A 144,179-nucleotide genomic window follows, 5' to 3' on the forward strand; every position below is an offset into this window, starting at 1 on the left:
ACCATTGAAAATTAGTGTCAACTAGATATTTTGAAGTAGTGTCACTAGAAGTGTACTTAGCACCTCTGTGAATGGAATGCTGAACTCTATTGGATGTCTTCATACTTTTTTAACAAGATTGCAGTAAGTTGGTAGTTTTTGACAAAATATTTCACATGGGAAAGCTGTCCAAGTGATCACATCAGGGATATATGAATCTTGATCTGAGTCATCTGTCTTCCTACAGTACATGTATTTTCATATGAATTTTTTTTGCTGGGTTCTCATATGCAAAAGATAGACCATATACTAAGTATTTCATGAATGAACTTGCCAAAATTATTTGTCAAAGAATGGGTACAAATACCAAAATTTGAACAACTAAATATGTCCTTTCATCATCATCAGTCTCAGTGCCAGATAGGAATTTGTGAAAAACAATTTGATCAAAGTTGTTCACAATGAATTGTTCAGTATTATTACAAAAAATAATTCAAATATCATTCGGAAATATTATGTCAGAAACATTTTCATAGTTGATGCGATTTCCTGATGATCAACATCGTTCTTGAATTGAACAAATGATTTTCGACGCTTTAAAATTAGTAATTTTCGAACCAATTTCAGTGGCAAATACCTATAGAGAAAGAAGTAAGTAGAAAACGAAAATACACTATTCCACGAATTCCAATCACGCACGTGCCATATGGATTCATAATTCCCTCGGGTTACAATTTTGAAACGAAACAAATTTTTGTACAACTGCCATTAAAATTGACATTTTTAATGGTTGTCAAGAGTATCGTGATGTTTACAAAGTACAGTGTCAAAAATATTTTTTACACTAGTGTACAACAAATAGTGTACTGCAAATCAAGCAAGTGAGAAATATGTCATTTTCTCACGCATTGTACTGTTCAAAATCTGTTTTTCCGTTAATCAGCTGTCGTCCCACTCTGTACTTCTTCTACGGTTGCGTTGTTTTCAAGTATTGAAAATTAAAATACATATATAATAATACTTGTATGTCAATAAATTATTTTTATATTTTATTCAAAATAGTAATTAACAGATATATTTGAAGAATTTTGTAAAGTAATTCCTGGTAGATCGGTTTGTTTCAACATGTTTTCGGTAATTGAAATATTAGCTGCGATCGAAGTTCAAGTTGATGAGGAAACTTACTGAGCTTCCACAGCATTGTTGTGTTCAGGTTCTGATGGCGCTGGAAGCTAAATGGATTCTATTATACCTTTTGAAATTTTCATTTTGTTAGTTATGGAGTTGTCGATGTGAGAATCAGCAACATTGCTGGATTTCCAACCCCAATGGCGTTTTAAAGATAAAAGATCTGCCCCTGCATTTACTAAAATAGTCGCCAGTATATAATTCAGGGTTCGGTAATTGGAAAAATTTTGCTATTTCTTTCGCCATGGTGCCAAATGTATTCATCCCCACAGGCTGTTTCGTACATTTTCTATTTTTTTAATAAAAAAAAAAATGTTTCATTTGTGCATGGTCGAAGCTTCACATATTTTTTGTAAATTTGGTAGAATTCTCCTGTGACTGTAAAATTTCTAGGAACCTTGGTTTTAGTATCGGGTAATTTTATTAAAACGGCCGAATTAAGATCTTCTATCAATTTTTTCATTTTCGAAGTTCATCTCAACGGCATGCCTATGTAAGGCCAATAGTTGAAGCAGGCTGAAATCAACACCAAACATTCATTTTTCGATAACAATTTAAACATTTTCAATTCATACCTTCATCAACAAATACTTTTCATCAGGTGCATCTTTAAAAAATTGTTGAAATTCTTCAGAAGCTAATGTTTTTGACTGTTTTGAAGCATATTTTTCAAATTTGCGTTTTAAAAATACACGTAGTTTTACGTATTTTGATATATCAACACAATATTTATAAATTAAAGTACTCCTCAGCATCGAGTACTGAGACCATAATGTTGATTTCAATCTTCTTGACAAGTCTTCAAAATAAACCAAAAAGGTATTTTCGGAACAAAAATTTACCTTGGCTTTCATTTTCCAGTCCATAGAGTTTCTGTAAGCGATTTCATATTTTCCTATTGATGTGCTTGGAAGCAAATTTTTGCAAACATCTGTTACTTTCCGAACAATTTCTGGAGGTGTATTTTCCAACTCTAAATCTTCGTATTCCATTATATTCAATATTTAATAAATCTGAACTGTTTATACTTTAACAATCAACAATAAAATTATTTTCGTTGGGTAAGTTGACAGCAATAATTATGTAGTGCTTAGGTTTTGTTGTTATGGAAACGCCGACAATGGGCTACTTAAATATTGCACGCGAATCGTTGACGTAGCGTTGTTTACATGGAGAACGTGTCATATCTGACATGTAACAATTCATGACTGACTTGGGTTATCGTGAAAACAGTGAGACATTATTTCTCACTGTAATGGCGGATATTTCTCACTGCGTGAGAAATCTTTCGTTTTCAACGTATGAAAGCGATGAGAGAAGTGGCACATTGTATAGCATCCGTAGAAAAAAGTATTTTTGACACGATTTTTTTCATCTAAATAGCAATGAACAGAACATAATTATTCAATTTCCAAGGAAGTTTTATTATGAATAATAGATATAGATACAATTAAATTCTGTTACAAATGTATTATATACATTAAACACCAGCAAGAACTTTGAATGTGATTTGAAATAAAACGCGTGAGCTGTAAACAATACTGTTTGTTGGTAACAAGATGATTCCGCGTCATCTGACACGGCCACTTCACAGCAATGCGTTAACATAAAAATAGTTAACTGACAAGAGATCTCAAAATGTGTTTTTATAGAAATATTAACTTTATCTATTTTATTATGAAAACAGGACAGTTGTACAAAAAACGCTATGCACGTTTCGCAAACTTTTTCACTCACAAAATAAAACCTTACTTTGAACACTCATATCATAAATAGCTATTTGAAAGAAAATGTGATCTGAAATTCTTGGACGGTACTGGTAATAAGATTATGTTTACCGCGCGGTACAAATGAAATATACACATATGGAAATTGTATGCAATAACCATTATATAATTTGATAGCATGAGTCATACTACTAAATGAATATCTCACTTGTGAGTTTCTTCATCACAGATAAACTTCCAACTGAAGTCGAGTCATTCAGAATGAATAAAGATTCTTACAGAACGAATTAAAATACTTGATTGACTCTGGAAGTATGTTATCAATATTGTAAATAGATGAAATCGAATTCACCTATCCAGTAACGGATTATTGGAAATGAATTGAGGAAAAAATATTTCTTTAGCAAATATTAGTTTTTGGATTTCTATTTCTCCATCTTGAAAAAATGTGGAAAACTTCAGAAGAAAGGAAGTGTATTTTCCACCAGTTCTTGTAAAATGATGTAGAAGTATGAATTCAAACAAATTTTCCCACATCCAAAATCACTTCAGTGATTTTGAATTTGTACTGGAAATCATAAGATGAATTGAAAATTTGTGACCTAGCATTATGCGTTTTACACATTTCCTTATAAAGTGCTTTCATAAACACGGTTGATTCTGAAATTTCTTGCTTGCTGCTAAAGTGTCCAGATAAAATCCCTCAGAGCTATTTTTTCGAAATCAAAAGGTGTTAGAGTCATTTCATCAAGACGTTCACCACCATCTGCATAAATCTGAGGAATTCTTTACAGAGAAAAATAATCTATTCATCAGTGATTTGCAGTACCTATTTAATAAGTAAAACAAATTTTTGCCTCCATATTCAGAATAGAAGAAAATATATTGTCACTCGCAGTTTATTATTTGACGAATGTCTTTATTTTCAAGCCATCTCTACAGATGTCAAAGGAGTTTTGGAATGTGAAAAATAACAAATATGAATTAATTGACTTCTGAAACATTCGATCTAGTACAAGGTGTTCTCTATTATTGGTCTGTTGCCATTTTTCATATCTTTCTATAAGACGGGTAGCAAGGTACTAACCATTTTAAAAAAGCTCTTCGAAATACACTCTTCTCCAGCTATAATAATATAAGCTGATTATTTGAGCTGACGTCTCTGAGAGTGAGATTTATTGATAATCATTCTCGTCTTGTTCCATTCAACTCGATGTTCACCGTCTGATTTAAAAATGTATTGTTACTCTGTTACTCTTCCATTTTTTGTGTAATCTCGTTTATCATTCATACACATTTTTAATGGTGTTGCAGTTTCATAAATATAATTTTCATCAGAAGAACACTGTATCTTATACATGCAATTTTTTGTTCTTATTTCTTTGTTAATGGTTTGTGTTTGCGTGACTATAGATTTCAGTCCATTTTTTGTTTTGGAAGAAGTTTAAACATCTAGTGTTAGGACGAGTAACGTTCCGGAGTGAACTTTTGGCCTTCCTACACCTGTATATATGTATATGTATATATTTTTTTTCGAATTGAGGAAGGTGTAGGTGAAAAGCCAAAATAGGTCGTTAGCAAAACTGATTTTATCAACAATTATTGACTTTTGTTGAATATCGTTAATTTAGGTATGTCAGAAAATATGATTGTGTTCTTCGTCTCCAACCCCACAGACACACGAGTCGAAAAAAAAAACGCTATTTTGATATCAACAGAAATCCTGATACTATCGTTATTGAGAAGAGAACTAAGATAAGCAAAGCAACTGTTCAACCAAAACCCCAAAATTTCGAGTTGAGAGTTGTTAACGAGAAATGTGCAAACAGCATCAATACGAATTGAAGCGCCAATATTTGTGAGAAACTTTAATACCCAGCACCAGATTCAGAAATTTGATAATATCTAACTGTGACAAATGTTTGCGAATAGCCGATAACGTTATTCTTCGCATCTATATTAAATATGGCGCTGTAGGAGTTAAAAACATGTAATTCTAGTAGTGGTATCCAATTCCATGGGTAGGTAGGAGTTGGTGCTCAACTGGCTGTCAGTACCTTGACAATGAAAACGTACGTGATATGACCGATGAATTTTCAATAATTTCCGGCCTTTTATTGCTGACAGCAAGAATTGTAGAGTATTCGTAGGTTTTTGGGTAGCCTATCCAACTCATCCATCTACTACATTCACATCATCCACTCTTCGGGTCATCACCCGACAACGATTGTGGATGCTAATGATCGAAATGTCGTGAAGTAACTTGATTTGAAATCTTGAAGTTTTTATTTCAATTTGAATTTTTCAATTTTCAATTTTTGATAATATTTAACTGTGACAAAATGTTGAATAATGAAAAGTCGGGGAATATATGAAATATATGTTGGGGAGAGTATGACAAAAAATAAAGCTGTTTCAAAGAATACGCAGCACATATCCGATTTCGAAATCAACAAAAATATAGTGTCGCCGTAAATAATTGAAAACTATCTGAAATTGATCAGTATATGATCAGCCCATTCTCAATCTTTTTCCTTATCATTCTATTGAAATCAGCGAGAACTTTTAGGAGAAAATTTCCCGCAAATTTCTACCCGAAATCATTTATGTGTATAGAAAAGTGAAAGTGTCCCCTGTTATAGATAAAGACTTGTTTCAGAGTAAGAAATTAGCTCTTGAAGACGTCAACTTTGTTTATGAAATGTGCGTCGAGAAGAAGAATGCAGTTCTAGTGATTGAGAAAAGTACTCGTTTTGGATTAATTTTATGATAGAGAAACAATAGATAGCTAGAATTCTATGCATTAGGGTAAATTTGATTGATTGATTTCGGTAATTTAATATTTGCTATATTTACTTTTACTTGTTTTTTGAACTCATGCATGCTATTTTACGAATATTGATTTATTGGGGATCAATTCTGAATATCTATTTGGTTGTTTTATGAATAATGTATAATGGATGGTGGAACAATAAATAACTGGAATGAATAATAAAAATAAAAAACCCTCACTTCTTGAAATCAACCAAGAAACAGTTGAGTTGTAGATATTTATTCTTTTTCATTCTGGTCATTTCAGTTTTAGTCTCATTGATCTCCATTAGTTTGTTTCCTTTTATTCAAACTCAAGTCACATAAAACTTTGTTCACTCTGTATTTACGTTTGATGAATAAAATTCTCATGTTAATAAATGAATCGACCTGAATCTGAAGTGGGCACAAAATTCCGTTAAATAGCTTTCATATGAATGGAATATATGAATTGATATGTTATGTAGGCATCATTGTATGTTGATTGAACAGTGAACATTCAGTCAAAATGCCAAAGAATCACTTCACCACTTCAGGTGTTTAAAATCGAGAATGCTGAGTCAATGTTCGACAAAACCAAGCGCGGCGGTGGATGCGGATGGTTTGGTCCATTAAGGACGTAGTTAATTCCCCAAGTTTACCTGAAGCGTGCGGTGCCAGTTTTATCACAATAAAAAATCAAATCTTTCAAACTATTAATTTGGAGTTATGATGTTCATGAATCACTTTTCACTCACGACAACATTTTTTGGTGAACATAATGCATAATTGTGAAGTAGTTCAATTGTGATTCAATAATGATACTAAACTCCGTATTCCCATCATACTACATCATAATTTACATAATCAAAATCAATTATGGAAATTCATGCATGAAAATTTGGCAGATTTTCTCCTCTTTTTTATGAACATGTGAACATAGCTTCAATTTCATTTGAGTATTGATACATTGCAAATAGTTTTGCATTTAGATTTCCAATAAATAAACTGTTTGGAAAAAATAATGGAACTACCACAACCTTAATGTTTGTTATAATAGTAATGATTACTGTAGAAAAGAAATTGAGTAAAATACTGAGCATTAGGTGAAATATTACAACAAATTAAATAATGGATGTGTGATGAGTCCGTAAATTTTAATGGAGGATTGTGGAAAGGGACCTGATTAATATTTTCAGTTCAGTAGTTTTGTGTTCTCCAAGTGTATACGCATATTTTGGAGATAAAAGATGTATATTTTCTTACTCTCCCTTCATAGATGTCTGAAAAACCTATTATATTAATCTACGTAGCTCACTATTTTCATCACGAAAATGAAACAATTTTTGACAACAAAATATATTTAGTGTTGCCCTATCACTAAAATTTTCCTTCTTTATAGATAAAAAGTAGACGTTAAAACTCCGTCAAAATCACACGATTTTGCTTTTCTAGGTATATAAAATATAACATATTTTTTACTTTTCTATACAAAAAAAATTGTTTTGTTCAGAAAGTGTTTCGAGTTTTTCTCGAAGTGACCAAGGTATATTCGAATTTTCCTTTCATGTCTTTATTGTTTAAAATATATTTTTCCATTAACCAACTGTCGCCACCATACGAACGACAACCCACAGAAGTTGAAACTAGTGCAAGCTAAGGACTAACGTGGTCTTAATTTTTAACGTGTGATTCCTAACATGGGTTGGACGATAGCAAGTGGAAATCGATCTTCCAGCCTGCGGCATGAATCACCGATCAACACAGCGGTTTATTTGAGTGAGTGAATAAAGCACCTATGTTGAACAGATTGGCTACCGACCAACCAGAAGCCAGACTGTAGCACTGTCTTTCAACGTGCGTTTCACTAAACCAAGATGTTTTTCCAGATGATGAAACTTATGTTATGTAATCGGTCGATAATTGATGAAAATCCATAACGTGTCTATAAACAAGCCTGAAGAAGTTATAGCGAAACACGTGTTACGTTTTTGTAAAACTGTTCAGTGAAAATTCTACAATGAAGTGTTTCTTGAATACAAAATAACAGCAAGTTCAAACCTGTAGTATAGGGCAATACAGTTTTGTATAGATTTCCGTATAGATTTTAGAACAGATTATATTGATGTTATGTTTCGATGAAAAATCATTACTTTTTGGGAGGAAGTAACTTTGACTTTTATTCAACTCGAAAACTTTTATTTCACAATAACAACATTTCAATTTCTCTTGGTATAGGTATATAGAAATATACCTATACCCTATAGTATAGGGAAATTCAACTTAATCCAACATCCTTCCCCATTTTGCAATTAGAACAATAAAATGGAAAAATAAAAATTGTCAACTTCAATTGCAAAACAAATATTTTCATCTCGTAGCTAACTGGATTCAAATCTTGCAGGTGGCTTGACGATTCTATCGCATCTCGTAACAATTTTCTTTATACCGACGTTCTCATCTGCCTTCGAACCCATATCTTCATCAAAATCAGCTGGCTTGGAGTTCATTTGCTTAATAGAGTTGTTTATATCCTGCAACCTATTCGTGTCTTTTCTGTCAGGAATTTCCAGAGAATGACGCCTTGGAAATGGTCTAATGATTTCTTCGTTTGTAGTTTTGATACGAGCAACCCTAGCTATCTCGTACTTGTTTGGAATCATCTTCAGTATCCTTCCTAAAGGCCAGTTCAATCATTTGATGTTTTCAGTAGCAACGTGAACTATATATTCTACTCTGAGGTTTCGGGATTTTTTATGACCATAGTGCACTAATTCTGCAAAGTATTCCTTTCTGAATCGGTTTCTAATGCAATTCTGTAGTTTTTGCAGGTATTTTTGACGTAATATCACATGATTTCTGTCAATATTGTCGAAATCGGGGGTTTCCTTTCCGGGAATGTTTCGAATAAACATCGGGGTGACAAATCCTCATGTTTGTACACTTAAGTTAATGCCCGACTATTTACCACCGTCTCACAATCACAAATAATCGTGAAGATTTCTTCGAGATCAACCGATTTGCCTAAGTTCCCCCTGAGGGGGGAAATTTAGTCGCTCTCACCATCCTCCCCACCAAGCAGCGGATAGAGGACTGAATATCCATTCGATTTGTTTTGTTGAGAAGTAGTCCACTATTTTATGCCAGTCAACTTTTTCAAGCAAGTTGTTGGCACCAATAAAATTAGTTTCATTATCGGAATAGATCCTAGATATCCTTCCTCTTTTCATAGAAACCTTCTAAATGTCATTAGAAAACTATCTGTCGAAAGTGAGCTAACCAGTTCCAAATGAGTGCACAGGTGAACAAAACAATCCATAATTTTTCACCTCCCTTCAGGAATAGAGGCCCTGCCAAATCAACTCCAGAAATTTCGAAAGCTGCAGATTGATTTATTTCTTTTTTGGTGGTGGTGGTGGTGTAATCACAAATTTACTGTTGAACCTTTTACAAATTACGCATTTGGAAATTATTCTTTTTATAGTTTTTCTCTCTCTTTCAATATCCAAAACTTCTCTCTCAAAATGCAAAGTAGCGTTTGAACTCCAACGTGATCATTGAATCGATGATGTTCAAATATCAGCCTTTCAACTAAAATATTATCATGGGGAAGAAGTATTGGAAATTTAAAGCTTTGTGTATCTCCTACAAAAATCAAACGAGTTTTAATTTTGATGATACCATTAGTATCTTAGAAGATTTTTTCAATTTGAATTGATGTCTGAAACTTTTATTCTGTATTACCTTGACAATTGATAATTCTGCATCTTTCGATTCATCCTGAGTTAACTGTTCTTAAGTTTTGAAAGATCGCTTTGAAATGTTACTTAAAAATATGTGTATTTGATGACTTGTTTATTTTGTGGTAATTCATGATCACTTTAATGAAATGAATAAAAACACTTTTGTCTAATTATCACTAATTAATTTTATTCATACGACCGGTTTCGGGTTTAACCCCATTATCAAGTATAAAACTGAGTTTTTCATTTGATAATGGGGATAAATCCGAAATCGATCGTTTAAATAAAATTAAATAGTGGTAATTAGACAAAACTGTTTTTATTCATTTCATAAATCTTAATATCACAATTTTGGAGAATTTTGAGAAATAGCATAGTCTTGTAATAAAATCATTTTCATAAGTGAAATTAGTTAAAGCTATTTGTTCCTTTCGACTTCCACGTCATTTTTTGAGTATTCCAAATCTGAATTGGGCCAATTTTTGGTGTTACAGCGTTGATGGCAGATTCAGATTACATATAGTAGTTTTTCAAAAAAATCGATTCAATTTCTATTTTTTTGACGTGAATCTTCGAATAGAAAATCAGTAAAATAGTGAATATATATAAAAACCAATAAAAGAGTAAGCGGAGTGATGTGGTCGTTTTGAAATCAGTATAACTCAGCAGTACAAGTCTCTTCGTTCTCTCAAAAATAATTTGATGTTTGATTTATGCCTGATTCGAAAACGTTCATTGATATTCAATATTAGAAATATACTTCAGTGTATTAATTGTTTTGATAAAAAATTTAATTAACTGAGAAACAAGAATTTCAGTCATATGTATGTGAAGAGTCATGGATTTAATAAGATTTTACTGAAAAGATTTTCAAGTGTTAATGAACTTCATCATTCTACATACTCGAAAGAAGTCCACGTCAAAAACCATATTCATAAAAGATTTCGTAAAATTTCGTTAAGGATTTGCTGCATTGCATCTCGATATAACTGAATTGAAGGAGGAAACATCTAATATTTTTTTTGATGATTGGATCTTCGAAAATGGAATGCAACATAATTTGAGTATTTTCACCTTTCACAATCTGAAAAATATTGAAATTTTAATAGAGAACTTTACGCAGGTGTATAAAGGAAAAAGTACACGTAATAAGTTACTGGGTAAATGCAAATCATTTTTCACAAAGAAAAATATTTTTTCTTAGTTATTTGAAACATGCTTGACACATGAAAAAGTAGATTTGAAATGTGAAATATGTCATTGTTATGGATTGACTTTAGAAACATTCGATATTATTATACTATTGCAAAATTTTGCTACTATTCATATCTTTCCTTTTGGATGGGTAGTCAAGTACGATGATCCATTTCTAAGGAGCTTCAATTAATACATTTCATTCCCAATATATAGATATATTGTTTTTTGGTATAACGTCTCTTACACCAGGTTTCGTCTTGTACCATCCAACTCGATGTTCACCGTCTGATTTCCTGATGTGTTCTATCAGTTTTGATTCTGGTAAATGTTTCAACTCTCACACTTTCAATGATCTTCTTACATCGATGAAACTTTCACTACAAAAACAAGGTATCTCATAAATGTGTTGTTGTTGTTGGGTGTTGTATGTGTGGATATAGATTTTTTTTATTTGTCGGTTTGTTAAAAGTTCTAACATCATATCTATTTCTAATTTGTTTTTTGTTAGATACTTCTAGTCTATAAAGTATATGTTAGTTATGAAAGGTGTCGGTGATTGTTGAGTCGATAATTGTTGAATTGGTGATTGTTGAATTTGTGTTGATGTTTGTACTGCTATTTGATTCTCAATTGATTGTTTATTCTCTGTTGCATTTTTCTTGATTGTCAATGGCATGGTCTTCTTGGTCATTAACCCCATATTTATAATGCATGTTGTTTGCATGTAGGAGAAATACTTCCTCGATATCCTCCTTAACCCCATTTTCACGTTGCAGTTTTTTGGATTTGATGAACTCACTTCGCGAAGAGTGTCTTTTTCTGGTTTTTGCCCTGGTTTTCTTTGTTTACAATCTCCAACCGTTTCAACTGAAATTGCGGCAGTATCTTCAGTGGCATGGTCGAAGTACTCTTATAAACGTATTATAAACCAACCAAAACATTGACACCAGCCGTGAAAGTTTACATTCCTAGATGAGTTGAATGTTTGCGAATAGCCGATAACGTTATTCTTCGCATCTTTATTAAATATGGCGCTGTAGGAGTTAAAAACATGTAATTCTAGTAGTGGTATCCAATTCCATGGGTGGGTAGGAGTTGGTGCTCAACTGGCTGTCAGTACCCTGACAATGAAAACGTACGTGATATGACCGATGAATTTTCAATAATTTCCGGCCTTTTATTGCTAACAGCAAGAATTGTAGAGTATTCGTCGGTTTTTGGGTAGCCTATTCAACTCATCCATCTACTACATTCATCCACTCTTCGGGTCATCACCCGACAACGATTGTGGATACTAATAATCGAAATGTCGTGAAGTAACTTGATTTGAAATCTTGAAATTTTTATTTCAATTTGAATTGTTCAATTTCCAATTTTTTGCTTAATTTATCATTTTATTTCATTTCAGGGTTTTTTGCGTAATACAATTGTTTCAGATATTTTTTTTGATTTGCAATTTTATTTGTTTTTTCCCGGATTTCAAATCATATTGAACAATGAAAGTCCGAACTAATGAAAATGAAATAATGAATAGTTGTCCTTTACTCTCTTTTCGTAAAGTGCGCAATCTGGAGTAGGTGATCCATAAATGATCCATCCTCTTGATAATCTCCAGGTCCTGCATTGGTGATTGATATTTCCGTGTCTTATTCTGGAGAGACATCAGAGACACATATTCATATGTAATATTATTGATAGTTTTCAAACTATCAAAATCACTAAAACTATCAATATTCCACTGAGGCACCACTTTTCCTGTATCCTATCCAATGTGTCCCTGGATCACGTCGACTATTCAAATTCACAAACACACATGACAGACTCATATCGGTGTGGTCTCGATTTCGGTAGACCGTCACGCATATGTACTTCTCAAATGTTGGAAATCATCAAATTTTCAGTGTGATCAGACATAGCTCTACTCCTTGAAGATGAGGCTTGGAGTAGGTCCCACTTCATTTTTTATAGAGGCAATTGCTTCTATGTATTAATTACGACTGTTTGCCGGCAGTTTTTTGAATTGGTATAAATCGTAGTGTGTGAATTTTTTTCCCACCTGCAGCATTCAGATAATTTGAACTCATATTCCGAATGATTAGTGATAATCATTCTAGTATTTTCATGATTTATTCAATATGCAAGATATGACTAAAAATGACTCGATTGAAAAAATAAATTTTGCGCCAACCACGAAATTTACCATGTGCAACAACCAAAATAAATATGCACCCCAATATTTCTGTTTTTATTTCATTATTTCGAATCAGAAAAATATGAACAGGAAAAAATCATTGAAGAACTTCAAATTATCATGCAAGTTTTCATGACAAATATACAATACGAATATAACCTGAAATCAACAAGTTTTTCATTATATAAAACTTAAAGCTAACTCATTATCAACATGCAAAAACAAAACAAAATATTCACACTTTACAAAAGAGGTGTGGACGGTTTAAGGATCGAAAAATTTCTTGAGAAAGTCATTCACTTCTGATCACATTTTTCATTGCGGGCCAAACTCTCTAGTTGGACCGTACCCTAGCGCTGGAAGTCAGCTTCAAGGAGAGAAATTCGCTTTTTCAATTCCAGATTTTGAACACTAAGTTTGGTAATTTCTGGCATCACTACTCTCTGCTTGGAATCGGAATCTTCATAGAACTACCGCATCTTGGACAATGCCCTTTTCATAGTCTGTGCATAGAACCTGAACTCTGCGAATTTCTTGTTCTAAAACAGTCTGTGAGAGAGGATTTTACACAACATCATCTTGTTTGAAGTGGACCATTTGTACCTGGGAGATAGTTGGTTGGGGAGATAAACCAGCAGCTCGATGGACTTGGGCCTCGACGAACGCCTGGTGAGCTGGCGCACGAAGGTCCGACGAAGACTTCCATCTCCCTCATATTTTGAACCGGCAGGAGAGGTAGTCCAAGAACTGATCAAGTAGTTCTTTTCACACATCTTGCAAAAAAATTCAGCTAGGGTCTTCACCTGGATGGTGGTTTTGTCGTTCTCACGATCCGACATGTAGGCTGCCAGCAAATACCCCAAGGTGGGAGTCACCGACAAAGTTGGTGGTCCCATGGTGTAGAGCAGCGCCATGGCGGTTCGTTCTCCTAGTCCTTCTGCTCCTCTCGGTCTGTGTTGGAGTCCTTGAGAAAGTACTTCACAGGAGCCGTCATTTATTTCTGAGTGGAAGTCACCGCCGGTGGAGGTGGAACACAAGCTCTTTGAAGAATGACTTCCTGGTGGAAAATCATCTTCCTCCGCTCCACTTCCTACAACTGCGCTTCGTTCAGAGGGATCACTGAGGATAATGAAGCATTTTTTAATAAATACATGATGGTTTTGGGAAGAAATGAATGAAAAAATATTAGACAATATGATATAAATAGTATGGTAGTGTGTACTTATATCGGGTCCCTTTTAACTGTTAAAAGAATCGAAAGAGTGATCGGTCGCTTGGCTTGGCATCGTCACCTAACTTGGCTGTAGTCCTGTAGTTCGGTTATATGAGAAAGTTTTAGCACTGTTTGTGATGACAATTCCATTTTGTCAGTCCTATGAAGACTTTTACAAATGTTTGTCCTACCATCTTCTGGAAGTATCTACCTGAACTATCAACCTATTACTTCGGATTGTACAATTTCTCATGTTCAATTACATGTTTGATCGAAATCATTTCCATGTTTTCTATGTCCGTTTTATTGATATCTCTCAACTTGTTTTCAACTCCGCATAACTCGCTTTTCATAACTTTAAAAGTCCAATAATATCTATCTACGGTTGCCGTCATTTGCTTTAATTTCTTTCCAATCCTATTTATACCATCAAGTTCTTTCGTTTTTAAGGAGAAATCACTGAGATCGGTGCATTTGCGAAAGTAGCGATTCACATTGGATTTGAATCGCTGGAGGTTAAATCCATTTGGAAAAACGTTATCATGAAGTTCATTCCACATAAACGCAGTTCTCCAGATGGGAAAGTTTTTAAACAGTGAAGTGAAGTTCGAGGTGTACTGAGTTGAACCTCAAAACCGCACTTGGTGTAATGCTGTGTCACTTGAACACCTCCCATGAAAGTATCTATAGAAGTGAGACAAATCTCCAACCTTTCTTCGATGTTCCAGGCTATCAAGATTGCACGTAATGTTCGTGTCTCCAAACCAAGCTTTTGAGAAGCAGCCTTTGCAATTACAACGACATGATTGTACCAAAACATATTGTTGTCCATTTTCACCCCCAACAAACTTATCGAAGCAGAAAGCGGAATTTTCTGACCTGACCATTATTATATCTGTTTCGGAGACATTTATCCTCTTGGAGAAAACCGATGCCTGAGTTTTTGTGGCAGTAAATTAAACCTGGTTACTTCTAGATACTCATTAAGATATGCAACCTCCTGCTGCCGGTGAAGATGTGCCAATAATATGCCTAGATTATTAATTGGTTATAAAATCACAACTCAAAAACTGCATTCAATGATTCACAATCACAACTGGAAAGATATTATCACTTCACAATAATTTCAGTTATTCTATAAATTCATTTCACTTACTGCCGCGAAGGCTCGTGAATTATCTTTGAAATGTTTACTATTCACCAATAGACTCATTGTCACATATGTTGCATTCACTGATTTCTCTGTGTTTTGCCGGCAATTCAGTAAACTCATTTTTGATGAATTAAGGTTCATGTGATCGTTTGTGGTTTACGTTAAATATAGGATAATTTCTTTCATGAGTAGATCTTCGAATACAAGGCTCAAAGTGTTTTACTTCCCAAATTAGGTAGAGTGCAAGTTAAGGAAATTCAAAGGACATGAATAAGTATGAAAATACAGAAGTTTCATACAAATCATTCATAATATATAGAAAATATGGCCAAGTTCTTCATCGAAAATAAAATGTTTTGTAAAAAAATAACCGCTTTCTGAGAGCTTTACCTTCAGTTGGAGGTCTTAATTGACTTTGCAGAGGTGTTCGGATTTGTTTGACTGAAATATATAATCTTTTTTTGCAAGTGCATGTGTTTCTGCCGTTAGTTATATTTCTGTATTCTCAATAGTTGCTAAATATGTCGAATGGATGATACGGAATACACTGAATTTTTTATTACTCCAAACACTCATTTTTTTTCATTTGTTCATCTTATATGAGAGAGAACTCATTCTGAGTTATCGAATTTTCATATTATATCCCCTAAAATAATTATCTTAAATGATGTTTACTTGGTTTCCTTTTATTTTGGTGAATCCTTTCGCTTAGCGGAATTTACCGATATCCCTTTGATGTATACCCCGAGACCTGAGATCGACTTATTAGGTGGGCATCTTGTGTGCGCCACGCGAGTGACGTCACACACAATATTTGTAGCACGCGCCCCACCTTAACCAAGCCTTCATCTCCATGCACCCAGCATCAAGACAAGTTTCCTAAACAGTCTTTTTTATACGAGAACAAGTCATTTGGACTCTAGGTGCGTGGGAAGTTTTATTCAACTTTGTGAATGGTCTTTGACTTGGACTGCATTGGTTGATTCTTTTGTATCGTTTTAATAAAACTAGAGCTTTTGTGAGAATGCTTTGTCTGTATGAATTATAGTTTCAGGTGAACCACTATCTGAATGATAATAAAGGGTTTTTGAAATTAATGATACAACGAATTTCACTTATGATTTGTGTTTGATACAATCAGCACACATGTTCACGATGATCTATCCAGCAAGAATTATTATTCTTTTTCCACCCATTACTAATTGATTACTCCACTTGAGATTATCAACTCATTAGTATATTAATCATTAGTATATGAATTAGTATATGAATATGAATATGTATATGAATTAGTATATGAATTCAAAAGTTCAATGCAAGAAGAAACAAATCTTTTAGTTATTCTTTCTTGAAAAAACATCCAAGTACAAATAAATATTTTGATCTATCAAATAATAACCACTACTCTTTTGAAGAATAGAGACACATCAGTCAGAATAATGAATTATTGTAAACTAACTCGAGAAATTTCAAATTAACTTTTACAAAAACAAATGGGAATGCTTTAACGAAAATACAAAAACATGTAATTCATTGTTGCCAGCAGCGCGAGTGTATTGTTTTTCGAGTGTATATATATATATATATATATATATATATATATATATATATATATATATACATATATGCATATATGTTTGTATGTATGTTTGTACGTATGTTTGTATGTATGTAATTTCAAATTAAATTTCACAAAAAAAATGGAATGCTTCAACGAAAATACAAAACATGTAATTCATTGGTGCTAGCAGCGCGGGTGTATTGTTTTTCGAATGTATGTATATATGCATATATGTATGTTTGCACGTATGAATATTCGTATACATATATGTTTGTATATATGTATGCATATCTGACCAATTCAACAGTACGCGCTACGGCACAAACGACCGTAGCAAACGTTACATACGTGAAGAACGTGTATGTCAACATTATATGGCAAAAACGTTACAAATGTATTGGTGTATTAAGATACAGCATCTAGGTTGCTGTTCAGATTTGTTCATCACGTTGTCAACAAAATCAGTATCCTCCCCAACTCTTTTTCTGTGAACTCTGAGCATGCACAGGCCGCTTAGCCTCGCATCTCCCATCGTTGCGCGATTCCACGTATTCACCCGTCGTAACGTGCTGTATATACTATCATGCTACATGTTGTTGCTTTTGATTGGCTCACATAGCGCTGGGTGAAACGGAGTGGCTTGAGCAATCACATCAATGTTTTCAACAACAGATTCATTAAGAATGTCATTATTTGCTTGATTTGTTTTCATTACCTCGTGGTATTTTCGGTAATAAAATTATAAAGAAAGTCTCTATAAAGATCGATAAAAAAATAAATATAGATCTTCTGGAAAATTCTTCCACAGTTTCAGATGGGTGTGACATGATCTGGGGATGCGATAGGAAAAGAAACATCAAATATGAATATGTCAAAATATGTACCCCTGTGTACTATGCTTGACGTGTTTTTTTATTTTTCCTGCAAATCATTTTACCAAAAGTTATTCAGCGTGGCTCGTTTTGAATGGAATGCATATATATATATATATATATATATATATATATATATATATATATATATATATATATATATATATATATATATATATATATATATACACTCAAGAAATATGGAGGCAAACCGCGGACACGTGTTTCTGGCTATTGGCCTCATCAGCGCGGTGCAGCCAATTGCAAAAATGTACAACAACTGGTTACCAAAAATGAAAAAACATCACATATGCACGGTGTCACCAACAGGAGATAACCGCACATTTGTGGTTTCAATTAGAAGACCCAGCATTCCCAGGCATCAACTAACATCTTCTAATTGAAACCACAAATGTGCGGTTAGCTCCTGTTGGTGACACCGTGCATATGTGATGTTTTTTCATTTTTGGTAACCAGTTGTTGTACATCTTTGCAATTGGCTGCACCGCGCTGATGAGGCCAATAGCCAGAAACACGTGTCCGCGGTTTGCCTCCATATTTCTTGAGTGTTCTGTCCACGAATTTCCTCCTTTTGATGTATATCATACATATATATATATATATATATATATATATACATATATATATATATATATATATACATATATATATATATATATATATATATATATATATATATATATATATATATATATATATATATATATATATATATATATATATATATATATATATATAACAGAATAATTAGTGACTGGATTAACTATAAATCGGTTTAATTCGTGAGGTTGCAGTCAATAGCTGGGCTGGTACAAAGAAAACTCTTTGTTATATGTCAAGCTTTCGGTATATTTCACACCTTCGTCAGAACAACTACAATAATAAGATTATATATCTTGTAAAAAATATATAAATATGGAGAACTTACTAACGTGAGAATGAAATATAAAATGGTTCAAAAACAGATAGAAAAACATTAATAAATGACAGTTGATAAAAATTTTGGCTGACAATGTCAAGTGGGAAAATTCTGAATGATACTCGAATTACTAGATCTTTTATTTTCTTTATCATATTTCACTAGGTACGTGTAAATTTTGCTAAGACTATCAATATCAGTTCGTTTATTCATTGAATGTTCTTCGTTATTGATATGTATCATTTCCAAAAATATTCTTTTAGTTGTATTGGTTTCTCTATCTAAAATATTTGGATTTTCAAAATTCATTTTATGATCCTCCGAATTAACATGTTCTGTTAAAGCACAAGAATTAACATTTCGTCTACAGTCGCTCTTATGGGAAGTGATGCGACTACTTAGAGGTCTAGATGTTTGTCCTATATATGTTTTAGAACAATCCATACAAGAAATTTTGTATACTAAATTGGATTTTTGTTTATTTGAAATTGGAGCTTTTAGTTTACTGTATAATTTAGATATAGAAGTGACATTTGTTTTATATATATATATATATATATATATATATATATATATATATATATATATATATATATATATATATATAGTGTATGTATGTACATGTATATGTATGTATGTATGTATATATATATATATATATATATATATATATAAATTATATATATAAATTATAAATTTTTTAACATGACTGGTGCAAAGTTTCAATCACTTGGCAATGTTCTTAAACAAACCTTTGATTTCGAAAAAGCAGAAGCAACTAATAAAAATAATTTCGATATAACTATCATTATTATTATAAATTTTAAACAACAATGATATTATAGAAAATACAAATGGGTACAAAAAATTACTTATTGTTCTAAATGACGTCAAACACTTATAGCCTACATTTCAGTATGTCGTCCGCCACGTTCAATACAAATCATGGTCCTTCTACTGACATCTGTAACTGCATTTTCAATAAATTGGGGATTTATATTTGCACGGCACTCGCGAATGGTATTTTCCAGATGTTGTATGTCAGTAAATGGTTTACTTCGGTACACTTTTTGTTTCACGTAACCCTACAAGAAAAAGTCTAACGGCGTCAAGTCGGGTGATCTAGGTGGCCAATATTGTTTCCAGTTACGTCCAATAACTTTGCCTCTGAACATTTGTTGGAGGGACTGTTTTACAGCAACCGTGTGATGTATTGGTGCGCCATCAAGCTGATACCATAGGCCGTATTTAATACTTAGAGGCATATTATCTAAAACTTCACTGACCTCATTATTTAAAAGCTTGAGATAACCGACGGATGATAAATTTTCCCTAAAGAAAAATGGCCCAATTATTTGGTCGTTAAGTATCCCACACCATACATTAGTTTTAAAGGAATACTGATCACCACATTCAACTGTGAAATTGGGATTTCCTTGGGCCCCACATTGGTAATTTCGAGAACTTACCGTTTCATTTGAAGAGAACGTTGCCCCATCTGTCCATAAAATTGTATACGGAAACTTTACATTTTCTTCTCTCTCTCCTTGAAACCAGAATGAAAACCACAAAAGGACATCAAAATCTCGTTCTCTCAATGTGTTAATAAATTTTGGCTTGTAGAGCAAAAATTTATTCTATAATGAACACTTTCTCTCTTTCTCTCTTGTAATCGGTATTTTTTATAATATCGGTTATGCTCGTTTGCCCGTGTTCAATAACTTTTAAACAAATGTTAAGTTGGGCCTCCCCATCATATTTACTTGGAGTGTGCTTTTTCTTAAATTGATTTGCTACGGATCCTGTTTCTCTGAGTTTCGACATTATCCTTGACACAGTAGTATGTTGAACATTTTTTCCTGGATGCCGTTCATTAAAAATGTTTGCTACTTGCCGGTATGGTGTATTCTCACCACATATTGAAACTATTTCTATTCTTTCATGAAGAGACAACATTATTGCAACAATAACTGTTAAAAATTTGACAAGTAATTCAACAATTTGACACTACCATAGCATGCATTTTGTTTGTCAAGACCTACTTAAAAATTTTATTCAACGTGATTAAGCATCCTTACGCCCTAGTTAGTGTTTATAAATAATCTGTAAATACTGAATATTGAAATTTCAATGTAATTTCAACTCTAGTAATTTTATTAATATTAATTGCAGTTTTTGAGTTGTGTCTGTGTTGTTTCAAAATTGAAGGTACCAACAAACACTGAACGTCAGTGAGTAGCAGTTGGCCTTTTCGAAAAAAAAGTTTCCCATATGGTGCGCACTTTAATGGTATATATAACTTTTATATATAACTTTTTGAGGATGTTTCATACGATGGTTATGTAAAATATTGGACACAACATGATGGATGAACATTGATACAATACATTTATAAAACTGGTTAAAGGATGTCTAATATTGGATAAAATATTTGTGAAAAACGTTACAGTTTAAAATTAATTTGAAGGAAGAATAATGTCATATGTCGAAATTTCACAAAACATCAATTTGGAGGGATTGACAGATAGTTGACATGACATATGTCAGTGGTTCTAGTGATAAAAGCTGTTACCAACTTTGACTTGTAAAGAATTATTTTTGGAAATTTCTACCTGTGCAGCTTTTTTTAAAGTGAATGTAGGATAATAACATTTGGATTAAAGTATACAGTACATTATTCTATTAATGCTAGATTGGGTGAATTCATTGTAACATTGTTATATGGATTTTTTATCTAACGTCAAAAGATAGGAATATATCTCACTAAGATGATTAATATCTGTTTTTTTGTTGATGCAATTTTTATTTTCAGCAATGAAGGCCATTTCAAGAAAGGACCTTTTTGTTAAATGTGTTTCACTAGCTAAGACCTTAGTGGCATCAAAATTCATATGGAGGTCAAACTTATTGACATGTTCAGCTAGAGCACATCTTTCAGGATGGTGTCTACAATCGCTTTTGTGAGAAGTTATTCTGGAACTTAAAGTTCTTGACGTTTGACCAACATATATTTTGTTGCAAGATTGACATGGAATACTATATATTACATTTATTCGAGAAGTAATGAGGGGTTTATCTTTAACTCTGGTGTGTAAAGTTCTAATCGTGAGAACTGCTTTGGTGGCTATTTTAATATTGGGCAATTCATTGAAAATTCTAGAGAGTTTGGGGGTGATCTCCTTAATGAAGGGTAAAGTACAATAAAAAACTGGGGTTGGAGCAATATTAATTCCATTGTTTTCAATTATATTTGGGTTTGGTGGTAAGGTTATATTAATGTCTGATATGGATGAGGAATTAAACAAAATATTTTTTAACATACTCAAAGGATATGAATTATCCAGAAAAAGTTTAAGCAAAATATCAAGATTTTTTTTGTGAAATTGGATGTCAGAGATTTTCAACACTCTATTTTTCATTTGTTTCACTAGATTCACTTTCATCGAGTATTTGTGATATGACCAGTAGTTGATATATCTTCCTGAACTACAAGGTTTTCTGTACCAATCTATCACAATATTATTATTGGTAGTTCTTATGAACCTTGTGTCAAGAAATGGTACGGAGTGGTCAGTGTCTTCTGCTTCCATAGTAAATTGAATGTAGGGATCATAGCTGTTAAGTGTGTCAAGAATCTCTTCAGTACAATCCATTGGTAATGCAACGATGATATCATCAACGTATTTTTTTAAAAAGTGAGGTTTAAAAGATAAGACAGGTAATACTGTGTCTAATAGGTCATCCATAACGTATGCAGCTAGGATTAGTGAAATTCAAGCACCCATTGGTGTTCCAAACGTTTGTTTATAGATTTTGTTATCGAATGAAAAATAAGTATTGTAAAATAGAAATTGAATAAGGCTAATGAAATTGTCTTCTGAGAGAGTACAATGCAATTTAATATTGTTCCATTGCTTGTGGATTGCTCTTATGCACGCATCCTCATATACATTGCTGAATAGGGATACCACGTCCAAACTGGCTAGAATGTAATTAGGTGGTAATATGGTGTTGTTAAATTTATTTGTTACTTCGAAAGAATCTTTTATGTAGTATTCATTGTCAGTCATATGCCTTCGTCAAGATATTAGTTAACAATGCAGCAATTTTTTCGGTAGGAGATCCTATCGAGGCTACAATTGGTCTTACTGAAAGTGTCGGTTTATGTACCTTGGGTAGAGCATAGAACTTTGGGGAAATACCGCTGTAGCTAGTCAGCTTCCTTCTCATCATTTCATCAATTTGATTTGATTCTCTTAGTTTTTTTATTAAGGAATTGGCTTTCGTTTGAATGGAATTGGTAGGATCTTTATTTAATTGTTTATAAGCAGAGTTGTTGTTGATAATGTCATTAGACAATTGAATGTATTGGTGTTTTTCCATAACAACCGTTACATTTCCTTTGTCTGAAAGAGTGAGGATCAAGTTGGGATTTTCTTTTAAAAAACATTTGGACTCAAAGAGAAGATTTCGATAAAGAGAAAACTTATGTTGTTGATTGTGAATGTGATTAGTGATGATGTTAGTTGCTTTTGCTACTGCGATATTCCTCTGGGTAAGGTCAGGGATAGTGGAAGTGATGCAATCTATATCTGCTAAGATATTCTTGATGGGAATATCTTTGCCTATTATTGTTTCAATACAAAATTTTGGGCCTAAGGCCAAGAATGAAGCAATTTCTTCTGGAATTGCTGTGTCAGAAATGTTTTTTAACCATTTAGGATTGGTTTTTAATTTTAATTGTAAATTATGGAGTTTGAGATTATTTAACTTATTTAAATTTTTAAATTTTACTCTATGGAAAAGTTTGTTGTAGGCACGAAGTTGTTTGCCTTGGAAATTATGGAAGGTTAACTCGTTGGTAAGAGAGATTATATTTCTACCTAGTAACGTTAGGGAAGATTGTAATTTAGTTATAAGTTTATGATTTGATGCAATTTCAATATTTATAAGTTTCACTCCTAACCTGTGATTTTGTTGTTTGGCATTATTGTGTGCTTCTTGTCTTAGGAGAAGGTTTTCGACTGGTCTTGTAGTGGCTGTAATGTGTAGCGGAAGGACAATGTTTTGTGAAATTTCGACATGTGACATTATTCTTCCTTCAAATTAATTTTAAACTGTAACGTTTTCCACAAATATTTTATCCAATATTAGACATCCTTTAACCAGTTTTATAAATGTATTGTATCAATGTTCATCCATCATGTTGTGTCTAATATTTTACATAACCATCGTATGAAACATCCTCAATCAAAAAGTTGTAAGTCTAACTATTCATAATTATAGCATACCTGATGATGGAAACAATTTATTAAATTTCCGAAAGCTTGGACAAACTTTAAAGAGTACTCTTTCATTTGCTGCTTAGCCCCATTATTTGTTGGTTCCATTCCTAACTAGTCAGCAACGATTACCTTCTTCCTCTCTCTATATATATATATAGAAAGAAGATTGAGAAAGTGTACTCTTTTAACAATATATTCCAATCATTTCGACAATGTATACTGTCATCCTCAGGGAAAACTACAATAATAGAACATAAGACTAATTGATATTGTACAGTTGAAAATTATGTACTTACATTGTCACTGAGGTTGGACTCAGTGACAATGTAAGGTTGGATGTTTAAAATAATTTTTGTTATTATTTGATTTTAATGTTGAATTCAGATTTGAGAAATGGGAAAACATTGAAATTAGTTTGGATAGTGATTCGAGATGATTATAGTTACACATCAAACAATTAAACATATAAACGTCAATTTTGGTAAAATTATTGTGAATCTAATGAATAAATTCCTGTTTTTAATTCTAAAATTCTGATTTTATACCAGGCCGGTACATGTGATCACAAAATAGGTTATAATACTAATTTTGAATGAAAATGACATGACAGTTCAGAAAACAATTACATTGCTGGATTCAGTATTGCCAAACTTTCATTCTATACAGGAATGCCAAATAGATTATGATTATTTCATGTACTATATTCTAATAAAGATGAATTTTTGAAATTATGAAAAATTTTTCAATTTGTAGTAAAAAAGAGTAAATTTCACTTAGGTGATTCAGATGAGTTTTTTTATTTAAGCAATGACTGGATTGTGATATGAAGGACATTTCAAGAAAAAGTCTCTTTGAAAGGTTAGATTCTTTTGATGAAATTTTTACATTATTATAGTTCATATTATGCCCTGTTTAATTAACATGTTCGCCTAAGGCACATCTATGTGAGGCTAATCTGCTATCGCTTTTATGTGAAGTAATACGGTCTTTCAAATTTCTGAAAGTTTGACAAATGTATATGCTGTTACAATTTTGACAAGGGATAGAGTTTATAACATTTGATTGATGAGTAAGAGGTGTTTTGTCTTTTATTTTGGTAAAGATAGAATTAATGGATAGAGCGGTTTTATAGGCAATTTTGAAAATATATATATATATATATATATATATATATATATATATATATATATATATATATATATATATATATATATATATATATATATATCGGAAAAGTCTAGGGATATTTTTAAAAATGGCAATAATTTTTTTTAGATCGCTTTAGGGAAAAAAGTTGACGGGTGATTATTAAACGAATGTAACTTACAACAAAATTTATTAAATGGTCAAAAATACTGAGTGCGCATATAAGCAAAACTAAAAAAAAAAATATGGCTCTTCTTTGGCACCCCGAAAAAAAATCATAATACAAAAAAATTGGGATCAGTACAAAGTATGGCCTCCACGCTGGTTTATTACGGCCCTACATCTATCGTGCATCGACAAAATGAGATTGTCAATGCCTTGTTGAGGTACATTTGCCCATTCAGCGATTAAAAGCTCTCTCAATTGAAACGTTGTGTGAATGTTCCCCATATGCGGAGTAATTCTTCGTTGAAGCATGTCCCATACATTCTCGATGGGATTAAGGTCCGGTGATTGTGCTGGCCATGGTAATACAATCAACTCCTTCGTTGGTGAGCCAGTCAGTCACTAGACGCGCGACATGTGGACGAGCATTATCGTGCATTAGGTGGAAGTTTTCACCAACAGCACCAGCAAACGGACGGACGATAGGTAGAAGAATGGTGTCGAGGTACTGTCGAACTGTGAGGGAGCGATTTGGAAAAACGAGATCGGTTCTGCCGCCGATCATGATTCCGCCCCATAGCATTACTGTACCACCTCTGTATGTATGGACTTCCTGGACGTATCTCAAACGTTCATTATTTCCAGGTCGTCTCCACAGTCTTACTCGACGAGAAACTGGATGAAATCCAAATCTGGATTCGTCTCTAAACAAAACTGTGGCCCAATCATTTGCATCCCAGTTTTGATGTTCTTGACACCACTCTAATCTTCTACCGCGATTGCCTCTGGACAAAGGTGGACATCTAAGTGGCCTTCTGTTGTAGATATCTGCTTCATGCAGTCGAATTCTGACAGTATCCCGACCAATGGTTACCTGGTGCGTCTGCTGCAACACGTTAACCAACTCAGGTGCTGTGATTGTCGGTTGTCTTCTTGCGGTTAAGGCCAAAAATCGGTCTTGAACTGCAGTTGTAGCACGTCCTCGCCCTGGATGTTGTTCGGCTGGACTGCCATTTTCACGGAAACGCCGCCACAATCGACTGATAACACTTTGGGAGACCCCCAAACAAAGAGCTACATCATTTTGTCGCATGCCACCTTGAAGAAGCCCTACAGCTCTATTCATCTCAGCCAATGGTGAGTGATGGCGTTCCATGTTAAAGCACAATATTTCCAGTTTAATTGCTGAGCAAGAACTGCATAGAATTTACAAACTCGACACTTTCAGATTATTCATTTTAGCCGAAAACCTACAGTTTGTAAAAAACTTGATAAAAGAATAGTTACCGTTTTTGCAGGCTTTCTTCAACCCATAGAAATCTACAGGGTGGTCGAGTGTACCAATTTAATCGAAATTAAACGACCTCATGCATTTATTTTTATGATATTTAGTATGTTATAAAAATATCCCTAGACTTTTCCGATGTATATATATATATATATATATATATATATATATATATATATATATATATATATATATATATATATAAATATTTGGATAATGTTAGCGACTGGAGTATGGTAAAATGGATTAACAGGGTCTCTCAGTCAAAAAATCAAAAATCAAACTCTGCTTTACTTTGTCAAGCTTTCGCTTCTAATGGATATCCTCTTCAGGGCCTATAATTTAATGATTTTTGAATATTTTCGCCTTTGAATATCATTACAAACCATAATTACAGTAAAAATGAGTGAAAAACAATAAATTGAAGAAATAAATTGACATAAAAGTTAACATGTATACGATTTTTTTGTGGGTTTGACAAATGTCATACCTTCACATAAATGTCATTTTTCATTGGTATGATGATTTGATAATTTTTTACTGTGAAGAAAGAGTTATTGATTGATACATATTTCATTATTATTATGTTTTTGATGTAGTTCTTGTTAATTATTATATATACTGCTGAGATTATCAATATCGCATACGCTCAAAACACAAAATTATCGGAAACCTAGATACTCCCATATGGATAAAATTCCGTGAATCACCTTGTATGGTTTAGCTGCTAAAACTGAACTCCCATCCAACTCATTTCTATATGAAATATTTTTTCGAAACACAACTAAGCACCCCGTTACTTTGTTGTTTTTTTACACAGAATACTAAGAATACGGGTCTGTTAATATTTGTTTGCCTTTCCGCTGCGCTGTGGCTCTGCTGTCGGTACACAACTATTGTGATCGTTATAAGTTAGTTGGCAACATTTTTGCTAATAAACGACACTTTGGTGACTCTTATAATATAAATTACTTATATTCATCACATATTACCTTTTTTATGATAAATATCCGTTGTCTAATGCTGAATACATGGTGAATATTAGACATAACCTATATGATCGCCGATGAAATATTGTTGATATATAATTTATCGTGCGTTTAGAAGAAATGAGGGGTACGTTTTTGATGTCAGAATATATCTTTTAATTAGCTTCAATAATTGACCACATATTTGATAATTCATGCCTATATTTTCAGTTGAAAGTTTTTTTGAAGCTGGATTTGACTCATTTTATCTACGTTTTAGGTATATATGTTCACCATAGTTTCGTTGTCATGGGTAAATAATAATTAACCAACTCTCATGGCCACAAAATTGATGCTGATAAGCTTATACGAATCCACAATTCTATGCCCGAAGCCAGTTGGTTTACAATGATGTATAAACTAAAACGAAGTCATTTGATGACCTACCAAATTGCTGAAGAAGAACTATTAGAACGAATGCTGAAGAATGACGATACAGAACAAGAAAAAATTATCAATTCTATGCAACCCAAAAAGCAAGCAGGGTTATTTTCATTCAAACAAGTTGTCACAGAAAGTGTGAAAAAGCCAGAGTTATGTATGTTTTATGGGACACCGTCTATATGACAGTAGGTATAAGTTATTCGAGGAGTTACTTCTGAATACTTTCTGTAAAGCATACCTTGCTGTACCTGAATTTGTCATCATTTAAAGGGTTGTAACACGAAACTGCTTCACTCAGAACAAAATATTCAGGTTTTCTAAATAGATAACTAAAAACTGAAACTTGAAAGTGCAAACCCTTTGTATTTTACAGTCCTCCAAATTGTGAATAATAATGTTGAGTTACTGAACCCAATGCCTTGAAAATATTGAATTTACTTACGGGGTACCTATACTCAATAAAAATCAAATATATAGAAGTTGCTGAAGAACTAATTTCCACCACGATATCGATGGTGTCCCATTTGAATAACTAAACAAAAATATTCTTAGTAAACACAACTAAAATTTTGAAGATTTTTTTCGAAGCTGTGATTAGGAATCGATGTCAGCTGGTTGTTCTTAATTGCTGCATTTTATTCTTGGTGGCAGCAAATATATATTAGCAAAAGCAATTTGATTTTATAACAGTTATATTAGTGTTTTTGAATTGTTGTGAATATACCATACTATAAAATAGTTGGGAAATTATCATTGAAGTGATAATATAGTAATGAAAATAAAATAGTGTCTGAAAGCATTCTAATGAAATAATTTCATTAAAGCTACAGGAAACAGTTATAAAATAAGCTTGAAATAGTTTTATAACTATCATAAAAATCTCGCAGAAAAGTGTTATAAAACTGCTACATAACAATTTACTTTTATAGGAAAATAAGTTTTATAAGTTAGTTTTGAAAACGTTTCTGTGGACTATTTCAAAATGGTTTTTTAATTTCATTTCATAAACGTTTCTATGCCAAATTCATTAAACACTTTTATTGCCTACAACTGTATTGTGTTCACCGATCATCTAATACAATCAATTAGCATTTTGGAAGTAATTATAAAATATTAATAAAATAAAACTGTTGCAACACCATGGAATTATAAAACAACTTTGCTGGTTGGGTATATATATATATATATATATATATATATATATATATATATATATATATATATATATATATATATATATATATATATATATATATAGGTGGTTCCACTTATGTTTCGCTTGCTTTTACGCAGCTATTTTCATCAAGTACTTTCTTGGTTTTTTCTCATTTTGTCTTCAATCGAGGACCGCCTGCCCGGTACTAACGATGCCCAATAGGCTGAAACAGCTGTATACCGGTGGGGCCAATAGCCAGAAACACGTGTCCGCGGTTTGCCCAACTTTTGATGTGTTGTGTCCACCAATTGTTTCATTTTTTGATTTTTATATCATACCCACTCGATAAAATCTCTCTTTGTATTTATATCCTGGACCCGGATGTCACGCAGGTAGCTATAGCTGCCTACGTGTTCATGTTACATGTAGCCTTGGAATTCTAGGTCTTCTAACTGGAACCACAAATGTGCGGTTGGCTCTTGTTGTTGACTCCGTGCATATGTGTTGTTTCCTGCTTTCGGCAAACAAGTGTTGCCCATCTTTACACTTGGCTGCACCGCGCTGATGAGGTCAATAGCCAGAAACACGTGTCCGCGGTTTGCCCCACTTTTGGAGTGTTGTGTCCACTAATTGGTTCATTTTTTGATTTTTATATCATACCCACTCGATAAAATCTCTCTTTGTATTTATATCCTGGACCCGGATGTCACGCAGGTAGCTATAGCTGCCTACGTGGTCATGTTAGATGTAGCCTGGGAATTCTAGGTCTTCTAACTGGAACCACAAATGTGCGGTTGGCTCCTGATGTTGTTGACTCCGTGCATATGTGTTATTTCCTGCTTTCGGCAAACAAGTGTTGCCCATCTTTACACTTGGCTGCACCGCGCTGATGAGGCCAATAGCCAGAAACACGTGTCCGCGGTTTGCCCCACTTGGAGTGTTGTGTCCACTAATATATATATATATATATATATATATATATATATATATATATATATATATATATATATATATATATATATAAGTGAAAACAATATTTGGGTATGCAGCAGGCCAAAAATTTTGTGTACTCTTATAACACAGATTCCAAGCTTTCGATAATCTTTATTATCATCATCAGGGATGCTACAATAAGGATAAAAAACAGTCATATTTATAAAATAATAATTCAAGCCAACTTACAGTGTATGTGAGGTTATGTGGCAGGTTGAAAGAAATATGGACGTAACATATATGAAAAATTACTAAGATGTCACTTAGGACGTTACAGACAAACAATATATAGTAGATTTAATGATATATCATTATATTATCAAATTTAAAGACCACCTGTTCCTTGAAGAGGAAACCACGTGCATGATTCAAAAAAATGGGAAATGACATGTAATCCAAAATTAGCATGCGCTGTATACGCCAATTACGGGGCTCAAAAACGAATTGACATTCGACAGCAAACAAATTGTTTGATCTGTGGCATAAAACCTTAACATTGTTGCAACATTGATTTTCGGGCAATGTCTGGCTGTAGACATCGCATGTTTAAATTCCATTACATTTTAAAACCAATTAATTTTTGTATTTAAACAATATCTTAAAACTTATCCTAATGGATTTTATATTAAACAGTAATAATGAGAAAGGATGATGATGTATTGTATATGGAAGATTCAATCTGTGAGAAGAATACCATTAGATGAGATTTGATGATTTCTTGTTTTGTGATTATCCATACAAATTAAATAAGAGTAAATTTCACTTAGGTGATTTAAATCAGTTTTTTTATTCATGAAGTTTTGTGAGTGTGCTATATGTACCATTTCTAGGAAAAGCCTCTTGGTAGTGTTTTTTTCGGTTGATAAAATTTTAATTGAATTATAATCCATACAGTGTCCTTGTTTAGAGACATGTTCACTCAAAGCACATCTCTCCGGATGTAACCTACCGTCACTTTTGTGTGCTTTGATCCGATCTTTTAATAATCTAGATGTCTGTCCTATATATTCTTTGTCACAGTTTGTACATGGTATACAGTAAACTACATCCGAACAGTTGTTATAGGGAGTTTTGTCTTTTAATTTTGAAAAAATCCTATCGGTTGTTAAAACATTTTTGTTTGCAATTTTGATATTATTATTGGCAGACTTCAGGATTCTGGATAATCCTGGGTTGATATCTTTAATGTATGGAAGAGATGCATAAAAATTGGAAATTTGACTCAACTCTGTGCGACCTGCAGTTTCTGCATTCAATGAAACATGTGAATGATCATTCACATTAGTTGAAGTATCGTTGAAATTGTTATTATTTGATAATCTGAAATTGTTTGTATTTAAATTGTCTATGGATGAAGTGCTGTACAATAATTTTTTTAGGAACTGTGGTGGGTATGAGTTTTATCAAAAAAGTTTGTAAAGGAGATCTAGGTTTTTTTTGTGAAAGGAAATATCAGAGATCTTGAGAACCCTTTCTTTCATTTGTTTTATTACGTTCGTCTTCATGTTTTGGTTGTGATATGACCAATAGTTGATATAGCGACCCGAGCTCATCGGTTTTCTATACCAATCTATGTATATCACGTTATTCGGTGATCTGATGAAGAGAGTGTCTAGGAAAGGAACACTGTTTCCTTCATTTTCTTTTTCTAGTGTAAATTGTATATATGGATCGTAGCTGTTGAAAATGGACAGAGTTCCATCAAGAAATTCTCTGGGGATGGATATGATAATATCGTCTACATATTTTTTGAGGAAGAACGGTTTGTAAGGGAGTACTTCCAGGACAATGTCCAGCAAGTCGTCCATGACGTAAGCTGCCAAAATAGGGTTTATTTTGGCTCCCATTGGGGTGCCAAAAGTTTGTTTATAAAATTCACTGTTATATTTGAAATAAGTGTTGTTGAATAAAAAGGAGATTATGTGCATTTCCTAAAACTAAACATGCACCAACAAAATACAGCAAAACATACGTAATATATGATAAAACGATAAATAGACAGCATCCTGTATACGATAGTTTATTTCAAAAGCATGTAATATTACGAAATACACAACTATGATGGTAACCACTATCAATTTTTTTGAAGAGTAAAATAATTTTCAAAGTTTTTGGTGCAAAGTTACTTTTATTTTTTGTTAACACCGAAAAGTATTCAAAAATATACAGTATTATGACAAGAATTAATATTCAATAATATCAAATAACAAAACATCAAAATGAAATAGGTATTTCGGAACAAACTCTTTGATTTTCTGGAGATTTTCTTGTCCAAAATTATTCTTTTCTGGAGATTTTCTTGTCCAAAATTATTCTTCAAAATAATCTCCAAGAAATCAATAAGTTTGTTCCAAAATACCTACTTTATTTTGATGTTTTGTGATTGATATTATTGAATATTGAGTTTTTGTTACAATAATCTTCAGTGTTAACAAAAAAAAAACTTTGCATCAAAAACTCTTCAAAAAAATTGACTGTGGTTAACACCATAGTTGTGTAATTTGTAATATTACAGGCTCTTAAAATGAGCCGTCGTATAAAGGATGATGTCTATTTATCGTTTTAGCAAATTTTTTTCCTTGGTCCCCATTTGAAAAAATGGGTAAAAAACATAGATTCCTCACTCATATGGCCATGACTTTGAATCTAGATGTATTTTTCAATGATGAATAACTTATACAAATAACATATCCTAAGATTTTTCAAAATAAGAGTACTTTACTCTTGCCTCAAAATCAAATATTGAAGGCTCCTCGTATAATACGTATGTTTTACTGTATTTGGTTAGTGAATGTTCAGTTTTAGGGGACGCACTAACTTTTATCAAGAATAACTTTTTGTCGAAAAACCCTGTCCAATATTTCGATAAAATTTATTATCATCTTCAAGAAAAAGCTACAAAATTTGTATGATGCTATTAAAATATAAAAATCATTATGAAACTCACTGTTTATATTATTTAATATTGATTAATTAACAACACTTTCATTAGTTTTGAGGAAAACAAGTGAGAGGTCCATTTCAAGACCTTCTCTGGAGACATGATTACTAAGAGCACATCTCTGAGGATGTAATCTACTATCACTTTTATGTGAACTGATTCTCTTTTAGTAGTCTTAACGTTTGATCAATATATTCACTACCACAATTAAAACCTGGAATGGAATAGAATAATTGAGATTGAAAGTTAATAGGAGTTCTATCTTTAGGTTTTGAAAATAATTTATTGATGGTTAATATGGTTCTGAAAGCTATTTTTACATTCAAATTTTTGAAAATTCTACATATCTTAGGGGTCGTATCACTTATATATAGTAAAGAAGAAGAACTGGAGGGGGATAAGCCCTAATTGTGACGTTGCAGGACTGTGAAGGACTCTTATCAAACTGGTTGTTATTTTTAATTTGAACGTCAATGATTGACGTACTGAATAAGATCTTCTTAAGTGGAGTATCTGGGTAAGAGTTATTGGTAAATAATTGGAAAAGTATATTCGAATTTTTTATATTGAAATAAGGATTGGAAATCTGCAGAATGCGGTTTTTCATTTGCTTGATCAAATTAATTTTCGTAGACTGCTTATGGTATGACCAATAGTTCAAGAACCTACGAGAACTGATAGGCTTGCGATAGCAATCTATGAGTAGAGTATTATCTGATAACCTTAGTGTCAAGGAAAGGAACCTATTGTTCGCAGTTTCGATGGTGAACTGTAAACACGGGTCATAACTATTGAAGATGTCCACAATCTCAGATATTCTATCTTAAGGAAGGGAGATGATAATGTCATCGATATATTTTTTTTATTAAAGAGAGATTTAAGGGAATTACCTGTAATATCAAATTTAGTGGGTCATCCGTAACATATGTTGCTAAAATGGGGCTAATCTTAGCTCCCATTGAAGTACCAAAATCTTATAGTTTTGTACCCAAACTTTTCATGGCGCAATATTGGAAAAAATCACTGACTGAATGCAAATTTTTTGCAATACTTTTTTTTCCATACTAGATTTTAAAATCCTTCTTTCATGACTAAATTTCAAATCTCTTTATAAACAACCGCTAAGATTGTTGAAGGAATGTGATATTTTCAAAATGTATTTGGTACAGGTATTCTTTATGTGACATTCTTGTGAAATTCCATGTTTTTTGATCACAGATTAATTTCATTTCATTTCATACATTTTTGACATAACAATTGGCAGTGACATGTCCTCCATGAGTTCAACAAGATGAGGTGTTATTTACTGACAATGTTTCTCAATCATTATATTACTTAATATGTGTTTTTTACATATTCAACAATCACTTATTTTTAATAAATTTTCTTCAATAATGTGTGATACATGACCGCTATCATCTGAAAAATGTTCATTTATAAAAGCGAATTCGTAACTATGTACGAGATAGGTACTGTGAAATTTCACACATTCGAAATTCATCCCAAATAAAACCTGAACTGTGACCAATATCCTGTATTTATGGTCAAAGAGAAGAACATAACCGCTTACCATAGATAAACACAACACAAAACAACCGAAGGCACAATAATATATTTATTGTGACATTTTGAAATGCTGCATTGCTGAATTTATTATAAATGAATTGTCAAATTTTCTGAAACTTGTTTTCATATGAGCAGACTGGAGATCTCGCTTAATATACAATGACCAATAAATTACTGAAACCAATTTTTGAGTGATTTATATGTTTTTCCAGCAACCCTTTCAAGATAACTTGAATTATTTTTTGTGACAAATGCTGAATTTTTTTCTTTCACTTCTACTGAGATATCCGTAGTATAATAGTATATGCATACAAAAAATTCAAACAAATCTCCATCTAATACATTCTTTCTAATAAGAAGGCTACGATACGCAGACATTGACTGGGTAGCCAGTGCTAAAAATCTTGGCGTCACCACAGATAGCTCTTTATCTTTCCCCCATATCGAGTATTGTTCAGTGTATTATAATTTTTGGCCGCAATATAACAAACAGAAGTTACAACGTATACAAAATGCTCGCATGCAATTCGTATGCTGTATACCATATAGTGAACATGTCACCCCATTTTTGTTAAAAATGAAAGAGCTGGATGTGAGGTACAGAGTCCAATATTTGATAAAAATGTTTTTGAGTTGCTTCAAACTAAAACACCTAGTTATTTATATAGTTTATTAAGCAGGCTTTCTGACATACATATGGTCAATTTGAGTATTAACTCATTCAACATACTTACGCATCGTACTTCCAAATTTCAAGGATGTTTTTCTTATATAGCCTCTTCTTATCTGAATCATAATATTCATCAATTTAAGAGAGAAATAAAATCACAGATGCTTACTGCTAATTTAACAAATTTAAAATTCAATGTATGGTATTGCAATGAAATTGTTAAATTGACTAAAATAGTGTTAAGAATATTAACAGTTATTAGCAACTATTTGACGTATTATTTTTTTCTCTTGTCTATTATTGTTATGATAGTAAATAAGTATGTTTATAATTATTTTCTTATACTCACTGTATAATTTTTGGTAGAGGTGGAAGATAGCCTTTGGCTAACCCTTTTCCTTTTATGTCACATAATAAACGATATTATTATTATTATTATTATTATTTTCAGCGTAGTGTGCGCTGGTCAGGCCCTATCCCCCGAAGCCCCGGTACATTCGGGAGGGTGCGCCAGCATTATCAACCAATGACCACTCCCCACACCGTGGGGTAAGTGATCATTGGGTCCGAGAATCATGTGCCCTGAGCAATTGCAGTGAGCCAAGAATGACAGCCTAGTGCGGCAAGCCGGTATGATTTAAAGATTCGAGAGTAGAGAGGACATCATTTCACCAAGGACTCCAATAATCAGAACAACCATCTTGACAGAATGATCTGGATAGAGTCTGCGGAGTTCGAAAAGAAAATCTCGAAATTTTATCCGTTTCTCCTACTCTTTTCTGACGATATTCGTCTCGCCAGGAGTTGAAAACTCCATGACAATTATCGTTTTGCTCTGGTGGTCGAGAAGGACTACATCAGGTTTAATAGCTTGTATGAGCCTGAGGGTGAGGAACGAATGGTTCAATAAATTCGGCACTTCTCGTTCCCCACAACGGATTCAATATCCCCGGAGCGTAGGGCAACACGGGTGTCTCGTCAATACCGTAAGAGTGCCGTAGATGATAATATAACAGTCTTGGGGCCGCGTTATGTCGATGGATATAGGCCGAGACCGCATATGCTGAATATGCTGATAGCAAGTGCATTAGGGTCTCGAGCGCCTCACGGCAGGCCCTGCACCTTGTGTCAAGAACCTCTATACTCATCACGCGACTGCGGTAGGCTAAGGTGTTGAAGACACCATCCTGGCAAGCCATGATGAACCTCTCAGTTTCCGACTTCAGCCCACTCGACCTGAGAAAAGCGAACGTCAGGCGCTTTGATAAGCCAATGTCTCCAATGTTATTGAAGAAGACCCCATGCATTGGCTTATTATCATTATTATTATTATATATTGTCAATCCAGATATACTGAGAAACACGTATTTTGGTTTATTTCACTCTCGAATAAGTTATGGCACAATCGTATTAGGTATGTCACATTTTCCAAACTATATGTGAAATATACGAAAATAAAAAGAAAACTATCCTTTCACCTCCGATAGTCAGACTCGTCGTTATAATCGTCCTTTACCGAGACGACTATTGGCAATGTGGTGAATAAATTTAAGTTCACTGGTAAAGTAAACGATCGACCAACACCCTTACGCTAGTTGCACACACACCGATTTTGGACGGCCAGTATGAAATCGGCCAATATTTTGTTGGTAGCCTGTGCTTGCACACTCACCGGATTTTTATCGGTCAAACAAACAGTTGCTTTGTTGTCGTAATTTACACGCCAAAATGAAGTTAATGCGTAGTAACTACAATATCACGGAGCATTCGAGACTGGAATGGTCGGCAAAAAAACCGGTGAGTATGCAAGAGTGTATTTAGTCATGTACGCCACTACTTTCTGGTACTGCCGGCGATACAGTGGCAGTGGACGGCTGCTCACCGGTATTTTACCGGCGACGATCACCGGTCGGCGTGTGTGCAAGATCCCGTCCCCACATGTGGTTCACTATTGGAACTTGGACGACCAGTACAAAGTCGGCCATCTAAAATCGGTGTGTGTGCAACTAGCGTTACGCTAGTTGCACACACATGTGGTTCACCATTGGAATTTGGACGACCGGTACAAAGTCGGCCGTCCAAAATCGGTGTGTGTGCAACTAGCGTTACTTCGACGAAACGCAAGATCTGCCGAAAACATCACCGCTGTTTGTGATAGTGTGCAGGATGATCTAGAGTAGTCGATTTCGTGTCGCTCACAAGAACTCGACCTTGTGCAGACACAACTTGGCGAATTTCGCGTTGTGACTTGAGTATACACCCGTACAAAGTTCATATGACCCAGAAACTGAAGGTAAACGACCATAGACAATCGCTCTGGAGCAGTTGGCAGCTGACCCTAATTTTCAACGAAAAATAATCTTCAGCGAAGAGGTCCATTTATGGATGAATGGGTGCGTGAGCAAAGAAAAGTGTCGCATTTGAGATGATACCAATCCACATGAGATCGTCCAACGCATCTCGAAAAAGTCAATGTAGATGTTGGCCTGGCGGCGTCATCGGACCAAATTTTTTCGAGAATGACGTTGGCCAGGCCATCACTGTTAAAGGCGAGGACTATACGTCAATAATTACTTGCTGCTGATGGCTCCGTGCATTTGTAGTTATTTCGACTACCAAGTGTTGCCTATCCTTGCACTTGGCTGCACCATACTGATGATGAGCCAAAAGCCCGAAACATATGTCTATGGTTTGCCACTTTTTTGAGTGTTATGTCCGATAAATCACCTCCTGTATTCATATCCAGACACTCACATGTTTTTTTTACTCCGATACTATTTCCAAGTTTTCAGTTTCTACTTTTTATCCACCTCAATGCCATACAGTTTTCGGCACATTTTAACCTTTCACCTTGACTTGGGTGGTGTATCGCTAACGACGTATCTATCATTTTTAGTCACCCTAACGCCACACAGTCCTCGACACGATGCGAAATTTTGACGACTTGGGTAGAAGTCCAGAATACAGACATGTATTCCTTATCTGAGTGGACAAATATTATATTGGGTTTGCATCTTATTCACAATTTACCACTAATCTATTATTCAAGCCCTGCCAGTTGACACCCATATTGGGGTAGCTGTGAAAAAATATGTAGTCCGTCATTTTATAGCTGCAGCCATCTTGGATTTGCATCTTTTTCAAATTGTACTATCGTTCTACTAGTCAAGCCCTGTCATTTGATACCCATATTGGGGTAGGTAGGTAGGTAAGTCTGAAGTGAGTGGGTCTATTCGACCCTCCACCGCAACCCATAAGGGTTCATTGTGGCTCACACCTATTCACACTCGGCCAAATAAACCCAGCTTCTTAACGAAGCCGATTAGTTCGTATGGTGAGTGGTCTTTCAGGTCAGATGGTGAGAGCACGGATCAGTCGAACTCAAAGAATCTGATTCGATCCCCAGCGGGGCAGGCACAAAGTATATGCTCTGCAGTTTCATCATTTTCCAGACAGAGGCGACACACACACTTGAACTGTCTTCCGACAGTTCAAGTCTCTGCATGTGCCCATATTGGGGTAATTGTGGAAAAATATGTAATTCGCCATTTTGTAGCTGCAGTCATCTTGAATTTACATCTTTTTTAAAATGTACTACTATTCTACTGAACAAGCTCTGTTATTTCATACCCATATTGAGGTTTTGGTTTTCTCAGATCGATAAAATCACCAATCGTTTCCAAAATATTTGTAGGAAACTGAAAATGACAAATTCCAGTGTTTTGTTCTACCGCCTCCATTTTCATTTCATGTTTTTCATAATCTGGTTCAACCCATTTTTCAATGCGACGTTTCATTCACCATCAATATTTTTTTTAAATAGGGAACTGTATATTTTTTCATGCATTTTGTTAGTAGTCATTGTGATTACAAATTGATTTATATATTACAACATATGAATTTCTCGACGTTTTTTCCGAAAACACAACATCAATATTTTATTAGAAGCTCAAATTTTCGAATGGTACTGAAATCTAAACAGACTTCTTCCGTCGGTGATGTCGTTCATTGAGATCCTGAATATTTATATTCACTGAAATCCAAATAGATTTCTGTCAGGGTCGTCTTTAAAAAGACAGGCCAATACTCTTTGTATCAATACCAAGCTATTCATAATTTTCAAATGTCTCCTGAAAACTTGTAGCTACCCAAGTATTTCTGTTCAGAAAATGAGTATATCATAAGACTCAACTAATAAAAACAGTTTGTTATGAAAATGTTGAGAAATATATTTTGAGTTTTGTCACAAACCACCCTGTATAATACTTTTTTATATTGAAAATACTATGGCTGTCAGAAGAGTTGTCAATTTTTGCCAATGTACTAACGTCAATAAAAAGTAAAAAAGTTTTTGTCGATAAATCGTAGGTATTGTTGTTGGGGTTTGCAGTACGAACAGTATATACTCAAATATTCAAAGAAAGTCATTTTTTGTGGAGGAAAAAATTAGTTTTTTTATCGACCTTTTTTGGGTAATTGTTACCTTCCACAATCTGAAAAATATAAAAATTATAATGGAGAACTTTATACAAGTGTAGAAGGGCAAACTTTTTAGTTTACCTCGATAAGTTACTGCGTAAAAATCAAAGTATTTTCCACAAAGAAAAACCTTCTATTTATCAGTAACTTGTCGTATTTAACAATTTTGCCTATCAAAAAAAAATTATTAAGAAATAATACTTATCTTTTACGTTTCGGAGGCCAAAATCTGCCTCCGTCTTCAGAAATGGATAAAAAATTCGAATATATTCGCAGTTATTCCTTTTTTGATAGCTTATTTCTTTACTTCTTCGACAGAGTAAACTAAAAAGTTTGCCCTTCTACACTTGTATAAAGTTCTCCATTATAATTTTTATATTTTTCAGATTGTTGAAGGTAACAATTACCCAAAAAAGTAGATACTCATTTGACAATTTCCATTGACCTGAGAGAACCGGAGTTAAACGGGTAGTTTTTTATTCTGGACTCTACACAGTTTGTGATCAAAAAAGTCATAGATGATATTCTTGAGAAACATAATAAGCGATAATTTCTTATTTTGAAGTAAGCCATGTAGGTAATACATGAATGTAAATGTCAAGTTAATTGTCAAACACAAAATAAAATAGTTAATTTATTTGGTTAGCGATTTTAAGGAAAAAACATGAATTTTTCCTATGACGAAAAAGTGGATATGTTTTTGTTTATTTAAGATGTTTGAAAAATGCTACCAAATCTCTGTCAATGTATCAGAAATTGTATCCTGGACGGCGAAAACCTAATCATAAATATTTTCAACGTATCGAAAATAGTTTACGAAATTATGGATCCTTTGAAAACCCCTCCAAAAGAATGTATGGTTACTGAATGTGGTGGAGATAATGAAATTGGCGTTTCAGCTGAGTTCAAGATTCACAATAATGATAAGGTGGTATTCATTTGATTAAGGTTTGTGGAAAATAACAAAAAATTGAGAACAAGGAGATTGTTCATGATTCGGCCATTTCCACTAACATATGTACGGAAAATTTTAAAGAAAAATAAATTCAAGCCTTATCAAGTCAGGAAAGTAAATTATTTGCGTTTGACGGACCTCAACAGGAAAAAAGTTTTTTGTAGATGACTCATTAGAAAATTCCGCTAAAATAATTAAATTTGAAAAAAATTATGATGCGATGAAAGTATATTTACCAATAACATATATTTCGACAGGAATATACATAGAGTTACCATACGTTTTAACGTATGGCTTGGTGTTCATGATAATAAAATTATTCGTCCCCACTTTTTTGAAACATTTCTGACCGGAGAATTATACTTGGACTCCTTATCAGGAATTCTAATTGAGTTTCTAGATGATTTGTCATGCAGCCTAATGAGAAAATATGAGTATTTCCAACACAACGGAGCGTCAGCACATCGCAGGAGAATGTGCAGAGATTTCCTCAATACAACTGTGCCAGGAATATGGATAGGAAATAATGATCCTATAGAATAGCCACCACGTTCACCGGACCTTCCTCTTCTAGATTTTTCGTTGTGGGCCTTCATAAAAGATAAAGTATTCTGAATAAATTTTAAAAATATTGAGGAATTGAAATATTCAATCAGGAGAACCTACATGGCTATCATTCCACAGATGTTAGAGAACTGTCACAAGTACACTATCTCTAGACCAAGTATTTGTTCAAGAAATGATAGAAGACAATTTGAACATTCAATGCGATATCGCGTGAGACGGGCACTTGAAAAATGTAACGTGAGGCATTCTGTTATGATGTTCATTTTGTACGATTTATTATTTCGTTACATTCTCTTTCGCAACTGTTTCTTTTTCAATGTGGTGTATTACGATACTATTAACTATGTTCTTGCAAAAACATTCAGAAATTTGATTTCTCAAAAAACTTAAATGATAGAAATTTGATGTTGTTTTTTGGAAGAAACGTCGAGAAATACATATGTTGTAATATGTCAATAAATTTGTAATTACCATCACTACCAAAATGTATAAGGAATAAAAAGGTCCGTATTTAAAAAAAATATATTGATGATGGATTTCAATGAACGAAACGTCGCATTGGAAAATGGTCAAATTATATTATGGAAAACATGAAATTAAGCAAAAAGGTTCTCTGTCTCTGTTTTTGCAAATATCTCAGACACGGTTGGTGATTTTGTCGATCTGAGAATATCATTATGTTGCATTCCTAAAAAAAGACAATTTTTGTTTTATTCAACCACCTACCGTGGTATCAACTTGAAAAAACGGCCTGTATATATACCCAGATTTTGTCACTGAGAATTGTGATGTAAGTTGGGGTTGAATAAGTTTAGGTTTAGTAAATAAAATCAGTCAATATTCATTCAGCAGTTTATTTTTCGGATTCAGTGAGAAGATTCAGAATAGCTGACACAACCATGAATATACAACAACTTGTTTTATGTTTTAGTACATATTTATTCTTGACAGTCAAACATGCAAATGAATAACTGATTCGAGATTTCTTTGTGAAGACAAATATGAATCTGAATATCCAATCATGTTGTCAAATATCACATTAACAATTAGACAACAGCCTATTGATTGACAAAACTTCAACATTGTACAAGGGCTGGAAAAGAAAACAAATTTCTTTTCAAAGATTGAATGACTGGTTGGACAGAATTTTTTCAATTACTGGAAAAATTGAAAAACCACGAAATTAATGTCACTCTTTATTAAAATTGCTTTGGCAAAGTTTTGCATAACATGTTTTCCAATAGCGATAACATTGTTATCACAAGAGTATACATATATATGCTTATTCGTTAGTGAAAAGGTATTTGAAAATTTGTATCTTTTCCATCCACTTGTTACATTCAAGACACATATAATGTTTAGAATATAAAAATAGAGACTTAATATTACAAAATATGTGCAAACTCAAGAGAAAACATTATTTATAATGAGCGTTTTAACAACAGTTATTCAATACAACAGCCGGCTTTCAACAATTTATTTCCGAAAATAATTAAATATTTTCAATATATACAAACTTAATAAGGTTATTTTAAATTAGATTTTTATATACACATATATACAATATCCGCGATAATTTACAAAATACTCGAAAGAAATTGTTTAGGCCTACATATTGTTTTGCTTTTTTATTGTGGCAGCACCACTATAGAAAAAATTTTTGAAATAATGATTTGGAATCAACTGTTAATATACTATTCAACTAATGCATGACAATGCAGACATTTCACGATAAAAAGTTAACGTTTTCTGATGTGAAATTGACACAAATGATTGTCTTTCCAATAGAAATATAGTCCAATTATTTATAATTTTTTTCTTTCACTCTCAGTTGTAAAACTGAAAGAACTCCTTCCTTCAAACAAATATTATTCATATCTACTGTATTTAAAATGATCACAAATCCGTTGATTTGAAAAAATTTCATCTGAACAAAATTTTGGATATGTCTACATTTTCATCGGTGGTATAGGTAACTTCTATTTATTCTGTTTAATATGACTTTGCAAATGATTCGAATTGTTACAATATTGAAGACACTTCTTAAGGCAGACAATACATTTCTTTCAAACAAACTTCTCAGGCGGTAGTTTTAATTTACATGTTTGTACGCGTAGAATTTCGTATTTCCAACTGCATTGTTATTGACTATATCAGTTTCTCTTATTGGCTACAAAAATAAATAGATTATATAGATTCACAATTACCAACATAAAAAATAGTACGGAATGTATTCAAAGATTATTTGGCAAATGTGATCCAAAACAAATTTAAAATTAAATCATTAATTAAAGCTTTTGTTACTCTTCCTAAATGGTTAAAAAATCTAGTTAAAGTGTTCAAAACACTCTGGCAAATAAAATATACATTACGATCAACAATTATTTTGAAACATACAAAAATAGGATTCTCAATTTCAACAACAAACCTCTAGGCGATCAAAAATCGCAAAAAATCAGTCTGTGGTTCATACCCCAACACGGTTATCATCGACATATCATATAAAATTTAGTATACATGACATTTCAAGTCTCTAAAATCCTTCCTTGTTTAAATTCGAGTGTCAATGAATAGATAAACTTCCATGAAATATATTTTCTTAAAAAAATTATTTTGTTTACCGAATTCAATTACTTCTGGAGATTCATTCTCCGTTTTTACTATTTTCTTGAGACACGGTTTTGAAATGTTTTGAAAAATATTTTCAGACAAATACAATATTGTTCGTCTTGACTGCAATAATAGTTATCGAATTGATACAAAGAAAACAGAATGACACAGATTCTGTAGACGTTAACGGCTCTATATGATAGGCCTCAAACTAATGACGAGATCAAAAAATCAGGTATTTTCAATGCATCCTATTCAATTTGAACAAAAATGATTCTGGGCTGGTCAAGATCTAGCACGCCAAGATCACAGTCGTCGCGTATTAGTAGCACACATTCACCGGGTTCGATCCCGGTGGTGGGTATTTCTCACAGAGTAGTTGTTACCACGGGCAGGTTCATGGCTTCCTCACTGGTCACTGTATGAGACTGATGTAGATGTTGAGCCACCTGTTGATGAGGAAGGAGATGATGATGGTGCGTTTGCGGCGGAGTTTGCGCAGGTTGGATCGAGGACGAGGTGGATTGCGACGAATTGTTATTGTTATTTCCAAGTTTATTTTCCTTCTTCATCCTCTGTTTCAGATGCACCTGAAACAACATCCACACTTTAGTATTTGAAATTACTGAAACTTTTGAGGATACCTGGTATGTAGACAAACACATTGTTATTGGCGACTCATATGAAAGCAAGTTAAAATTACTGAGATGAAAATTACTATTATTGAACGTTTGAAATCGTGTGTTAAGTGTATATTTTGGAACATCTCTATGGAAAACAACGTAATAAGAAACATTGAAATTCTGATATACTTTACAATATGTCATTGAAATATGATTTTTATGAATCTTTTATGAATAATCAAGTTACACTTGATTGCGAGATTTCCACTGGACACAAACATTTTCACGGTAAAGTGTTACTTGAATAAGTTAAGGATTTTCACTAAGTATCGGCCAATTCCATCATATTCCTGGTTATTTTGCTTATAACTTAGTCCTGTATTCTACGAATACTAGGGTATATGTACATTCATTAATAAAGTGAGTAATAAGTTGAAACATTCTAAGCTCACCTTTGAAAATAATAGTGAAAAAACCTGGTTTCTAATTAACGGTAAAAATTTTCATAATGAATTAACAAATACTTTGAAAATATATGAAAAGATTAATATCAAAATCATTCGAAATAGTTTTCAGGTAACTCTTATATTGGTGTTCATCAGTTTTATCATTGTCATCTTCAATTTTAATTGATTGCTTCTTCAAGCCACACTCCAAGATAGATATTTTTCGTCCCATACATTTCATGGAATAGAAATTAATTTGTCTAAAAAAATTGACCCGAATGGATTTTGGATCGTAATGATATATTTTGAAACTAATTCAATGGATGTGACCTCCAAATATCATTTTTATATAAATCACTTTGAATTAACTTGACTCGAGAGAATGATGAGAGTTCAAAATGATAACGATGATGAAAATTGAAAATTCTGACAAATGGATTCCTGTTTGATTAAAAGGGACTTTCGGAAAAAACTTTAATAGTGAAACATTCCATCGCTGGATATTGAAAAATGAATTCAAATTTGAAAAAAATATACATTTCACTGATGTGACCGAAAGTATGAACCAATTCACATTTTATGTTGATTTTTTCGGGTACTTTCATTTTCAATCTATAATTCAAATAATTGATTTGCTGTTAGTTTTATCAACATTTGTGATTCCTAAAGCTTTGTGCTTTCTTTCTATTTGATTCAAAACTTTATCGAAAAAGTGAAATTGTTGAATTTCACCATTTAAAATGTTCGATTTTATGTGTTACTGAAATTATAATCGTTTGAGTTTTTCAAGCAGAAGTAAAAGCAATTTATAATAAAATAGGAAGAATATTCATTCAGTTGCATGCAATTCGAAAGTTTGAATCTTGATTTGAACGAAGAGGTAAAATTTGGATTTCCAGGGAATCAATGATAAATAATGAAAGAGATAAAAACGTGCTTGAATACAAAATTCTTCAACTGAAGATTAAAATGAATCAAAATATGTATAGCAATTGATTTTGAAGACAAAATGAAATTCATCAGATGATGTTTCAAAGTGAATAATTACTCAAGAAATATAACCCCTATTTAAGTTATTCGAACAAGGAATACCTATCTTGTTTCACGAATATTGTAGATGGTACCACTTAGCACATTCCAATTGAAAGAATAAATACAATAATTTGTGGTAAAGTGTTCGTTAGCACCTAGAGAAAATGCAGTGGGAGATTAAAATGCATTGCTGCGAAAAAGAATGCAGGTCTTTGTGTTGTTTAATAAGCATTCATTATTGAAATAGTTTTCAATGTAAAATTTTACCTTTGCATGTCTCTTTTTTTCGTCACTCCTGGCAAATTTCCTTCCGCAAATGTCGCACGAAAATGGTTTTTCTCCGGTATGCGTTCTGATATGCGTAGTTAGATGATCCGATCTCGAAAAGCTTCTCATACAAATTCTGCACTGAAACGGTTTCTGTCCCGTGTGTATCCGGATATGTCGCGTCAGCTCGTCAGAGCGTGAAAACCTCCTATCACAATTTTCCACGGGACACGCGTAAGGTCTTTCATGTACAGGCGTTTTACTGGGCCGATTGGGATATTTTCGCGGTTTCACCGGTATCAACTTGAGCGGTATAGGGCTCTGTTGATACACCTGACTCAAGATTTCATGTCCCTTACTTGTTGATGGGTTGTATTCAGCCAGTTGAACATTGTAACCTGAACTTGTGCTCTGTCCAAGATCACCACTACACGCACTACTGAAAGGTTCTTGTTTGGGTATCAGACTGGAAGGACCCGGTATAACTAATGCACTGGTGTTTTGTGGGGATCCGTACTCTTGACTTTCCCATTGGTATTTTGCAGTATTCGTCATAGGCTGGCTCACCCTGGAATACACCAAATCCTGTTGCATGTCGATGAGGTTGGTATTTGTCGCTGAACAACTCGGGTATGAAGGTGGTTGTTTCAAGGCTAGATTTCCGGTACATTCCATACTCAGCATCAACTGCTCCGTTTGAGATCTGTCATCATATTGTGTTCCAGCAGGGCTAGGTGTGGCAGATGGATATTGTTGCTGAGGGCTTTGAGAAGGGCCTTGGAGCAGACCAAACATCGAAGGATACATCGGTTTATCACCCGTCGATAACAACCACTGGTTCACTGCAGAGGGAGAATGACCCATAGTCTGACTGCCAATGCCTAGAGGGCTGGTACTGTGCATTTGCAGGCTACTCGATAAATTCGGACTTCCAGCAGACGTGTAATTTCTTTGTTGCATTTTAGCCATATTATTGTTGCCCGAATGGGGATACATGCTGAGGGTACTGTGGTTCGTATTTTCCTCTTCCCTCAAGCTGGGGGACAATGCAGACTCTTGAGGGGTAACGCGTTCCGCAGTATGACTACCACTTGGAGACTGTTGGGGACTTGATTGTGGCTGCTGCTGTTGCTCAATGGATAGTTCTTCGGGGTCCAACGATCCTATGAAAAAAATTGAAAATACTTTTAGTAGAACAAACATCGAGAAAATGTTGATACGCTAGTCCATGTAGTTCATGAATTTCAATAAAAAAAGGTTTTAAAAAATAATAATCAGTGATATGCGAACATAATTTTTGATCGAAATTATGAAATTTTAAATGATTCGCAATTGTTTAACAATTTAATTTTCATTTACAAAATATGCATTTGCTGAAATTAGCGGAAAGATCATTCAACTGTATATCGATCAATCACGGCCGTGGGCCGTGCTCTTGACATTATACATATCCGCCATGTTTGTCATTTCATAGTAAGATTTTCTTCAATGGAAGAGCTCAATGGTTAACAAGTTATTGATCGGATTTGGAATCCACATTCGCATCGGCGCTCTACAAAAATTCCGAACCGTTCGTAGATATCGTTTTGTTATACCAGATGCACACACTTGTTGCCCGTATAAACAATTTTCATCAACTAGAAAATGATGGAGATAGTACAGCCTTGACGTCGATACGTTTCATGTATTAGCAGATTTTTTGCTGAAGGTTATGGAGCTATATCGTTTTTATTGATTCATTTGTCACATTATAAAATAACCGTAGACTTTGTGTCTGTGAATGACCATTTCAGAAAATTGAAGTTAAATGGACATGTATATCAACTATGGTTTTATGATAAAAGAAAAAGTGACTCCACCTGTCTCACGATCTCCACCTTGCAACGGACATTTCCATATCTCCGAAGATGTAATATAATATTCTGGTGTTTCAAAGCACAATCGATTTAACATAGACATAACATTATGACGGAAAAGCTATTTTTGTACTCCGACTTGCTCGCAGAGCTCTGCGTTGAAGTATATATAGACCTTAGCCAACATGCCGCACCTGTTACTGTTCTTTTATTTTCATCAGAGAAAACTAACCTGTAATAGGGGGAGGTTCAATGACAGTACTAGGCCCAAAGAAACTCGGTACGTCTCCGGAGGTGGTTACAGGGGTGTTGAGATCTCCCGGTTGAGCCTCAGAGGGCAAATGATCATCTATATGAGTGCAAATAGATGCTGGAATGGGGCTGCCACCACTATTGCTGCTAGCGCCAGTTTTATACAGACAAGTTTCGAAGCTCAAAACGTTGAAGTGATGTGCAGCTGCAGCGGCCGCCGCACTCTCTGTCAAAAGAAAAGCTGAAGAGTGATGATGATGATGATGGTGGTGGTGCTGATTAGGCAGCGAGTCTAAAGTGTCCATGATCATTTTGCCACTGTTTGGTTGATAATCCGCCACCACAGGCAGGTTTTTAACACCGATCAACACTCAGAACAGAGCGCGCCGATCGCGCACTAAACGAAATCAAGTCGGCTGTGTTTTAAGACGCACTTTCTCGTACGGATTTATCTCGGTAACTGGTCGGAGCGCGGTGATCGTTTCAGTTTTATGAATGAAGTCAGTGTTCCATATTAGGAAGTCGCAAGCAAGGGGTTGGCCAATAGCGGAGAGAGGCTGTGTGATTGCCCCTCCACGGTGATGCCCCCACTGAATCGGTTACGTGACGTCAGGGTGACGTAATACTGGCGCTTAAATGTTCTATAGGGAGCGTGCCGTGTTTTTCTGGATTGTGATTATTTTTAATGAGGGTTTTGTCGAGAGTTTTGGAGAGCACGCGACTATTGAATGAGGGTGTGAATTTCACACTCCATCTGGTTTGAAGCAATTAGGAGCTTTATTGCAATTCCGTCAATGAGAAGTATTCGTTATTTTCAATGATTTATCCAACGGACCCGTTTTTGTGGTTATGTGGACATCAATGACATTTTATTAAATAATATCAATGGTATGAACCATACGTTAAACTTATATGAGCACACTGCATAAAGATAAATAATATGCACGAACTAATTCACGTTGGTATTTATTCCGACGGAAACATGACGGATATCGAAGGTAAGCTAATGTGAATAAGAAAAAACTTTCATGAAAGTCAATAAAAATATTCACAAATAACATCCCTTAAAACCACAATACACCAAGAAAGTACCAAATCTGTTGCATTCAATTAATTCATTAATAAACTGAGTTGAATTTGAAAAAAGGCATACCTATTTGAAAATATGGCATTTGTATATCTTCTTTCAGGTTGCTGACAATTTATAAAATTATTCAACTGAGCAGTGAATAATGAAAAAAACATGTTTTTTGAAAGTGAATATTTTCCAAGTATAAGCTTACGATATTCAGGTAATAAGTTATACTCTCGTCTATTCTATCAATGAAGTACTTACACCGCACGTGCATTTTTTCCAGCCAGCACGAATATCCATCTCTTACAGTGGAAGTGAAGCTCATTTATCTTAAAAATGATTGCCAATAATTTTGAGAACAATTAATATATTTTTTCTGAATTTTCCAAACAGATGTGATTGTTATTAAATTTCCTTTTTTAACATTTAAATGTCTGAAAGAATTAATACCAGATTTCAAAACATATAAAATACTGCGTATTCCTGAAGAATGAAGGAGTAGAATCAGTTCTTCTTTCATTATGTGAATTATTGAATTGTTTGGTGAAGCAACAGTTTTCGGACTGCTTTTACGTAGCTATTGTTGAAACTTTGATGTTGAACAGCTACTTATTATAACAATTTGAACAGAATGTCTCTGAATTTTGATATCAAGATGTCAATAAAGAATAATGATAATGAAATATATAACATTGCTTGAAGGTGAATTGAATTTTAGGATAACTTGAAATAACAGACGAAATAAATAAATCATAAGTTATTCTGGAACCTGAAATTGATGTGTTTAAATAACCGTGATTCTATTATTAGGGAATGAATATTATGTGTTCTTCTTCACTATTGTACATCTTTGTAAGAATTTGTTTCTTGAGAAAATCCACTGGTGTATTGAATGAGTGCTGATGAATATTCAATTTATTTATATGTTGAAAAAAGTATCATTCAATATATAATTTGATAATGATAACCATATTTATTTAAATATTTAATTATCTTCAAGAAAATTATTTTTAGATTTTGACAAAAAAAAACTTATATTATTGAAATGAAAAAAGGATTTTTATTTATCTGGAATATATCATAGAATAATTATTTGCCAGATCACAGAAATAATTTCGGAAGTATCTCATATATTTAAATTTCTTTATTTAGATACGATTGGTTTCATAGTAGAACTAAAATGTTTAGGTGCTAACCCATACTGATGAAAATTCCCAATTTTCACAATTTTCAAAAATCTTGATGCGTTTCGCTAACTCCGTAGCTTCACTAACGATGAAGAACCGTAGATTCACTATCGATGAAGCTACGTTGCTTCATTATCCATGAAGCTACGTTGTTAGCGAAAAGCGTCTAGGATTAAAAACATTTGTGAAAATTGTTGAATTATTATCATGAAAAGTGTTATTTATTTTCATCAAATAACGAATCAGTCCATTCATTCTCTAAAATAACCTATTTTCTCAGCATTTTATTACAATAAGTGGGTATTTTTTTCGGAGTAGCCTTATCATTCAATAAATTATAATTTTGTATTGCCAAACATGCGTCAAACTACCTGACAGTTATGAGGAAACAAGTATAGCTGAGGCACCAGTCAATCTAATAACACATCTTCTTCAAACAAGACTCAACCTCTGACGGAAGCAAAAAACTCTTTCGAAGGTTCGAAATAGATGAACATTTCAATCTAACAGACCACTATTATAATATTCATGAAGTTATTGTTCATTGTGGTTCTGGCGTTGAATTTGGTCATTATTACGCCTTGGTTAAAGATGAAACGGACTTGTTTAAGTTTGACGATAGTCGTGTCACGAAGTGTTCTGGCGAAGTATTTAATCTATTGGAGACACTCTACATTTTGTTTCATGAGAGAGAGGACATTGGCAGATCAAGGTCTTCAGATGATGTGGTGCTACAGATTTTTCCGGATTTTTCTGCAGCTGAAAAAGCAAATGCGCCACTGGAATCAATGAAGTCGCCCCGAAGCGCCAATTAATTTTCATTGTTTTATTGTTGTTATTATTTTTATCGTTATTTTATAATTTCACAAATAAATATTTCGAAAAATTCGACATGAAAAATTTTGTTTGCAAGGTGATTCAAATTTCTTTTTGATAATTCAGAAACTACGTGAATATCTGACTAAGATTATTCAAGTCGATTCTTTTATTCATCGATATTTCGTCATTGTTCACTTCAAATAATCCCAAAATATTATTTTTTGGGCTAATAATTTCATAGCTTTCAATATAATCGATGATACAACGGGCTCGAATTCTACTACATTGCAATGTTTCATTATGGATGAGCCTTTGCCAATGTTTCATTCGACAACTTAGTTGAAAATTCATCAGTTGTGGTTTGAGAAAACAAAAGGCTAGTATGCCGTGTCCAAATCCAACATGTACCAAACGTTTCATCTGATACTGTGGCAGACATCATCAGTGGTTTTTGCGTTCACTCGCATGTTCTTATATCAATCAGTTGATTGTGAAATTTCATTCATCGATGGAACCAATTTTTCCTGAATTGTCATCCAAAACTCCCAGAATGATAATTTTTGGGCAGATGAAGTTTGTCGGTAATATGTGAACTGAAATATGCAGTGACTGAAGAAGAATGGTAAGCTTTGATGGAAGATGTTCCCATTTTATTGAAAAATCACTAAATATATTTCGGAGGATAACAAGCATGGCCACTCAGGTTCCCAAACCTCAATAAGTTAGAATGCTTTATGAAGGGTTTATCTGGAAATATTGGTTTGAAACAAATCACTTTTTTCTGGAGAGCAGAGAGCATGTCATTTTTTCTTATGAAACTATAAGGAACGTGTGATGCACTGTTTGGAACATTTGGTGTAGTAATGAACATTACTGGAGTTCTATCCTAACACTAAACCGTTATTTTAACACCTCGACATGTGTTTCGATCACCAAGTGATCATCTTCAAGAGGAAGTTCAAACTGTTTAATGTTCCTCTTGACCATTATTTCAACACCTGCCCCATATGTTTCCATTACCAAGTGATCATATTCAAGAGGAAGATTAAACTTCCTCTTGAAGATGATGACTTGGTGATCGAAACACGTGTCGAGGTGTTGGCATCAGTTTTGGTATGATAACTGGTAATAATAAAGAGTTATTCTGTAAGGCAGAAATTGGTATATGATGTACAGGAGAATAGTAAACTTTTGAAAACTTGGCACCCTGTAGTTCAAAAGATGAGACGTGTATGAATGACCGAAATGAATATTTGTCATACAAGTGCTCGAAGACATCTCAAAAATGCGGTTTTAAGTGTTATAAAATACACATATCTCGAAAATTGCAGCCAGGTGATCCCGAAAAGCGATTAGAATTTTGTAATTGCCTAATGAGAAGACCTGATTTTCCTGATTTCCTGGAAAATGTAATTTGGACAGATGAAAAGCACTGTTACGAATTGTGGGATATTCAACCGAAATAAGCATAAACATAAACAACCCCAAGCAGTTTCCAGAAATTCTACCTCAAGTGCGTTTCAGTATTAACGGGTGGGCAGGAATTTACAAAGATAGAATTTTGAGTCCTCATTTATTTGACGAAATTCTTAATGGAGAAACCTATCACCAGTTTTTGATGTCGATTTTTGAAGACTGTTTGGATGATCTACCTTTGGCGAACTATAACAATATCTTGTTTCAACATGATGATGCTCTACCTCACACTATCAGACGAGTATCTAATTACCTGACTGAAAGGTTTGTTGATTAATGAATAGGGAATACTGGGCCAGTGAGGTGGCCACCAAGGTCTTCAGACTTAAGTATTATGGATACATGCTCATGGGGAACACTGAAAAATAGAGTTTATGGTCAGAGAAAATATCAAAATATTGAGGACCTTCAACACAGCATTGTTAGAGAGTTTGAAAGATTGATGAGAAGGAAAATTAAACGTGCAGTGAATAAATTCGAAGAAGGACACAGTTGCATTATCATGAACAACACCAGCATTTTGAGCATTAACTGTGATTTACTTTTTGTCTTTATATTTTAGTTAATTTTTGCTATTTGTTCAAAGTTCTATTTTCATTGAAAAAAACATAATGTTTAATTTACCTCATACACACCTCATTTATCAAATTTTGATTGTTGACTGTGTCTCCGTATTTTTTCATTGGCTTTTTAAACGAACCAAACTCGGTGAGATTTTGATCCAATAACTTCAACATTGTCGTGGTTGATGTGGTTGTCGTCGTTCGAGATACAACTTTAAATACATTTCCGATGTCCTGACACTGTTTCTATCGTTTTTGTCATAAATTTGCATCATATCTCTTTTTTCATTCGTGAAAGCCATTTTTCGCCAAAAATTCAATGAATTGTACAGTAACAAATTGAAAATCAAATTTAGAAACATAAAAGTCAGAGCCTATTATGATAAAAAATAGTTTTTTCAAAATATTCAATTCTACGAAAAAGAATGATAACTTATGATACACCATTGGAAAGATAAAATCTAGTTCTATTCAAAACAGGAAGAATTTAATGTAGTGCCCATGAGAATAAATAAAGTTGATGATGATGGTTGAAAGACGAAACGTCGGATAGCAAATCTGAAAACAACATTATGTAGCAGAGAAAAAGTGGCAATGTGGATGGGTAATTTATTTTCGAATCTTTCGATAAATAATGCCAGAAAAAAATAAAAACCATTTTCCGAAAATTATGTTTTTCTTCTTCAGAACTTTCTCAACGGCATATCGTTAGTCAGATAAATGCGCAACTTTGCTCCAATTTGATCATTTTTGTATCTCTCATAGTTTCCGAGATCCCAATATAGGGGATCGAATTTGAAACACCCTATACATTGGGTTATGATATGTACAAAATTAGATTCACCTTATGATGTTCGTAAATAAGTATTTCGAGCTAGTTGGTTTCTCCAGGAGACACGGAGTACCTATGTGAAAGTATGGGCGATATTTGGTTGCACGACATACATAGAAACAAAAAACAGACCGAAATATGTATGATATTCAGTCGGGAGCTTTGAGTAAAATGTCAGAGAGCCAATATTTGGGTGCTTTATCAAATAACTTTTTCGTTTCTCGATGTTTATCATGACACAAGCGTTATTTTTTTATTGATTGAAAGGATTTTTTGCATGATAAGTATAATTTTCAGCTTGTGAATGATAATGTGTCACCGCCACAACTGATGATTGCTTTACTGGCTATGACACATAAATAATTTTTACAGCAAAACTCATATAGGTACAGAGAAAAACAGGATATCAAATTTCACGGCTGTCTTCAAACACCAACTGAGGGATCGATCAAATTATACCTGTCTTGAAATTAAGTTAATTTATCACTGAATAGACACTCTCTGAGGGCATATTGTCGGGTTATTGTGATTTCAGTATTACTGAAAATAATACATCGTTTTGTAGCAGTTCACAACATTGGAGGGAGTTCACTGCTCTCTACTCGAATGTCGAGTCTGGAGTATTTTCATCACTGAGGATGAAGTATGTGCGTAGTATTTATATTATATTATGCAAATATTAGGAATTTCGAATTTTCATGAAATTATCTATTCAATATGAACTGCAAAAATTGTCTGATACTCCATATAAAATACAGTGTATCATTAGTAATTTACTAACATTATCTAATTGACAAAAACCCAATCAACTTAACCAACCATATATGATGAGGCTTCAACAAATAGGAATATTACTATAGAGAAATGATTGATGATAAATGCTGAATGGTTTTCTTTCAATTATTGTTCTCATTCATTTCATTTCAGAACTATCTGTTATATAATTATCGACGTTTTTAGATATTATGAAAGTGAATACTGCATGGAACAGTATTTTTCTTCTTAAAAGGAAATTCTTCGTAGTAACCAAAAATTGTGAATTAGTGCTTTAACTTCAAAGGTAATACGATTTACGTGTTATGTCCCCTCATTTTCCAATTCAAAATCAATCCATATTATTCAGTAGCATAGTTTTCACTTGTTCAGAGATGTATAGTCAAAATGTTTGGTTTATTAACCAAGTTAGTAATTTTTAATTGTGAAACAGCATGATAGCATAGCAAACAAACTATGACCTAAACTCATAGATATACTCAACAAAGAGTACGTCGGTTCCATATTTTGGAATTTAATAGTTAAAAAAGTAGAAATATATTTCGTATATATGATTTGAAATTTGAAATGATGCATTTTCTATATAAAAATCTGGTGTGGCTGTTAATTACTGGTATTGTAATATTGCATTGAATTCTCAAATGGAATTTCAAATTTATCTTATCATTGAAAGTTATCTCATTCGATTTACTGAAGCTGTTTGAGTTGTTGGGTATAAATAGTATCAGGGCTCTTACATTTTGATTCCTGGCTCTTAGTTGAAAAATAGTCATTTTGAAGTTTATCTTCTGAAACATATAATCCAAAAGTACTAATGTTCCCGTGGAAAATATTAATATAAATACATTGTTTGCAAGGGCGGATCCAGCTTTGGCGCCAGGAGGGTGTCATATAGTTGTGGTCAAGTAACAATAAATTGTTCAATAGAACTAGATGAAAATCCATATTAAAAAACTAATTAATATAGTTCATTGAATGATTTTCACTATAAAGGGTTTTACAAAAACCGGTGTTTGGTAAAACCCTTAAAGTGAAAATCGAACAATAAACTGTATTGATTAGTTTTTTATAATAAGTTATAATTTGATTTGGATAATAATAAATACAGTACGCCTGCTTTCGAAACGCGTTATCTCTTCATCTACTTCAATGGGCACGTTTTTATCGACGTGTAGAACTACCAGTCCGTTTAGACGTTCCTCAATCATTGAAGCTCTTAGCCACGATTTGATTTTTCGTTACGTAACGTAGAGAAAAATATTTTCACTGTGGCTACACTAACAGGTAGTGTAGCCTTAATTCATGAAAATTTTCATGTATTAGAATACATCTCGATATCGCAATTTAAAGTTTAGTTGTTCCGATTAAGGTTAGGTCTAGCTAGACGTTAGTCAAAACAAAGCGCGCACAAGTGTCACAAGAAATGTCACGTGACATGTGAAAGGTGACGGCCGTGGCCGTGGCGAGGTAAAATTCAAATTTTCGATGCCACCGTTCCCGAATAATGCGTTTTTAGTCAAACAAAGTATTATAATAATTCAATTGAATATTGAAAGTACTCAAAGAAAATCTATATTGTGACAAAGAATATATTGTTGTGAATCATGCCCTGAAAAAAATAACGCCGGCCGCCACTGGTAGCCATAAATCAATTGTGACGTAGCCAAGAGCGCGCGAATGTTCGATATTCGCTGCCGCTCTAGATGTAACGATAATACCTAATGCTTCGATGGAATTCCGTCGATGTTTCTTTCGCATTCGATTACGATATATAAACGCTAGCCACGACCATATCGACACAGTCAAGTGGAAGTTACAGTGCGGTACGCGAAGTGATCTAGTAAGGCGATAGACATTCGAATAATAGTTGAAGTGTTTGTGGTATTGTATTGAAATGAAGGTGAGTTTGATTATTGTTCAATGTAGTCAATCATTGGTCGACCAACAGGAAAGAACGTAACAATATAAAACCATCATGTTTAACAATTTTAATCAGTGGTCCACCTAGGACCTGGACCCAGCCCAGAGGGGCTGTGAATATTTGAAGATGTGATTTGGTCTAACTTCCTTGAATGAAAATGTGAATGTCTTTCCTCATCTTTTATTATATAATTTATTGATGTGATGTTATTATATTCACCTCAGTTTTGGTTAAACAAACATTCAATTGTTGGACTCAGTAGTATCTTCAGTTGGACTGAGTAAAACGTGTATTGAAAATGAAATTCATATTGTGAAAGATTATAATGGTTATCATGAATAGTGTTACTGATTTTCATCAAGTTACGGGTTGGTGTATTCAAAAATTGCTTCAATTAAATTCGTGGAGGATTATAATTTCCAAATTACGTTGAATCTTCTGCAATCCGTATTTGGTAATCTGATTTGTGATATAGATAATAGGCCAATATTTATCATTGAATCTGATTCAACACATAGAATCACAAATAAAGGGTGAGAAAACTAATATCCTTTTTGACTTTTTGTTTTTGAAATAGACACAGTTCCAAACATAATCGATTTTATATTTAGAATAACATAAATTATGTTGGATGAGAACATAAATTGAGAATTCATTTCCATTTTTTCAAATTTGCCGCAGCGTTCCAAAGATTACCAGTAGCAACTTTTCCATTGAGAATGAATAATTAGTAGTTTGTTGGTCGATCTCGTCTGAAACAAATCATAAATTGGTATCATTTATTTTCGCAATTAGCAATATTAGATTGTCTAACCTGTTTTATGAATCAATTTTAATCTTAAAATATCCACTCAGATACAAAAAATAGAACAGGCATATAAGACTAATGTAGAAGTTGAACCATGGTACTAATCATCAATGATTTAGAGATTCTGACTTGTATTGTCGCTTATATGTTAGAAAAAAATACTTGTTTCCATTCATTTTCGTTGTTTGAATATTATTGACATTTTACTTATTGTTCATGAACTTCATTGAGCAATTTACATTTCAGATCATAATGGTTGGTCACTTTCTACATGGATCGTTGAATTAGAAATTGTATTGAATTGCAATTGTAAACAATTGTTCAAAATGATTCATTGACAACATTTTTTTGATATGGGTTGTCTTCATGAATATTTTTATTCAGATAACTGTGTTTTCAAACTTTTTGTTCCAGATGAAATTAGTTTAAGCATATATTGGCGTTTAAATGATACATACATCTTTTCACATCAGTTCGATTACACGAATGGAAATTGGGATTTGTATATCCCCTTCTGGAATGTATGCACAATTTTCAAAAATATTTCGAGAAATGACAGTTCTCCTTTAAATTTTGGTGAATTTTATCGTCTCATGGATGAAATGAAAAATGTGTCCAGTCTCTGCTACGTTGCGAGACAATGAATTTGTCATTGATATAAAATCGGCCAACCTGTGAAAGTTTTGAAATTTTCTATGGAGATATTTATTACCTATGTAAAAAAATAATAATTTATCTATTCAAAATTTCATTTGTAAAAAATGAAAATATATTGTTAAAAGGTAAGACCTCATTAATCCTTAGCTCGCATAAGTTACGACTTGTGAAGGTTGTCGTTCGTAGGGGTGCGACTGCTGGTTAACGGAAAAAACAGATTTTTTTTAAACATCTAGAAAAACAAGAGGAGAAATTTTTTTCGGTAGTCGATGTTGAAGCGTGGCTTTGCAACTGATCTCCTTCGGGAGCCTCCTTAGCCATTGATGTTCATCGACTGACTCTTCCGTCATTCCCATAGATAGTGTATTTGTGAAGGACTATATCATTATCTTTCCAATTGAACAACATGTCCAGAATATTTAAGAGTAAACACCAAAAGTAAACTTTGAACAATAATAGACTACATCAGAATGCAGAATTATTAAACTCAACAACGGATTTTTCTTATTTTCTTCACTTTCAAGCGGCCCTGCTATGGAAAGCAAACCTATACTCGTGGTAGAAAATGAAATGAAAAAAAGGATATTCATTATATAACTTGCCCCACTTCAAGAAAACTAATAGTAATTTATTATTGTACCTATCTAATCGTATTTTTGATAACTAAGGACTCAGGCACATTTGACGTGCCATCAACTGAGACGAATCAATAAGATTGATAAAATTTATTTCAGCACGAGCCATTAGTTTTAGAGTGAAATTTTTTGTGTAAAAGTATAATAATTCTGTTCTCGAAACGTTCAATTTTGAAATTTAGTATCTACGCACTGAACAGCTGAATAACAAGTAAATGTTATTTTCGAGCAAAACATCTGTTAGCGTTCTTTAAAAATATAACAACTCAGCAGTAGCATCATGGTCAAAAATATAACAATCAGCTGGCACATATTTTACGGGAGTCTGAGTCAGTAATGATCTAGTAATGACGTTGGAGATACATGTATTATATAATTCCAAAAATAATCAACCTAACCAATATGAGTTAAATTTACTGCAGTATCTGGAATACCTTTGAAATTATTCACTTGTTAATAATGAATACGATCTAATTTTAGAGTATCCGCCTATAAAAATAGAAAATCGAATAATGGATTTGTTGAATAAAGCACCACGAGGTCTACAAAGTGAAATTCCATTTATTACGGAAAGGAGTATGCTCTGTAAATAGTAATATAATTCAATTTGTTTGGGAGTGTGAGTTATATGAGTAATGGAATATTCGTCAGTTGTAGACCTTATATACCATTTTTTGTTTTTACCTGTAATAATCATTTATAGTCTATCCATTCCCAATTGGAACGGCAATAAAAATAAGAGTACAGTCATAAACATTTCTTGCCAGTGGCCCCTAGTCGCCCAGATAGTTAGTAAACTTGCTATCAAAAGTAGTTGAGGAATAAAGGCTCGGCTAGCTGGACTGGCTGAATACTAATTTTTTGTCCGTTTCACAATATTTCTTTATCTTTATGTGATATTTTTGTACTCGACGTGCGTTTCGCTAACAAGATTAGCATCTTCAGGAGAAGGAAATTGATACTGAATCCAAAGATAAGGGTCAGCTGTTTATATACCTAAAGTTTTTTGGTCCGATGTGGACTTTGTTTGTTAAATGATGATTATCCTGATTGATTTTTTGATAATTAACTAGTGGAACCACTACCTGCAAATTAATTTGCAAAAAGCGGACAAATTAATTTGAAGGTAGTGATTCCACTAGTTAATTACCGAAAAATCAATTAGGATAATCATCATTTAACAAACAAAGTCCACATCGGACCAAAAAACTTCAGGTATATAAACAGCTAACCCTTGTCTTTAGATTCAGTATCAATTTGCTTCTCCTGAAGATGCTAACCTTGTTAGTGAAACGCGCGTCGAGTGCAAAAATATCAGTTTGGTGTTAGGGTAATTGACCTCTAGGAAAAGTTTCCAACTTTTACACCAAAGGTTCCAATCTCATCGTTTAAACCGATTTTTGTGAAAATCTTAGTGTGTTATGGTACTTTCATCAATATGGCTCTCTGGAGACCTTTTGAAACAAATGATAACATTACGTGTGAGGAATCTGTGTCAATCGACAGTGATCCGGAATTTGAAAATAAGGACTTAACATGTTCAAGTTCAGCGAGTGATTTTAAATATTCATGAATGCTTGAAGAAGGAAAACTGTCACACTTCACAGAATGCTATTGTGGATAGAATATGCGAGTTAACGAAACTATCTCGTTCGACAGTTCTTCGAGTCATTGAAATAGGGGATGTGATTGACCATGCAATGAAACGAAAACAAAGGAATAAAAAATTCGCAAACGTTGATGGTGCTACAAAAGATGTGATTCGGCGAACAATTCATGGTATATACCAGAAAAATGAAGTACCAACCTTGAATGATTTGGTACAAATTACTCGACTATCCCGATTACAATTACAAATCTTTAGAAACTCTACGTGGTGTCTTATTGTCTTGTGGTTTCAAATATAAAAAATTGAATAATCGGATGGTCATAATGGAATCGACACGCATTGTTCAACTCCAACAAGAATATTTGGGGCGAATGAAAAGCTACCGAGAATCTAGCAGACATATAATCTACCTCGACGAAACTTAGTTTGACACCCATGATGTTGTCAAATATGGATGGGTAGACGAAACCAAGTATTGTGCTTTGAACACACCTTCTTCAAGGGGAAACCCTGTTATAATTTTGCATACCGGGAATGGAAGTGGTTTCGTACCTAACGCTTTGTTTCTGTCGGCCAAAAATATAAAAGATTCGTGTGATGATTACCACGAAGATATGACTGCGGCTTTATTCGAAACCTGGTTCAGTGAGCAACTTCTCTCAAATATTCCTTCAAACTCGGTTATTGTTATGGATAACGCTTCGTATCATTCTCGGTTATTGACTACAATACCAAACAATAACACAAAAAAGCAGATATTGTTGATTTCATGCGAAATCATGACATGGGAATACCCGAAAAGATTCCAACTAAAAAGGTATTACAGACGACCATAAAACAACGTTATTTCAAAAAAGGGTATTTTATTGATTCGATGTGTGAAACAAGTGGTCATATTCTCTTACGTTTGCCTCCATACTATTGTGTGTTCAATCCAATTGAAATGGTTTGGGCCACAATGAAAGAAAGCTTGCGGAAATGTAATCAGTCACCGACTTTGAATGCTGTAGTGCTTGACAATATAAGGCGAGTGGTGAATGAAGTAGGTAATAGTGATGTGTGGAAGAACTGTGTGGCCCACGTTATAAAAAAAGAGAACAAATATTATGTGCAAAGTTCTATAAATCCGATCGTTATTCAACCCGATGATGATTCCACCTCATCCGAATATAGCGAAGAAAATATTTTTCTAACAATTTTGTTGGCTTTTTTTATTTTGTAGATATATGTTTGACGATAATTCTGTGTGATTATTTGTGTTTTCGTTGTATTTTAGAGTTTTCGACTAGGAAATCAACTACCTTAAATTTTGAAGTTTTTCATAATTACTCATGGTGGAAAATTCAGTTGAGATGACTTTTTCATGGGGTGATCAATTGCTATGATTGCAAGAATAAGTAACTGGAAAACTACAACTGGAAAATATTATGCCGACGCCTATGTCGAGGCGGGAAATTCTTCCCTGTGCTGTTCCAATTGATATTGGAAATACTATACCTCAAAAGGAATCTAATGAATCGTAGGTCAATTTGAATGTTATTACATAAAACTCCAAAAAACTAATGTTTTATCGAAATTGCGTTTTTTATTGAGTTACCTATAAAAATATTGAATAACAATTTTTTTTCAGCACTGTCATAGGTTTTTGTTTCACCAAAGGGTTGTTGACAGTCTCTATTGTTCTTTATTATGGACACATTGTTTGTGCTCAAGTGAATCTTTTTATTTCCAAACAACTAAACTTTCATTTGAACATTGAATTACGCACAGAGTTATGGAACTGAATCAAATTTCATTCACTCATATGGAAAACTGTTAACCTCAATGGCGGATATCGATGTTTCGGAATGAGACACTTGCCTTATTGTCTGTTCAGCACCTATCTAGATAACATTACACGAATGAGTTAAATCTACTCATGTCATCGATGACGGTACGTAATGACATTCATTCGCTTATTTGATTTACTCTCAGCTATATGATTCTTGTTTAAATTCGAGTGGGTATATTTTTAGGAGAGGTTTATTTTTGAGACAGAAAGGTTTTGGCTTGTTTTGTTTGATTTTTGGGTTTTGCCGTGGTCTTCTTTGGTTATAATCTTCAGGCAGTCATCTTCAGTGGCGTGGTCGAAGTACTCTTCTTGACGTGTCAACTGAAACTCAGTCAACTGGAACTCAGTTGGTACGTCAAGAAGCGTACTTCTACCACGCCACTGAAGATGACTGCCGCAGTTGCAGTCGAAACGTTTGGAGATTACAACCAAAGAAGACATGGCAAAAACCGGAAACCAACCAAAACATTGACGCCAGCCGTGAAAGCCTAGGTTTTGGTTTCCTACTTCTCCATCTTTATATAAACACATGTGAAAAACTTTCAAAGAAAGAAACAATTTCAAAATGAACTCTTCACAAAGATATGTAGGTAGAATGTAGATCATACAAAGAAGTATATATTTATGAAACTACTTTCTCCCAATCTAAAGAAAATAATGTGCAAATTTTATGTAATTTCAACCGATCGTGTTAACATTAGAAAATCAACATACAACAATTTTAAAAATTGAATTTCACTCTGAAATTCAAATAACAGAAACATCGTTAGGAGTACAGTATCCCCCAGTCCCTAGTCCATCTGGGGATAAACCATTCGAATATGTGTTGGATATCAGTTCTGTAAGGTGGCCCAAAATGAGTCAATCATGCAGCAGTTACAGTCAGATACAAAATTAACTTATTTGGAGGTTATTGTACAGGAGAAAATTCAATGGACCTTCACGTTCTAAATACTGCAACTTTTCGATGGACCCGTCATCCAGTTAGCGACTTACTATACTTCGAAAATTATATTATTTTGCTATACAAAAGGTATGGATACACCGCTATTGTCTATTGTCTATTGATAAAGTTTATATCTGGGGTGGTAGGAACGACCGAGAATCTTGTTCAATATTATTTTGTTTCGATATAACTTGGCACTGTTAGACAGCTCCAAAGAGTATCGGAAGTCCACCTCTAGCCATGGATGGCCACAGCGCGTGTTTGTGAAAAAAAATCTGTTTTTTCGTTAACCAGCTGTCGCACCCCTACGAACGACAACCCTCAGAAATCGAAACTTGTGTCGACAGTATGGATGATAGGTTGGTGAATCACAGCGATATGTATGTGCTGGACTTCAAGCCGTCTTGTATTTTGGCTGTTGAACGGTACAAGATGGATGTATCGATACTACCACAAAATATTTTGTAAAGTTATTTTGTTCACTCTGAACAAAATAACTTTATATCGGCTAAACAATTCTACAGGATGAAATTATATATAGTGATGTTTATATAGGCATATAATCTATTTTTAATTATTATTTGATGTGTGATATAATTTAAGGATATTATGGGAAAGATCTATTAATATAAGGATTGTTACATGTTGTAGCTTTCGAAAGGGTATTTCAATTTCAAATTTACTTTTATGGGAAGGAGATTTGTGTGGTATAATACCCTATTTAATTATCAGAATTCTCATCCGATCTGAGATCAATATTTCAGTTATTAAATACCCATCAAACATGTTTGGAACCAATTGCTTTCTTTCTTCCTTCAGAAGTTCCTTATATTTTTATGTATGAAGGTGGAAAAGTAAGAAGCCAAAACCTTCATTTATTCATTCTATTGTACTATTTCAATCTGGAACTCTTTTCAATCGTTGTGACTAATATTTTCACTTCTTTGCATGTTAGTTCTACAAAAATTGTCTGAAAATTCAGTTTCTTCATTCAAACGTTTCATTTTAAAATTACAGAAAAATAATTTTCTAGAAAACAGAAGTTTTGATCAAATGAAGTAGATTCGGTTTTAAAGTAGTAGAAATGTTTTCTGTCCTGCAAATGACAAATATTTTCGAATTGTTGTATTGAAAGAGTATTCCATTCTAGAATTTGAGTGAATCGTCTATCAAACTGAATTACTATCGATAAAAAGTTTTTTGACCTTGATTCATTTTGAGAGCAAAAGTGAATCTTACAAATGAAATTCAATGAAAATACTCTTTCATTTATTTAGTTTTGTAGCACGTCCCATGGTTCAGTTGCAATTATGAAACTTTGTTGCACAGTATGAGAAAGAAATAGTGAAATCTGCGTAATTCAATATCCGTAGTGAAAAGTATTTTCTTCACATAGACTTTTTCCTGCCTCTTTTTCTTGAAAGTACTTCATTTGAAAATATTGAAGAATATACTTTAACAATCATATTTCAACATATTTCGTTGTTTCTCTGTCATTTGTTTCACTGTACGACTATATTAAAATGAATGATGATAATAATAATAATAGTAATAATGTTTTAGGTGGATCAAAAATTTGCAAACCTATTTCGCTCTTCAAAAAAATTCTCTTGAATTAACTGAAATCAGACTTTTTTTCAAATGAAAAATATTCATGTAATTTAAATCTCAAATTTTTTTTAATGTAATACCGAAATTTAATTAAATACATTCTACCATATTTTATGTTCGAAAATAAGATTTTCGTTATGTATTTTTAGAATAAACATATTGAAAGTTTACCTTACATTCCACATTTATTCCAAATATCGTTCTAGTGTTCAATTCAATAATGATAACTCCTTGTACATTAGAGTAACATAACTTCCATCATTTCAGGAATGATCGCCAAGGGTCCTTGTAGAAGCCATGAACTCGACATTCCTGGGGTGGCAAGGGGTTACATAGTGGGGGTTAGGATAGGGCGCTTCGTCGATTCGAGTAGGGGAGGCATTCTATGAATGAATTGACGTCACGAAATTCTTGGAAGGGATGATACTGGTCGATATTCCTAGAGGCTTCTGACTAGACGGATCTTGTTGATGAAATTTATGAATTTTCCGCAGTGTTTTTTCATGGGTTCCGTAAAATGTTTATGGAGGTACAATGGCAAATTGAGGGTTTAATGCAGTGGTAGTTCAGTTATAACTTTAATGAATCTAATTTATTGAAATCTAACGGTTAGCAATTAATCAAATAACAGCAAGGTACCTGAATGATCGTGTGTTCGAAAGTGGCTGATAATGTTGTATATAGAGTTGATTATTTTTATATGGACGTATTCCACAATAAATTCAAGTTGGTTGTGTCTTATTTGATAAAAAAAGGATGTTTGTGGTACCATTTTAATACATACATATAAATAGAATACATACAATATATATACAATATATACAATACATACAATACATACAATACGTACAATACATACATATATATTCATCAGCAATGTTTACAAATGTTATATCACACATAACATTTTTTACCTACTGCTTAACTCTGTGAAATTATATTTTGATGAAGTTTTTGTTTTGAGCATTAATTTTATGAATGTGAAGTTTACTGACCGTTTATCTGTTTCAGTTCGAAATGAAGCTTTTGATTTACTTTTTGCACAATCGAGTAGGCTTTTATCACATACACCCACGTTCAAATACTTTTCCTTATTTCACCAGTTATCGTTATCAGAAACACACATTCTTTTCGTTATTTTCACTTACTTAAAATATATAGAACATAATAAAATAGCATCCGGTTCTTGGCAAGTCGAGCGATGTTTTTATCAAATTTCTCAATATTCCTTGTTTTTTCAGTTCCTCCATTTCTCCTAATATTTTTGTAATTTGAGTTCACTCTTTCCAGGGACCATACCAAAGTTGTCACTTCGTCAGAATCTGATTGACGTGTGCCTTGCATAGGACTAAATCCTTCCGTAAAATAAAACCGTTTATAAGTGATTGAGAGCTAAAGATTTTACGTTTGATTTCAATTGTTGGGTTGTTGTTCATTTGTACGTTCTGCGGAAATAGACTTGAATGTTCTTTCCAATTCGGGTTTTTCCCAGATGGTGTGTTCAAATTTGGTTGGTTCCTATAATAGCGTTGAAAACTTTCTAAACAACAAACGCGAATTGGTGACAAAATTAGGATCCTTCATTCATTTGAATTCTTTAAATATTTATAGTTCGAAAAGAATGATCATATTCGGTCATATTCGTATTGGTCCCCTTTGTTGCAAGTGTAATAATTTCATGGCCATCTGTTATTCTGAATCAGTTAAAAAAACAATCTGTTTTTTCGTTAACTAGCTGTCGCACCCCTACGAACGACAACCCTCAGAAGTAGAGACTTGTGTGAGCTAAGGATTAACGAGGTCTTACCTTTTAACGTGTAATTCCTAACACGGGTTGGACGATAGCAAGTGAAAATCGATAGTTCAGACTAGGGCTTGAACCACCGACCAACACAACAGTCAATTCGAGTGAGTGAACAAAGCACCCACGTCGAACCGCCTGGCTACCGATCGATCTTGCAAATTGAATTGATTTTGGAAGAGACCTAGTGGATTTTCCATATTAATTATTAAACACATTGAAAAATCATTAACTAAAATATTTGTTGATCCACAGTAAAAAAAAAGTAAAAGCGAGGTCTATGTTTTCGTAAAGAAAAAGCAAGTTTTACGTTTTTAAATCTGGAAAAAGTGAAATTTTGATGGAAAATTCAACAAGAGAGTGAAAAGTATAGACTTCCACTTCATTCCGATGAGTTTCTGTTCAAGTATAATATATTTCTTTCAGAGAAATACTTTTGGCAGATTGTCAGTGATGTGTCGAAGGAAGAATTGAATATTTCATTATCTGAAAGTAATGGATGATGAAATAAATCACCGCCATTAGATATTACAAAATACTGTTTCAAATATGTAGTAGTTCTTAACGCAAACTTCAGAACTATTAGATAATAATGAAAAACAGCAAACAAACGATTTATAATTTTTTTTGTTTTTGTTAACAATCGGTCTTCGAATGAATCCACTTATTATCAGATTAATTTGTTAGTAACTTTTAAATATTGATTTTTTTTGGATACACCTTGTGGTAGTAGATTTGAGGAATGACATTATGCATTACATTCATTTCCAGAAAAAGTTTGCAAAAATTCTAATCTTGAAATCATTACTTCTGACTATTTGAAATCAAAACATCAGGGATATATACTTTGATTTCTATTCCCCCTCAAGTAAATAAACTCTTGATCATTGTATTGGTTTCGAAAAGCCACAAATGAAATTCATCAAGATTCGCACATGCGTTATTCAAAACCACAAGTATCTATCTTGAACCCACAAGTGAAAAAGGAAAAATGATGGTTTGCAACCACTAGAATATAAATACAGAATGTTTACCAAATTCTCCATGAACAATGATTGAATTCAATGATGCAATATTTTTTAAGATAGTGATTCAAATTATACAACTCTTCGCTCCACACATTTATTGACCATTCTGGTATAAAAACCGAATATTTTTGACGTTCAAACATTTATTTCAGTATATAACGCCCTGCACTGAAAAAACTAGAAGAATCAATAAAATACCAACACTTAATAAAAAAATAAATAAAATCCCTGTGATAAATAATATGCAGAAGACTAACCAAAAACAAACATCTATTTTTGTCAAATATATATATATATATATATATATATATATATATATATATATATATATATATATATATATATATATATATATATATATATATATATATATATATATATATATATATATATATAAATACGAAGGTTATCGAGTGTCTTGATATAGATAAAGGAGTTTTTTAGTCGGACATAGCACTCAAGGAAGTGGCAAACCATAGACACGTGTTTCGGGCTTTTGGTCCATCATCAGTATGGTGCAGTCAAGTGTAAGGATGGGCAACACTTGGTTACCAGAAGAAATAAATACAAATGCACGGAGCCACCAGCAGGAGCCAGCCGCACATTTGTGGTTTCACTTAATAGATCTTGTGTTTACAAGAAAACTATCAAAATCACCACGGAGACAGCTATAGCTACCTGCGTGACATCCGGGTCCAGGAAATAATATATATATATATATATATATATATATATATATATATATATATATATATATATATATATATATATATATATATATATATATATATATATATATATATATATATATATATATATATATATATATATATATATATAAATCGATTTAATTCGTGAGGTTGCAGTCAATAGCTGGGCTGTTACAAAGAAAACTCTTTGTTATATGTCAAGCTTTCGGTATATTTCACACCTTCGTCAGGACAACTACAATAATAAGATTATATATCTTGTAAAAAATATATAAATATGGAGAACTTACTAACGTGAGAATAAAATATAAAATGGTTCAAAAACAGATAGAAAAACATTAATAAATGACAGTTGATAAAAATTTTGGCTGACAATGTCAAGTGGGAAAATTCTGAATGATACTCGAATTACTAGATTTTTTATTTTCTTTATCATATTTCAGTAGGTACGTGTAAATTTTGCTAAGACTATCAATATCAGTTCGTTTATTCATTGAATGTTCTTCGTTATTAATATGTATCATTTCCAAAAATATTCTTTTCGTTGTATTGGTTTCTCTATCTAAAATATTTGGATTTTCAAAATTCATTTTATGATCCTCCGAATTAACATGTTCTGTTAATGCACAAGAATTAACATTTCGTCTACAGTCGCTCTTATGGGAAGTGATGCGACTACTTAGAGGTCTAGATGTTTGTTTTAGAAAAAAAAAAAGAAAAAAATTTTTATCAACTGTCATTTATTAATGTTTTTCTATCTGTTTTTGAACCATTTTATATTTTATTCTCACGTTAGTAAGTTCTCCATATTTATATATTTTTTACAAGATATATAATCTTATTATTGTAGTTGTCCTGACGAAGGTGTGAAATATACCGAAAGCTTGACATATAACAAAGAGTTTTCTTTGTAACAGCCCAGCTATTGACTGCAACCTCACGAATTAAATCGATTTATAGTTAATCCAGTCACTAATTATTCTGTTATATATATATATATATATATATATATATATATATATATATATATATATATATATATATATATATATATATATATATATATATATATATATATGTGTGTGTGTGCGCTAGAAAATTTTGAATTCGCTAACATTACCGGAACCTATCATCAACGATTTGTTTCCATTTATTGATTTTTCAAACCCTTCATGATAGTCCACGTCACTTGCTGATGAATTTCACATGCTCATTGACGCATTATCAAATGAAACCATGTGATATAAACCCAAAAGATTTTCTCGTTTTACGTAGTTGAGATTCATTTGACGCAATCGAACGAGTATGAATGGAATGATTGGATTTTAGATAATGTATGTGACATATCACCTGACACAATGATGAGATATATGAGCAGATATGAATATTCGAGGATTTATTGGGATATAAGTGATAGATGACGTATTTCTATGTTGAAGGAATTGATAAGAGTAGAATCAGTTATTTTGTAATAACCGTTTGTTGTGGATATACACTCATTGTAAGTCCCTACTTACTGATACTTCGTGAATGGGTGTGAAAATTAACGAAATTGTCTGAATATTACAATGAATGTTTTCAAACTGAATATTCCTAATAGTACTAGAGTGCCACCAAGATTTAGCAAAAGCGTCGGTAGATAATAACATTATCCTGAGGTGGGTTGAAATGCACGAAAGGAGTAAAGATAATCGCATTGCCAACTCTAGCCAAGGAAGCAGTTGAACTAAGAATTTTAGGACCCAGTGACACCTAACGCCTGACGACTTCGACAATTGCGGAATTAGCCAAACGTCACACCCATGTTCAATCCCTAAAGAGAATAGATAGAATTAAAGGATGCAGTCTTACCAGGATCACCCTGGGCGACTCTGGGAAGCTGGCGTCGAAAAAATATCTGACGATGACCAGGAAAAACCTACGCTTAACAGTAGGATTTCTGACTGGCCACCATCAACTGACAAAACACCTCCATATCCTGGGGCTAGTAGACGCACCTCTATGCAGGATGTGTGAACAGGAAGATGAAACTGTCAGGCATGTCTTATACGAGTGTCCGGAATTATCGTCAATAAGAAAGTGTGTGTTCGGCAAATCTTGGCCTACACCTGCCGATATCCCCCGCCGACAAAGCGTTAGCCTTTGCTGACACGATGGAACGTCAGTTTCAGCTTAACGTTGACGACGACAATATCTACCGCGATATTCTCCTTGGGGAACGGGTTTACCGCACCCTCAGAGAGGATGACGACGATAACATCCGTCCGGCTTCTGTGGAGGAACTGAAGGGCTACATCAGAGACGCAAAGGTCAAAAAAGATCCGGAGTCGACTCAATAACAAATAAGTTATTGAAGAAGTTCCCGGAAAATTGCGTCAATAACCTACTGTTTATTATAAACAGCTCGTTGGCCCTCAGATACTTATCCAGAAAGTGGAAGCATGCGATCGTCGTCATGCTCCCAAAACAGGGGCTGAACCAGCTTTTCCCGCAGATCTTTCGCCCGATTAGTCTGCTCTCGTCGGCGGCTAAGCTGGCTGAATGAGTCGTTCTTCAAAGGCTCAACGAAGAAGTTGAGGACTGAAATGTTCTGCCTGACGAACAATTCGGCTTCAGGAGAGAGCATTCCACTGAGTTACAGGCTCTGAGACTGGTCGAAAATACCATCGCGGAGTTGAATCGCAACAAAAACGTTCACTTAGTCTTATTAGACATTTCGAAGGCCTTCGACCGTGTTTAGCACGAAGGCTTTCTGCACAAACTAATTGCGTTCGACCTGCTTCGGGGCCTGATCCGGTGGATTGGGTCTTTCCTGAAAGGCAGAACCGTTCAGGTTAGAGTAGAGGGCTCTCTGTCTGATGACAGAGATATCCTCGCTGGATAGCCACAGGGGGCCGTGCTCCCTGTGGCTATCCAGGGAGCACGGCCCCCTGGATAGCCGTGCCGGGGGTATGAGACGGCATACCCTGCCATCTCGTCCACACGAATAGTATGCCATCTCTCAGATACAAATACAGGAAGATCTTTTTCCTAACCTATATTTTAGTAACTTTGTTTTAACGACACCATAATGTAGCATATACTAATTAAGGCACCAGAGAACATAAATACGTATTGGGACTTACCTTAATATCTCAAATAACAATCAATAAGGAAGCAACTTCCAAAAAGTTCATAAAAACTTTTATGAGACAAAAAACGACTCACCAGCCTACTGCCATCAAAACGAATCTGACGCATGCCTTTTGCACACTATTGCCAAATGTTCGAGCACTGATGATAGTTTTCGGTCAGAACAGCGCCAAATTCAAATAGGTTTAGATAAAACACGTGTTATGTTTAGAAAAGTTTGCTTTTGTATCCAAAAGAACGTTTTAACGATTTTTCTCGATGAAACGATACAAATATAAATGTACATTATTTTTATTATATTTCTTCATCAAACTACCCGAGGAAAAAGTGATACTCATATTCGTGATACTTTTCAGATTCCAGTAAGACTTTAACACTTTCATAATTTTCTTTCAGATATACTGAGTGACTGACTAAACGCCATTCACTAGGAACTAAGGGTATCTCACTTTCTTCAAATATACCTTTCATGTCATTTCATAAACACATACCACTTTCTTTTATAAAAAACGATGGAAATGTTTCAGACTGAGTTCGCTGATCCATGTTATTTACATCAACAAGTAGACTCCATTGATTAAAATTTGACCCTAAAACGTCTGCTTCACTTTTCGGCTAATCTATTGAGTCTTTAAAATCTTCTGTAGTAATGAGATGGTGTTTTGGCTTTACACAGAACGTTACACGTCTGCAATACAAATTTTACATATCGCACTTTTATTAATTGGCCACATATATAAACAAACAGTAAGATTTTAACACTTTCATAATTTTATTTCTGATATACTGTCAACAAATAAACGCCATTCACTAGGAACTGAGCGTATCTCAATTTCTTCAAATATACCTCATGTCATAACAAAAATACAGATCACTTTTTTTTTAATGATGAAAATGTTTCAGACTGAGTTCGCTGATCCATGTTATTTACATCAACAAGTAGGCTCCATTGATTAAAATGTGACCCTAAAAGGTCTGCTTCACTTTTGGCAAATCTGTTGAGTCGTTAAAATCTTCTGTAATAATGAGATGGTGTTTTGGCTTTACACAGAACGTTACACGTCTGCAATACAAATTTTACATATCGCACTTTTATTAATTGGCCACATATATAAACAAACAGTAAGATTTTAACACTTTCATAATTTTATTTCTGATATACTGTCAACAAATAAACGCCATTCACTAGGAACTAAGCGTATCTCAATTTCTTCAAATATACCTCATGTCATTACAAAAATACAGATCACTTTTTTTTTAATGATGAAAATGTTTCAGACTGACTTCGCTGATCCATGTTATTTACATCAACAAGAAGGCTCCATTGATTAAAATGTGACCCTAAAAGGTTTGCTTCACTTTTGGCAAATCTGTTGAGTCGTTAAAATCTTCTGTAGTAATGAGATGGTGTTTTGGCTTTACACAGAACGTTACATGTCTGCAATACAAATTTTACATATCGCACTTTTATTAATTGGCCACATATGTAAACAAAGTATTAGCATCGAATTTACACTTTTTCCAGACTTGTGTTGAAGTCTTGAATGCACTGTGTGAATGGAAGAACTACACTTTTATTTGGTGGTATTTTTGAATGCATTAGAATTAATTGAAATTCGTATAACAATTCGAAAATGAGTATTATTATTATTATAACTATTTCGAAAGCAAACTTCATCAGGTAAAAAGTCATTTCATCGGGTGAAAAGTAATTTTATTGTCGTTTTTATGCATAATTAAACGAATGATTGTAAAATAAACTTTGGGAGAAGATAGAGCCGTGTACTCGTGATGAGAAGGATATCAAAATACTGATAAAGTGATTCTACATCTGCAATAATATATGAATATATTTGATGAACATGTAGTAGAAAATCACTTACATTCCATTTATAATAAGATTTCAAATCATTCAATGTCTCATATATTAGAGAAAAAGTAATACAAATCATGAAATTATGAAACAACAAAAATTAATTGGCGCTCCGAAAAAGTCTAATTCGTATATAAATTATCTAAAAATCTCCTGAGAAATGATATTCAATTCTTAAATAATTCCAAATTGCTTGATCATGATACAAACAGTTTCAATGCTTTTCATCTTTGGGTAATAATATAGGTACTACCAAAAAAAAATATCTGATTTAAAATTGTGGCTGGAAATGTTTCATGATGAATTTCATCATATTAGACAACGCAGAAATCTAAACTAATGATTTCAAGTTGTTAAGAAGTTCTCAATAAGCTGCCCGAAAAAATATAAAATCTAAAACAATTCATATAATTTCCAACAATATAATAACAAATTAGTTCAGTGATGATCATCAAAACATTATCATTTGAATGTTTCTATTCTTTTATTATAAAAAAATATATTGATTGCTACACAAACATTTTTAATAAATTTCTTATACCAGCATGATTTCTCTCTGGACGTTTTGTATGGAATGCATAAAAATTAAAAAAAAAACTCGATCTATTCTAATCAAATTCAGATATCTCACAAAACCGTTATTTCATTTCGAAATGAACTGGGGAGTTGAAAAAAGTTTTTATAATTATGTTAATGCTACCTTCACGATTTTCCTTTCCTCTTATTCATGTTCAGTGAGTTTGCCTAACAGTCACAAAGTTGTTGAATTGCCAAGTACTTTCGATGCACATGAAGATACGTGAATGGATACACATATACAAGATGAATATAATCTGTTCTATTATACACGGTGCATTGCAAATTATTCAATATCAAGCGGCAAATAGTTAATGATACACTTAGCGAATCAATAATTCTTCATAGGATGCGTGCTACTTAGCATACGTTGTAATGGGTGTTATTAAAGTGTTACCAGTATTTTTGAAAATTGTTTACTTAGTGCGGTAATGTTGAAATAATAGCTCTGTTGTACGCGCAGTCAATTATTATGTTGCGAATGGAAGTAGGATCGTTCAGCACGTAAGCATTAATCTTGTCAAGACAAAATGTGATAAATGTTTTCTAGGGTGAAAGTTTCTACAAGTCAATTAGGATTGAATTTTAGTAAACTGTTGCTGAAAGTTTGCAAAACAGAATTGTTTCTCGGTATTTTGACATAATTATTCCATACTTCAAATGGAATAGAGAACAGCTATGCGTCCTGGTTTCTAATATTTATTAGAACAAAACATTCATTGCTATACATATACTCGACTGCTCCTGAATCCACCCTAATAAATAAAGAATTTCATGTAACTATGTAACTTTAAAATAGACTCCAAGTTATGTTATTTATACTATTTAGCTAAAATTAGTACTAGAATTCATGTGGACCTATATCTATCGGCACAGTTGAAGCATGTTCAATTGTAGAATGAGATTTTCTACAAATTTTAGTTAATGGAAAATATTGGAAAACCAGCAATAGACCGTTTCATTTTTCATTCATTTTGCTAACCTGAAATTAGTAAATATCATTTCATTAGACCTAATATCTATTGATAGGAATTAATAATTCTTTGTTATCTGGTGTCGAATAGATTGCTAATTATGATTTTCTTTAAATTTTGCTCAATTGAAATTGGTATTATCATGTCAAACTACCAAATGAAATTTGCAATTAAATTCATTCATAAAAGATTGTTAGGAAAAAATAAAATATCATACGATTCATATCCGTTAGGCGTTATTACAGTACCTACTCGTTCATATTCCGTATACTCCTCCTATATCTCGTCGCTCGTAAAACAAAAAGTAATGTAATAAGTCACCTACCGGACTTGAACGTAAAATACTATTTCAGTATTTCAGTCCGTTTTTAAGTCCGTTTTGAAGCTGAGCTGGAAATACATCATCTTTTTCTGGAAAGTTAAAATGTTGTATTCGCCCATTAAATTAATGTCATAATATCTTTCCTGACGACTTTCCAGTAGTTTGTTTTAAATTGAACTTCTAGGAAACGGATTTCCGGCAAAAGCTCTGAAGTTTCTCTTCTAGAGAGCGCGAATGTCTCTATAGTATAACCATTTTCAACTGAAGGTACCTCATATAAAATTTGCCCCCCGTAACAAGATAGCTTCTGCAAATCGATAGGATGTACGAGCGAATAGGTGAACCAGTTCTTTAAATACTTCGAAACATCGGTAAACTGATCAACACTTCCTAGGTCTATTATATTTGCGTCCTTAAAATGCCATAACTATTCATTCGGTTTCTTCATTATCAAGCGTCCTTATCTGCATAGGCGTAGTGTATTCCGTTTCTTGCGAAAGTGACTTTGTTTTGTATTTATTAAATATAATTTATTATATTTAATACTGTCATTAATTAGTTCCTAGAATATTATTGGTGTTTAGATAGATAGTAATATTTCAAAAAGGGGTTCTTGTTGAATATTCTTCGTGAGCAAAACAATAGCAAAATCAATACTCCTGACCGCTCTGGGCTGAATGATTCCGTACAGCCCATCTCGTCTTGTGTTTGTAAATCTTCTGCTGGAAAAATCCTCACTTGTTTACTTTGTGGTAAATGTTCAAGAAGTACCGAAAACTTATGTGAATTTCTGGAACTTCATCTAGCTTTTCCTAATATGACCAATAACCAGTCCGTGCAAAGCTTATTGTTAAATCATCTGAAAATGGAATTTTTAACAGGTGATGATCGACTGTATTGTCAAACATGCGCCAAACTAACTGACTGTTATAAGGAAACAAGTATAGCTGAGGCACCAGTCAATCTAATAATAACACTGATGATTTTCAAACAAGACTCAACTTCTAACGGAAGCAAGAAACTCTTTGGAAGGTTCGAAATAGATGAACATTTCAACCTAGCAGACCACTATCATAATATTCATGCAGTCATTGTTCATTGTGGTTCTGACGTTGAATTTGGTCATTATTACGCCTTGGTCAAAGACGAAACGGACTGGTTTAAGTTTGACGATAGTCGTGTCACGAAGTGTTCTGGCGATGCATTGAATTTATTGGAGCCTCTGGAGACACCCCACATTTTGTTTTATAAGAGAGAGGACATTGTTAGATCAAGATCTTCAGATGATGTGATGTTGCAGGATTTTCCGGGTTTTCCTGCAGCTGAAAAAGCAAATGCGCCACTGGAATCAATGAAGTCGCCCCGGAGCGTCAATTAATTTTTATTGTTGTTTTTATTTTATTTTTATCGTTGTTTTAATAAAAATTTAGTTTTTCAAAAAGTATATATAAATCACAATGTATGTAGAATTCAGTTTGTTAGTGAACACGCTTGATAAAGCTAATGTGCAGCGAAACACGTGTTGCGGATTTGTTAATCTGTTCCAGTGAAAATTTTTTGCCAAAAAAATTATCCTATCAAATTTGTCTATTTCTAGTCATGTGTGTCGAAATAACCAATGAAACCATCATTACACTGATAACTACCTATGGATAGTTTTCACGGGTAGTTATCACTTATGTCATGACATTGCTAAGCAACCAACGCAATAAAGTTGTTTGACATTTCAGTAATTCAATTTATTTCGAAAATGTCACTTCCTCGCTTTGGTGTTCAAAATGATGCGGCAATTGACAAAATCATTGAAGAAAATACACCAAAAAATACTGTCAATAGTAAAAAATACAATTGGAAAATATTCATGGAGTTTTGTGACGCCAGAAAATATGAATTGGATGGAAATCGTACTCTCGAAGAGCTTGCATTAATACTCAAGGATTGGGCGATTAATATGAGAAAAAAGGATAGCACAGAGTTTAAGGAGGCTACTGTTAAAACCGTATGGAATATAACAAGCAAATTATTACAAGAAAAGTATTACAAGGAGTATAATATCATGCTAGACCCCTTTAAAAGTGTTGCATTCAAACAAGCGCGGAATGCACGCGACGCAGCACGAAGAAATTTACAAACAGATCCCACTAAACGCAAAACAAGCTCAGGAACATCATAACCAAATAATCAATAGTATGCGTGGAAACACCTATGCAGTAACCGAGGCAAATACAGCAAGATCAACGGAATATCATTATACGAATTGTTCTTTTAATAACTGTGTGTTCAATAAATAATTTTGTTCGAATTGCAAAAAATTTTCTCACCGAATATCCCTCGAACATTGATAAATAACTCATAATTTTATCACAACTTCCTCAAGCACGTTATTTTAGGTAACATCCCTCCGCCTTCGGCGTCGGGATGTTACCAAATAACGTGCTTTCGAAAACTGTGATAAAATTATTTCGTTAGTTATCAATGTCCTTGGGATATTATAGCTGAAAATCTCACAATAAAGTGTTTTTCAAAATACATCAACTTTAAAATAGTTTTTGGGGTAAGTAAACAACAGACAAATAGCTGAATGATATGATTGAATTTCATTATTTCCATAGTATTAAGATGGATGCCGTAGCAGGTCCAAGTAATGTACTAAGAGAGCGGAAGTTTATGTCGTTAGAAGAAAAACAGATTGTCTCTAGAGTGTACGAAAATTTAAAAAATACACTCCTTACAGTGGAAGCTATAGCCCAGTATTCATTTTTAACGGGAATATTCGTGTCGACAATTGAACGCATTCTATGTGAAAAAAAGGTGACTGGGATTGTGCAAGCTCCAAAAGTACATTGTCGTGGTAGGAAAAAAATTAAATTGGACGAGTACCAGAAATTTTTTTACGCTATACCATTCATTCTTTCTTTTTCGAGAATAAAGCGCCAACCCTCGAATCCATTAGGACGAAGGTAATGGATAATGATCTCATTCCAAAAATGAGCAATGAGAAGTTGAGGAAAATAATAAAAGAAGATTTAAAATTTATATATGCCAAACGATCCTGTGAAGCTGTCTTGATAGAAAGAGAAGATATAGTCTCATGGCGATGGAGATATCTTCTCTCTATTAGAGAAATGCGTTCTGCTCACAAAAAGATTAATTATCTGGACGAAACGTGGGTGAATGCTTGTCACGCAGTATCTAAGATCTGGCAAGATACTACTGTAACTAGTTATCGTCAAGCATTTGTGGACGGTTTATCAACAGGGTTACGCGGACCAATGGGTAAAGGCCGACGACTAATTGTCGCCCATATAGGTAGCGAGAGTGCCTTTTCAGATGATAGTGCACAAATTTTTTTATCCAAAAAAACAGGGGATTATCACGAAGACATGGACGCCCAACGCTTTGATGGATGGTTTGAATCCCTTCTTCCACGAGTCGAGCCAAATTCAGTAATAGTAATGGATAACGCTTCTCATCACAGCCGTTTGGTAGAACAGCTGCCAATTATGACCACCAGAAAAGCAGACATGCAGAGTTGGTTAGGTCAAAAAGGAATTCTATTTTCCGAGGTTAAGGCCAGGCTTATGAGTGTCATTAAACAGCATCGTGACAGATAGCCAGCATGTGGTGGATACAATAGCACGTGCTGAAGGCATCCCCATTTCAAGACTTCCTCCTTACCATTGCGAGTTAAACCCGATAGAATTGATCTGGGCTCAAATTAAGGGTTACGTAGCTCGTGAAAACGTGACATTTAAAATTTCTGATGTCCAACGTTTATTAGAACTCGCAATGGAACGGATACGGAAAGAAGATTGGGCTAATGCTGTAGGCCATGTGATCAAGGAAAAAGAGAACTGGGAGATACTGTTTTCGACCAAATAATAATAAATTCAATTATGACTGGGGATTTCTCTTCGGACGAGTCAGTGGATTTTGAAACTTCATAAGCATACCATAGGTAATTATTTCTTCACTTTGTTGTTCTCTTTCTATATAAAAGGAACATAATAATTATTTTGTAATTTTTTTTGTTTACTGTATTAGACATAATAAGAAAATGTGATCAGTTTTACCATTGACACCAGGTAGCGCCACCTACTATAACAATTTTTACGTAATTACCTATGTGTTTAAATAAATAAAAATATTATTTTGGTACGCCTCTGCAGAGTTGGTAAGAGGATTATCCGTTGGTCACTTCAAGTGCGACGTTGCTAATGAATCACCTTCAATTGAAAATTGTTATAGTATATATTACGATATTCGATCGAATTGTCGGAATGAAGTTGTCAAAGAGGAGGTTGGCTTCCTGGTTCTTGAGAACCCATCTTTAATTTCATTACTTTTCAAGTTCATTAGATTTCACATTTTGAACTACAAATAAAATCCATTTAAATTTGAAGAGATTTGATTATGAATTTTGATTGATTTTAGAATGTCTATAGGTTAATTCAATAGGGTGGATGCTCCGTTGATGAAAGAAGATTCAGTCAGCAACGCTTCATTTTCTTTAATATTGCTCAACCCCATACCACACAACCGCAATTACTCCTGCTCGATACTATTAACTCCATTCTAGAAAATATGGTACAAGCCCTGCTAGATAGCAGTTTGTGATATTTCTACAAGAAAAGGAAGTTTGGACAGTCGAGAACGATACTAAGTTTGGCTTTTGATTATTTGCTTCGGTGGAAAGAAATTTGTATATTTATTTAAAGTCATTAAAGCAGTGTAAAAGTTCATTTGCACTAACAAGAAAAACCAGACATTTTTTGCCATTTAGACAATTCCTTTAAATTCATCTTATTAACATATTCTCAATGTACCTGTTACGATACTTGGTTTTTCATGCCAACTTTATTTTGAATCACTCCGAAAATTAGAATTAATTTTTTGAATAATATAACCTGTGTAATCTTCGAGATGGATTCGGTCAATACTTGTTGAATATTCATAACGTATTAAAAAAACACCTTATTGTGAGATTCTCACTTGAAAACACGCCTGAAGAAGCTATTGTGTAGCGAAACACATGTTACGTTTTCGTATAAGTGAAGATCTCACAATAAAGTATTTTTTGAATACCTAAATAATCTATCTCTTTAAACTATTGAAAGTTTCTATGTTTAATGAATACAGAACGTATTCATTAAACGATTTTCACTACACAGCTTTTGCATAATAAAACATGTATTGTTTTTTTGTGAAGTGTTTAGTAAAAATTCCACAATGAAGTGTTACTTGAATTGATTTTTCCCAAGTATCGGTCAGTTCCGTCACATATAAATACATAACTCTGAAAAATATTTCTTTCAGTGAAACACCATGAAAATATTATGCAAATCGAATAGAAACACACGAATCAAATGGTTGTTTCAACGCCAACGTTAATAAAGTAATTGTTACCTATTGTAATATTACCTTTTTAGTATAACGTTATATTTATCATATTTATACATATCCAGATAATTACAGAGAGTTAGCAACTGGTAACCCACACTAAATCATTTTACACCTACGCTCAAGTGGTAACAAAGTGAAAAAAGTGTTTCAGTGAGAAATGCAAAAAGTGTTTTTTTTTGTATTTGAAAGATGACAGACAATTAAAATGGAGGTTGGATTCATCAAATTTTTGTATCAGTCTATAATATCATGCTTATTACGTGAAAAATATTCTTACCCACATTTTTTTTACTTTAATTTTATTTGAGGCCACAATTATTCGATTTTCTCTACAAATTAGCAAACTTGCACTTCTACTTTTCATACCTAGTCATTGTTATTCCTTTTCATACATTTTGATTATTCTCAGTTATTTTCAACTGAGTCTTTTCGATTATTTCAATCCTTACACTGATATTGTTTGGAGCCTTTGGTGTAGTAATGAATATTACTGGAGTTTTATCCCAACACCAAACTGTTGTTTAGTATTATGATAGAACTGCTATACTTGGTGTAAATCTATGAAAATATATTTGAAAAACATACTTTAATATATGAGACTACCATTTTCAAGTCTAAATCTCACATAGAAGTGTGTTTTCTGAATATGATATTTAGTACCTGATTCATTTATATTATCTGAAATTTCAATTTCCTTTTTCAGACAATGGACGTTGAACCACTGTCAACCAACAAGAAACATTTTTCAACTACATCGTCAGCTTAGTAAGGAATAAATTCATCTTAGTTTCTTGTGCCGACAACGACATTATTCCCAACAGTTTTTCTTTGAAATTTCCAATAGCATGACTCGTATATTGGAACAAGCCAATAACCATCATTGAAAGACGTTCCCCAGTCAAGTGCACGTGTCGAGGAAATATACCTTTGAAGAAGGATCGAGCGACAATTTTCAGTTGTTGCTCAAAAATTCGCCAAGACATAGTGAACATACCACTGGAATTAGGGAAGCAATGTCTAAATGAGAACCAGTAACGGTTATAGATAAATCTTCACTTGGCAGAGGCCTAAACTTCACCATTGCGCCTACATTTTTGCACCCTCAAATAATTCGTTTTCTGGATCAGTTTACTCACCGATCAGATTGAAGCAGTCTGTCGATCTGACTCGTTTAAACTGTTAAAAGATTCATAAGACAGATGTTCTACTTAGACCGATTATCTATTCCAGATATTTGGTCACCCATGTACTATCAATATTTCTACTTCCAATTATTCAGGAAAAATATTCTTTTCGATTCAAAGTACTTTGTCAAGTTACTGAAGGAAATCGAAGTATCAGAGCAGTTCTGGCGCAGAAAGCTGATTCACCAACGTTTTTGTCGAGTGAGTGCTTGCGGTCACCCGAAAGTGAAGAATGAAGAATTGAAAGTCAGAACAGGGTTATGAATAGAACTGATCATTGAAACGCAATTTCACTTAAGACATGATTATATATACCATACCAATTATATACCAATCATAGCTTATATACTCATAAACATGGAGTGGTTTGAATCCTTTGTTAAGAAGCTCACACGAGTCAGGTTGAGAAAACACGAAAATGCTTTTCTAGTGTGAATCAATGGAGACGTATTTATGCAATGTTACACGAAACCTTCCATAAAATTCACAATGGAAAAGGAACATGAAAAACACCAAGAATAAAAAGAACAGAAAACCTACTAACATAGAACAGTACATGAATTACGAATGCAACCACGACCAATCACCACTAGTGGAATAATGCAGCGAAGAGAAAACAATAGGTGGAGGAGAATTGAAAGGGTATATTTTTAGGAGAGATTAATTTTTCGGAAAGAAAGTTGGCCTTCTAGTTCTGCATCTTGATACAAAAAATGTGGGAATCTTCCAAAGAAAGGAAGGGAGCAATGAATTTCAAAAAATTACCAGACGTGTAGACCATGCAAAGAAGTAACTTTCAGACACAATAAAACACAATAAACATTGAATTACACGAAAAAAAACTTTCGAAACAAATATTTTCATATGAACGCTGAATTATACAAAAAACACTTTTCTCTATTTCGTTTCTATTCCAAACATTCATACATAATATAATTAATGAAAGAGGTTAAAATTCATTTACATGGAACACTGTCATCCTCACTGCTAAACATCCTATGTTTCGCGGTAAGATACTTGGAGGAGAATGTTTGAACTCACCAATGTAATATTGCTGGAAGTTCAATTACATATTGGATAGAAACGTAATCAACCAAGCCAGTGTGGAGATCTAGAACACTGCCAATCACATTCTCCACATAGATATTCTGTTAATCATATATCCCTGCTGAGAGATATTATTTGGACTACATAGAATATGCATTATATTGTTTCAGCTGTAAATTTGAATTTAGAGCTTGTCAAATCTAGGAAGAGACTTGAGAATTCTCTCTTTCTCGCTCTCATAGTCTTCTAACGAATGCACATTTAGTGGGCGGGACCAACGGAATTCAGAAAGCTCTTCCTACATTTGACAAGCTGTAAATAGGAACATTTTTCTCATTCACAGCATATACTCAACAGATATGTGCTATGAGGACAACTGAAACATATTAGTATATTACAGAAGAATTATCATAAAATGGCATAAAAGATGAAATAGATTCGTGATGAAGAAATATGGTACACCAAATCACCGATTAATATTTCCTAATACAACTGAAAGTTATTTTTCTATTCTTCGAATATCGTTGTTCATAACTTCCTGGTGTATAAATTATCTTTTTGTTCTTTTTCAGATTAAACTCCAATCATCGGTTCCATTTACAGCATCCTGTTATTTCTCAAATCTTACGAAGAGGAAGTAGATTACTCACAAAAAAAGATTGCGGTTTAACATAATTCTAAATCATAACGGATAAAAATTCTATGGGGCATGAAAGCGCTACTGCAAATGAAATAGTTACAAAAATCGTGTTGGAAAAATAACACTTCACGTTATCATTCTGCGAGGGATTTCGACAAAATCGTAAAGTATTTTGACAAAGTTATAGAAAAACTTAGTCATTACTTTATTTGATATCTGATAAATTCGGGCAAACCTCACAGAGTGTGACATCAAAGTTTAGTTTTTCTGTCGACAAAATTGAAATTTTATTAAATCCCTATGGAATTTCACTTGAATAATTTCCTATGATTAGGTTTTCATACTATAAGTCGATATGTAAGGCATATCAATGTGAAAAGTATAGATCTGGAAATATATTCTGAAAATTCAAGATAAGTATCTTTCAGTTCAATAAGTATAGTAGTAACTGATTTTTCACATGAATCTAATATATAAAAGAAATTCAGTTACACGACTCAGAACTCAATATACGAGTATAATAATAATTTTCAATTGTTTTATTTTACTACAACCAGAATAGCAGAATAACTTTTCAAATATTTTAGAAATTAGGTAGAAAAATCTCAAATAGAACAAATTGGCCATGTTCGGTTTGCTAGGTTATCACCAAAATAGGTTTTTCTACATCACTAGTAGAATAAGATGAGTTATATCTGATTTAATTCCATAACGCGATTTGTTGTACAAACTGAATAGCAAAAAGTGATTCTTTTCATTCCATATTCTTATAAACACAATAGTTTTTTCAAAATTTTCTTTCGTGAAATTCAATATTTATATGGATATAATTGTGTCGAAAGATCTTTTACTTCTAGTTTGTATCTGAAATCAAGTGGTTTCTTTCTGCCTTTGGAATTTTCCAACATTTTTAAAAAGTAGAAAAGTAGAAAGCCCAAGCTTTCCTTTCCCCAATCTCTTCTGAAAATATACTCTTTCAATTCGAAGATGAACGTAATATGAAAACTGTTTTAAGAAAAGTAGGTAGTAGGAAGGTTTGTTTCAGACGCACCCAATCTCACTGATGATGACTTTGACAGAAAATACCAAATTACATGAAGCTCAAATCTGAACGTTAACTACGCCATGTTATTCAATATTTAAGGTACGGTTGAAAGCTATTTTGAGGGGTTTTTACTGTAAATAAGAAAGATATTGCTTTTGGGATGACAAAGAAAATATATGAGGCAAAGGGATATTTTTCCCAGAATGTTTGGATTTTCTTCATTATGAATCAATATAAAATAATGTTACCAACAATTATCATAATTTTCAATTTCTTATCAATATTAAATTTTTACTATTCATAGTAGAATGGAGTTGATGACTGTCAGCTTATTCAAAATCCCGAATAAATATGTGATACAACAATCAGTTTTATTTGATAGGGTTGATCCGGAAAAGTATGAGATTTTCGTGAATTTATTGACTAGAATTAAAGAAAATAATGATTGGGATTTTGATGAGATGTAATTCTGATTTAGTATTTCACAACGAGTGATAAAGATCATGTATCTGTGTCGACTCATAAACAGGTCCCTATGTTGAATAATATATTAGGTGAAATTTCATAGAATGAATAGGTTCATCAGATAACATATAAATAGTTGAATATGTAACAACTTTCATTGCTTCACTTTTAACAATTTTTCGTCAAACCCAATTCCAAATTATTCGCAAGCTTTGTGTAAAATAAAAAGTTGAACTGGAACTTTGGGGACTCACTGCACCTGATCCTGTACTCTTTACTTTTTTTCAGAATTTCATCAGTGGCTGGGCTAAACTCATTAAACTGCAATATATTATCATTTTCACAATCAGATACTCCGATCTTCAACCACAAGTTTGTGTTCGTTATTTCAGGTTATCATGTTTGATCGCTGCTTAAACTACGAGTATAATTATTACGGAAATCTTTCTATCGCCAGAAAATAGAGCAGATCCGCTGTCTGTGATGAATTTTTATCAATTGGACCATCTTATTTTCAGAAACAAGATGGAGTACATTTTATGCGATTTGTATTTTCTTCAAATATTCTTTAGTTAAATTTTTCTCAAAAAAAAATCTGGATGAGACCAACTGATCTCCACGCTATTACAAATAGAGACAATGCATGACCTTCTAAAATAGTACGATAAAAAGGAATTTTAAATAGGGCAATATATGTATCGAAACTGGTAGATTAGTTTCATGAGTAGTAGTACTTAGTATCTGCTAATAAAAACGTCAGGAGTATCATTGATACCCTTTTGGAGTGTATACTAGGTTTTTGTCATAATCATCTAGAACAGATAGAGGACAAACAAAATGATATTGTTGAGAAGATAGAGAAGATAACCAGTGTGACAGGAATTTTTTGAATCATTTATCGGTTTAGGTCGTACTTTGGGGATGTGTACGAAGAAAGATTACAATATATTTACAAATTCAAAAAACGTAATCATTTCACCCCATTTCATAGAAAACTCGGGGAATGCATCAGCAAATTGAGAAAAAAAAATTCCAAATAGAGTTTTTTCATTTTCGAAAAGTTTTGGGGAAAATCATGTAAATTTGTATTCTGAATATTTTTCCACCAGTGGTCAGTTACATATAACATATCACAAATAACTAGTTATACATATTCTTTGTTCGAACTTCCAAACAATTTCAATCGTTTAATTTCAATTGTCTTTCTGAATACGCTGATGAATGGAGCTGATTTTTTCTAAGATGAAATGTTGAAAGAGAAGCTTAAGTATAAAATTTTAGCGTCTGATATTACAAATGCACGAATTTTGAAAAAATTCAAAAAAGCAGAACTTTTGGAAATTTATAGCTCTGTTTTCTGTCATCCCCTGTACTTCTGAGAAAAAAAGGAGTTCATGAAATTTTCACGATCTATGAGACATATATAAAAAATGAAAGTTTGACCTGGAAATTGAAGGTCAAGATTAGTTTTGTTATAGTGTTGGAGAAGGGTTTTCGTGTACCTATCCTATAGATTTATTCGAGCATTCTTTTTATGCAAAAAGTGACAATTCTACCCATCAAGTTGAATACCAATTCAATTCAATAGAGACAAAATGAAATTTATACAGTTTTCATGTAAATGAGATAATCATCTTCATTGAAGATTAAAATTTGAAATGGAAAAATGTTCAAAAATTCTTAGTGATCAGTTGGACTGTAAACTGAATTTCTGTAGTTGTTCGGAATTTTGTAGAGTTCCTTCAATGAAACATATTTCGTTAATTCTGTTCGATTTGTTAACCAATAATTGATTTATATTTACTATGATCTAGTCTAGGTTTGGTGTTTGGGGTCACAAAAGATTCATAAGACTGATAAGTCATCTCAAGTATAGAGTCTTGTAGGGGATTTATCTTCATAATCTGATAAGCCATGTCCAATGCTAATTACCAATCACTTACACAAAGCAAACATAATCACGCGCATGAGTCAAGAAACAACAGTGACATTCATTTTGACAAATGTAATCATTTGTCAACGGCCTTCAAACCCGAATGAAAATAGTAACACTGAAAATCTCGGCCGCAAAAGCCTTAACCAATTTATCAAGTGTAATAATTTTGAGAACAAAGTGTCACCTCCTCACGCTGGTTCTACTTTTTTCAATATATTGTCATTAATAATAAAAAACGAGAAAGTGTCATGTAAAATTTCGAAAGAATATCACGTTTCAAATTGATTTTGTACTCTAAAAGAATTTGTGATGTATTGTCTTGAGAATGTATGTTTTGTGATCAGGTGTACCTATGTTCGAATGACCAATCAGCTAATTCACTTTCATTCACATTTACATTTCAAATTATTTTACTCTACTTCTTCATATATTCATTATTCCAGGATTCGAATGAGACGTCCTAACTAAAATAGTTGTTAACTTTGAAACTAATATTTTTGGATAGGATCTGTATCTCAATTTTAGAAATATCATCCTAGTTTATTTCTGTCTTCCAAGGAGTTTTAATCGAATGGTAATGGCTATCTTGATGGCTATTTTGATTTACGTTCCATATGTTATAAGGTTATAAACGTATTTCTGTCGAATCATATTTCATGAAATTAAATTCGTGTGCTAGCCAACATTTTGGAAACTGCAAATATTCTAATAGCGAAGTGCTAAACTTGCATCTGTACATGAATCGAAATTAGATATATAATCAGACAATGTTCACTTACCAGCTGCTGACGATCCCGAAAACCACATAGCCACCAAGTCGTCCACGCTTGTGGAAGCTTGATGCGACGACGGTTGATATCCTCCATAGTAATAACTTGGAGCACCGAAAGTGTCCGAAAGCCTTCCAACAGTTTGATGCACTGGAACAGAGGGCTCCCTCCGGTTTTCATTTATAAGAAGTTGTTGCACTTGCAAGATATCTACAAACTCATCACTGGCATTAGTAACTGGAACTCTTGGAGGTCTATCTTCTCTTCGCATTGTTAGCGTTAACATTTTGGAGGTGGACTAGGCAAACGAGGAAATCGTTTGCCATACCGCACATTCACACCTTTGAAAGAATATATGGGTCGTTTGTCTTCAGCCTGTAATGAAAAATGAATATATTTGACAAAATGCAGTCAGACTGAAATATGAAACGATAACATTTGGTGCGGAATGAATTTTGAAACTTCATCCATAAACTAGAACTATAACACTTTTATCAATGATCGTCTGCAAGTTGGCATTATCAAGAGATGATCTGAACTGTTTAGATCATCTGAAACGGTTGTCAACTGTTACAGTTCTTAAGTATGGCACATTGGAGTTTACTTTATTCTATACTACTTGTTACCGGCGGCTTCCCCCCGCGTTGAATTTGGTTTGTTACATTAGGTTTGGTGACAGCCCATTTTAAACAAATAATTACATTATTTCATCAACCCAACTTCAGGTTTCCAACTTCAAAACAGACGAAATTCAATACAATCTTTGAGCCCCTATTTTTGCCCTTGGGGGTGGAAATTCCTGATTTGCTTCATTGATGCTCATTTACGTTATACAAAGAACCTATACTTTTAGGTTCAATAGCTTCGGCTGTACGTTAATATAAGAGCGGGAAACCAGCAAATCAGGAATAGCAGACCATGTTTGGACCCATCAACACAACATCGAGTGGTCCCAAGCTGAGATCTTGCACAGAGAGGAACATTGGTTTAGGAGAAAATTCAAGGAAGCCGCATACATGTTGTCCAACAACGTATTCAGCCAGGCCAGCGTAGAAATACGCAACATATGGAAACCCATCATAAAGCGAAAAATGGCCAACTCCCACCAAAACGGTCATCTCCCACGGAACCAGTGAAGCGGAAAATGGAAAGCAGGGATAAGTGAAACGACCTATAAATAGTCATCTCTCGGAGGAATCAGTCCAGTCATCACCCGAAGATGATTGTAGATACTAACAATCGAAACATCGTGAACTAACGTGACTCGGAATCTCTACGCTTTTTTATTATTTTCTTTTTTCATTCCTTTATTTTTATTTATTCAATTGTTATATTTTTACTTGTAGTTTATTTCACTATTATTTCATTTCAGGTTTATTTTGCTTAATATAATTGTTATTTTTAGCTATACATTTTTAATTATTCTTTTTTAGTTGTTTCAGGGATTTCAAATCATTTCATATAGTAGACAATAGAAGTCCGGACTAGTGAAATTCATCATGAAACATTGTCAATCACCTTCAAACAAATGCTAGTAATTTATATCTTTACTTGAAAATATAGTGACTGAAAAAAATATGGTAACTGCACTAATTGATAAATAGCTCCGAAAATCGAATTATGTTACCTATGAAGAAATTCTCAAAAATGGCGCTTCATTGCTCCGACCGCCCCTTCTTCCTCGCGCATCATCCATCGTCGTCTTACAGTAGACGCGACGTGTAACGGCTTACAGCGTTGTGTTAAGTTAATCTTATCGTGATAACTTTTAAACGATTAGTCCAAATTACTTAGTGTGAAAGACAAAGTGTATCTATATTGAATACTTAAAACGGCAAGTGTAATAAATTTTATGAGAATTTGACATAAATCACTGACATTTTGTAGTATAGTAGGTGTTATGCTCTGCATTTCTCATCGTAATCAGTTTTTCGGGACACAAAAATTATCAGGTGTTTCAGAATGAACGTTAGAGTTCAAATAACTCTTAATGAGAAGTCTACTGAATTGAGATCAGATGAAACTATGATATGACGAGTCATTCCACTGTTCCACTTCTTCTTACCCACCGATCTGGAAAAAATGTTTTTACAAACTGGCATGCAGTTAGAGCAAAATATAACAATACGCTACCTCAATGAAATTCTGCGGACCACAGTATTGGCTAATTTTGTATCAGGAAAAGGCTGGGTGAATCTAGGAATCGATGTATTTTTCAAGAAATCTGAATACGACGCCCCTATAAAATTTTGGTCGAAAGAATGTGGATCAATTATCATGTTTCGCACGATATCAGCCCTCAAATTGAAATTTTTTGAAGTTCTTCAAAACGATTTTATCCTATTCAAATTTCCATATGAAAATGAAAAGTAGACGAAGAGTCTCCAAGAACTGGCAGAGTTCATTCCTTTGGTCGAAATCGAATTTCGCCTTTTCTCAGACTAGGCGTACTTCATGAGGTTGGCTACTTCTTTATGAATGGTGATACCTTCCAATATTCAAATTCCTATATATTCATGTACGGTGTGGATATTTAATTTCCAGAAAAATTACGTTGTGATGAATAATTTCAGAAACTGCATATCTTCTCTGCCTTTGTACATCCCTCATATGTCCTAATTAAATTTTCACTCATTTCTGTAAACAGCAGATTGTAAAATAGGTTCACGATGTGGGTGTATTTCACAGAATAATTAACATAGCTCTTGTTGACTTCGGCATCATATTGCCAACACCATGTATGATTATAATTTATATCCTTCCCATTTCAAATCTCCAACAATACATAATAGAATTTGTATGACTTTGAAAGTTTTTGATATGTTAACGAAATACTGCTTCTTGAACTAGTCGGATAAAATAGTAATAGCCATATTGAATTCAATTTCATTTTAGAAATACGTTTAACCTTCATATGTTGTTTTGTGAATTATTTGTTATTTTGGTATTGTAGTATGCTTTAGTTTCAATAAAATCAACCCAGCAAAGTAACTCCGACAATTAATAAAAAAATATATTGTAATACGAGACTACAACCACTGCTCATCTTGAAAAAAAAAAAAAAAACACTCTGATTATATAAAATTGACACATCGATGTAACTAGTTGATTAAAGAGTAGTAATCAGAGATATTTTCCTCAGAAGCAACATATGAAAAAAGATGGATATAAATGAAAATATTCAAATATCTAATTTTCATTGGAACAAGAATGCTGGTATATTTGGTTTATTGGTATATGAAAAATGAAAAAATACGGGTAGTATTTTCAAATGAAACAGTCACCACCAACATTCTGATCAACTCAGCCGACCATGATCATCATTATAATGACGTCATTAAGAATGTTTGGTTTTTTTAGAGATTTGAATCCAAATTTTCGGCGTTGTATAAATCGTTCAGTAAACTGAATCACATTCAAGTCTCAGAAAAAACATGTCAAATATGATGGAAATTCTGAAAACATAATGTCAACTTTGAATTCTCACGTACAGAAAAATAGGTAATGCTTTTCATAAATAGAGAAAGATACAAAATATATTTGAGGATATTCACGTTAACAAAATGACGTTATTTTTGGTAATTTTGTATATCCAACATAACAAACTTTAAAATTCCCAATGAAATGCGTTTAATAGCAATGAAACGAGCATTTTGTAAGTTGCTCAACTAATAGTAAAATTTCAGACGTTGCCGAATCGAAAAAAACTGTCAGTCTTTCTAATCAGAACTAAGCATTTCTTTTAATAAGACCTACGTATATTGTTGTATTTCAACAAAGTAAATGAATAGTAAGTAAGGTTAATGTGGAAATATTCCAAAGAAAGAAAGGGAGCAATCATTTTCAAAATAGTAAGTCAGTACAAAGATGTGTAGATCATGCAAAGACGTAACTTTCAGACCCAAACTGAAAGAAGAAGCTCTCTCGAAACAGATACTTTCATATAAACATTGAATCACACGAAAGAAAAATACTTTCGAAACGAATACTTCATATGAAAACCGAATTATACAACAACATTTGTTATGGAATTGAATCAGATATCATTCACAGGATTCCTACACGATGTAGTAGATGAAAGAGTGAAATTTCATTTACATGGTACACTGTCATCCCTATACTGGTAGACATCCGATCTTTCGCTGTAAGACACTTGCCTTATCAGCTCTTTAGTACCAAATTGGACAAAGTTATGAGAAAAAAACACTCTTATTTGATTGAATTCCTGCCAAAGGTATATTGTTTGAATTGAAAGGAGAATATTTTTTGATCCTCACGAGGATTATTTTCACAACGTTTCGGAAAGTCTCATTCCGACCACAAAGTTCAGGATTTATGTAAGTCATAAAGATGACATCCATCAGTATATGAATTCATTAGTATTTTCAAAAAAAATCTCAATATTTTCAATTGAAAATATACTTTATCAGAACTATGAAATACAAATCATTTGAATCATATGCCTCTCTTATCACAGGCGATTTAGGGAAAATGGGAAGTGAATCGTTGTAATCATAACACGTGCCAGTGTAGGGGTGTCTGCAGTACGCTGTAAGTAGTCACTGTGATTCCAAAGTTCGTTTAGATTATAACGACAAGGAGCATAATTGTTCATAGCTAATCCTTTTGAAAAAAACTTGAACAACAATTAATTTTCCTCTAAATTTTTTCGTTGGAGGGAATGTTTTTTAAATAAATTACTAAAATACGAAAAAACTTATGAATTGATAGGGACTTTGTTCATTTTCTCCTTTCCTTACACCACGAACACGACGGTTTTTCATCTCCATCCATAGATTTCTCTCTTGTGGAGGAATCCAAGCATTGCAACACTCCCAATTGGAAGATCTTTGAGGTATGGGAGGAAAAAAATTCCAGAAAAGATCGAATGTTAGTGATGAGTGTCCACAGTGGGTGCACTTTGTCATGGATTTTGATTGGCCAACGAAATTGTCTACAATCTCCGTTAAGATCGGTTTAGATTTCCCAGTATTTCTATTAACATCCTCATGTGAACCCCTTCTGAAGGCGGCCATCGGATGCCTGCTTCCACGTAGCCCTGCTGAATACGGGAATAACAGAATCACTTGTGGTTCTGTTATTTCCTAACTGAATAGCATCCCAACGATGGCTTAATCCTAATGTGTGTGTATCCGTGCCGAGAGGGTGAATAACACTACCTATCAGCTGTCTCTACGGAACCTTTGAGATACCGATCGCCCTCTCGTCGTAGCATCGCCTTGTCACGGTAATGCGGGGCTCTGCCGTAATTGACCTTCTTTCCCTAGCTACTCATGGGACTTTTATGGACGGAGTTAACTTAAAAATTCTTTCTGACGCTGAGTCTATAGAGGAGATGGATGTCGAGCTTACGACTCCAACTGACCTCCCTGTAATTTTAGATCAGGACCTAGTCTACATAAGAGATGGGTGTCGAGTTTACGACCTCCAACTGACCTCCCTGTGAATTTATTTCAGGAGCTAGTCTACAGAGAAGATGGATGTCGAGTTTACGACTCCAACTGACCTCCCTGTAAATTTAGTTCAGGAGCAAGAGCTTCTCAACTGCCCAAATCCTGATCCAATAATTGAACCTAAAAAGAGGTTTGGTGGTGCAGCCAGGAAACGACTGAGTCATCTCCTCAAGAGCGGGGTACCTTATAAAACCGCTTTGCACCAAATTCTTGAGCGGCGCACGGAGAATCTGTCTCAAAACCAGAGGCGAAAAAGCCCTGCACGGTTGAATCTAAGGCATCGTCAGGTTGTCACGGGTATCAAGGTGGGAATCTTGCACCTTGACTATCCGACTACCTCATTAACGATGAAACAGCAGAGCATATACTTTGTGCCTGCCCCGCTGGGGACCGAATCAGGTTTTTAGAGTTCGGCAGAGCCGTACTCTAACCATCTAATCTGAAAGACCACTCACCATACAAACCAATCGGCTTCGTTAAGGGGCTGGGTTTATTTGGTCGGGTGTAAATAGGTGTGAGCTACGATAAACCCTTGCGGGTTGCGGTGGAGGGTCGAATAGACCCACTGACTTTGCACCTTACCTAACCTAACCTAAACCCCTTCTGAAAGATACCTAAGGAACTCCTGGTCCTCTTAATGGGCATAACTCATGAATTCAAATTGAATGTGTTTGTTCACTTCTCTATCAGATGAATCTTCTGACCACAATTCCTTGATAACTTCTGCGAACGCTTTGATCAAAGCACTCTCCAACCTAGAAAAACTGGTACTGACATCTTACATGTATGCGTTTTTTTTTTAATTCCAGCAACCATATTGTGTTTGATAAACACTGGATTACACTGTTCATAAAACAGGTGTTGCCAGTATTTTTCAACCCATCAACCCCAAGGGTATTGACTATTGTCATTTTTGTAATCACGGATGCAATGATTCACCCAATCATCGGACCGGCGGGATCAGAACTTCGAATTCAAACTGCTTGAAATTGAACTGGATAGATATATCGCAGACCTTTTTGAGTACAGGAGAAGATGATAATTCCAGAACTTGTTCATATACCTCTTTACCTTCTAAGATAGAGATCAATTCCTTCCCGTGAATGTGACGATGGAATAGTTCCAAAAACAGAAGCTGAATTACCATGCTGTATAGTTGAACATTTTTCAAAATCAGTCATCTCCTCAGTCAATTTCAGGGCCAAAATACACCAAAAGTTCCTACAGCCACACTCCAATAGCTACCCTGAATGTATCATTATCTAATAGCGTTCCCAAAGCAGCAACAAGTAGTGCGTTCAACAAATCACCAGATTCTTCAATATTGTGGGCTTTGAAGCGAGCTTTTCCAAAGGGAGATAATGAGGATGGAGTGATTGAGTCACAAGCAATATCTAGTAAAGATTCATCCCATGCTTCCTGAAGAGATTCGTAGGTAAATGACTTTTGATTTGAGAATACCAAATAAAATCGCCTCAGACGGTTAAATCACTAATTATAATAGTGAAGGACTGTGGAAGTATAAATTTCAACACAGGCCAAGAAATATCAGTAAAACAGTTGTTGGTAACATTATGTCACGTAGGTGATCATAAAAGTTCTCAAGGTATATTTGACTTTTCCAGCAGGGAGAGCATCTTGAGTATACGGTGGTTCAAGAATAGTTGAACAATTTTTCAACAAGAAATGTGTACTGGTGAATTAAAGAAACGAGTGGAAATCAAGTGATGGGAATCTATTTTGTTCTGCAAATTTTCACAAAAAGCTTCTATTGTTAGAGGGGCGCCAAATAGTTGCTATTTCGATATTTCTATAAGTTTTATAGCAGAAACAACTTCCATAATGTCGACATGGGATTCTGATTCGAAACATGACTTGAAAATTAATTTGCATTTATCGAAGTTAGGTTCGAGACTATTCTGTTTCAAACTTCGCCTTGCTGTACACTTATCTGAGATGCAATCAGATGTTCACCAAAATGTGTCGTATCACTGATATATAAAAAAGAATAAGTCTGACAAACTCTCTCCTGTCTGTTGTAATATCAAATTTATGTCGACCATATTGAATGCTTTTTTGAATCCTACTCAAAAAAAATTGATAACGAATTTGGATGTTGATGTATATATCGATGTGCTGCATGAGTGACCGCATCGCATCCAATATTGGAATGTTGATCTTCAATATGCACTTCAAATTATGTTAATTCAAATATTAATTTGAAATATTTTTTAATTCATCATAATGAATCAATTTCTGTTTATTATTGATTCATTTGGAAAATATACTTCAGCCCATGAATTAAATAAATACATTTATCAACTCAGATATATCGTAGGTTCAATTTCTGTATATTTTGTTATGAATGTCTAAATCAAACTCGTTAATAATCATTTTCATTCGTCTGGTAATCCCTAACTTCAATTTTAGTAACCTAAAGTTGTTTCACTTCATTCGTGATTCCAATGATTAGAAGTAATTAAGTTTAACTTCGTTAGAGAAGGTCGCAGTAGTTAACCCGTCTTTTTGTGAAATATGGGACTAACAATTATTTATTTATTTCAATATAGGTAGTGGAAGTGAAAATATTGTTTAGATGAATCGATGACAATGCTGACAAAGATAAGTATTTCATAATAATAATATCTAGGGCTAGGGTCATATGTTATTAGTACATAATATGAGTGGGCATACTTGACGACTCGCTATAAATCAGATCATCTATAAGAACAATTTGATTAGGCCAATCTCAACTTCACTACACTGTATGTTAATGGACTGACACCTATCAGAAAACAACTACTTTCTTGACGCATCAGTCAATTTTTTGAAATGTTTTCGTCAATATTCAATTTTGAATTGTGAAACTCAGGTTACTTCATTCTGACGAAGTCTCTATTCAGAGACGAAAGCTTGGCGATTTGTGAAATAGAATAAGTTTGTTTTTTGAATGTGAATTACTACTAGGTGTTCGGGAAACACAGGAAAAGCAGGAAAACGACAATCAGTTGTACCTTCATCTGTTGGAATATTTAAAATCTTCCTAAATGAGTGAAGAGTAACTACAGGAATTTATTCAGAAATAATTTGAAAAAGTATTTCAGGTAACAAAGGAGAGATTAGAAGAAGCCGTCGAAGAGGAGTTTGAGAAAGCGTGAACAGTCGACAAAAAGTTTGAAGAGGTTTTCCTGGAACTTCGTAAAGAATTACCGGACTCGAAAAGAATTACTGTGGAAAAATTCAAATTGGAAACGACACATCTCCCTTCTAGCAGTAGTTTTATTGAAACTTCAACCTTCATGGTCAATTTATCGCAGACAATTTGAGGCCGCTGGAAAATAATGAATAGGAAAATGAAGAGGAAGCAACAGCTTTCATATTGGCACTACGAGCAAAGGCTTCCGAAATCTTGCAAAATATCTCAGCGAATAAGCAGAACGATTATGAATCAGTCATATCAGCTTTGGAGATAAGGTATGGTGATAAGCACCTAACACAAGTCTATCAAGCTCAACTGAAGGTGAGAACTCAAGTTCCATCAGAGAGTCTGCAGGAGGTTGGGGCTGAAGTTGCAAGATTGGTAAGGCTCTCCTACTCAAAAGTACCTGATAACTTCACCTACTGGATTAGTGTCCACAGTTTCGTCAACGGGATTCGTAATGCAAAGCTGCGGCAGTCGCTGAGGATGTCACGTCATAAAAAATTGAATGAAGTTATCATTTATGTCGTATCATTTGAAGCTGCCAAAAATGCTTCGCGACAACAATGGAAAGTTTTAGGCCATCAATGAAAAGAAAGACAAAAGAACAGATCGACTTATGGTAGATCTAGAAGAACTCTTCAGGAAATATTTGATGAATGGAACTGCACCCAAGACAAGAAGGCTGTTAAAATGTTATAACTGCGACAGAGTAGGACATCTGAGGCGGGACTGTCGATCTCGTTCAACATTCAACAAAAGAAGAGACTGGCGTTCGGGATCACCCGAACTAGAGCGTCGGAGTTCGGAAAACTAAATTTAGTCAGTGTTAGGAGGAGGACATTGACTGCTGCAGCCCAAGCCCCCAGGTTTTTGATTTCCAAGGTAGGACCCAACAGTGAAAACTTGTTGACGGATTTCTGAATATTCATCAGTGCCTTTTCACCATCGTAACTGAAGCAACAAAGTAGGTAATGATAGCTGATATTTCCAAAAGAAGCAGTTTGAAGAAGTTACTAATAGTACCGGTTCTGGAAACAGCCACTGGAGATAGATTGACAGTCTATGGAGAAGCTGAAGTAAGACTCAGGCTTGGAAATTGCGAAATGAAAACCAAAGTATTAGTGGCCAACATCGTCGACGATTTCATTTCGGAACTAGACATCATGTCCCCCTTCGGACGTTGTGGATATGAGGAACAAACTATTGAAGGTTGGAAATCTACTCAACGTCCCCTCTCAGCCATATGACAATACCAAGGTGGTTATAATGGAAGATTCAAGAATATCTCCTGATATCGAGAAAATAACTCAAGCGGAAATTGCTGGACTTGGTGGAATGGGTACAGAATTGCTAGAGCCATCCAACGACTCTGAATCAGGAATCAGCCCAAGAGAGGGCAAGTCATAGGCACCTGCCTACCGATCGTGAAAATTTCCAGAATCGAGGAAGAAGTCCCTCTATAGCATACTCAACAAAACGTGAAGACATCTATCGGAAGAAACTATGCAGAGCCACCCGATTCGTAGGCGAAGATAATGATATCAGTGGTCGAACGGATTCAGTTTAACATCGAATCGATATTGGTGATACCAAGCCTAAAAGCTAATCACCAAGACGACTTCCCTTCGCAAAGCAAGATGAAGCTGCATTCATCATTATGAACATGTTGGAGGAAGGAGTAATCGAGGAATCAAACAGTCCCTGGTCGTCATCTGTTGTGTTGGTGACTAAAAAAGGTGGATCGACGAAATTTTGCTTAGACTACAGGAGGCTTAATGATGTCACCAGAAAAGACAGGTACCCTCTCCCCAGAATAGAAGGTAGTCCAAGAATGGCCAAAACGGAGAAAACGCAACAATATCAAACGGAATTGGATGAATGAATCGATATTCAGGAAGGAGTTGGACTGACAGCTGAGAGCAGAGAAAATTGCCTCGTTGAGTGATCAAAAATCACATCAGACGCGATTGTGATTCGCGTTTTGTTCTATGATTCGAGTATTTGTAACTAATAACATGGAGTCTAAGGACCAGAGACTGACTTCATCCCTGATCATTATGGAGATTCTAATTCCTGCATATATCAACCGTATGGGGTAATTTTCATCTTCGGGCATTCAACCCTTGAAAGAGACAAGGTTTGGTTCGAGTATGACGCTCATGTTGCTATATAGATTGAATCTCCTCCGCATCGAAAACGTCTTCCTCCGTGAATGGACAGCATTAGTCATTCATTCAAACATTTTATTTTGGTGTGGTACTACGTTTCGGATGAAATGTTGAATTGGAATGAGTTGCCCTGAGAAGCAAAGCATCATTATCAGTTGAATTAATGTATGCCAACAAAAACAATTTGTCTTCGTTTTTCCTATAAAATCTAACAAAACTTAAAGTCTCATGAAATCATTCGAAAAACATTTTTTCCAGCTGAATTCAGTGAGCTTCAGTAACCATTCCTTGGGATTAACAAATGTAGAAAATATATCGAAACGATGAATGAGCTAGAACATACAGAGAGCTACTTCAAACTTTGATATTTCGTGAATAGTTATGCACTTCAATCGAAAAAAAAACGGGATTTGAATCAATGCACTTTTGCCAACGTAACACAAGTCGAATGATTCCATCAGCATAAAAATTGTGTTTTCGGGATTCGATGAAATTGACGAAGGCCGTTTTGAGTGGTCCTGAAAGTTCTTTACCGGTGGGGAAGTTGGCAACAGGTCTGCGGAGTATAATGGGTGAGGCGGAACTTCGACACTCAATTCGTTTGATTTTCGCCCAGTGATTTGTGAATCGTGCGAACGGGCATTGTCATGGAGCAGTATGGATCCTATTCTATTGACCTGGACCGGCTGCTACTGACGCAATGTTTGGTACATTTCGTTGATTTATTCACAATAGGACTCTGCTGTGATGGTTTGACTCGATTGCAGAAAGTTATTGTAAATCACATCAGCCACTGACTAAGTTTCTTTTGGGAAATACCTGGGCAATTCATCGGTCTCCAATCAGTGTACTGGCGTGGAGGTCTAACTTTTCATCATACGTGACGATCCGATTCTGAAAAAGATCGTTTTGATTGCGTTAAAATAAAGGATAACACCGATCTTCTTGACATCTCCAATTACGTTTTGAACCATCACAAACCGCATGGGAGCTGACGCTCAGTTCTTCCGCTCAGCACCATTTGTGATGGGCCACTACACCATTTGTGTAGACTGGCCACTACGGGGCTCATCTTCAAGGCAAAAATCTCCCGAATGAAATTTCGCAAGTTGAACAGTGCGTTCATTAACATTATCATTGCCAAATACCTGGTTAATTTTTCGAGCTGTTTGGGCAGCGCTTTGCTTTAATTTGAGTTCGTAGAGAAAAATTGGCCAAACATCGTTTACGATATCATATAGCAATGAGCTAAACAGCGTAGAAAATTCTTTGTCGATCAGTAAAAGAAATATTAATTGAGATATGGACCTACAAAACCACATGACATCAAAACGGACACATTTTTTGAAACAACCTAATATGACAGTAATATCTGTCATTACGTACTGTTTTCAATGACTCATAGATTCAACTCATTCGAAACATAAAATCGTAATTTTTTGAATGACTTGAGTTTTCTTTCTTATGATATTATTCAGATTTGGTGCTGAAAAGCCGATTAGGTCAGTGTTCTATGCCAAAACTTCGAATGTCCAGCAGTGAGGATGACAGTGTTCCATGTAAGTGGAATTTTATCTCTTTCATTTACCAGGGTGGTTCCAGAATTACCTGGCCTGACTTAGAGATGACGGTGGTTGTTTGAGAAATATTACTGTATTCTCGTACTATATTATATTGCAATTTTGTTAATGATACCTTATTCAATTCCTTGATGTTTGGAATACACTGTTCACATAAAAGTAGTTGTTCTTTCGTGTAATTCAATGTTTATGTCAATGTAACTGTTCTGAGAGGCTTTTTCTTCCAGTTTGTGCCTGAAAATTATTTCTTTGCATGATCTACACATCTTTTTACATAGTTAATTTTTTGAAATTCATTGTTTCCTTCCTTTCTTTGGAAAATTCCCAAACTTCTTATAATGGAGAAGTAACAAGCTAAAATCTTTCCTTTCAAAAAATTTTATTTATCCTGAAAATATACCCCTTTTAATTCAAACTGATATATTCCTCTAAAGGTATCCATAACTCATTCAAATGCAATTCTTTTCAGTGCAAGTTGTAATGAAATATTACAAGAAAATTAGGTGAAATGAAGAAAATATGATGAGTGGTTATAAGAAGAACGCTGCACCAGAAATCATAAAAGGTCCAGGTCCATTTGAATAGAAAAGAAGAAAGTGGTGAAATTGTGCGTTATAATTAAGGTTTTAGAAGAGAGCGTATTCGTTTATGAAATGTATATGGTGGTAATGAAGCTTTTTCAAATTGCGTCTAGAACGCTTTTCAAATAATAAATGTTTTCGACAATAGAATATTATACACTTGTGATGCATTGTTTGAAACGTTTGGTGTAGTAATGAATATTACTTGATTTTTTTTTCCAACACCAAACCGTTATTTCAACACCTCGCCATGTGTTTCGATCACCAAGTGATCATCTTTAAAGGAAGATCAAACTAATCATACTTACAAAGCTATCCTTATTTATACCATAGTTACCTGTTATAGGTATCTGCGTCTTGAGAGTCTTAAATTATTGATTTTATACTTCGCGTTATCTACTTGTTTTGAATTAATTTTACAATGTGTCCTTATGTAACAGTCAAGTGAATCAAATAATTGAATTATTATAAGTTGTATAACATTAATTTCACTTATCGCCTTATCTACTAGTCTTAAATAAATTTTACATTGTGTCCTTATATAATAGTAAGGTGAATCTAATAATCGAAATATTATAAGCTATATAAAATTAATTCCACTAATTGCCTTGTCTACTATAATAGTTTAATTATTAGATTTACCTAACTATAACATAAGGACACATTGTAAAATTAATTTGAGACTAGTGGATAAGGCAATTTGTGAACTAATTTTATATAGCTTATGACATTTCAATTATTAGATTCACCTTACTATTAAATAATTAAAATTAATTTAAGACTAGTAGATAAGGCAATATGTGAAATTAATTTTATATATCTTGGAATATTTCAATTATTAGATTTACCTGACTATTACATGAGGACACTTTTTAAAATTAATTCAAGACAAGTAGATAAGACAAATTGTGAAATTATTTTAAGACACTCAAGATGGAAGTAACTAGAACAGGTAACTGTGGTATGAATAAGGATAGCTATGTAAGTATGATCAGTTTGATCTTCCTCTTCAAGATGTCGAGGTGTTACAATAACGGTTTGGTGTTGGAAAAAAACTCCAGTAATATTTATATGGTATTATATGTCAACCCAGATCATCTGAACTCTAGAAAATATGACCTTAGGATGCTTTGGAAGACATCTTTTCATCAAAAACTTAAATTCCAATGAATTTTTTCTGTACGGCTATACTGGGATTCGAACTTTATTATATGAACTGTTCTCGTGAGATTATCGGCTGAAAATATATTCATACGATATTATGATTACGAGAAAAAGTACTGAGGACTAAGTTGTGTGTTTAGGTGTTTTACAAATAGGTCCATATATTTAATTGTGATCTATTCAGGTCCAAAAAAAAGCTCCGATTGAATGTAATCAATAATGTGTTAATACCTAGAATCCTTGTAACGAAAAACAACGTTGATTTGTAATGACATTCAGATCAAGTATTGTGAGTTGGGAAGGAAATTAATTAATGAAAATTGCAAATGATGCGTAAAATAAAAAAATTGTAACACATGTTGAGATGACAACAAAAATACTGCGTCCGTTACTTCATCTCCTTCGATAATGTCAACCGCAGTCGTGGTCGAAACATCATGCTTGAAAATCTGCGATCCAAAGCCAACAAACCCGAAAAATTGTTTTGACGCAATAGGGTAAATGTTGATAATGAATAAATAAATTGAATCAGAAATACAAATGGAAAAATATTGGTACAAAAAATGATGAGAAAAAAGTAAAGCTAAGCAACTCGAAACCTCTGATATTGACCAAAAAATATTTCCCCATCAACCATTGGTTATATCGATGATGATATCAAGTAATATGTCATCTTAGAAAACATGATCACACGTTACAATGAGGGCATTGGTCGAACTTGGAAATGGCGTTGAACGTTAATTTTGAGGTGAAGACTAACGGCGTTGGGGGGGATACCGTTTCATTGATCAAAAACGAAAATTGTAAAAAAAACGTTTTGAACATTTCATCGTAGGGTGGATGTGAATTGTTCAAATATAACAATTTACCTACAGTTTTTGAATTGAAACTCGAATGAGAATATACATTTTCAACATCAATTTCAATATAAATAAACCCGTGAATAGATTAGTTAGGAATGAGAAAAGTCAACTTAATGGAGCGATTCATATTGTTCATGCTGTGATTCAATTCATGATTGCTGATTGCCATGCTAACTGCAGAATAGAATTCAGAGAGCGGTTTTTCATTCATATATTCATTCATTAATGTATCCCACTATTTATATTGACTTGATTCATTGCCATGTGATATATCCTAGTGACATCACGATCATCACGAATACGAAGAAACATCGAAATACATCCAAGTAGATACATTCATTTACCATTGACAAGTTTTCAAATCTATAATTTGAAAATGGACATCTAGTTTGGTTTCTCAAAACTTTTCTCCCGAGCGAAAGTAACTATTTTCGCTAATATCTAGGCAGAGGCACTATAACTTCACAAAGAAACCGACTTTGAGGAAAAGGTGAAACAAAACTCAATTACTTCGTGGTTATGTTCTCCTGTGCACATCACATTTTCCCGCTCACGGTCGCCAAAGGTCACAAAGTTACCGGAAAATCCTCTGAAGATTCTGCGAGAGGCACTTATCACACCACTTTCACTTGTGAACTGACGCTACGTTATTGTCGGAGATGAACTAAAAAAATGCCAACCACGTTTGTTACAGTATTCTCGCACGAACTAAACATGAATGAAATTGGACGGACATACGTGTTGGTTAGAGGATTTCTTGAGCCCACGTTGGACGCCCTCGCGATTTCTACGTCATGGCGTCGTCATGGTTAACTCTGTAGTTAGATTTGATATAGCAGGTCTCTCACAGTATCACAATAAATGGTGGGCTGAGTTTTTATTTTAGGCCTGAAAGGTGGTTTATGTCGATCAAATCAGATTGAAAAGCAGTCTTTGCTCCCACAGTGATTTCTTAGATACATTTTTTTATATGTTGTGTCTTCTGTACACGAATGGAAATAAAATATTCGACTGAAGAATGAGTGTTGGTGAATATCAGAAATAAACACGTTGCAAGATTAGTCAATAAAATATCCAGATACGCCATGAGATTGTTAACAGTAACACTTCAAATTGTTCGAAATAAGTGGATATATCGATTCATGAAACGTTACATTTCGTAGCCCTTCTTCAGAGTTTGAGACAAAAAATTATATTTCAATTTATGAGTTTTTCAATATGATGATTTTTCGAGTTGAAAAACACAAACTGTTCCTTAAGTTATTAAATACAAATTGTTGAAGTGTGACCTGCAGTTATTATTTACCAATTCTTTTTCACAAAATTGTTCTCTACCAGCATTTATTCATCGGTTTCAATGAAAACAGCGTTATCATGTTTCAGGTTTAGTCTATTTCTGTAGCGAAAACTTTCTTGGACTTAAATATTCGGTATTCATAAAACACTGCATTATGAGATTTTCACTAAACAATTTTACAAAACGCAACACTTGTTTCGCCATACAATGGCTTCCTCGGGCGTGTCAAAGTGTTTTTTGAATACGTTATGGATTTTCGTCAAGTATCGGCCAGTTCCATCATGTAAATATTCGGTATCATTGTCATGTATCAGATTCAATTCTTTTAGTGTTTTATAGACAAAAGTTTCTGTATGGATTTGACATATTCGTTTCTAAAAGATATCCGAAAGGAGCTGATGAGGAGATGGAGACTATTGTCTTGATTCGAAATCCTCGGCGATCCACCTAGAGATTGAAATATTATATTGATACTTTTTCATATCCATGGATCAAACAATTTTCACAAACATAAGAAATGGGAAATGTTTGTGGAAATTGTTCAATTTTTATCATGGATAGTGTGATTGATTTTCATAAAGTAACAGGTCAGTCCATAATAATCTTTCATATTTGATCCTGTGAATTATATTTATTCGAATTACATGACGAATATATGGTGTAGGCAGAAACTTTTGTGTAATATACATTCTTCTGAAAAGTTTTTAGTGATATTTTCCATTTTTTCCTGCTTTTCGAGTTGGATTCATTAATAAATAATTGTCAATCCAAAAACATTCCACAATAAACTAATTTCCCCATAGAATACTTCCTACTGCTAAACCCCTCAGAAGAATCCTCATCATACAGAAATATTTGTCCATGATTTTTTGATCCATCTGAGGGTAAAACTTCATCAATGGAAATCACTAAAGAATATAATGAGATCCTAATTTTTGGTACTAGACAGAACGTCAACAATTTGAACATTCTGATACTGAATGGATACTGAAAATTTTCAAATTGTGCTCACGTAAAAAGAAGTTGGGAGTTATTCAAAAAGTCAACTCAAACAAAAAATCCAAATCCGATCACTTACTATAACAAGTTATTGGATCATATTGAAACAATACTCAATAAAAACGTTCTGTCATTTCAAATAAAACGAATGTAAACAGTATCTAGTGTACGCAAGGATTACTGAATCTGTTCACTCACCCCGTAAATTACTGAAATCCCTCCACTCTTAGCCACTTTTGTGTGTGGGCAACAATTTGAACACTGATTCGTCCCACTTAGGAGGTTTGACTTTATTTTCAACCGAGTTGTTCCGAGCGTTAGATTTCCTTCCTGCTAATTAGGTGGGTAGATATAAACGCGGTTTTTGGCACTGATCGCTATTTGTTACGTCATCGATGATCAGCGTCTCCTAGAAAGGTAGTATTTTCAAGCTTTCGTGTTGGTACGTAACAGACAGGACCGTATAGTGAAAATACCAATTGTTAAATTTAAAAACAATTTCGATGAAATAATAATGTGGTAGTTATATTAAAAAGGAAAATAAATAAATGATACACAACTGGATCCAATTTGTTGACAATATTCCGGAAAAGGTTTGATATCAGTTTTGTAAAGCACTTTCAGTTGCTGAGGTTTTCTTATTATATTCAAAACTCAGCAAGTTCATTGACAGAGCAAGAGAAATTTTATGCCCTGATATCATTTCTAGTTTTTTCATATTTATTCTTGAATGTTGCCAGGATTTTTGTAACATTCAATCTTGATCACAATCACCTCAAACTAAAATTGGTTTCAACCTCTTCATTAAGGAATAAACATTCTTTTTCGCCAAAGATGAAAGTTTGCTGACATCGACAAAAAAAATTGTTGGATGTCTTGTCTTGATAATTTTTTTTATATTTATATCACTCGAGTGAAGCAGCTTGCTTACAGTTGATGGAGAGATTTCTTTTTCTTTCAATATGAATAGAGGCTAAACTAGAGGGATCTTCCTCTAATGAAGGAACTAAAAAACGAAAATCATAATGAAAACAAATGAATTATTCAAAAGGATTATACAAATATCCATATCCAATATCCAATATATATATATATATATATATATATATATATATATATATATATATATATATATATATATATATATATTCACGAGCATCTCATACACACGAATACTCATCCTAGTCAACCGAGTGTTTGAACAAATATATGAGCATGGAGGGTGAAAGAAAGGAGCCGCTGGATGTAAAAAGGAACTGCTCATCGATAGATGTGTAACGCAGGACTCGATACAGTATTAGCATAACCTCTCTATGGCCAGAATCAATTATCGTAAACAATGTGATACAACCTAGCGTGAGCTTATTTTCCATTTGTTAAGATGCCTCGCAGTAGGTAGTCGACAAAAAATTGAGAGGCCTTGAACACTATCACTCTGACGGAATCGCTTCACCATAGCATCTGGTCAGGATAGAGTCCAAACAGAAAAATAATGTTTCGGAATGATTTTCTTGGTCCCCTTCATTTCTGAATCTCACTATTGCTATTGTCCGTTGCGCTCAGAAGTACTCGAGGGTATAACTGGGGCGCCCCTGGAAACCGGAGGCATAAGGTCACTTATATGTTTTATTTGGATGGTCTCGAACTCAATGATTGTGGAGAAAAGGAACTTCAGCAAAAGGTGGTAGAAGAGTACGCGCATGCTATCGGTATGAAATTCGGCATTCGTTGCAAATGTGCAACGGTCCATCACAAAAGAGAACGATGCGGGGCAGAGACGACGTGCAGCTCGTAGGTGGAAGCATTCTGCATCATCTCGATACTTACTTCGGGGTGGAACAACGTCACTCACAAGATATGACAGCAGTGAAAAAATCTCTCCACGGCAATTATCAGTACAAATTTCCACAGATATGGTCATCGAAATTGTAGGGGGAAACTGAAGTTGCTACTACGAATATGCTTGCTGTTTCGATCTTATTCTACTCATTTGGAGTAATGAAGTGGATTGGAGATGAGCTGTATCACTCCTATGTGAAGACCCCAAAAATTATGCACCTCCATAGCAATCTGTATCCCAAATCGTCTGTTTCATGGTTGTACTTTCCCCGACAATAAGTAGGCCGTGAACTTTTGAGTTTGGAGTCTCTACATGACAGAATAGTAACGGATGGAGCCTGTAAAATCATCTGGAACTTGGACCCCCTTCTCTGCATGGTCAGCGATCATGAGTTCTTCTTGATCATCAGAGCACGACAATATTCGTCATGTGGTTTTTAGATCAACAATAATGTTTCGTTCATTACGTCAACTCAACGTACAAGATCCCTGTACCATGAATCACTCACCTCATGGTGTGGGGAGTGATTATTGGTCGATAATGACGATGCATTCTCCGAATGTGACGGAGCTTCGGTGATATGGTTAGAATGGCGAACCTGACTTTTGAAGTGAAAATACTAATAATAATATGTGCTTATCTTGTATTTGCTCATATACAGCATCCGAAAATAGTGAGATGTTTTGATCAACTCAAATCACCTTGGCGGTCTCGCCTTTAGAGGATGACTTTCCCAGTCTCCTTCTTTTCTGCATCTCACTGTTGTCATTATCTGTTGTGCTCAGAAATACTCGAAGGTATAACCTCAGGCCACCCTCAGAAAGTCACTCATTTCTTTCATTTTGTGGACCTAAAGAGAAATCAATCTCCATCAGGCCTCGAACATGGTGAGCAAAAAAACGGATACTGTCGGTATACAACGGTCCATAGCGATAAAGGAAAATGCGGGGATTACGGAGAGAATGTGAGGCCTCAAATTGAAACATCGTGCATCACCGGGTGCCTGATAGACGTATATTTATCTCGTGGTAGAATAACCCTACTCTTTGACGAACTACCGGTGAAAAGTATCAACTCCAACAGATCTGGTCTTTGGAATTATCGAGTGAAAACAATCTTGCCACTATAAATAAGCTCATCGATCGTTTGGATCTCACTTCATTCATTTGAGGTAGTGAAGTAGGCTCGGCAGAAGCTGTACTCATTGTGAAGACTCGAAAAATCATGCATTAACATAGAAGTTCACACCTCGAATCGCTCGTTTCACGGATATACTTTTCCTAACAAGAGGAATGGAGTTTGGAGTGTCTACATGACATAATGATAGTGAATGATGACTTCATAAGGAGTTCATATCAACTCCTCTGTATGGTGTGCGACTACGAGAGAGCATTAATTGAAATATGTCTCTTCGAACAATTTCGTAAATTGAAGTATTTCTCTGCGGGACAGCTGCCAGAGTGGCTGATAAATTTGGTTCAGTTTCAGAAACTAAAGGGGTGTTCAAAACTTTGTCGATGAATTGGAACCCGTTGGTACTGACCTTTAGTCCCTAGGAAGTAGTGAGCTGACTTCGTATACTAGTCGCCTTATCACGACCTATCATGATGGTATCCTCAATACCTTAATCTACCGTAATCGTGTGAAGTTTTCATATGTTTCTCACATCAGGAATAGGGCCTGTCACGAAAGCTTGAGACTCTTATGAACTTGCTCTCGACATGGTTGATACATATATGCACTGTCAGCCTGTTCACATATCAACGCGAACCTGAGCTTGATTTATTGCCACCTACTGCATTTCTATGTTATTAGCGAGGCATCGGTGTTCCGTTATGTTTCGAGGGATGAAATCCGTTATAGGGGTTCTGCAGTTTCTGTCAACCATCAGAGTGATACGATATTCATCATGTATATAGTTTTCACATCCGGTTGAGGTGAAAATGGAGAATGAAAAATCAGAGAAACTCCACAGACTTCAACTTAACCAAGATTCCCAAACGTTTTTTCAATCATAGACCACTTTCAAAAATTTTGCTGATTTCGGTGGACCCCCTGCAACTACATTTCTACCATCGTCCCAAAACTCGGCAAAAAATGTGAATTTCAGTTGTAGCTATATATTCTTCAGTGCGAATAGATCTAGCTATAGAAATTTCCACCACGAATAAACATTTTTTGAATAAAAAGTGAGAATTGATTGGTTAATTAATTGATTGATTGTGCTGTGAGTGGATGTCAAAAAAGTGATTGTATCCAACTTTTCTTTTTTGACATTTATATCTATTCATAACACAATATAACAATCTCACTTATTTTATTTAGAAATCTCCCCATTCGATGTGGTGAGAATTGATTGGTTAATTAATTGATTGATTGTGCTGTGAGTGGATGTCAAAAAAGTGATTGTATCCAACTTTTCTTTTTTGACATCTATATCTATTCATAACACAATATAACAATCTCACTTATTTTATTTAGAAATCTCCCCATTCGATGTGGTAAAAATAATACATTTTCTTGTGTTTATTTGAATATAAAATTATTACACTATTAGTCAGTCGTAATGTAATTAAAATTAAATATTATTAATGTAACTACTACACTATAATGACAATTACAAAATAGTTATGATGGGAGGGATGTACTGGTTGATGGATTGACAGCAAAATATCAATATTTGGCTTCACTTTTGTCGGGAATAACTGCAAATCTCCCCGTTTTGTGATATTCAGTCTGCTCCTTTTTTTTGTTTGAAACTGTTTTCGAAAAGGAAATGCTATCAAAAGCTTTCTTGATAGTCCCCACAGTCCAGGATATTTTTTGGGTGTCTCTGCCTGAAGCCAAAATGTTTGATAACCTCTTTTGAATTTCACCTTCAACTGCTCATCACTGCTAAGTTTGAGTAGCTCCTCTTGTAATATCACATTCTCGATACATTGTACTGAATATGGAATTTGCAAGTTTTTACATGTTACAGTCGCTGACCTTTTTAAATATCGTCTGCCTATATTGAAGTGAAGTAAAGCCAACATTTCAGTTATTCACTATCGAAACCAGATACATTTTCGTGGACCCCCATTTACGAATTGTGAACCCAAATTTTTTGGTCACGCCAACGTAGACCCCATCGAGTCTCTCGTGGGCCCCTGGTGCTACATCTGAACCACTTTGGGAATCACTGAACTGAACTATTTCTTCGAAATGATCGTTCTAACTGCTAGTCATCTGTGTCTCAAGATCATCAGTTAAGCATGAATCTTAATCAGATAAACGCAGAGAGCTGTGATTTTTTTTCTATTCAGTGCACACCATTCTCATACTGAATGATCATCCCTCTTCATGATTATTGATTGGTATTGCCGCCTCGCCCTCCGAATGTATTGGAACTTCGGTAACCAGCGCAACCTATTGGGAAGGAAAATAATATGAATTTGATTAATCCCAGCAATAACAATACAAACTATGGTATAACTTATACAATTATTTGGCTAAATGCAGAGCTGTTAGACCGAGAAACCAATTCTTCCTCAATTTCCTTTCTCATCTCATCAGACATGGACAGCAATAATGCAGAATGTAAACTCGCATTCAGAATCTCTTTTTTAGGAATTGACGGGCCCTTGAATATCAACAAATATGTCGATACTCTGTACCTACTTTTTATTTTTGAAAAAGGATGCTTCTTCCATCAATTACTTCATACTATCTTGATGAAATTGAATGGGATTTCTGGTAGTTACTATGATTAATTAATCATGATATATTTACACATACTCAGAATAATACTGGGTGATTCAATTCCGTTGATGACCGAGACTTCGTTCGTGTGGACTTCATTTTCCTGAAATAAAAATATATCAGCCAAGTCAACTCAACATCAGATTTTATATTGAAATGTTAAGTGTTAGCGTTCCATTTAATATTGTTGAGAACCGCACCGAAATTGGTTGGGTCGTTTTTGAAATCACCTGGCATAGATAAACAGATAGACAAGCAAAGAGACAGTGATCTCTCACACTTTCATTTTACGAGTATGTATATGTATCGATTGATAAATCACAAATCGAAGGGATCCAGAGAATTCCATTATAAATTTTGTGTGTTTTGCTTATATATACATTGCTCTTTCGAGGAATGGCGCAGTCATGTTTCCCCGAATTGCGCAAAATTTCAGTAAATAAGATGGCTACCACAAATATCGCAGGAAAGTTGAAATATTGCAGATTGGATAAATCATGGAGTCACAGAACATAACACTTTTAATTCCATTGGCTCTAGCTGTGGATATATGGAATAATTCATTTCTACTGGAAACCATAAAAGGTAAAGGAAGATCTAGTGCTGGTTGAATTTTCAGAAATCTCAGCCTCATCAGGGAGATGAGGATTTATGATTCTGACGAATGTAATAATAAATAATTATGATGACTTGTCTTTATTTCAAGTGACGAAATGTAATATCATCATTATTATCATAACATTGTTGATATGATTTTCTCGGTAAAAATTCACAAGAAAAATGGTATTATTAAGAAAACGGAAATGATTTGGTGAATTTCTAGAGAAAGTCAGTTACATATCATATTTTCTCTTCATACGACCTACTTTTTCAGGGGCATACTGATTGAATAGTGACAAAGTCAGGAAAACGATAAATTACTTTTTCACCGATTTCCTATTGAAATTTTCAAGATCTCTTTAGTGGTGCATTCCAGATTTTGGATACACCTGAATATGAAATCCATGGAAAGTGTTTTAGGGAGATTACCAAAATATTCAATTATTAAAATATTCTATATATTTTCATGTTTTGTGTTGTCAATTATAATCAAATAAAAATGTTAAAATGGAATTGAATTCATGTTAATTTTTGTGGATGTGTATTGTAAATAAACACCAAAATGGCATCATCAGGATATGAACAATACTGAGAAATTGGATGGTGAAACATATGTGAAGTTCTAGGGTGTGTTTTGAATCGAAATAATTTTACGCATTTCATTCTTTGGTCGAACTAAAATAAAACTTAGAGTGAGTTATACAGTTACTCCCAATGGAATTTCATAAACAAATAATTTGTTCAGTATTGGATCCATTTTATTTTTGAATCGTTCTGCTGATATAATTTTCATCAATTTCATCAAAATTGATATTTTCAATTAGGTTACAATTTTGAAAGATGAATTCAATACTTCAGTGTGAAGAAATATATTTCCATTATACATTATGTTCTCAATTTCTCACGAAAATTTCTACTGGAATTAATGAGCCCTACTTCGTCTCTGCAGAAATCATCTGTGATGTCATTGCTTTCGCAATTTCGATGTAATTATGTGTATATTTCAGTCAGATATTCTGGACGAAACAAGATGATTATAGAACTGATGCCAAGACATTCGTTTGCGGTGGAGAAATCGACAAAAATAGACTGTTGGAATAGAAACAGAGATTTGTAAACAGATAAATTTTTCTGGCACGAATAAAGTATTATTTATCCAAATTCTTGGTCATGTCAAATTAACTTATATTTCAAAAGATTAATAGAATTTTTCACAATGAATGTGATGGAGACTGTTTATGCCCAACGATTAACCCATTGGTATATTCCCCAATATTTTGAGAATAATAATGAATTAGTCAAAGAGCAAATAATGCCCATTTCTCACAATTAGACTACTTTACTTTTTGTATGACTTATGACAGGAATATTCTAAAATAAATTTCAGTTGTAGAAGATATTCCAGATGAGCAGATGTAATTTTTCCGTTGTTAAAAAGAATATTATTCCTAAAATTCTCATACACTAAAATCTTCTTATAATCTTGATGATCTGGTGGAAATGTGTTCGCAAATGACGGAAGTTTCATAATGAGCGAATAATAAATTCAAGAATGAAAGGAAAAATCAAGTTAGTAAATCACCAAAACCATCTTCAGGAAGGAAAACTGTCCGTGTTGATGAAAACTACAAGGTTGTAATCAGAAAACAGTACATTTATTTCATTCTAAGGAAGAAATACTGACCCTTGACAAAATAATGATAGCCGCCAAAGAAAATCGAGTTATGATTTCAATGATAGCCATAAAAAATGATGTAAAACTTCTAAGAATTCTGATTTTAGCTGAGAAAAACAAAACAAAAAATCGTTTCTAATCAAAAATGATGACATTATCTGCTGTCAGATAACACGAGCTATATGACAAATTTGTATCAGTTTTGTACTAGGGAAATCAAAAGATATTGTCAAACACTGTTGCATTTTCAGATAGGTATAATTTTTTTTTTTAATTTGGGAAGAGTGTTTATATATTTTTCAGAGGTGCTGGGAGCATATCGTAGAGTTTTGGAACAATGGTTGTTGTATTTTTTCGGTGAATCTACTTACTTTGGATTTATACCCTGGTCATATTTTCAATGTGTGGATGAATTCACGTCAGGCTTTGGAGAGTATATAAGGATCTGATGGTATCACTATATAGAGTCATTGTACTATGAAATGTCCCACCCCAAGATATTATACAATTCCGTATTACCGACTCAGCTGAAGATGTATAACACATTCTCAAATTGTTCCTGTCTAGAATATCTCGTAGGTTAAAGGAGGTGTAAATAAGCTTTCTCAGTCTTTTTGTGACTTGACTCATGTGTTCGTCCCACCTGAAATGCTGGTTCAGCATAACACCCAAGTATTTGATAGTTCAGGTCTTTTGTATCATATCACATGTACATGGTTGATGTGAGTTGCATCTCGGAGTTTTATTTTTAGTTTTGTTCTTTGTGGCTGTTCTTTCGCAGAGAAAATGTCATAAATTTTATCTTAGTAGCATTCAAGATCAGTAGATTATAATCAAGCCACTTCTTAAACTTTTGAAGCCCGTCTTCAGCAAGTTTATTGACATTTTTCCATGGTTCTTCTGTGTTTACAATACCTGTGTCATCAGTTTAACGGATGAGGTGACCATAAAAGTGAGTCATTTCTCTGATACTGTTTCTGTTAATGAGAAAGAGAACTGGTCTAAGAACAGTTCCCTGAGGAACGCCAATAGTGATTTTTTGTAGGGTACTCAACTGTTCAATTTTAACTTTTGGAATTCATTTGCTAAATAAATCTGCAAAACTTCCAGTGTCTTATCCGCACTCCATATGTATATAATTTTTCTAATAGTGTCGGTGTCGAATGCTTTGGCCAACTCAAGGAATATGGGTAAACACTTCCTCGATTTGTCCAATGCATCACCAGTTTTTTTAACAAGGTCCATAATAGCATTTTTAGTGCATAATTTATTCTGAATTGACTTTATCAAGTCAATTCAGAAACTACTTCTGAGTTAGATATGAAGTAGGCGAAAAAAAAAAGATCTGTTCTTAGCTAATGAAAAAAACAAGTCTCGTTTCATAACTAAATCAAAAAGTGCGCTTATAGCTGATATTAACTGAATGATTGAACAAGTAAAAGAAGATGCTGATACACTCATTATTCGAACAGCAATAGACCTTGCAGAAAAAAATCCAGATGAAAACATTGTAGTAATTGGGACCGAAGTTGACCTTGCCGCTTTAATGTGAGCATTGACACCGAAAAAATTAAATATTACAATGTGGAAAACGCGAGCTTCAATGAAACAGCTAGATGTTATTTACGAAACTCATCATAATTCACACTCGAAAAATATTATTTTGTTTGCGCATGTTTTTACAAGATGCGATACAACGAGCGCTATTAACGGCAAGGAAAATAGTTGTTGGTTATAATTATTGAAAATGATCAGCTGATGCAACACGTGAAAGTGTTGACCTTATGAATCATGTTGGCCTTATACGGTAAATTTGGTACAAACTCAACTTTGAGCCAGTGTCGTGTTTCTCGATTTTTAAGCATCATCGGTAAATTTCAAACAGCAATAAACTCAGCAACTTTGACTCCAATGTCAACAGCAGCCTATTTACACTAATTAAGCACGCATAACCAAATTCAGTTTTGGATTGGTGATTTTAATTTGAATCCGGAAGACTGGGGTTGGATTAAATCCGAAACAATGTATCTGCCAATGAAAATAACGACATTGATGATTATTAGGATTATTCAACGGCTTTGAAGAATACTGCCAACCAATACTGGAAGACGACAGTGAGGAGATTCAAGGAACATCAGGACAAATATAGCAGAAACCGTAGATGAGGAGCCGCCGGCACGAAAACTGTCCAAAAGATTGCAAAAGAGTTGTCCAAAATAATTGGAAACATTTGTTAACATATGATTAAATAAATTTAAAAATAATATTCATTTACTTTATGATTTTCGTAATATAATTCTTTATTATAATTTCATAAAATCTATTTGACTGTACTTCTACAAAAAACTTCATTAGAATTGTAAATTAAATATTTAATGAAAAATTCCTATTTCGTTTCAGCCAATAATGAAAGATAAGAATAAAATGAAAATTATGCATTGAAAATTGAATAAATAAAGCTAGAACTTAAATAAAAAGCTCCAATAAAAGCTGATAACATTATGGTCGTCAGCGCTGGAGATGAGCGTCATCTCAGAGCTTATGAAAATGTGTCTGAATAGTAAATCAAAAACTGGTCTGTGAATGAAACGCACACAATTCGTGGAGTTGATAATGAAGATTTGAATACGTATCATAAACTTAGGATATCTAAGTATATGAAAGTTATCTCAAACAATTGTAAAGTTAATTGAACATTTTTTCACGAAAGTTTGAATAATTTTTTAACCAGAAGTAATAATTGAGAGACTTTTTCAACTTTTTGTACTCCTAAACTTGGTATCCTCCATTGCAACCTTTCCTCTATTTCATTCTCAACAAACAGCTTATCGACTTGGCTGCATATAATTCCAGATGTAAGACCATGGGAGATACAAACTCGGTCAATTTGAAACAAGGTCGACCATTTCAGAGCTAATTCAAATGACGTTCAAAATTCGGTAAATTTCAATAAGTCTCGGAGATATTCGAGAAGTACCGATATTCGCCAGTTTCGTTTTTTTCTGACAGTACTGAAAAGGATATTGAAAAAATACTTCTTTCCAAGCTGTTCAAGATGGTATCTACAGATTTTCATTCCCACATTTCATCTTTGATGAACAATCAGCAATTTTATTATTTCATTCTTTAAATAGGCTGAAAAAAACGTCTTTTATGAGTAAGCTCTCTTAGCGATAATTTCAATCATGTAATTGTGTCTCTCATAATCGGCTCTCATTAGAATAATGTTTTCACATTCTTACTATTGCCACTTCAACCAGTCTAACATAACACATGGGCTGAGGAGTCCCAGCTCTTACAACGAAACGTGTATTATTTTCAAAATTGGCTTCATTCAACAACGTAATATTCATCAAGAGCCACATTTCAATATCACTTTTGTCGAACGATTTATCTTTTGCCTCAGAGTTGGCTTCAATTTCAGCAATTATCTCTTCATTCGAATGAAATTTCTTATCAGTGAGCACTTTTTAAAATCTGCGAACAGCCAGTAGTCGCTGGAAGCCGAATCTGGCGGATACGGTAGATGTTTTGCCATTGTTCTCTTTGACTTGTGACACGGTGCGTTGTCTTGATGAAATAATTTTTTTTATCTGTCATATGCGTTCGTTTCTTTGCAATTTCGGCCTTCAAAACGCTCCAATAGCGCTATATAATATTCACTGTTGACGGTATTTCCCTTCTCAAGAGAGTCGATGCATATTACACCACGGACATCTCAAAATACCGAGGCCATAACCTCTCCGCCGATTGTTGTGCTTTCGGGCGCTTTGAACGAGGTTCACTAGTTGCTCTCTACTCAGATGACGATCGTTTTGATTCCGGAGTGAAGTGGCCATGTTTCATCCATTGTCACATATCGATGCAAAAATTTCGGTTTCTTTTATTTAAACATTGCCAAACACTGCTCAAAATCATCAAGACGTTCTAGTTTTTGGTCAACAGTGAGCTCGCGATGCATCCACTTTGAATAGTGCTTTCTCATAGTCAAATTTTCATGCAATACAAAGCCAACAATTTCTGTTGATACCTTTAAAATTTCATCTAACTCACGTAACTTCACTTTTGAACAATCAAAATGATTTTGTGGATTTTTTTAATGTTTCCTGGTGGTGAACAGATCACACTATTGCTTTCAGAAACTTCAATATTTTTGGAGGACTTCCGGTGCTTTGCAGATGTGAGTGGCGGGATGAGTGGCGGTGGAGTCACTGTCACTGTCTTGAGGGTGATTGACAGGCTCCCGGTGCAGACCACAAGGCACTCACCCAATAAAGTTATTGGTCAACTACTTAATCCCGCATCCTCGGGTAACAGTCGTTGGCCGATTTCAAGCTAGATGTGTGGGAGAGGTGTCTCGCAAGAGGCCTCGACGGTTACTCATCCAACGTTGGAAAGGTAGCTTTCGTAACACGAGTGCCCTTCGGGGCAACGTAAGGGTATACAGTGCAGACCACACGGCGTACAAAAGTTGTTGGCGAACCGCCCTATCACGCACCTACACGGGCAATGGGCGCGACGTCTTCGACATAAGATATGTGGTAGAGGGCCCTCTAAAGAGTCCTCGACGATTACTCATCAAACGTTTGGAAAGGGAACTTTCCTAACATGAGTTCTAGGGGACTCCACTAGCGGGTAAACGGAACGGGATACGGTGATCCATTCATGGGTGCATTACAGCTCCTTACTGAGGCACTGGACAGTATCTGCTGTTTCGTGATCCTCGCCTGCTTCTGTATAGATTTAAGCGTTCAAGATGTCGAGGCTTGCGGTCCATCCAATTGGAACTAGTATTCGAGTTTATGAACATTTCTTCTATGTATTTCTTAACAATCAAAATATTACCTGTAACATGAGTGCGGGTATATTAAGTAGATGAAAAATTGAATCACCTCGATATGTACCATTTGATGACATGTGAAACTGTATAAATTCTATCATATTTGGCTAGGTCTATATTTTCAAATGAATCTTCAGTGAATACTCTGAGCTTTATTTATGTTGCAAATTTGCCTCAACGACAGTTTATTGGTTGGTTGAATATTCATGATAACTAATGCCATAAGGACGAATTCTCAAATAGGCCGATGTTTGGAAATAGGAATACTTTCTGCGGTATTGATAGGTCAGTGGTACTTGACTGGATTTCAGTACAATATATCAACAGATAAGATACTTGCTTTTCATTATTATGTCGCGTAGATCTCACGAATATTTTTTGAAGTTGTTCGCTTCTGATGGTTCAAACTATTTTGAAAGAATTTCAGGTGTTTGGCTGTAAAAACGGAACAACCACTACCACTATTTCAAGAACAACTTCGGGTATGTGATTTGTAACAAACGATACACGTTTAAAAATTTTATTTCAGGGTAATCAGCGGCTACTGTTCGCCAACGATATCACATGTGCGCACTAGCACGAATGAAAAAATGAAACTAATAGGGAAATGTTGTTATCAGAATGCTTTGAATCAATGTATGATATTTGGTTTGATGATTGGACCAGTTCACTTCATTTATTTCCAACAACATGACGGTAAATTCAGCTTTGGAACGATATGTCGTGAATCGATATCTCACTTTAGATATTGCCAACGTTCTATTTTTAACCAAATTCAGTATATTTAACCATTCTAATTATAGGTACTCACTTTTATTTTCGACTTTCCAAATGGAATTTAGCGTGACCATTACTCAGAGCAACGTACATCAACGTCATCGTTGTACGAGTAATTTTAGGACTATTACGAATTACGATAACAATAATCTTATCTCGTTACTCCACAACTCTACCAATCTTGGTTGCATTTCACGGCAAAATGTAACGAACGATATCGTATTCTAGAATTTCTAACTTTTATCATATTTTCACAGTTTTTTGACGTGAATACATTTGTTCAATGACGATTTTCCTTCAATTTCAATGTAGATGACCTTCATTTAAAAAAGTGGACTCGGAAAGTTTATTTTAAAAAAATCCGGTTTGTCAACCAAATAATTCTATAAAGTTTGCTTTCTGTAGGGGCATCTCCTCAAAGCATAACTTTTTGTAGTATATAGATGATTGGCATGCCTTCACTCCCAGAGCCCTGCTATGGTCGTTTATTCAGCAATCGTTTTCTAGCGTTATATCACTCACAAATCAACTGCTTAGTTGGCGAATCTTCAATTAGAGAGTAACCCTCATACAGGTCGTGCTCTTTTCGATTTAGGAAGCTAGTCAAACTTCGTAAGGACTGACTTCACATATATTCTTTTTTTCAAGACAAAACACAAGCACAACAAGAAAATCCTTAAGGCGCTCTCAGACCGGTGCCTGCGCGCAAGTAGCGATTCACATTGGATTTGAATCGCTGGAGAGTAAATCCGTTTAGGTAAACGTTCTCACGAAGTCCATTTCAAATAAACGCAGTTTTCCAGATGAAAGAGTTATGAAACAGTGAAGTTCGAGGTGTACTGGGTTGAACTTCAGAGTATCTATAGAAGAGAGACAAATCTCCTACCTTTCTTCGATGTTCCAGGCTATCGAGGTTGCACTTGATGTTAGCGTCTCCAATAAGGCGGATGACTTTTTCTGGATGGAATCTAGAATTCTGGGGCCATGAAAGGCAGAACTCACTATGGAGTGATTGGAATCACTTGAGTCATATACTTGATTGAATTCAGAGTTATTGTGAAGGTGCATTCTGAGTAAAATGCATTTTCATAATCTTCCTTTATGGTCGTTTCCAGTAATCTATAATCAATCTCCTTTGATATATCTTCACTCCACAGTGCAGGCTGCAGGTCTTCGAAATAATGCAAGAGTTGTTTCTGATTGTAATTATTCGTGAATTTCACTAGTTCGGACTTCCATTGTCTAATATATGAAATGATTTGAAATCTCTGAAACAACTAAAAGAGGAGAATTAAAAATGAATAGCTGAAAATAACAATTATATTAAGCAAAAATAACCTGAAATGAAAGAATAGTGAAATAAAATACAAGTAACAATAGAACGATTGAACAAAAAATAAAAATAAAGTATACAAAATTTATAAAGAAATAAAATGAAAATAAAAATAAAAAAATTAAGAGATTCCTAGCCACGTTAGTTCACGACGTTTCAATTGCTAGTATCTACAATCGTCTTCGGGTGATGACTGGAATGATTCCTCCGAGAGAAGACTATGGGTCGTTCGAGTATTTTCACTTATCCCCGCTTTCCATTTTTCCGCTTCACTGGTTCAGTGGGAGATGACCGTTTGGCGAGAGTTGATCATTTTTCTCTTGATGATGGGTTTCCATATGTTTTGTATCTCTACGATAGCTGGGCTGAATACGTTGGTGGACAACATGATGGGTCCAAACATGGTCTGCTATTCCTGATTTGCTGGTTTCCCTTCGCTGTGTATGTTTCTTATGCTCGACAATGCGAACATGAACGTTTGGCGGGAGTTGGTCCACCAACGTATTCAGCCCAGCGCTAGCTGGGCTGAATACGTTGGTGGACAACATGTATGCGGCTTCCTTGAATTTTTTCGTAAACCAATGTTCCTCTCTGTGTATGATCTCAGCTTGGGACCACTCGATGTTGTGTTGATGGGTCTAAACATGGTCTGCTATTCCTGATTTGCTGGTTTCCCCTCGCTGTGTGTGTTTCTTATGCTCCGAAATGTGAACATTCAATGGCCTCTCAGTTTCACCAATATAGGATTTTCCGCACTCACAGGGTATCCGGTAAATGCAATTCTTGGAATCGCAATCCGCGTTTGGTGGCCTGGTTTTCGTGAGGCTGCTACGGATAGTATTGGAACCAATTCTTCTCATCCTCTCCGATAATCCTCTGATGTAGGGAAGTGCAAGTACTGTTTGTGACGGCTTCTCTTCTTTACGAGGCTCCTGCTGTCTTTCAGCCAAAGTCTTTTCTACCATCGCTTTGGAGTGGCCATACCGTTGAAGATCATTTTTGATGATGTCTAGTTCCTTCTCGAGACCTTCCTTCGTATTACAGAGCCCGAAAGCACGGTCTGAAAGAGTCTTGATGATTTTCCTTTCAATCAATTCATGATAGCTGAATTCGTGGTTCAGATACTGTCCCGTTGGAACTGAACGTTCCAACTGAATTTAACAATATTGGAATCACAATATCTGTTTCCAACTTTCTATGAGTAATGAACCAATATTAGAATTTCACTTCCAACCAATATTTATGAACAATTGTCTAGCCAATATGGGAGTGATGTTGGAATCATTATATTTCATTCAAATGGTGCCTCCAATATTTATTCAATATATAAATAATATTGAAATTCTCTAATACATTTCAAATGTTACCACCAATATTTTACCATTATTGGAATTACAATCTCTGTTTTCAACACTCAATGAGTAATGAACCGATATTAGAATTACACTTCCAACCAATATTTATATACAATTATCTAGCCAATATGGGAGTGATGTTGAAATCATTATATTTCATTCAAATGGTGCGTCCAATATTTATTCAATATGTAAATAATAATGAAATTCTCATATACATTTCAAATGTTATCACCAATATTATACCAATATTGGAATTACAATATCTGTTTCCAACTTTCAATGAGTAATGAGCCAATATTAGAATTACACTTCCAACCAATATTAATACACAATTGTCCAGCCAATATCGGAGTGATGTTGGAGTTATTATGTTCCATTCGAATGGTACGTCCAATATTCATCCAATATTAGAAGGATATATAAATAACCATTGGCTCAATATGTTTCTCATATTTACAATATGTCTATATTGGCCCAATACTAATTTACACTCTAGCCAATATAGTGTGCCACTTGGATATATGCTACAAAAAGTTATGCTTTGAGAAGATGCCCTTACAGAAACCATACTTTGGATCGTTCAGTTGGAACTGAAGGACGAATTCACAAGATGAGGGACTGCCAATGGGATCGCCACTTTCACCAGTCATAGCCAACATATACATGGAGTGGTTTGAAACTCGGGCCATTGAAGAAGCCCAAAAGAAACCTCAAGTCTGGTTGAGATATGTTGACGACACCTTCATAATATGGAACCATGGGAATACTGAACTAGACGCCTTCCTGAAACACATCAACTGCATGAGACCTCCCATCACTTCCACAATGGAGAAGGGAATCCACAACTTATTGCCATTCTCAGACGTTTTGGTGAAGAGGACCGACACTAAGTGGGAAACATCTGTATACCGAGAACCCACTCACACGGGACAGTATCTAAACCACGAATCCAACCACGATCAATCGACTGAAAGAGGAATCATCGAGACTCTATTAGACCGTGCTTTCGGGCTCTGTAATACGAAGAAAGGTCTCGAGAAGGAACTAGATATCATCAAAATTAATCTTCAACGGAATGGCTACTCCAAAGCGATGGTAGAAAAGACTTTGGCTAAGAGACTGCAGGAACCACGCAAGGAAGAGAAGCCGTCACAACCAGTGCTTGCATTTCCCTACATCAGAGGATTATCGGTGAGGATAAGAAGAAATGTTTCCAAGTACAACATCAAAACCTGCTTCAGATCCGGTAACACTATCCGTAGCAGCCTCACGAAAACCAGGCAACCAAACGCGAACTGCGATTCCAAGAATTGCATTTACCGGATACCCTGTGAGTGCGGAAAATCCTATATTGGTGATACTAAGAGGCCATTGAATGTTCGCATTGTCGAGTATAAGAAACATTGAGGATACACTACAAAACACACTTTTGTCTATTTTCCACTATATTTCTTTATTGTTGACCGGTTTCGGCTATTATACCATTTTCAAAACTAACTGATTACATTTAAATCCGAGTAATTTATACCTATATTATTCTAGCATAAATGATTTGATATACCTGATATATCTGATATACCTGATATCCGGTACCTGCGTTTCATATACCTGTAAAATCCATGAACATAACAAAGCTTTCAATATAATGTAGGTTTTGGGATCTGGACTATAGGTTCAGGAGAGGACTATTGTTTAATTCAAGTTGTTCGTTGAGGACAATAGAATTGGGATCTTTCTTTGACCTGTTTATTTCCATAGATTCCAACAGATTCATCTTTTTCGCATGTATGTAGGATCTTTAAATTATCTTTATCTATTTTATGTTTCGAATTTTGAAGATGTTCGTACATTAATGATTTTTTATCCGAAATGACATGTTCGTGGTACCTTGTATCAAAATTTCTCCCAGTTTGGCCTGTATATATGGCAGGGCATTCACCACATTCTATTCGATATATACCAGATCTCTTTCCTTTCTCTAATTTAGAGCCGTCTTTGTAGAATACAAAGCGTGTGTGCAGTATTCGTTCATTTTCTAATCATTTTGCTAATCATTCTCAATATCCTGGTGGAATTTTGATGTCATACGTATTGAATACCGTTACGTGTGGTACAACTTCGGCATCATTCACAGCGATATGTTGTCTCCAGCATTAGCATGGAGCATATTTCTAATGAAATTTTGTCGCATTTCAATGTTCCTGTTACTATATAGGGTCTTCCAACAGGGACTCCCGAACTGTGACAATTGTTAACGATCATGTTGTTGAAGGTACATCTGTCAAATTAGTTGTCATTTTTCGAGTCTGTTCTGTCAAATCATCACGGATAGATATAGCATTCATCAACACATGCACATCCACTTATCAAAGTGGATGTTCTGTTCGAGCAACGAACAGCGCGCTTCGCTCATTTCACGGTTGCCATTATCATCCTACCGACTGTTCGCAATGTGATAGATGAGTTTGAGTTCACTGGTCCAGTTAACGATCATTCAACACTCGTATGTTGAAGAAACGCATAATCTGTCGAAAACATCGTCGCCGTCTGTAAGAATCCACAAGAACTCACACAAGTCGCTCACAAGAACTTTTGGCCTTTTGCTTCGTGACTCAGTCTTGCACCCGTACAAAATTGAACTGACCCAGGAACTAAAGGTAAACGATCATAGACAAGGACGTGTGTTCACCAAATTGGCTCTGGAGCAGTTAGAACTGACCCTAATTCTCATCGAAAAATCTTCTTCAGCAATGAGGCTCGTTTCTGGTTAAATGGGTACGTGAATGAATAAAATTTTCAAATTTGAGATGATACCAATTCACATGAGATCCTAGCTTCAAATGTATCCCGAAAAAGTCACTGTTTTGGTGTGGATTTTGGGCTGTCGGCATCATCGGTCCATATTTATTTGAGAACAACGTTGTCTAGGTCATCACTGTTAACATCGAGCAATAAAAGTCGAAGATTACCAACTTCTTTTGGCCTGAATTGGTTAATCTGGACAACGATGACATGTAGTTTCAACAGAACGGCGCCAAGTACCACACAGCTCATGCCACATTTGATATTCTGCACGAGCGACCTGAGGTCATGGCCATCTGATCATCTCACTAGGAAGTGATATGAACTGTCCATCAAAATCATGCGATGTTTCGTGGGATTTTCTCAAGTGAATAAGCCACAAACCACAGCGATCCTGGAAGCCAATATAATGCATGCCATCGGTAAAGTTCACCCTGATTTATGCGCCAAAGTCATAATGGCATCACTAGGTCTATCGAACGAATGAAATGTTTGATGATATCTCACACACACTTTGTTTTATTTAAATTCAAAGATAGGAAGCGCTTAATGAAAGGCCCTATATAATGTCAGGTCGGAAAGAAATAAATATTCACGGGTCACTAGGAGAACAATATTGCAGCTCAAATTGATCTTCCAGTTAAGTAGGAAAGTATAAATTGAGTGGGTCTTTTCGATCCTCTACTACAACCTATGGGATTTACTTGTAGCTCATATCTGTTAAAATCTGGCCAAATATATCTATAGTTCCTCAACAGAACCGATGGCTTTATCTGGTGTGTAATTTTTCAGGTCAATTAGCAAAAATGGGGCTTTGCTCACTCTGAAAACCTGCTTCGATTTGGGGCGAACCTGAATTCTCTACTGAAGAATAATTTTTTTCAAGGTTTCAGACCATGGTACATAGTTTTCAGTTAGTGAGAAGGGTGGTTCAAGAGTGGGTCAATCAGGTTGAAACAAAGCCAGGGTGGTCCTTTGCAATCAGTAGAGTGAATTATGCTCCATTATCATATGAGACGAGTTCTAGCTAATGAATATAAAGATTTTCAAACGCTTCTCTTTCAAATTAAGATATTACCCAATTTTCGACTGCTCTGTTTGAATATTTTCGATACTAACGACTTCTTTCCGATCACAATTTAGGCCACTTTCTCATTGGAATACCAATGACATTCGAACCAGATCCAGTTAGTCATTATCAGAGAGCTGCAGCATCACATATGGAATCTATGATCCATACCATTTATTGGAACATTGAAAGTGATATATGACTATTTTTAATGATTTTTGATATGTTTGTCATGTCATATTTTGAAACAAGTTTCTTTCAAGGCGAATACTTCTGTTTATCCTCTGAATGTGAGTTGTTCGAGAATAGATTTGATCACTAACCACATCGTTTGTAGGTAAGTGCATCTCATACGGTCAAGTTGTGTTAGCTTAGGTTTATATAAGGATGATTTGCTTTACTCATAAAGAAGTACTCGTATTATACATACAAATTAACGAAGTTACGTACTGTTCTTACTTCTGTACACTAGTTGAGCGGAAAAAACATTTCGAATGAACTACTAGACTATAACATTTCATAAGACAATTCTCTTTCAGTAATGAAAACAACGTAAAAGTATCCTATTTCTTGATTATTCAATTCATCAACACAATAGCAAATTCAAAAATAATATTTGTATTGATCTATATTAGTTTGGATTAGACCAGGTGAGGCAAATAAAAGTAAGGCAATTTACACCGCCTACATTGTACTAGAAAACTGTATACCCAATTTTTCACACCACTGGTCTGAGGTCAATTTTTTGCATTTTCAGTCTCCCTGTTGAGTTTAACTACAACAATGTATAACCTTTGAATATAACGCAATGCAAATAATGAATAGAATATTTTTGCTATGCTCTTACCTGAAGAAGTTGGTTTGCCATTGAAGTCCCAACTGGATCAATAAACGTAGTTGGAATTTCAACAAATTCAGAATTAACTGTGATCTATTTTTTCTTCAATTTGTGTGTAACACTTCCGAAATAAGAAAAGAACACCCATTAGATGTACAATAGATATACATTATTCAACAGAAGAATATCTAGTGGAAATCTTTTTCTATCCACTGGATATCTCTGACATATTCTTAGGCCACAGTAGGTAGAAAACCGAGCTACCATGAAGGATTCCCAATTTGAGTTAAAATAAATACATTTCTGCATTCTTTACAGTTCACCAACGAGATCGATAATAGTATTGGAAATTTTTTCTTTGGCACTTCGAAGCTATTCCGTACTGAATTTTCTGATTCCTTGAATTGATTCGTAGTGAGGAATTCTACAATATCAAATGAAGTTGTTTCAAAGATAAACTTTGTTTCAAAGAAAACAAAATTGTTTAACTTGATACGAACTGCTTCAAGGCAACTAATTGCACGAATATTCATAGAATACCTACTATCCAAACAAAAGACACATGAACAAAAATATTGATATAAGCTGCGGAAAATTCAACAGAGAATCAGTGACAGCTCGTCATGTTCTTTACGAACATGGGGCACTGACTGGAGCACATGAGGTAAGCAATTCATAGACAACACAAATTAAGTCCAAAAGACTATGACAAACATCAGTATATATCATATAGGAAATGAGACTGTTGGAATTGATGTCAGATTCGAGAATATTGCAATGAGCCCAGGAGTCTTCAGTGTTATTCTGAGATTTGGAAGAAATGGGCAAGTCAGACATCTCTCCAGCAGTAAAAATTATTAATTTTCAATAAAAAAAATTGATAGGAAAACAATAAAGTTCTTCGAACATGGAAATATTGATAATCGAAACTGCATTCGTGCACCTTCATTTTTTAGTTAAAAATCTCAATTACCAAATTATTTTATGTCGGCCACTATCAATTTGTTTCAGTTATCTATGCGTAGGCAGAGCAAACATAAAATCTTCCTTTGAAAAGTTTATGACTCTCTAGGAAGAGCTCGAATCAAAAAATGATTTATCCCGAATAACTCCGTGAATCGAATAACTGATATATGTTATAAGAATAAGGAAGAAGTTGAATATGAGTTGATGAATGTACCCATTCAATTTTCAGAAATATTATACTTGCTTTCCATAAGGAAAAGGTGTGACTCATATTGTTTATTAGTATCGGCAAGTGATTCATATAAGTTTATAGGTTACAGAAGTTACATACACCGCAAGACGTAACAGAAAACAGAAGTTATTTGAAGATTCATTAAATGGATATCTAAGACTTCTAACATATCGAGACAAATCATGAAATGCTTAATATCTTCAAATGATCAAATAAAGTTGATTGAATCCACTGTAATTATTGGAAGTCTATCCACACAACATAACAAGGCTGTATTTATGTTCTGTGATTCAATATTTATGGTGTAGTGAGGTTTAAAGTTTTACAATGTTGAAACTATCGAACCAATCTAAGATTACCATCACAATATTTTGTCAATTTTATGTCCTCGTGTGAAGACTCGAATGTTTAATCGAACAAGATGTGCATAAAATAAATTTCACCGACCCTGGATATAAATATCATTCTTAATCTGAAGCAGAAGATATCGATGGAAATACTATGTGTACTCTGACGCGATCGCATTTGAACCTTTTGATTTCATAGAAAAAATAATTTTTTTTCCTTGTTTGTCTATTAGTTCAAAAATCATTAATGAAGAATACCAACAGAAAAAAGAAAGGAAATCATTGAAACATTACCAACTTTTTGTAGAAGATATAAGTAATCCAAATCAATATGATGTAATTTTTAGGGTACACATAATATCTGTTTTCCTCCAGATTGTAATGGTATTCTAAAAAAATCTTTTTTATCACACCGTATTTGTTTTTATTTAATTTTCATTTGGTTCAAAATAGTGTAAGGTCATATCATACCTCAGAATCAATTCTTGAGGGTGGAGTAACCGTTTAACTGAATGCCGTTGCAAATGGATCTAAAGAAGATAGATCCTTATTCAAAATGAAATGTGTTGATGTAGGACATTTATCAATATTTTTTGTCTGATGATATTTTTTCGATTTCTCCGTAACATTGTTGATTTTTTATGATTTTCTTAGTTCGTTCATGAAAATAAATGGAAATGATCTATACGGAACAGAGGCATATGAGTAATCGAATTAGGTATTTTCAAGTGCAATAAATAAAATTGGTTTCCGGTGACGCTACACTAACATTAGTTTTGTCACTAGTAATGAAATTTAACTTTTTGTAATATCGCAATATTTGCCAAAGCTTCATTCAAATCTAAATGAATGGCATTGGAAAAATAAAATCAGGGCCGGTAGGCTGTACTCGAATGGAACTTCTAGTATCAAACATTTCGTCCAATACTGCGGCAAGCATCATCAGTGATATGTTCGTTGATGGCAGAATAAAGTTCATTTGAAAATGTGGTGGGGGTAATGGTGGGGATGGCGCATTCAGGAATGCGAACGCTCATTCCTGAATGGTCCGTACTTTTGCTAGATTGTTCTGATCGGTCCACGTTGTTGACAGGTACGCTGCTGGTGGAATGTTGATTGATATTGTATTCTAGTCCATTTTTGTCCTTCTTGAACATCACTTTTTGTTGGCCCGTATATCTTCTCCTTTTCGATTGAAATTGTTGGAAAGCTTATAGATCTCAATGGCATCCCTATGAAGTCGTGCGTTTAAGGCGCTGAATTATACAGAACAGCAGTTTCTTCGTATTTCATTGTGAGAGGTAATGACAGAGGTAGACGAAACGTTCAGTACTACAAGTTTCATTCGCTTATGGCCTACCGGCCCGGATTGTGTTTTCTCTTATCGTGACTGCGGTCGTGAAAGCATATCACATTATATTGAATGATATTGGTATTAAGAAAAATTGAAAATGAAACTTTCTATGTTTTTACCACTTTTATTTATAATTTATGTTACTGCAGTTTTGTCTTACAGGGGCATTTTCGAACTAATATATTATATATAAGTGGTAAAACAAACATTAAAAAACAAACATCAATTTATTGATATTGTTATTTTCCGCTGATCATAAATCCAAATAACATTGAATTTGAGACTTAATGATGTCAAAATATTTCAACTAAAAATTTTGAAACTGCATTTCATCGTATTTTGAAATGAGCTGCTAGGATTTTTTTTTGTCCCTTGGGAGCTGTCTGACTTTTCCATTTAGTCCAAGTCTCTAGAAAACACTGCAGCCTCTTGGGCTTATTGCGTTTATTCTCCCATTTTTTCATGACACCCATTCCATCAGTCTCGTTCCCTGTACTAGTTTGTACAGGTTATGTGTTGGATATTCGTCATATTCTTCTGGGCGTAATTTTGTGCATTTATATATTGCCTGCCTCCTGTGATTCAGTGCCTAACATTCGCATAAAATGTGTCGAGCTGTTTCTATCCCTTTGTTGCATAATCTGCAGCTGAGGTCTCCGTTGTACAGCCCCATTTTAATCAGGTGTCCTCTGAGCGGACAATGACCTGTTACCACCCCTGTAATTATTCTGAGCCGATCCCTACTATATTGGAGTAGTTCTTCGGTTCTTTTCTCGGACGGTTTCCTAATGAAGGTTCTACTGTGTTGCCAGGTACTTTTGTCCAGTACTCTGTGTGCTTCTTATTGGTTCATGTCCTAATCTGGTTCCGTACAAATGATTTTGGCACCCCCAGAGCTGGTTCAGAATCTATATATGAAGTTTATGATCCGTGTCTAGCGCATTCATCAGCTTTATCATTACATGTGATTCCTGAATGTCCTGGCACCCAGTACTAAGTTAATTTTTTCCTGTTTATAAGTTCATTCAGTTCTTCATGGCATTTCCAGACCAGTTTTGATGTCACCTTCGGGTCTGTCAGAACCCCTAGAGCGCTCTCGCTTTCTGTTAAAATATTGATCCGCTCATTTCTTTGAGGTCTCAATTTAATAAACCTTGCACAGTGCAAGATATCATACACTTCCGCCTGAAAGACGGATGTGTATAGTCCTAGCGGATAACTGTAGGATTAGTCTAGGATAAAACAAAATATCTGTAATTTTCACTAGTAATACCACTAGAGATCAAATTATTTCCGGAAATTTTTTCGAGCTCATGAATATTTTGAACATTTTTCCATTCTCAACAATGCAAATTATTTTCTTCATCAAGTCACCAGCACGATGTAAAAAATGTTTCGCTTCGGTCGAAAAAGTAAAGAAAATATTAGCTAGGAGATTGAGCAGGAGCACATGCGAATACCAGGAAATCGAAGTCAAGTGTATGGAGGCAGTTTACAAAGTTTTGCGCCGAAAAATCGTATAATTTTGAAAGACCAGATATACCTGTGGAAGAACTGGCGCTTATTCTTGAAGACTATGGGTTCAACAGGCGAAAAAAAACACCGAAGACTACAAGAAGATTATCAAAGTTTTATGGAATTCCACAGCCAAGCAGTTGCAGGAATATTTTTTTGAAAAGTGTAATCACAAATTCAATCTATTCTCTGACATAGAATTTTTGAACGCAAGAAGAACGAAGAAATATGCCTAGGGAGACTGTTCATAAAACTAACAAGCAAGCGGGGCCCCATTAAAACGAAGCGTTTATGAATTGAAGGGGTTATATTTTTAGGAGTGATTAATTTTTTGGGAATGAAAGTTTTTGGCTTTCTACTACTCCATCTGATACAAAAAAAGGGATGAGAGAATCTTCTAAAGAAAGGAAGGAAGTAATCAATTTGAAACTCTATACATGAATGTGTAGATCATGCAAAGAAGAAACTTTCAGACACAAACTGAAAGAAAGTCCTCCTGAAACAGCTACTTTCATATAAATATTGAATTACACGAAAGAAAATAATTCTTTCGAAACAAATACTTCTATATGAACACTGAATTATACAGGCTGATTCACGGTGGATGGCACATTAGACGTTTCTGGTGAACCAGACAACGGATCACTTTGAAAATTTAATGGAGGGCATATTCGGACATTCTATAGCCAACTAAAATATTTTCGACAATGCGGTGTTGCCGCTTCTATTAGAAAGCAGTAGCAACTTTGATTTTTCAAATGGAACACTCTGTATATAATATTATTTTTGGAATCTCCAACAATTGCCCGACAACTTTTCTTGGTATTTCCCTATACCTATCTGTTACCGTTTTCGAAATAAAAATTAATTTCAATTTTTTTCTTCGAAAATCATGACTTCTAAAAATGCCGATATCTTTTAGTTAAGAAGTACTATGATATCGAATTTTGGTTTGGAGTTAGGTGATACTGGGACACTTCCCACACGTCAGCCTAATCTCCGTTACTTCAATACAGGGTGGTAAAAAAATACAGTTTTTTCGTTTGCTTGAAAAAGTTGCTGAAATTTGATTATTTTAAATGGAATACCCTGTATATTATTGAAAATTCGGAAAGCTGCTGAAATTTGCTTTCTTTCTATGTATATCATACCTATACCTAACTAGTCAAGTTTCGGCTTATGAACATTTATTTGTGAAAATGTCCCTTCAGAATGGTATTTCCATTCGGTATTTGGTAAGTAGGCCATGATTACTATTTGACAGTAGCGTTGTGACATTCTCCTAATAATATCGACATTTTCGTCACTTCAGAAGTTGCAAATACCTTCAAAACGATGGAACAAAACTATTCAAACGAAGTTCCTATGAATTTGTTTATTATTTTTGGACAGTGTGACAAAATTATCAGCAGAACATGTAGAAAGTTCAATGAAATGTATCCACTTTTTTTAAATAAAATTATTTGGACTGATGAATCGAAATTTTCGAGAGAAGGGATTTTCAATAGAAAAAATCGTCATTATTGGTCCAGTGAAAATCCTCACGTCACAAAAGAAGCCGGATTTCAAGAAAAATTTAGTTTTAATGTCTTCTGCATGTTGATGGACAACAAATTGAGGTACGTGATATACGAGGAGTCATTAACATCCAGAAGCTACCTGAATATTTTGGAGAATACTGTAGACAGTTTCATGGACAATCTGCCACTCGAAGATTATCGAAAGTGTTGGTACCAACTAGATGGAGCTCCTGCACATTGCACAAGAGAAGTGAGCGCAGAACTGGATAGACTATTTGACGATCGGTGGATGAGGCGCTTGGGACCATGGAATTGGCCAGCGAGATCACCCGATCTCAATCCATTGGATTTTTATTTGTGGGGAATGTTTAAAGAAAAAGTTTACAAAATACCCGTGCGTTCGAGAGATGAATTGTTAGAAAGGATTGCCCAAACATTTGAAGATTTGGTTCCCAATGAAATCAGATCTGCCACCACGAAAGCAGTCAACAACCGCATTTTAAAGTGCTTGGAAGTGAACGGCCAGCGATTCGAACATATTTTGAAATATTCCACATGATTGTTTTACTTTTTTATAATTATTCATATCAATATTTCCAATTTCAAGTTTCTTGGTGCTTTTTTAAAGTTTATCCAAACATATTGAAATTGTTCTGAATTCGTATAAATTTCTTGAGGTTCATTGGCGGTAGATTCGGATACATTTCATTGAACTTTCTACATGTTCTGCTGATAATTTTGTCACACTGTCCAAAAATAATAAACAAATTCATAGGAACTTCGTTTGAATAGTTTTGTTCCATCGTTTTGAAGGTATTTGCAACTTCTGAAGTGACGAAAATGTCGATATTATTAGGAGAATGTCACAACGCTACTGTCAAATAGTAATCATGGCCTGCTTACCAAATACCGAATAGAAATACCATTCTGAAGGGACATTTTCACAAATAAATGTTCATAAGTCCGAAACTTGACTACTTAGGTATAGGTATGATATACATAGAAAGAAAACAAATTTCAGCAGCTTTCCGAATTTTCAATAATATATAGGGTATTCCATTTAAAATAATCAAATTTCAGCAACTTTTTCAAGCAAACGAAAAAACTGTATTTTTTTACCACCCTGTATTGAAGTAACGGAGATTAGGCTGACGTGTGGGAAGTGTCCAAGTATCACCTAACTCCAAACCAAATTTCGATATCATAGTACTTCTTAACTAAAAGATATCGGCATTTTTAGAAGTCATAATTTTCGAAGAAAAAAATTGAAATTAATTTTTATTTCGAAAACGGTAACAGAAATATCAAGAAAAGTTGTCGGGCAATTGTTGGAGATTCCAAAAATAATATTATATACAGAGTGTTCCACTTGAAAAATCAAAGTTGCTACTGCTTTCTAATAGAAGCGGCAACACCGCATTGTCGAAAATATTTTAGTTGGCTAGAGAATGTCCGAATATGCCCTCCATTAAATTTTCAAAGTTTTCGCCTTAAGGCGAAACATCGGTGATATCATTCTCTAGGTTTATGTGTTACAAACCTGCGACAATTCTGAAATTTTCATTCATTGTAGTTGCATGAAAATGGCAACCTAAAGCGTAATATAATATATTCTTATATTTCATATCAATTTCGAATTCACAAGTGATAGAAAGTTGTAATTTTATCAAATTTAATAAGCTTTGCAGTTTCGGTACCGGCCATGTAATGACTTCTCAGCCTCCCCTTTAAGATATTGTTTTCTACTCATTGTAGTTACACGGTAATGCAGTTTTATAATGAAATATATCATATTCTTTGATTTTTTTATTCACTTCAGGATATTACAGGAGGTAGAAAATGAAAAAAATTGTAGTTTTATTGATAAATACCTACAGGAACAGATTACATAATAATATTCAGTTTGTCTTCACACCACTGGACTCTTGGCCTATAAACTGTTGATTTCTACTAATCATAGTAGCTCAAAAGTGCCATTTAGGGACGAAAAATATAGTATTCTTTCAATTTATAGTTATTTAATCTTAATACAAGTGGTAGAAAATTATAATTTTAGAGGTAGCAATTATTTGGGTCTTCAAATTGGTAATTTCTACTCATTGTAGATGCATGAGAATACCATTTCAAGTTAGAAAATAGTATATTTTTCAATTTCACATAAGTTTTGAGTAACTACAAGTGGTAGAAAATTGGTTTTTTGCGTTTTTATTAATGTGGGTTATGCGCGCGTTAATTGTATGGAATTCATAACCATCGTCAGCAAGCATCAATCATAGGAGGCTGTGAATCATTGTATTTTAACAGTTCAAAACATCAAAATGAAACTCGTGTTTTGTTGCAAAAAAGAATATTGCACAGCCAGTAAAACCAACAAAATTCTTTGTTTAAAAAATGAATCGATTTGAAAATCATACTATATACAAAATATGCATAAAATTGTCTGATATAATGATCAATCATTGTACCATGACTCATTTACTCGCATTAATAAAAGATTGTGGCTACAACTTGAAGAAGGAAAATTTGTTCCGAATTGTCCACGAATATTTGCATCTAAACTACGCAAAATTTGAAGTACTGAATGGAAAAAAGGTGAGTAAAGTGTCTAAATATTATGTATATTTTGATAGACATACACACTTGATTGGAAAACATTCAAAGCCCTGTATTTTCACCATTAAGAAGAGAGGAGGTGCCCGAAGAATATAGAAAACATCTCAGCTCTGTAATTAAAATGTATCAAAGCTATATATTATGTGAACAAATGAAAAACAATCTGTCAGTCTGTTATTGTGAACGTCAAAAAATTTCCAACATAATTCGCTGTTGGGTATCCCACGAGATAAAAATTTTCACTAAAACACATCCTTTGCCATGGTGATTTGTAAAAATAACGTATTTTGATTGGTCCCAAATTACACGTGTGGAATTTTCTCAAATACGCATTCTAGTCCTACCAATAACTTAATAAAACTCAGCAAACCTTCCTTGACGATTCACTCAATCAATCAAGTTGAGTGGGATCGTTCATTTTGAAGGAACTACTCAATATTTACGATTTCCTCCTGGGTATTCTTCTGGGAATTATAACACCGAATACCATCGTCTGAATGTAATTCGATTTATAAATGATATCTAGCAGTACTTATTACTACTGTTAGTCACGTGGCCTAGTGATTTTACGATGTTCCTTCATCAAAATTCAATAACTCCCAAAGAATGTTGTGCCAACTCTTCGAAGGTACAATCGTCAATTCGATTCTACAATTTGGTCTTTTTTTTGGTTCGCACTTTGGGTACCACACCTTCACATTTCGGTGATTTTTCTTCGGTATAAATTGTTTATCTTGTGGTCCTTCAACTGAGTACCCATAAAAATTTATTCTTTCAATTTTTTCACTCTGAAGATTTACGTATTTTAATGATGTCTCTACTTCAACTAATGAAGCTATACCTCTCCTGCAAATTTTGGGTGTTATTCTTCTAATTGTATATTCATTAAAACTCATAGTTTATTGTATGATTTTCACTATAAAGGGTTTTATAGAAACCGCGACACGTGTTTCGCTATACAATTGCTTCCTCTAGCGTATTATTTTACGATTGAGAAAGCTATTATTGTATTGAGTGGGATCCAGTTCATTTTACCCTAATCGCTGGATTAGACGTGCAGAACCTCAAAATTTGACAGCTCGCAGTTCAGATAAGAATCCTCTAGATTTTTATTCATATGGTCATCTGAAGGCTTTCATTTATAAAATTCCTGCACAAGATGTGGATGACTTGAGGGATCGAATAATTGCAATTATTGCAATGTCATAAGAAATACTCCAGGTATTTTTGAACATGTCAGGCATGTTGCAGTCGTGTATTTTATCAGAAGGTGGACATTTTTCTCATTAACTTCAAGATCTAAGTTGTTTATTATTCACTTTGGGTTTTATTTCATGCTGTCTTTGGATAGATTTTAGAAGTGATTTTTTTTTCTCGAAATCGAGAAAAAAATATGAAGAGAGCACAAGCAACGAAAAAGTTGTATTATCGGTTACTTAATCTAAAAAAATTAGAAACAACAAAAAAGTCAGTGGCGTTTTTTTTTCCTCAATATTGTTGGCTGTGGTGCCGACTTAGACGCTATTAGACCTAAGAAGTTGTAACAGTTTGTATAAAGCAAAAACAAATAATGTTCAAATCAGGAATTCACTATCCTTCAAAGGTTTTCGTGAATGCAAAAAATTACCCTGTGATGGAAATATATTTCTTTTCTTGGGAACTCAAATTTATTTTTCAAAATTGTTATAAAGAGTGATCGTATAATTAATGAGTTTCTACTCTTTTAATGACTTTTTTCATCAATTATTTCATCAGTAAAACTTCATCACTTGAGTATTTTACTTCTTATTCAGTTCAGAAATAAAATTTCGGTATTTCTATCACGAAATTCTAAAATAGAATTGAGTGTGTAGAGTATATTCAAAATAACTAGCACATAGTAGAATTAAAAGTATTTGAAATCTTATGAACTATACAGAGAATTTATCAAAAATAAGAACGTCAATTCAAACTTCTTGATTCCAAGAACTGCCAAGAAAGATGATCATATTTTCAGTCCGTTTTTTGTTATAGATGGAGTGCCGGGTACTCTATGAAAATCCTAATGGATTTGTTTCAAATTCAAGGAATCTTTCTACGCCATCTCAACTGACCTTTGTAACACCAGGCCAAAAAAAGTAGTAGATTGACTGAGTACAGGACAATCGCAACACTTCCAGTGAAAATATACAAGAAGGCGTTACAAGTGGGACTTTCGTCTAAATCTAATATGAATAGTGGTGTGCCGTACGTTGGTCTCCTTTGGGTAGTTTTTTGGCGAGGGTCAGTATTTCTTTCTTAAAATTAAATGAATGTACTGTTTCATCAACAGGCACAGTTTCCTTTCCTGGAGATCTGTTTAAAAAAAAATATGTTTTTCCGTTAATCAGCTGTCGCACCCCTACGAACGACAACCCTCAGAAGTCGTAACTTGTGCGAGCTAAGGATTAACGAGGTTTTACCTTTCAACGTGTGATTTCTAACATGCTTTTGGTGATTTCACAGTTTCATTTTTTCTGTCATTCTTGAATTTATATATCCATTTATTTACGAACACAGTTCCACTAGAGTACCAACGCTATAGGATTTTGATGTATGGGAGCGTCATATAAAAAAGGAATGATTTTGTCGTAAACAAAAAACGTACAATTGCTCATTTGTTTTTTTGGAAAGAAAACTATAGTAGCCATTTCAATTCACATACTGAGTATAATTTACTAATAACAATATGCAAGGGCCTTATCATTATTTTTTTTCATCAATTACAATTTAACATAAAATAAATAATGAAATTTGGAACAATCATGAAATACAAATCAATTCAAAGAACTAAGATTATAAAAAAAATCACATCGAAAGTGCTGCTTCGCTCCCTCCTGTTCATGAAAGAGGACATATGCCTCATCGCTCACAAGTGATTTTGGCGAAATTGGGAACACTTGTGAATCGTAGTATTCATGCCATGTGCTACTATATGGGTGTCTGCAATATGCTGTGTAATGTCTTTTGTAAGAAATCCCACTGTGATTTGAAAGTGCATATAGATTATAACGACAAGGAGTCATATTGTCTGCTGCATAACTGCTCTTATCTAATCCATCTGAAGAAAAGTCAATGGAAACATTCAATTTGCATCTGAATCTTTCTGTTGGAGAGAATCTCTTCAAATGAATTACTGAAATACGGGAAAACTTATAGATCGATAATGACTTTGTACATTTTCTCTTTTGCTTGCACCTCGAACACATTGGTTTTTCATCTCCATCCAGAGTTTTCTCTCTTGTGAAAGAATCCAAGCAATGTGACAAACTCAATTGGCCAGTTCTTTGAGGTATGGGAAGAGACAAATTCCAGAAAGGATCAAAGGTTACTGATGAGTGGCCACAGGGTGTGCACTTCATAGTGGATTTTAATTGACCAACGAAATAGTCTGCAATCTTGGAATTGTTCATATTCAAATATCTCTACCAGGACTCTTGTGCTTTTCCGTTATCGGTCAGTTTTTCACCAATCTCAGTTAAGATCAGTTCAGGTTTCTCAGTAATTCTGTTGAGGTCCTCATGTAAACCTTTTGAAAGATATCGAAGGAATTCGTAGGCGTCTTGACGGGCAGAATCCATGAATCGAGGGGCATATCTTTGAATCTGGTTTTTGAAGTAGACTGTGTTGATTACCCTATCAGATGAATCTTCTGACCACAATTCCTTGATAACTTCTACGCTTTGATTAAAACACTTTTCATACTAGAAATACTAGTATTGATATCTTCCATGTATGTATCCTTTTTTAGGTATTCCAGCAACCATCCCGGGTTTGATAAATATTGGATTCATGAAACAGGTGTTTCCAAGATTTTTTAATCCATTGAACCCAAGAGTTTTTACTGGAGAATGTATCACCGATTTATTGTTGCAACTACGTTTGTCACTACTATTTTCTTCTGAGTAAACACGGATACGATGATTCACCCCTTCATTGGAATGGTAGGAAGAGGTAGGAATTCGAAGCAAAACTGCCCAAAACTGAATTAGATGTAAGTTCTTTTGGGGACTGTGAGGGCCCAGCCAGAGGACCAAACTCAGCCTCATTTAAAGTTCCCAGTTCCTTTCTTGCACTGTATCCACTCCATTTCTTGCACTGTATGTACATGCCGATATATTTTGTTCATGGGAAACATTGGTAATTCACTTAGGGTTTTTGATTGAGGAATTGTACCTAAACTTGAAGCTGCATTTTTAAGTTTTTTCAGGTAATGGAGTACCTTATTAAAACATCAGTAGATCGGATCAAATCATGACATCATCCTCTTTTCTAGTAAGAACTGAAAATATGTCAGGTATGCCTGGTTGAAACAGATGAGCTGTGCACTGAGCAGGTATGCGATACATTAAAAAGTACTTTGCCTGGTTTGGTGATCCAAAATATTTTCAAATGCGGTTCAATTTAGTTTTATGCCAACATCTCTCTATAATAGAATAATTTAGTAAGTGAATAGTACATGCCAATACATATTGAAAAATTTATAAAGTTTATACAATCTCATATTATGTAAAAGAGAAACAAACAGGTGCACTTACCAAACATTAGTTATCCATGTCAAAAAAATGTTTAAAATATGTGTGACAGACAATATACGCTGAATGTATACACACCGATTTTGGACGACCGATTTTGGACGGCCGATTTTATACCTCGGCCGTCCATAGTCGGTGTGTGTGCAATTAGCCATAGGCATAAACGAAAATGAGGAATAACCACATGAAAATACATATACTACAGACACATTAAAAATGAAAACGATATCAAGGGAGACAAACTGATTGAGAATGTACGTTTTTGTTTGCCTCTAAAAAGAATTTATAAGCAATAGAAGGATATCAGATTACACAGGACGGTGGAAACTTATGTGTATTAAAATATTAAGGAATACGATTTAGTAGATTGAAATAAGCACTATTCAGTCCTTTTATGTTCCTTCTAGTGTTAACACTTTTTTGTTTGAAAATGTGGATCATCTCACTGAACAGTCGTTTATAATTAAGGTTGAATATCTATAATCTTGGGGTTTGCAAAGTCAAAACTGTGGTTGTTTTCTCTTGTGTGTTCAACGTTGAATTGTTGGATTGGCAACATTCAACCAATAGAAAAAACCGCATGTTAAAAAGTATTTCTCATAGAAAATATTGAAAATTTTATTTGAAATTCAAATGTAAGTTTTGTGTCTTTGAATAAAAAAAATCATCAATTAGTAATGCGAGTTCATGTCATCAATTTTGACTCATAGAATTAGAATATTATTCATGTATATTCTGAGCTATTTTATTTGTTACGACCAGATTCGGTTTGTTAAACCATTTTGGAGTAAATTGATGCATTTTGACAAAACAACAAAACAAGTCCTCAAATATACAATGATACAGTCAATAAGCTTTTGGTACCTGCAATAGGTAGGTACCTGCAACCCACAAGGGTTTATTGTGGCTCACATCTATTCACACTCGGCCAAATAAACCCAGCTTCTTAACGAAGCCGATTAGTTTGTATGGTGAATGGTTTTTCAAGTCTGACACCTTGCATTCTATTCGACAAATAATCTTCCGTACGTGATAATGATCAGCAGAAAATCCGATGAAATGTAAAACGGCATAGCTGATGCTTCATTACGTCGAATTCTTCGAAGTTATCAATCATGGCAAGTGCCGTCAACGATTTTTGATCAATTGCAGTGAGAATGTCGTCAATAATTCCAAGGATAGCGGTCACACAGCTGTAAAAAGGTCTGAAATCAGATCGGAAAGAGGACATAATATTATTCAATTCAACATGTTCTCAGATTTGGTGAAAAATTATTTGTTTCCAATGCTTTTCCAAGCGATCAAAAGTTGCTGATTGAGCGCAGTACTATGATATCAGTTTTTTCCAAGTATTGATCTTATTATGGAGGGTTTTTGGCAATATAGAAATTTGGCCGATTCTTATAAAAACACATAGAAAAATCCTATAGCCTTCGGAAAAAATAATATGGGGTATTGCAAAATTTTTCGATCAATGCACAGAGTTAACATATTTGAATATATATATATATATATATATATATATATAGAAACAGAAGTTAATATTGGACATAGCACTCATGAAAGTGGCAAACCATAGACACGTGAGTGCTATGTCCAATATTAACTTCTGTTTCTATATCAAGACACTCAATAACTTTCATATTTGTATATATATATATATATATATATATATATATATATATATATATATGTATATATATATATATATATATATATATATATATATATATATATATATTTATATATATATATATATATATATATATATATATATATATATATATATATATATATATATATATATATATATATATATATATATATATATATATATATATATATATATATATATATATATATATATATATATATATATATATAAATATATATAAATATATATATATATATATATATATATATATATATATATATATATATATATATATATATATATATATATATATATATTCAATAACACTGTGAAGTATCAACATTATTGGATTTATGTCCAGTAGGGGAGCTGGGGGTACGTTGTTTTTGATTGCCAATATGACAAAAGCTATCAAATAATTCATACATTTGATTGCTTTTGTCGTTAATATGTCTATTCAGCTATTGAAATATGATTAAGAAGTGACTTTTTCACATTGAAAAAAAAAACGATTTCGACCCCCATTTTGGGGATCATTGTTATTATTATTAAGTCAAAACGTTAACAAACGAGATCACTATGAAGGGTTTTCTAACATTTATGAATGATATAAATATCTATATCGTAATTTTTAAAGATTTTTCTGTAGAAAAATAACATAACCTGTGGTAGAAGTCCATTATATCTTATAGATTTGCGAAGAATAAAAACTCACCTCTCCACCATTTATTATCACCCAATATAGGTTCATCATCAGCTGATTATTTAAAATTCTACAAATACATAACACACAACATCACAATAGTTAATACAATTAAGTATGAAATACTCATATGGAGAAGAAAATATATAGATATGATTTTTTAAACTTTCTTTGTTAACTAATTTAAAAAAAATTACCATTATCATTAACATGTCATTGTGACCTTCAATAATTGGTAACATGTGACAATGTTTTTTATTCTATTATAAAGTATTTTCTTCTCCATGTAAGTATTTTATACTCCATTATATTAACTAATGTTATGTTGTTCTTCTTTCGTTGTAAAAATTTTAAATAATTAGATATATAGGTTCGAAACATGTACTGATTGATGATTTTACCGTTATAATATCTGAGGGTGATAATAAATTGTGGAGACGACTTTCAGATTGTATTCTTCGCAAAAATAACATAACTTTGATAGGAGGTTTTTAAAATCTTATATAAAAACCTATAAACTTCGTCCAAATAACAACTTGTAGTGATTAATTCATACTTATTAGTTCATTTAATAAACTTTTACCAAACTAACATTTTCAGGGCACTTATATAATAGAAAATATATAGTTATTTATATACAGGTAGGTAACAATATCACATACTGATATTAAATTAGTCTTCATCGGAATTGCAATTCATGCAAACGAATGAGTGAACGTTTTCCGTTACCTATTTCACATGGGCCCACATTTTGCATTTTAAACATTCTATCCAATCTTCTTTTTTAGAGGTGTTGTAACTTTTGGTACACACTGAACAAAACAATTAAACATAATCTGAATTAAAAACTAAAATTGTCTTCTTCACTTTATCTTTTCCATCTTCGCTCATTTTCGAAGACTTTCCTTTACCTTTTCCTCTACCTGTGCCTTTTCCTTTATTTTTGTCACACGATTTTTTGGCTTGGCCAGTTTTTCTTCGTAGGTACTTTTTTGTGATGCACTGTTTGGAACTGTAGCAATGAATATTACTGGAGTTTTTCCCAACTGGAGTTTTTTTCCCAATTAGGTGTTGGGAAAAAACCAGTAATATGAGTAGTCTTTTTTTTAAAATTATTTTTCAGGTTTTCGGTTAGCACAACGGATTTGCGTTTACGACGACTATAGATGGATTGTTTTCGAGCTTCTTTCTTGGGAAAGGGTTTCACGTTTGGAGTATTGAAAAAAAAATTGTTTATAACAATTTTTTTTAAATAAACAATTAAAAATAGAATAAAAAAAGTTCTTTCAAAACCTTAAAGAATAATAGAATTTATGATTAAAAAAAAAAACGGTTCCTTAATTTTAATATTCAGTTGCAAAAAACGATTGCTAATTAACAAACGCATTTTTTAGCAACAAATGAATTTTTTTTAGAAACCATTTTTTTCTAAAAATCATGATTTTTTCCATTAACATAATGCAAAAAAAATTTTCGAATTGCTTATAAACAATGTATTTGTTTATAATAAATTCATTACAATAGCTGTAAAAAATAAAAAAAAATTATTAATTAGTTTTTAGCCATGAGACATTGAAACAATAAAAAATTTGAAAAAAAAATTTTTAATGTATTTTTTATAAATTTATAATTTTCAGTTGTCAATAAAAAAAAAGAAAATATTTTTTTTTATTTTGGCAACGAAAATCTATTGTTTTGCCTATTAAGGATAACTTTGCCAAAGGAAAAAAATGCCAGGGTTTTAGTTTAATAATTATAGGCATTTTTATATTATCTTTCAATTCAGAAAAAGTTATTAATTAACAAATTTATAATTAACGTTGAAATTGGGATAGAAATTTTTTGACTGTGGATTATTGTTTATTGATGTATCCCAACATTACATGAATTTTTTCATTCCTTAATATTTACATTTAATAGGTTTAAATATTTTTTTTTGTTTTTATGTCAGAGTGACGAAAGGCGCGCGGAAGCCAGACTACCCGCTTTTGGCTCTATTTTCAGGGCTCTGAAAAAATACTAAGTAATCGAGATACAGTTTCGTGAGTTGGGACTTTTTTTACGAAAATTCATTGATCTTTCCAAATCTTTTTTCAAATTTCCAAAATTTCGAAAATTTTCCGAGATATTAAGAAAAAACTAAAGCCCCATTTTTTTCACCTAATTCTTTAATACTTTTGTAATTTTTATCGGCGCGTTTTAGGACCTTTTCTTAAACTTTCTAGGCAAAAATTCGAATCGAATGACACCTTGGTCGTAATTTTTGGACAGGGCTGAAAAATGTTACACATACTAGACTACCCCCCCTATAACATCAGACTATATGTAAGTGGGTTCATTTTATTTTTGAGCATCATTTCAGTGTCATAGACTTAGTTCTCTCACTCTGTTCATTAATCAGAAGACAAAGATTTTGACAAAACCTTTCCTGAACAGTAATACAATAGTAATTTCTTCTATTTTTTGAAACATTTCCATATATTTCTATGTGCTTTTGGTTATTTTCAGAGAAGGCAAAATTAATTCAGCATTACTCATTTCAGACAGCCAATAAATATAATTCAATTCAGCATATTTTAAATGCCTTATCTACAGCAAATCTCCGTAG

The 144,179-nt window shown here is 34.0% G+C and overlaps 1 protein-coding gene and 1 long non-coding RNA gene across 5 annotated transcripts; one reads left to right on the forward strand and one right to left on the reverse strand.

Annotated features, from left to right (window-relative positions):
- The first annotated feature begins 40,262 nt into the window (after positions 1-40,262).
- Positions 40,263-41,582, forward strand: LOC141487293 (uncharacterized). Its single transcript, XR_012468315.1, has 2 exons — positions 40,263-40,558; positions 40,604-41,582. It is a non-coding gene; the product is annotated as an uncharacterized lncRNA (long non-coding RNA).
- A 433-nt stretch (positions 41,583-42,015) lies between these two features.
- On the reverse strand, positions 42,016-105,567 carry sr (zinc finger domain-containg protein striped). 4 transcript variants are annotated; one of them, XM_074186193.1, is made up of 4 exons: positions 105,440-105,567; positions 87,923-88,288; positions 46,156-47,318; positions 42,016-44,377 (listed from the first exon to the last, which is right to left on the reverse strand). In XM_074186193.1, the coding sequence occupies exons 2-4, from the start codon at positions 88,197-88,199 to the stop codon at positions 44,156-44,158; spliced, it is 1,662 nt and encodes a 553-aa protein (XP_074042294.1). In that variant the 5' UTR covers positions 88,200-88,288; positions 105,440-105,567; the 3' UTR covers positions 42,016-44,155. The 4 variants fall into 4 exon arrangements, with proteins under 4 accessions (XP_074042294.1, XP_074042290.1, XP_074042298.1 ...); XM_074186189.1 differs by lacking the exon at positions 105,440-105,567 and adding an exon at positions 103,456-103,662; XM_074186197.1 differs by lacking the exon at positions 105,440-105,567 and adding an exon at positions 103,290-103,436.
- Positions 105,568-144,179: the final 38,612 nt, after the last annotated feature.

This window comes from Leptinotarsa decemlineata, unplaced genomic scaffold (assembly GCF_025532065.1).
Source record: "Leptinotarsa decemlineata unplaced genomic scaffold, Ldec_3_MD MMD2_P_RNA_scaffold_2, whole genome shotgun sequence".
Taxonomy (NCBI): Eukaryota; Metazoa; Arthropoda; class Insecta; order Coleoptera; family Chrysomelidae; genus Leptinotarsa; species Leptinotarsa decemlineata.

Bases quoted from the DNA above. Each gene is read 5' to 3' on its own strand.
- sr (XM_023170129.2), bottom strand. From the start codon at position 48,574: ATGATCATGGACACTTTAGACTCGCTGCCTAATCAGCACCACCACCAT. The intron at 47,319-48,243 runs GTTAGTTTTCTC...TTTTTTTCATAG, and splicing joins TGAACCTCCCCCTATTACAG to GATCGTTGGACCCCGAAGAA. The intron at 44,378-46,155 runs GTAAAATTTTAC...ATGTTGTTTCAG, and splicing joins AAAAAAAGAGACATGCAAAG to GTGCATCTGAAACAGAGGAT.